Source organism: Ranitomeya variabilis, chromosome 2 (assembly GCF_051348905.1).
Source record: "Ranitomeya variabilis isolate aRanVar5 chromosome 2, aRanVar5.hap1, whole genome shotgun sequence".
Lineage (NCBI taxonomy): Eukaryota > Metazoa > Chordata > Amphibia > Anura > Dendrobatidae > Ranitomeya > Ranitomeya variabilis.
The window spans coordinates 1100522208-1100658995 of record NC_135233.1 but is presented as its reverse complement, the minus strand read 5'-3'; the positions used below and the strand labels follow the sequence as shown (position 1 = coordinate 1100658995).

Below are 136788 nucleotides of genomic sequence, written 5' to 3'. Positions count from 1 at the left end.
GGTGTATAGCCAGGGAGTAATCAGAGGTCAGGAGCTAGATGCAAGGCAGAATACTCTAGCACAGACTGAAGGCTGGGGTGGAGTTTTATAGCAGGAAGACAGTGCACATGAGACCAAAGACATGGAAAAGGGCAGTAATGCACAAAAGGTAAAAAATGTTCAGAGTCCTGACACCGGCTCTTCTCATACCTGCGTCTCCGTGTGGGACCCTGGATATGAGCTGTCCCGACCTTACCAGGGAATAACTCCAGCTCAGGGATCAATGGGGTCCCTACAACCTCTACTGCCACAAACTCTAGAGGGAGCCTATAGGGATTACACTATAATCCTAAATTGACAACCCCTGTGGCATACATCTTAGGATCTTCGGGTTCTACACCAGAAACAACATCTTTAGCTTCTCCTGCCATTACCTCTAGGGGGAGCCTATCGGGATTACACTCTGTCCCTAGGTTGGCGAGCCCTATGGCAGGTATCTCAATATCTTTGAGTTCTGCACCCGGTACAACACTTTCCTTGCGAGGGTTGACCCAGGTCTCCCACAGGGACCAAAACAGGGGAAAATCTCTCCCCAACACAGCCCCATATGGAAGGGTCTTTGCCACTCCCACTACATGCTTAATGTCCCCACATATTGTGGAAAAATTAACCTCCATGGTTGGGTATTCCCGGATTTCTCTGTGGATACCAATCACTTCCACTTTCGGCCCTTTAGAGTTGTCCCCGGCAACAAGGGACCGATGGACCAGAGTCACTTTACTCCCCATGTCTAGGAGAGCCTCATTCGGCACCCATTCACAAGTACCTGGCACAATTCTGGTTCGCTTCCGGCTGTGCCCATAGTGGTGATATAGACAGGCTGGGCACACATAGACTCTTGACCAGTGTTCGCACAGTCCATGGGCTTAGATGTCACTGAACAGTTACTAGCCCCATGCCCAAGCTCTGGTGCAGTATCCTGAGTAGGTTTATACCGCTGTGTTATATACTACATGGTTGTGTTATATGCTACGTGGCTATGCTATGCGGGCTGTGTTATATGCTACGTGGGCTGTGTTACAGTGCCTACAAGTAGTATTCAACCCCCTGCAGATTTAGCAGGTTTACACATTTGGAATTAACTTGGCATTGTGACATTTGGACTGTAGATCAGCCTGGAAGTGTGAAATGCACTGCAGCAAAAAAGAATGTTATTTCTTTGTTCATTTTTTTTTTAAATTGGGAAAAGTTTTTTCAGAGGGTCATTTATTATTCAACCCCTCAACCCCCCAGAATTCTGTTTGGTTCCCCTAAAGTATTAAGAAGTAGTTCAGGCACAAAGAACAATGAGCTTCACATGTTTGGATTAATTATCTCTTTTTCCAGCCTTTTCTGACTATTTAAGACCCTCCCCAAACTTGTGAACAGCACTCAAACATGGTCAACATGGGAAAGACAAAGGAGCATTCCAAGGCCATCAGAGACAAGATCGTGGAGGGTCACAAGGCTGGCAAGGGGTACAAAACCCTTTCCAAGGAGTTGGGCCTCCTTGTCTCCACTTTTGGGAGCATCATCCGGAAGTGGAAGGCTTATGGAACTACTGTTAGCCTTCCACGGCCTGGACAGCCTTTGAAAGTTTCCTCCCGTGCCGAGGCCAGGCTTGTCCGAAGAGTCAAGGCTAACCCAAGGACAACAAGGAAGGAGCTCCGGGAAGATCTCATGGCAGTGGGGACATTGGTTTCAGTCAATACCATAAGTAACGTACTCCACCGCAATGGTCTCCGTTCCAGACGAGCCCGTAAGGTACCTTTACTTTCAAAGCGTCATGTCAAGGCTCGTCTACAGTTTGCTCATGATCACTTGGAGGACTCTGAGACTGACTGGTTCAAGGTTCTCTGGTCTGATGAGACCAAGATTGAGATCTTTGGTGCCAACCACACACGTGACGTTTGGAGACTGGATGGCACTGCATACGACCCCAAGAATACCATCCCTACAGTCAAGCATGGTGGTGGCAGCATCATGCTGTGGGGCTGTTTCTCAGCCAAGGGGCCTGGCCATCTGGTCCGCATCCATTGGAAGATGGATAGCACGGCCTACCTGGAGATTTTGGCCAAGAACCTCCACTCCTCCATCAAGGATCTTAAGATGGGTCGTCATTTCATCTTCCAACAAGACAACGACCCAAAGCACACAGCCAAGAAAACCAAGGCCTGGCTCAAGAGGCAAAAAATCAAGGTGTTGCAGTGGCCTAGTCAGTCTCCTGACCTTAACACAATTGAAAACTTGTGGAAGGAGCTCAAGATTAAAGTCCACATGAGACACCCAAAGAACCTAGATAACTTGGAGAAGATCTACATGGAGGAGTGGGCCAAGATAACTCCAGAGACCTGTGCCGGCCTGATCAGGTCTTATAAAAGACGATTATTAGCTGTAATTGCAAACAAAGGTTATTCCACAAAATATTAAACCTAGGGGTTGAATAATAATTGACCCACACTTTTATGTTTAAAATTTATAAAAATTTAACTGAGCAACAAAACTTTTTGGTTTGTAAGATTTATGCATCTGTTAATAAATCATGCTCTTGTTTGAAGTTTGAAGGCTCTAACTTATTTGCATCTTATTAAACCTGCTAAATCTGCAGGGGGTTGAATACTACTTGTAGGCACTGTATATACTACGTGGGCTGTGTTATATGCTAAGTGGCTGTGCTATATACTACATGGGCTGTGTTATATACTACGTGGGCTGTGTAATATGCTACGTGGGCTGTGTTACAGTACAGACAAAAAGTTTGGAAATACCTTCTCATTTAAAGATTTTTCTGTCTTTTCATGACTATGAAATTTGTAAATTCATACCGAAGGCATCAAAACTATAAATTAACACATGTGGAATTATATACTTAACAAAAAAGTGTGAAACAACTGAAAATATGTCTTATATTCTAGGTTCTTCAAAGTAGCCACCTTTTGCTTTGATGACTGCATTGCACACTCTTGGCATTGTCTTGATGAGCTTCAAGAGGTAGTCACCGGGAATGGTCTTCCAACAATCTTGAAGGAGTTCCCAGAGATGCTTAGCACTTGTTGGCCCTTTTGCCTTCACTCTGCAGTCCAGCTCACCCCAAACCATCTCGATTGGGTTCAGGTCTGGTGACTGTGGAGGCCAGGTCATCTGGCGTAGCACCCCATCACTCTCCTTCTTGGTCAAATAGCCCATACACAGCCTGGAGGTGTGTTTAGGGTCGTTGTCCTGTTTAAAAATAAATGATGTTCCAACTAAACGCAAACCAGATGGCAGCACAGTGGCGCAGTGGTTGGCGCAGTGGTTAGCACAGCAGCCTTGCAGCACTGGAGTCCTGGGTTCAAACCCCACCAAGGACAACATCTGCAAAGAGTTTGTATGTTCTCTCTGTGTTTGCGTGGGTTTCCTCCGGGTACACCAGTTTCCTCCCACATTCCAAAGGCATACTAATAGGGAATTTAGATTGTGAGCCCCTACGGGGACAGCGATGATAATGTGTGCAACCTGTAAAGCGCTGTGGAATATGTTAGTGCTATATAAAAAAGTAAATATTATTATTAATAGCATGCCACTGCAAGATGCTGTGGTAGCCATGCTGGTTCAGTATGCCTTCAATTTTGAATAAATCCCTAACAGTGTCACCAGCAAAGCACCCCCACACCATCACACCTCCTCCTCCATGCTTCACGGTGGGAACCAGGCATGTAGAGTCCATCCGTTCGTCTTTTCTGCGTCGCACATAGACACAGTGGTTGGAACCAAAGATCTCAAATTTGGACTCATCAGACCAAAGCACAGATTTCCACTGGTCTAATGTCCATTCCTTGTGTTCTTTAGCCCAAACAAGTCTCTTCTGCTTGTTGCCTGTCCTTAGTAGTGGTTTCCTAGCAGCTATTTTACCATGAAGGCCTGCTGCACAAAGTCTCCTCTTAACAGTTGTAGAGATGTGTCTGCTGCTAGAACTCTGTGTGGCATTGACCTGGTCTCTAATCTGAGCTGCTGTTAACCTGCGATTTCTGAGGCTGGTGACTCGGATGAACTTATCCTCAGAAGCAGAGGTGACTCTTGGTCTTCCTTTCCTAGGGCGGTCCTCATGTGAGCCAGTTTCTTTGTAGCGCTTGATGGTTTTTGCAACTGCACTTGGGGACAGTTTCAAATTTTTCCCAATTTTTCAGAGTGACTGACCTTCATTTCTTAAAGTAATGATGGCCACTCATTTTTCTTTACTTAGCTGCTTTTTTCTTGCCATAATACAAATTCTAACAGTCTTTTCAGTAGGACTATCAGCTGTGCATCCATCAGACTTCTGCTCAACACAACAGATGGTCCCAACCCCATTTATAAGGCAAGAAATCCCACTTGTTAAACCTGACAGGGCACACTTGAGAAGTGAAAACCATTTCCGGTGACTACCTCTTAAACCTCATCAAGAGAATGCCAAGAGTGTGCAAAGCAGTCATCAAAGCTAAAGGTGGCTACTTTGAAGAACCTAGATTATAAGACATATTTTCAGTTGCTTAACACTTTTTTGTTACGTATATAATTCCACATGTGTTAATTCATAGTTTTGATGCTTCAGTGTGAATTTACAATTTTCATTGTCACGAAAAATCTTTAAATGAGAAGGCATGTCCAAACTTTTGGTCTGTACTGTATATGCTACATGGGCTGTGCAATATACTTCGTGGCTGTGTTATATACTACTTGGCTGTGCTATATGCTACATGGGCTGTGTTATATGCTATGTGGGCTGTGTTATATACTACGTGGGCTGTGTTATATGCTACGTGGCTGTGCTCTATGCTACATGGGCTGTGTTATATACTACGTGGCTGTGTTACATACTAAGTGGGCAGTGCTATATACTACGTCGACTGTGTTATATGCTACGTGGACTGTGCAATGTACTTCGTGGCTGTGTTATATACTACGTGGCTGTGCTATATGCAAAGTGGGCTGTGTTATATGCTATGTAGGCTGTGTTATATACTACATGGGATATGTTATATGCTACGTGGCTGTGCTATATGCTATATGGGCTGTGTTATATACTACGTGGGCTGTATTATATGCTACGTGGCTGTGCTATATGCTACGTGGGATGTGTTATATCGCCGGGGCGTGACCAATCAGCGACAGGCGCATTCCGCCAGCGAGTTTGCATGGAATTTGAAACATGATTCGCTGATTGGTCACGCCCAGCCGGCCGAATCCTGTGTATTCATTGCATTATTCTTAAATCTTCATAAATAAACTACATACATATTCTAGAATACCCGATGCGTTAGAATCGGGCCACCATCTAATATATATAGATATATACATATCTATATATATAATTGTCTAAGGGTCACTTCCGTCTTTCTGTCTGTCTGTAACGGAAATCCCGCTTCACCGATTGGTCGCGGCCGGCAGGTCGCGACCAATCAGCGACGGACACCGTCCGGCCGCAAATTCACTCCTTCCTACTCTCCGTAAGTGCCCCCTCCATACTCCCCTCCAGTCAGCGCTCACACAGGGTTAATGGCTGCGTTACACCGTGTTATGCCGCAGTGTAATGCTGCTATTAACCCTGTGTGACCAACTGTTTACTATTGATGCTGCCTATGCAGCATCAATAGTAAAAAGATCTAATGTTAAAAATGATAAAAAAAAAATAAAAATCATTACATACTCACCTTCCGGTGCCTTTCCCGCTCCTCGCGATCCTCCAGTCCATGCATTGTGATCTTGCGAGATGATGACGTAGCGGTCTCGCGAGACCGCTACGTCATCATCTTGCGAGACCGCAATGCATTCTTTGGACTGGACCGTCGCGAGCAGCATCGGTAAATGCCTGGGCTGGATCCGGAGGCCGTCGGAGGGTGAGTATATAACTATTTTTTATTTTAATTCTTTTTTTTAAACAGGGATCTGGTGCCCACATTGCTACATACTACATGGGCTGTGTTATATACTACGTGGGCTGTGCTACATACTATGTGGCCTATGTTATATACTACGTGGGCTGTGTTATATAATGTATGGGCTGTGTTATATACTGCATGGGCAGTGTTATAAACTACGTCTCTGTGCTATATACTACCTGGCTCTGGTATATATTATGTGGCGGGGCAATATACTACGTTGCTGTGCTCTATACTACGTGGGCTGTGCTATATACTGTGTGGGCTGTGTTATATACTGCGTGGGCTGTGTTATATACTGCATGGGCTGTGTTATATACTACGTCTCTGTGCTATATTCTACGTGGCTGTGCTATATGCTACATGGTTGTGGAGCATATTACGTGGCTAAGCAATATACTATGTGGGCTGTGTTATACTGCGTGAGCTGTGCTATATACTACGTGGCTGTGTGATATACTACCTGGGCTGTGCTATATACTACGTAGCTGTGCAATATACGCATCTGTTCAATATACGTGGCTGTGCTATATACTATGTGGCTGTGTTATATACTATGTGGCTGTGCTATCTTTTGCCCGGGGCCCTCAAAAACCAGGAGCAGGCCCTGGCTTCACTGATTGTTCGCAGCCGAGCGTGACCAATCAGCGACAGGCGCAGTCCGGCCGCGAATTGGCTCGGAATTTGAACCACGCTTTACTAATTGGTCACGGCCGGCCGAATCCTGTGTATAAATTGCATTATTCTGAAAACCTCATAAATATACTACATACATATTCTAGAATACCCGATGCGTTAGAATCGGGCCACCATCTAGTATATATATATATATTGTGATATAGCGATGTCCTTGCTGTGCAGTGAATAGGCAGTGACCCATATAAAGTTCAAACAAAGTCTTGTTTATTTCACAGCATACTCACAAACCGGGAAAATAAGCAACAAGTCTTTCAGTATGCAGCCAGGAAAAAATAACGACAGTCCACAATCTGTTGCCGTGAACGTAATACACCACCGTGTACGCTGGGGTGTCAGGCTTTTTAGGCTTTGCCAGGCCCATGTTGCACCACACGGACAGAGCTCCTCATAAAGCTCCTGCTAGGTCTGACTCCCAGACCAACACTGACACACCCAACTCTCTTGCAGGGTTTTTTTTTCTTTCCTCCAGATTCTATGGCCATGGGCCACTATAAGATCTGGGCTGGAGGAAACGGAACGGCCCCACTGCCTTCCTGCAGTCCGTTTCAAAAATAAAAGCCCATACCGGGTTTTCCTGAATAATTTCTGGGTCAAATAACTTGATCCAGTTCACACTCACTTTTATTCTTCCCTGTGTCTCACAGGAAAACCTGCTGTGAGCACAGGGCACTCCAGCGGATCTAATATGCTTCTAAGTACATCCTGGGGGATACATAGCGACCCTCGCATATGACACCGGTCACTGCCTTACATACCCCCCCCTCTGTTCAGACTTGTGGGGTTGAACATTTGTCAGCATACATGGTGCCCGAGACAGGGCATCCGCATTTCCCTGTGATTTCCCAGCCCGATGTTCCACAGAGAAGCTGAAGTTTTGTAGGGACAAGAACCATCTGGTGACTCGGGCATTCCTCTCTTTTGCATTTCTCATCCAGACCAGGGGTGAATGGTCCGTTACCAACCGAAACTGACGCCCGAGCAAATAGTAGCGTAGGGACTCCAAGGCCCATTTAATCGCCAAGCACTCCTTCTCCAGTACGCTATAATTTTTCTCTGCCGGGGTCAGTTTCCTGCTTAAATAGGTGACTGGATGCTCATCCCCATTCACCTCTTGTGACAGCACCGCTCCTAAGCCTACCTCTGAGGCATCGGTTTGCACAATAAAGGTTTTCTTGAAGTCGGGGCTGATGAGGACCGGCTGTCCACACAACGCTGACTTCAGAGACTGGAAAGCTTCCTCTGCTTGAGGATTCCACTTGACCATCACCGTTTTCTTCCCTTTTAACAGGTCCGTTAGGGACGCCGATTTACCAGCAAAATTGGGTATAAATCGACGGTAATACCCAATGATGCCAAGGAATGCCCTCACTTGTTTGGAACTTAAGGGCTTGGGCCAGTTTTGAATGGCCTCAATTTTGTTCACTTGAGGTTTGATCACCCCTCGGCCGATCACGTATCCTAAGTACCGGGCTTCCGTGAGACCTATTGCACATTTCTTTGGGTTTGCTGTTAACCCTGCGGCTCTAAGAGACTCCAGCACTGCTTGTACCTGGGACAGATGGGTATCCCAGTCGGTACTAAAGATGACTATGTCATCCAAATAGGCCGACGCGTAATATCTATGTTGCGCTAACACAATGTCCATCAGCCTCTGGAATGTGGCCGGAGCCCCATGTAACCCAAAAGGTAAGACAACGTATTGGAAGAGACCCTCTGGGGTTATAAAAGCAGTCTTTTCTTTCGCTGACTCTGTTAAGGGAACCTGCCAGTAACCTTTCGTGAGATCCAGCGTGGTGAAGTACTGTGCCTTCCCCAGTCTCTCAATTAGCTCGTCCACCCGTGGCATGGGATATAGGTCAAATTTTGACACTTCATTTAACTTCCTAAAGTCATTACAGAAGCGTAATGACCCATCAGGTTTTGGTATTAGTACAATGGGGCTAGCCCACTCACTTCGGGACTCCTCAATGACTCCCAACTGAAGCATTTGCTTTACCTCGGCCGCGATGGCTTGCCTTCGGGCTTCTGGCACTCGGTAGGGTTTCATTCGCACCTTTACCCGGGGCTCAGTGACAATGTCATGCTGAATCACTGAGGTTCGCCCCGGCAGCTCTGAGAATACATCCATATTCTGCTGTACCAAAGCTCGAGCCTCCCACCGCTGCTGTTTTGTGAGGTCATCATTGATTTTTACCTCACACCCGGCTGTGTCCTTGGCGAGTGCCAGAGGGACCTCCGATTGTATGACCGTAGTTGCTTCTGTGACCAAACATTCTCGGTCCTTCCAGGCCTTTAGCAGGTTTACATGGTACAGCTGCTCGGGTTTTCTTTTCCCGGGTTGGTACACTTTGTAATTCACTTCCCCCACCTTCCCCCGTATCTCATAAGGCCCTTGCCACTTGGCCATGAGTTTACTCTCTGGGGTGGGCACTAGTACCAACACCCGGTCTCCTTCTTTAAAGGTCCTGACCATGGCCCTTTTATTATATGTACGGCTCTGAGCGGCCTGGGCATCCAACAGATGCTCCTTTACTATGGGTTGCACGACCGCAATCCGATCCTGCATACTTGCCACATACTCGATTACACTTTTATGTGGAGTGGGCTCCTGTTCCCACGTCTCTTTGGCTACATCCAGCAGTCCCCTTGGGTGTCTGCCATACAATAGCTCAAATGGGGAGAACCCCGTGGATGCCTGCGGTACCTCGCGTATGGCGAACATTAAATATGGCAATAATGGAGCGCCCCCACACCGCCGCAGGGCCGAGGGGTACCCGGAGCCGGGCCTCTGGGATCTCAGTTCTGGGATTGTCACGGTGGCTAGACCCGGTCCGTGGCCCTGTCTGTCAGTGGGGGACGTCCGATGCAATAGGTGGTGCTAATGGTGGTGTAGCGGTGCAGTTGTGGGGTGCAGGTCGCGGTAAATAACGAGGACACCAGGTTGCAGTCTCTTTACTGGAGATCTCTGAGTCCTCAGTCCAGAATACGGTTCACCAGGCTGCGCAAGTCCGGCCGGTCCAATGGCACCTCCAGAGTTCTCTTCACAGGTGGAAATCAGTGCCTTCCTTCTTAGCGCTATGTGTTGTAGTCCTTCCCTGCTGTGCTCACGGAAAGTACCCCACAACTGTTGTGTCTGTTTCTTAAGTTCCCTCACAACTCGATTAACTGGTCTTCTGCTAATCTTCCGTCCCTTCCTGATGTTACAGTAAGAACGGCACCCGTTTGTCAGGTAGGCCTGGAGTTCTTCCGGGACCCTAGAGACGCCCCTCTCCCGCAATTGCCCCCCAAGACTTCATAGGTGATATGTGGTAGACAGCCCGCCTGAGACTGACTGTCCTGCCGCTGTTTGGAGTATGGCTTAAAGCTGTATATTATTCCACTCCCTCGGCGTTCCGGCCACCGGTAATGCGCCTCAGCAAGGTGCTGCCTCTTTCAACAAAACCCCTGCTGGTATTCTCCTTCTGCTTGATCTCGTTTCTCACTCAGCACAATCTATCTCGCTTCTAGTCCTTTCTTAGGGCACCGCCGCTATTCTGAGCAGGCACGGTCCCGTTACGTTCTTTCCAATGCCAAGCCTCTGCCAGGATCCCACCCCTGGCAGAGACCCTACTGTCTCTTCCTCCACAACACCCTCTCTCACTAGGTGTTGCTTCGTTCAATCCAGTCAGCTTTCTTTTCTAACTTCCTGCCTGACCCCCAGTTTACCCACTATGGTGGGGAGTGGCCTAATGAATAGCACCCTTAGCTCCCCCCGGAGGCCCAGCTGTGAAACATATTGGTGTCTGTGATACCTGATCAGAGGAACTCCTTCAGTGCCATCAAACGCACCATGGCTCCCCATAGTGGCGGATCCACAGTACTGCAACGACCAGGACTCTGGGGCGCTGCACTCCCCCCTGGTTAAACACAGTACTCCGGGACTGGGAAGAAAACAACAATACAGGTTAGCAAAAAGACATACAATTTTGTTGAGTGCAAAAACAATAAGTATACTTGAACAGGCTTCCCTTTATGGGAGGTGAGGACACTTTAACGTTACAAACATAATTAAACATCATAGCAACAGGCTACAATTAACTCTCATTTACCCAACCGGGTATTCTACTAAGTGCAAATTTGTGAACAATAATTTAACGTTGCCTTCAAGGAACATACACTCCTAGCTCGCTAAAGGCCTTCCCATAATCACATTACAGGGCAAGTTAACTTTTCATTCTCCTACTTTGAACCTGCAGGACCGCCTGTCCCTATGGCACCAGACCTACTGCCTCTCCTTTCTTTTACAGGACCGCCCCGCTCAGCCAGGGCCTACTGCCTTTCGCTACTATACATGGTATAGACATAACATTCCTTTCAGTTTGAGAGCATGGAGCCCACTCTGCTTGGCTCCTATAAGGACTCACTCACTAACCCCAACGGGTTTACTTTCTGTCCTTAGTAACGAACTAACTTTCTATGGGGACGCAGGGTTTACCTTCTATCCTCACCTTCATTATTACTTCTTCACTTTCAGTTAAACGGAACTCTACATCTACCCCTACGGGCTTTCTGCATCTTTCTTCTCAAAGAACATTATCTAGGTTTTACATTTTAAACAAATTAAACACACATAACTTTTCCATGAAAACAGTTACATTTCTTGCAAAGCATCATCATGACATTACTGTTCTAAAACAGTATCACTTTCAAGTTCAATTCTCACCTCCCCTTTAAGAGGAGATCAAGTCTTTCTGAGGTAGCTCTTCTTCTCAGCCTACCAGTCCATACCAGGGCTCCGGAATGGCATCTTCGCAAAGTGTCTTTAAGTAAAACCAGTAGGAAGCACCTTTAAGAAGGTGCAAACTATTTACAGGAAAGTTTGAATCATGCAATGTTCATGATTTCTCAGTTTGTATAACTTTGTGCAAAACTTCAGGAAAAACAACAATAGTGACCCCGGGTCAACAAAGGGGTCACCTTTTAAAGTTTACCCTGGACGGGTTTAGCAGCAACAGTAAAAGAACAAACAGTAACTATTTACATTTTCAGGTTTCCGAGGTTTACTCTTATTCAGGCGGCTGGGGCTCCGGGCCCCCGGCTGCTATGGCGCTAGTGCCCGTGGTCCGCACGTGAAGATGGACCCGACTGGCCAACTCTGGGGCTGCTACCAGGCACACCGTTGCGATGGTGACAAGATCGGGTGCTCCTGGGACCAGGTCCGGGGTAGCGAGTGTCGCGGCTCCAGACATACACCGCCGAACGTTCCGTGCATACCACCCGAGCGGGTTCTGGTGGCGGTTGTAGGTCACCTGATCCCCCGTTTGCAACGGTTCTCCGCTCCGGCCGCAGCAGGGAGCTCTCACATTACAGTGTGCAACAAAAACATCAGTATCCAATCCCGGCTCATGGATGAGGCCCCACCCCCTTTTTGCATGGTAGGCCAACACAGTCCCCCGCCTTACCGCATCTCTGTCATCCCATGCCGGAGGGGGTTGTTGTACTTTCAATGGACCCATCAACTCAACCTCTTTCCGTCCTTCCCAATGCAGAATCAAGCACTGTCTATATTGTTCCCACGTAAGCACCGCAAGGGTGAACCCGTTCTCCCGAGATCCATCTGCCCCGACCCAGGGGCTGTCCCACCGAAGAACTACCCCGTCAGGACTCACATCCACGGGTTCCCCCATTCTAGTCGGCAGCGGCGGCACCATCCTTCCCAGGGCATCGGGGGGTAACACCATTAACCCTGCCGAAAAGAGTCGGCCCTCACGGAGATGGGGGTTGATCGTGGAAGCGGGCTCGTGGGGGGGAGCAGGGGCGCTTTCCGTACCTGCGCCTGATGTGGTTCCATCGATGTCGATCTGGTCCATTAACAAGGATGCTGGAGTCGGCTGCAGCCCGGACTGCGGCTCCTCCAATAGGATCCCCGGATGCGGCTCCGCTCGCCGTGACTCCTCCTCCGTTGGCTCCGAGGTCGGGATCGGGGAATTCGGCTCCACTATCTGTTCCAAGGAATTCTGATCCTTCTGCTGCAGTGGACGTAGATCCGCCTCTGATGAAGAAGGGCAGGCCGGAATCGCTTCTTCCTCGCTCAGGCACTTGCTGTTCATCATCGCCGCCTGGTAGTCGGTAGCAGTGCATGCATCTGACTCCGCCATTTCTCCGAGGTCGGGCTTCTCCATCACCCGCTTCCCGCCGTTGCAAATCAGGGGGTGGTTCTCTGCTTGGAGGCAGGTCACCGCTTTGCAGCAAGAGACGCAGGGGGCGGTCACCGTTTCTGGCGCCACTTCGATAGGCTCCCCCCATGGCACGCCCTCCTTCTTCTCCGGCGCGGCAATGGCGGCGGTTTTTGGCGCGAACTTTTAGCGGCAAGTGATAACACACAGTCTTTGCAATAAAGTACAGTTCAAGCACAGTAAATCACAGTCTCTAGGCACACATGACCTGATTCTTCAGGCTTAAGTAGATCCTGTTCGTGACGCCAAGTTCTGGAGCGCCCCCACACTGCCGCAGGGCCGAGGGGTACCCGGAGCCGGGCCTCTGGGATCTCAGTTCTGGGATTGTCACGGTGGCTAGACCCGGTCCGTGGCCCTGTCTGTCAGTGGGGGACGTCCGATGCAATAGGTGGTGTTAATGGTGGTGTAGCGGTGCAGTTGTGGGGTGCAGGTCGCGGTAAATAACGAGGACACCAGGTTGCAGTCTCTTTACTGGAGATCTCTGAGTCCTCAGTCCAGAATACGGTTCACCAGGCTGCGCAAGTCCGGCCGGTCCAATGGCACCTCCAGAGTTCTCTTCACAGGTGGAAATCAGTGCCTTCCTTCTTAGCGCTATGTGTTGTAGTCCTTCCCTGCTGTGCTCACGGAAAGTACCCCACAACTGTTGTGTCTGTTTCTTAAGTTCCCTCACAACTCGATTAACTGGTCTTCTGCTAATCTTCCGTCCCTTCCTGATGTTACAGTAAGAACGGCACCCGTTTGTCAGGTAGGCCTGGAGTTCTTCCGGGACCCTAGAGACGCCCCTCTCCCGCAATTGCCCCCCAAGACTTCATAGGTGATATGTGGTAGACAGCCCGCCTGAGACTGACTGTCCTGCCGCTGTTTGGAGTATGGCTTAAAGCTGTATATTATTCCACTCCCTCGGCGTTCCGGCCACCGGTAATGCGCCTCAGCAAGGTGCTGCCTCTTTCAACAAAACCCCTGCTGGTATTCTCCTTCTGCTTGATCTCGTTTCTCACTCAGCACAATCTATCTCGCTTCTAGTCCTTTTTAGGGCACCGCCGCTATTCTGAGCAGGCACGGTCCCGTTACGTTCTTTCCAATGCCAAGCCTCTGCCAGGATCCCACCCCTGGCAGAGACCCTACTGTCTCTTCCTCCACAACACCCTCTCTCACTAGGTGTTGCTTCGTTCAATCCAGTCAGCTTTCTTTTCTAACTTCCTGCCTGACCCCCAGTTTACCCACTATGGTGGGGAGTGGCCTAATGAATAGCACCCTTAGCTCCCCCCGGAGGCCCAGCTGTGAAACATATTGGTGTCTGTGATACCTGATCAGAGGAACTCCTTCAGTGCCATCGAACGCACCATGGCTCCCCATAGTGGCGGATCCACAGTACTGCAACGACCAGGACTCTGGGGCGCTGCAATAACATATCCCAATCTTTCCCATCCTTGGCGACCACCTTTTTGAGCATGGCCTTGAGGGTCTTATTAAACCTCTCGACCAACCCATCGGTTTGTGGATGGTACCCTGACGTACGTAACTGTTTAATTTGGAGCAATTTACATAGCTCCTTAGTCACTTTAGACATAAAAGGGGTTCCCTGATCTGTAAGGATCTCCTTGGGAAGCCCCAGGCGACAAAACATGGCAAACAGTTCACGGGCTATGAGTTTAGCCGAAGTGTGCCGGAGCGGTATCGCCTCTGGATACAGGGTGGCGTAGTCTACGACTACTAATATGTGCTGGTGGCCCCGGGCGGATTTTACTATTGGTCCTACCAGATCCATCGCTATCCGCTCAAAAGGTACCTCTATGATGGGCAGAGGCACTAATGGGCTCCGGTAGTTCGTGGTGGGTGAGGTTAGTTGACACTCAGGACATGTGTCACAGTACTTTGTAACCTCAGCGTAGACACCAGGCCAAAAGAACCTCTGTAATATGCGCTCTAACATCTTTTTGGCCCCCAAGTGCCCCCCCAACATGTGAGTGTGAGCCATGTCGAGCACCGCCCGACGATAGGGTTGGGGCACTACCAGTTGTTCCACCACCTCATCCCGGATTTTATCAACCCTGTACAGTAACTCCTGGTTGATCATCATCCGGGAAACTCCTTTTCTGCACCAGGTTGTTGGGCCACCCCATTCACCTCGATTACTCTTTCCCTTGCCCGGGTCAGAGTGGGATCCTGGAGCTGGGCAGTCCCGAACTTACCAGGAGACACCTCCAGCTCAGGAATTGGTGGATTTTCCTCCACCTCTCCTGCCAATACCTCTAGGGGAAACCTATTGGGATTACACACTGTCCCTATGGTGGCGACCCCTACGGCAGGTATCCCTGACTCGGGATCTTCAGGTTCTGCACCTGGAATGCTTTTTACCCTGAGAGGGTTAACTCTGTTCTCCCAGAGGGACCAGAACAGGGGCAAGTCTCTACTGATCACAGTCCCATTCGGAAGAGTCTTTACCACGCCCACCACATGTTTTATCTCTCCACATGGGGTGGAGAAAGTGACCTCCGCAGTCGGGTACTCTCGGAGGTCCCCATGTATGCACACTACCCCCACCTTCCGTCCATTAGGACTGTCCCCAGCAACCAGGGACCCGTGTACCAGGGTCACCAAGCTCCCTGAGTCCAAGAGAGCATCCATCCGGTACCCGTTCACGAGTACTCTACACAGCTGAGGTTCGGTGCCGGCAGGGTCTGTAGTGGCAATGCAGACTGGCTGGGCATACATAGACACCCGACGGGTATACCCGCAGTCCATGGGTTCTGTTGTTAGGGGGTAATTAGCAACCACATGTCCAGGTTCTTGGCATCGCCAACACGTAACGACTGTGGCACGGGGTAGCCTTGAGGCCAGTTTAGGGGACACAGGTCTGTGGTCACTCTCTTTCCGAGACAACCCCTCAGCACGGACTCGGTCCGGTTTTGTCCCAGTGGAGGGTCGTGGATTTTTCTCAGACTCCTGAGCTGGCGGAGCCTTACGTGACAGCCGAAGCGGAGCAGTGTCCCGCATAAAGTCCTGGGTGGCCTTATACCACTCTACCAGACCTACAACCTGGTCTAGGGTGCCCGGGTCCCCTTGACCCACCCAACGCTGTATGGCTGCTGGCAGAGCCCTCACCAGTCGGTCGACCACCACCCTCTCCACTATCTGACCTGTGGTTAAAGTCTCAGGTTGGAGCCACCGTTTCACATGTTGCAGTAAGTCAAAAATCTGAGACCGGGCAGGCTGGGCTTCCACAAAAGTCCAAGAAAACACCCGTTGAGCTCTCACATAAGTATTAACCCCCAGTCGGGCAAGGATCTCACCTTTTAGCTTGGCATAGTCCTGGGCATCCTCCCGACTGAGGTCAAAGTAGGCCTTTAGCGCATCACCCCTCAGGAACGGAGCCACAACTTCAGCCCACTGTGCTGCTGGCAGATTCTCCCGCTCTGCCGTGCGCTCATAGACGGTGAGGAAGGCTTCCACGTCATCTTCCGGACTCAATTTCCTCAGAGCGGAGCGGACCTTGTCTCGGGCATCGCGAAGTTCCAGGGTCGGTGCTGGAGGTGCCTCACGCAGGGCTGTAATTTGCTGCAGCAACAGGTTGTTAGTTTGTTGCTGTTGTTGCTGTGTGAGGACCAGCTGCCTCAGAATCTCCTCCATTTTGTCTGTAGGCCTGAGTTGCAATGTAGCAGGCTTGATGACAGACATGCAAATGGTGTTGGGGTATGCCTTAATTCACACTGCTCCGCATTCTCCAACCAAATGTGATGTAGCGATGTCCTTGCTGTGCAGTGAATAGGCAGTGACCCATATAAAGTCCAAACAAAGTCTTGTTTATTTCACAGCATACTCACAAACGGGAAAAAGTAAGCAAACAAGTCTTTCAGTATGCAGCCAGGAAAAATAACGACAGTCCACAGTCCGTTGCCGTGAACGTAATACACCACCGTGTACGCTGGGGTGTCAGGCTTTTTAGGCTTTGCCAGGCCCGTGTTGCTCCACACGGACAGAGCTCCTCATAAAGCTCCTGCTAGGTCTGACTCCCAGACCAACACTGACACACCCAACTCTCTTGCAGGGTTTTTTTTTCTTTCCTCCAGATTCTATGGCCATGGGCCACTATAAGATCTGGGCTGGAGGAAACGGACCGGCCCCACTGCCTTCCTGCAGTCCATTTCAAAAATAAAAGCCCATACCGGGTTTTCCTGAATAATTTCTGGGTCAAATAACTTGATCCAGTTCACACTCACTTTTATTCTTCCCTGTGTCTCACAGGCAAACCTGCCGTGAGCACAGGGCACTCCAGCGGATCTAATATGCTTCTAAGCACATCCTGGGGGATACATAGCGACCCTTGCATATGACACCGGTCACTACCTTACAATATATATATATATATATATATATATATAAATATATATATATATATATATATATATATATATATATATATATATACACACAGTATATATATATATATATATATATATATATATATATGTACAGCTCTGGCAAAACTTAAGAGTCCACTGCTAAATGTTCAGTTTGTCTGAATTTTCTCTTTATAGGTATATGAGTAAAATGTAAATTGTTCTTTTATCCTATAAACTACTGACAACATGTCTCTGAAGTTCCAAGCAATACATTTTGTACTTATTTTTCTGAAAATGATAAATGGTCAAAATAGCAAAAAAATGCAGACATCAAATAATGCAAAGAAAACAAGTTCATAATCATTTAGAAACAACAATACTGATGTTTTAACTTAGGAAGAGTTCAGAAATCAATATTTTGTGGAATAACCATAATTTTTAATTACAGCTTTCATGCGTCTTGGCAGCTTTCCACCAGTCTTTCACACTGCTTTCGGGTGACCTTATGCCACTCCTGGTACAATAATGTAAGCAGTTCTTCTTAGTTTGATCCACACCTTGATTGACCTAGCTGTGTAGCATAGTGCACTGTCCTGCTGGAAAAACCAGTCCTCAGAGTTGGAGAACATTGCCTGAGCAGAAGGAATCCACTGTTTTTCCAGGATAACCTTGTATGCGGCGTGATTCATACGTCCTTCGCAAAGAACAACCTGCCCAATTCCAGCTTTGCTGAAGCATTCCCAGATCCCACATTTTTTATGCTGAAAATGCCCCCCTCGGCTTATACACGAATAATTGTCCCAGTTTATGGTGGGGGAGAGGGAGCAGTGGAGCAGTAGGTCCCAGGAGGCAGGAGCCTGCACTGGCAATGAATATTCATTTCTCTTATAGTACGCACAGTTACAGCCGCAGCCGCCGGCTTCCAGATGCTTCTGGGCTCTAACGGGTGCCTGCTCATTATTGTAATCAATATTCACCTCTCTCCACTCCCATAGGCTGGAGAGAGGTGAATATTCAATACCTTAATGAGTGGGGACACGTGATGGCGTGATCGTCCGGCCGCCGGAGCTGCTGGAACCTGGAACGAGATGCTGCGATGGCGCACAGGGAAGGTAAGTAGGATTTTTTTATGCTTTTCTTATGGGGGCCATACATACAAGGATGTGCATGAGGAACCATGCATAGAAGGATGGGGATGAGGAATCATGCATACAAGGATGAAGTTAAGGAACCATGCAGCCAAGGATGGGAATAAGGAGCCATGCAGACAAGGATGAAGATGAGGAACCATACAGACAAGGATGGGGATGAGGAACCATACAGACAAGGATGGGGATGAGGAACCATACAGACAAGGATGGGGATGAGGAACCATGCATACCAGAATAGGGATTAAGGGACAATACATACCCGGCTTATACTCGAGTCAATACGTTTTCCGAGGCAAAATTAGGTGCCTCGACTTATACTCAGGTCGACTTATACACGAGTATATAAGGTTTATTTTTACAATTATTAGAAAAACATTTGTCATTTCATTTACACTTCACAAATACTTGTTACTTTGTGTAGGTGTCACATAAAATCCCAATAAAATAATAATAAATAATTTAAGTTTGTGGGTGTAACATGAATAGTTCACAGGGTATGAAGACTTTTCCAAGGCGCTGTAGATATTTGCCTCTGTACACCATGTTCAAAATTATTATGCAAATTATATTTTTCTCGGATTTTCCTAAATGGTCGGTGCAAATGACATTCAGTCTAATAAAAGCATCACCGTTAGATTATACATCGAATTTTATTGAAGAAACCTCCCAATGATAACAGTATAATCTCCAGAATGAATAAAACCCCACAATGCACTGCTCCAAATTATTAGGCACAGTAGAATTTCTAAACATTTGATATAAAGAACTGAAAATGCTCATTTATGGAATTTGCAGCATTAGGAGGTCACATTCACTGAACCAAAAAGCTATTTAACTCCAAAACATCCTAACAGGCCAAGTTACATGTTAACATAGGACCCTTCTTTGATGTCACCTTCACAATTCTTGCATCCATTGAACTTGTGAGTTTTTGGAGAATTTCTGCTTGTATTTCTTTGCATGAAGTCAGAATAGCCTCCAGAGCTGCTGTTTTGATGTGAACTGCCTCCCACCCTCATAGATCTTTTGCTTTATGATACTCCAAAGGTTCTCTATAGGGTTGAGGTCAGGGAAAGATGGCGGCCACACCAAGAGTTTATCTCCTTTTATGCCCATAGCAGCCAATGACTCAGAGGTTTCCTTTGCAGCATGAGATGGGGCATTGTCAGCATGAAGATGATTTTGCTCCTGAAGGCACGTTTCTGCTTTTTAGACCATGGAAGAAAGTTGTCAGTCAGAAACGCTATATACTTTGCAGAGGTCATTTTCACACCTTCAGGAACCTTAAAGGGCCCTAACAGCTGTTTCTCCATGATTTCGGCCCAAAACATGACTCCTCCACCTCCTTGCTGACGTCGCAGCCTTGTTGGGACATGGTGGCCATCCACCAACCATCCACTACTCCATCCATCTGGACCATCCAGAGTTGCTCGACACTCATCAGTAAACAAGACTGTTTGGAAATTAGTCTTCATGTATGTGTGGGCCCACTGCAACCGTTTCTGCTTGTGAACACTGTTTAGGGGTGGCCGAATAGTAGGCTTTTGCACCACAGCAAGCCTTTGAAGGAGCCTATGTAGCGCCCCCACTGCCGCAGGGCCGAGGGGTACCCGGTACCGGGCCTCTGAGTCTCTGCTCTGGGGTTGTCACGGTGGCTAGGCCCGGTCCGTGACCCTGCTGAGGGGCATACAGTAATAGATGTGGATGGTGGTAGTGGTGCGGTGTAGTGCCGGTCACAGTTAATAACGAGGACACAAGGTTGCAGTCTCTTTACCTCTTTACTGAAGGCTTCTGGGTCCTCAGTCCGGAATATGGTTAACCGGGCTGCGCAAGTCCGGCCGGTCCGATGGCACCTCCAGAGTTCCCGTTGCAGGTGGAAATCTGTGCCTTCCTTCTAGCGCTTGTGTGTTGTGGTCCTCCCCTGCTGTGCTTACGGGATAGTCCCCACAACTGTTGTGTCTGTTCCTCGTGTTCCCTCACAACAACTCAATTCTGATGTTCTTCTTATTCTCGTCCCCCAGATCTTATGGTAGGACGCACCCGTATGACGGGAAGGCTCGGAGCTCTTCCGGGACCCTAGAGTCGCCCCTCTCCAAAGGTTGCCCTCTATGTCTGCGTAGGTGATGTAGGTGAGACAGCCAGCCTATAGCTCTCTGTCCTGCCGTTGGTTTGAAGTAATGCCTAGAGCTCTGTACTTCCTCGGCGTTCCGACCACCGGTTATTTACGCCTCAGTAGGATGTTGCCTCGGTCTAACAGCACGACTCCTACTGGTATTTCTCCTTGTTGCGTTGATCTCGTTTCTCACTCAGCACAATAAATCTCGCTTCTTGTCCTTTCTTAGGGCACCGCCGCTATGAAGTGCAGGCGCGGTCCCGTAGCTTTCTCTCTGTTTGCCAGGCCTCTGTCAGGATCCCACCCCTGACAGGGACCCTACCGAATCTTCCCCTACAACACCCTCTGCCACAAGGTGTTGCCTGGTTCCAACCCAGTCAGCGTTCTCTCTAACTTCCTGCCTAACCCCCAGTTTTACCAGACTGTGAGGAGTGGCCTAATGAATAGTACCCTTAGCTCCCCCTGGAGGCCAGACTGTGAAATGTATTGGTGTATGTGATACCTGGTCAGATGAACTCCTTCAGTGCCATCAGACGTACCATAGCCCCCCTTAGCGGCGGAGCCACAGTACTGCAACAACCAGGACTCTGGGGCGCTGCACCTACACTTTGAGGTTCGAGGGACTCCAGAGGCAACAACAGCTTCAAATATCTGTTTGCTACATTGTAATAGTATTTTGGCAGCTGCTCTCTTAATCCAATGAATTTGTCTAGCAGAATCCTTCTTCATTATGCCTTTAGCTGCATGAACCCTGTCGGGTGCTCTGTTTCAGTCACACACCTCTTCACAGTATGATTATCACTCTTAAATTTTCATGAAATATCTAATGTTTTCATCCCTTGTCCAAGGCATTGCACTATTTGATGCTTTCCAGCAGCAGAGAGATCCTTTTTATTTCCCATATTGCTTTAAACCTATGGCTGCTTAATAATGTGGAATATCATTTTTAAGTAGTTTTCCTTTAATTAGAATCACCAGGAAAACTAATTATCACATGTGTTTAAGATTGATTTCAGTGATCCATTGAGCCCTGAGACACAATACCATCCACGAGTTTATTTGAAAAAGAAAACAATTAAATCTTTATGACACTTAAATACAATTTGCATAATAATTTAGAACATGGTGTATAACTTGTACTTTTGCTATTTGGCAGGGTGATCTTTTCAGCGATTACAGTAACCCCTGGGTTTTTGATGGCCATTTATGGTAAGTATAGAAATGTCAGTGATGTCTCATTCTCCAGTGCGGTCAACATCATGACTTGTTTTATCTCCTTATCGCACAAAGGTGTTCATGACTGTTTTTGAATTAACTGTTAAAGTTAAGTAACGTGACCCATGTCTGTAGTAAGAGAACTTCCCTCTTTTCATCTGTTCTGATTGTATATAAGGCTCCTTGTAATATCACCTGGTAAAGTGGCTGACGACTGGTCTCGGTGGGCGATACATAATATCCTGCTGTTTTTTTATATTTTTCTCAGACTTCACATCGGCTGATTGTTGTTCCCCGGACTTTGGTTCAGGTGAGAAACATTTTTTTCCCTTTTCTTATTGATGTTTGTTGTGGTAACTGTAATATATTTATTACTTGCTTAATTCTCTTATGGTCAGCATGGTCATCTTTCCTTCTACTGTAGAGTGTAAGCTCTTATGGTCAGTGGGGTCCTCTCTCTCCTGTAGAGTGTAAGCTCTTATGGTCAGTGGGGTCCTCTCTCCCCTGTAGAGTGCAAGCTCTTATGGTCAGTGGGGTCCTCTCTCCCCTGTAGAGTGTAAGCTCTTATGGTCAGTGGGGTCCTCTCTCCCCTGTAGAGTGTAAGCTCTTATGGTCAGTGGGGTCCTCTCTCCCCTGTAGTGTGTAAGCTCTTATGGTCAGTGGGGTCCTCTCTCTCCTGTAGAGTGCAAGCTCTTATGGTCAGTGGGGTCCTCTCTCTCCTGTAGAGTGCAAGCTCTTATGGTCAGTGGGGTCCTCTCTCTCCTGTACAGTGTAAGCTCTTATGGTCAGTGGGGTCCTCTCTCTCCTGTAGAGTGTAAGCTCTTATGGTCAGTGGGGTCCTCTCTCCCCTGTAGAGTGTAAGCTCTTATGGTCAGTGGGGTCCTCTCTCCCCTGTAGTGTGTAAGCTCTTATGGTCAGTGGGGTCCTCTCTCTCCTGTACAGTGTAAGCTCTTATGGTCAGTGGGGTCCTCTCTCCCCTGTAGAGTGTAAGCTCTTATGGTCAGTGGGGTCCTCTCTCCCCTGTAGAGTGTAAGCTCTTATGGTCAGTGGGGTCCTCTCTCCCCTGTAGTGTGTAAGCTCTTATGGTCAGCGGGGTCCTCTCTCTCCTGTAGAGTGTAAGCTCTTATGGTCAGTGGGGTCCTCTCTCTCCTGTAGAGTGTAAGCACTTATGGTCAGTGGGGTCCTCTCTCCTGTAGAGTGTAAGCTCTTATGGTCAGTGGCGTCCTCTCTCCTGTAGAGTGTAAGCTCTTATGGTCAGTGAGGTCCTCTCTCTCCTGTAGAGTGTAAGCTCTTATGGTCAGTGGGGTCCTCTCTCTCCTGTAGAGTGTAAGCTCTTATGGTCAGTGGAGTCCTCTCTCTCTCCTGTAGAGTCTAAGCTCTTATGGTCAGTGGGGTCCTCTCTCTCCTGTAGAGTGTAAGCTCTTATGGTCAGTGAGGTCCTCTCTCTCCTGTAGAGTGTAAGCTCTTATGGTCAGTGAGGTCCTCTCTCTCCTGTAGAGTGTAAGCTCTTATGGTCAGTGGGGTCCTCTCTCTCCTGTAGAGTGTAAGCTCTTATGGTCAGTGGGGCCCTCTCTCTCCTGTAGAGTGTAAGCTCTTATGGTCAGTGGGGTCCTCTCTCTCCTGTAGAGTGTAAGCTCTTATGGTCAGTGAGGTCCTCTCTCTCTCCTGTAGAGTGTAAGCTATTATGGTCAGTGGGGTCCTCTCTCTCCTGTAGTGTGTAAGCTCTTATGGTCAGTGAGGTCCTCTCTCTCCTGTAGAGTGTAATCTCTTATGGTCAGTGGGGTCCTCTCCCTCCTGTAGAGTGTAAGCTCTTATGGTCAGTGAGGTCCTCTCCCTCCTGAAGAGTGTAAGCTCTTATGGTCAGTGGGGTCCACTCTCTCCTGTAGAGTGTATGCTCTTATGGTCAGTGGGGTCCTCTCTCTCCTGTAGAGTGTAAGCTCTTATGGTCAGTGGGGTCCTCTCTCTCTCCTGTAGTGTGTAAGCTCTTATGGTCAGTGAGGTCCTCTCTCTCCTGTAGAGTGTAAGCTCTTATGGTCAGTGGGGTCCTCTCTCTCCTGTAGAGTGTAAGCTCTTATGGTCAGTGGGGTCCTCTCTCTCTCCTGTAGTGTGTAAGCTCTTATGGTCAGTGAGGTCCTCTCTCTCCTGTAGAGTGTAAGCTCTTATGGTCAGTGGGGTCCTCTCTCACATGTAGAGTGTAAGCTCTTATGGTCAGTGGGGTCCTCTCTCTCCTGTAGAGTGTAAGCTCTTATGATCAGTGGGGTCCTCTCTCTCCTGTAGAGTGTAAGCTCTTATGGTCAGTGGGGTCCTCTCTCTCCTGTAGTGTGTAAGCTCTTATGGTCAGTGGGGTCCTCTCTCTCCTGTAGAGTGTAAGCTCTTATGGTCAGTGGGGTCCTCTCTCTCCTGTAGAGTGTAAGCTCTTATGGTCAGTGAGGTCCTCTCTCTCCTGTAGAGTGTAAGCTCTTATGATCAGTGGGGTCCTCTCTCTCCTGTAGAGTGTAAGCTCTTATGGTCAGTGAGGTCCTCTCTCTCCTGTAGAGTGTAAGCTCTTATGGTCAGTGGAGTCCTCTCTCTCCTGTAGAGTGTAAGCTCTTATGGTCAGTGAGGTCCTTTCTCTCCTGTAGAGTGTAAGCTCTTATGGTCAGTGAGGTCCTCTCTCTCCTGTAGAGTGTAAGCTCTTATGGTCAGTGAGGTCCTCTCTCTCCTGTAGAGTGTAAGCTCTTATGGTCAGTGGGGTCCTCTCTCTCCTGTAGAATGTAAGCTCTTATGTTCAGTGGGGTCCTCTCTCTCCTGTAGAGTGTAAGCTCTTATGTTCAGTGGGGTCCTCTCTCTCTCCAGTAGAGTGTAAGCTCTTATGGTCAGTGAGGTCCTCTCTCTCTCCTGTAGAGTGTAAGCTCTTATGGTCAGTGGGGTCCTCTCTCTCCTGTAGAATGTAAGCTCTTATGGTCAGTGGGGTCCTCTCTCTCTCTCCTGTAGAGTGTAAGCTCTTACGGTCAGTGGGGTCCTCTCTCTCCTGTAGAGTGTAAGCTCTTATGATCAGTGAGGTCCTCTATCTCCTGTAGAGTGTAAGCTCTTATGGTCAGTGAGGTCCTCTCTCTCCTGTAGAGTGTAAGCTCTTATGGTCAGTGAGGTCCTCTCTCTCCTGTAAAGTGTAAGCTCTTATGGTCAGTGGAGTCCTCTCTCTCCTGTAGAGTGTAAGCTCTTATGGTCAGTGGGGTTCTCTCTCTCTCCTGTAGAGTGTAAGCTCTTATGGTCAGTAGGGTCCTCTCTCTCCTGTAGAGTGTAAGCTCTAATGGTCAGTGAGGGCCTCTCTCTCCCATAGAGTGTAAGCTCTTATGGTCAGTGGGGCCCTCTCTCTCCTGTAGAGTGTAAGCTCTTATGGTCAGTGGGGTCCTCTCTCTCCTGTAGAGTGTAAGCTATTATGGTCAGTGGGGTCCTCTCTCTCCTGTAGTGTGTAAGCTCTTATGGTCAGTGAGGTCCTCTCTCTCCTGTAGAGTGTAAGCTCTTATGGTCAGTGAGGTCCTCTCCCTCCTGTAGAGTGTAAGCTCTTATGGTCAGCGGGGTCCTCTCTCTCCTGTAGAGTGCAAGCTCTTATGGTCAGTGGGGTCCTCTCTCCCCTGTAGAGTGTAAGCTCTTATGGTCAGTGGGGTCCTCTCTCTCCTGTAGAGTGCAAGCTCTTATGGTCAGTGGGGTCCTCTCTCCCCTGTAGAGTGTAAGCTCTTATGGTCAGTGGGGTCCTCTCTCCCCTGTAGAGTGTAAGCTCTTATGGTCAGTGGGGTCCTCTCTCTCCTGTACAGTGTAAGCTCTTATGGTCAGTGGGGTCCTCTCTCTCCTGTAGAGTGTAAGCTCTTATGGTCAGTGGGGTCCTCTCTCTCCTGTAGAGTGTAAGCTCTTATGGTCAGTGGAGTCCTCTCTATCTCCTGTAGAGTCTAAGCTCTTATGGTCAGTGGGGTCCTCTCTCTCCTGTAGAGTGTAAGCTCTTATGGTCAGTGGGGTCCTCTCTCTCCTGTAGAGTATAAGCTCTTATGGTCAGTGGGGTCCTCTCTCTCCTGTAGAGTGTAAGCTCTTATGGTCAGTGGAGTCCTCTCTCTCTCCTGTAGAGTCTAAGCTCTTATGGTCAGCGGGGTCCTCTCTCTCCTGTAGAGTGTAAGCTCTTATGGTCAGTGAGGTCCTCTCTCTCCTGTAGAGTGTAAGCTCTTATGGTCAGTGGGGTCCTCTCTCTATTCTGTAGAGTGTAAGCTCTAATGGTCAGTGGGGTCCTCTCCCTCCTGTAGAGTGTAAGCTCTTATGGTCAGTGGCGTCCTCTCTCCTGTAGAGTGTAAGCTCTTATGGTCAGTGGAGTCCTCTCTCTCTCCTGTAGAGTCTAAGCTCTTATGGTCAGTGGGGTCCTCTCCCTCCTGTAGAGTGTAAGCTCTTATGGTCAGTGAGGTCCTCTCTCTCCTGTAGAGTGTAAGCTCTTATGGTCAGTGAGGTCCTCTCTCTCCTGTAGAGTGTAAGCTCTTATGGTCAGTGGGGTCCTCTCTCTCCTGTAGAGTGTAAGCTCTTATGGTCAGTGGGGTCCTCTCTCTCCTGTAGAGTGTAAGCTCTTATGGTCAGTGGGGTCCTCTCTATCCTGTAGAGTGTAAGCTCTTATGGTCAGTGAGGGCCTCTCTCTCCTATAGAGTGTAAGCTCTTATGGTCAGTGAGGGCCTCTCTCTCCTATAGAGTGTAAGCTCTTATGGTCAGTGAGGGCCTCTCTCTCCTATAGAGTGTAAGCTCTTATGGTCAGTGAGGGCCTCTCTCTCCTATAGAGTGTAAGCTCTTATGGTCAGTGGGGTCCTCTCTCTCCTGTACAGTGTAAGCTCTTATGGTCATTGAGGTCCTCTCTCCTGTAGAGTGTAAGCTCTTATGGTCAGTGGGGTCCTCTCTCTCCTATAGAGTGTAAGCTCTTATGGTCAGTGGGGTTCTCTCTCTCCTGTAGAGTGTAAGCTCTTATGGTCAGTGGGGTCCTCTCTCTCCTGTAGAGTGTAAGCTCTTATGGTCAGTGGGATCCTCTCTCTCCTGTAGAGTGTAAGCTCTTATGGTCAGTGGTGTCCTCTCTCTCCTGTGGAGTGTAAGCTCTTATGGTCAGTGGGGTCCTCTCTCTCCTGTAGAGTGTAAGCTCTTATGGTCAGTGGGATCCTCTCTCTCCTGTAGAGTGTAAGCTCTTATGATCAGTCGGGTCCTCTCTCCTGTAGAGTGTAAGCTCTTATGATCAGTGGGGTCCTCTCTCTCTCCTGTAGTGTGTAAGCTCTTATGGTCAGTGGGGTCCTCTCTCTCTCCTGTAGAGTGTAAGCTCTTATGGTCAGTGGGGTCCTCTCTCTCCTGTAGAGTGTAAGCTCTTATGGTCAGTGAGGTCCTCTCTCTCCTGTAGAGTGTAAGCTCTTATGGTCAGTGAGGTCCTCTCTCTCCTGTAGAGTGTAAGCTCTTATGGTCAGTGAGGTTCTCTCTCTCCTGTAGAGTGTAAGCTCTTATGGTCAGTGGGGTCCTCTCCCTCCTGTAGAGTGTAAGCTCTTATGGTCAGTGGAGTCCTCTCTCTCCTGTAGAGTGTAAGCTCTTATGGTCAGTGAGGTCCTCTCTCTCCTGTAGAGTGTAAGCTCTTATGGTCAGTGAGGTCCTCTCTCTCCTGTAGAGTGTAAGCTCTTATGGTCAGTGAGGTCCTCTCTCTCCTGTAGAGTGTAAGCTCTTATGGACAGTGGGGTCCTCTCTCTCTCCTGTAGTGTGTAAGCTCTTATGGTCAGTGGGGTCCTCTCCCTCCTGTAGAGTGTAAGCTCTTATGGTCAGTGCGGTCCTCTCTCTCCTGTAGAGTGTAAGCTCTTATGGTCAGTGGGGTCCTCTCTCTCCTGTAGAGTGTAAGCTCTTATGGTCAGTGGAGTCCTCTCTCTCCCCTGTAGAGTGTAAGCTCTTATGGTCAGTGGGGTCCTCTCTCTCCTGTAGAGTGTAAGCTCTTATGGTCAGCGGGGTCCTCTCTCTCCTGTAGAGTGTAAGATCTTATGGTCAGTGGGGTCCTCTCTATCCTGTAGAGTGTAAGCTCTTATGGTCAGTGAGGGCCTCTCTCTCCTGTAGAGTGTAAGCTCTTATGATCAGTAGGGTCCTCTCTCTCCTGTACAGTGTAAGCTCTTATGGTCATTGAGGTCCTCTCTCCTGTAGAGTGTAAGCTCTTATGGTCAGTGGGGTCCTCTCTCTCCTGTAGAGTGTAAGCTCTTATGGTCAGTGGGGTCCTCTCTCTCCTATAGAGTGTAAGCTCTTATGGTCAGTGAGGTCCTCTCTCTCCTGTAGAGTGTAAGCTCTTATGGTCAGTGGTGTCCTCTCTCTCCTGTAGAGTGTAAGCTCTTATGGTCAGTGGGGTCCTCTCTCTCCTGTAGAGTGTAAGCTCTTATGGTCAGTGGGATCCTCTCTCTCCTGTAGAGTGTAAGCTCTTATGGTCAGTGGGGTCCTCTCTCTCTCCTGTAGTGTGTAAGCTCTTATGGTCAGTGGGGTCCTCTCTCTCTCCTGTAGAGTGTAAGCTCTTATGGTCAGTGGGGTCCTCTCTCTCCTGTAGAGTGTAAGCTCTTATGGTCAGTGAGGTCCTCTCTCTCCTGTAGAGTGTAAGCTCTTATGGTCAGTGAGGTCCTCTCTCTCCTGTAGAGTATAAGCTCTTATGGTCAGTGGGGTCCTCTCTCTCTCCTGTAGTGTGTAAGCTCTTATGGTCAGTGGGGTCCTCTCCCTCCTGTAGAGTGTAAGCTCTTATGGTCAGTGGAGTCCTCTCTCTCCTGTAGAGTGTAAGCTCTTATGGTCAGTGAGGTCCTCTCTCTCCTGTAGAGTGTAAGCTCTTATGGTCAGTGGGGTCCTCTCTCTCTCCTGTAGTGTGTAAGCTCTTATGGTCAGTGGGGTCCTCTCCCTCCTGTAGAGTGTAAGCTCTTATGGTCAGTGGAGTCCTCTCTCTCCTGTAGAGTGTAAGCTCTTTTGGTCAGTGAGGTCCTCTCTCTCCTGTAGAGTGTAAGCTCTTATGGTCAGTGGGGTCCTCTCTCTCTCCTGTAGTGTGTAAGCTCTTATGGTCAGTGGGGTCCTCTCCCTCCTGTAGAGTGTAAGCTCTTATGGTCAGTGGAGTCCTCTCTCTCCTGTAGAGTGTAAGCTCTTATGGTCAGTGAGGTCCTCTCTCTCCTGTAGAGTGTAAGCTCTTATGGTCAGTGGGGTCCTCTCTCTCTCCTGTAGTGTGTAAGCTCTTATGGTCAGTGGGGTCCTCTCCCTCCTGTAGAGTGTAAGCTCTTATGGTCAGTGGAGTCCTCTCTCTCCTGTAGAGTGTAAGCTCTTATGGTCAGTGAGGTCCTCTCTCTCCTGTAGAGTGTAAGCTCTTATGGTCAGTGGGGTCCTCTCTCTCTCCTGTAGTGTGTAAGCTCTTATGGTCAGTGGGGTCCTCTCCCTCCTGTAGAGTGTAAGCTCTTATGGTCAGTGGAGTCCTCTCTCTCCTGTAGAGTGTAAGCTCTTTTGGTCAGTGAGGTCCTCTCTCTCCTGTAGAGTGTAAGCTCTTATGGTCAGTGGGGTCCTCTCTCTCTCCTGTAGTGTGTAAGCTCTTATGGTCAGTGGGGTCCTCTCCCTCCTGTAGAGTGTAAGCTCTTATGGTCAGTGGGGTCCTCTCTCTCCTGTAGAGTGTAAGCTCTTATGGTCAGTGGGGTTCTCTCTCTCCTGTAGAGTGTAAGCTCTTATGGTCAGTGGGGTCCTCTCCCTCCTGTAGAGTGTAAGCTCTTATGGTCAGTGGAGTCCTCTCTCTCCTGTAGAGTGTAAGCTCTTATGGTCAGTGAGGCCCTCTCTCTCCTGTAGAGTGTAAGCTCTTATGGTCAGTGGGGTCCTCTCTCTCTCCTGTAGAGTATAAGATCTTATGGTCAGTGAGGTCCTCTCTCTCCTGTAGAGTGTAAGCTCTTATGGTCAGTGAGGTTCTCTCTCTCCTGTAGAGTGTAAGCTCTTATGGTCAGTGAGGTCCTCTCTCTCCTGTAGAGTGTAAGCTCTTATGGTCAGTGGGGTCCTCTCTCTCCTGTAGAGTGTAAGCTCTTATGATCAGTGGGGTCCTCTCTCTCCTGTAGAGTGTAAGCTCTTATTGTCAGTGTGGTCCTCTCTCTCCTGTAGAGTGTAAGCTCTTATGGTCAGTGGGGTCCTCTCTCTCTCCTGTAGAGTGTAAGCTCTTATGGTCAGTGAGGTCCTCTCTCTCCTGTAGAGTGTAAGCTCTTATGGTCAGTGGGGTCCTCTCTCTCCTGTGGAGTGTAAGCTCTTATTGTCAGTGTGGTCCTCTCTCTCCTGTAGAGTGTAAGCTCTTATGGTCAGTGGGGTCCTCTCCCTCCTGTAGAGTGTAAGCTCTTATGGTCAGTGGGGTCCTCTCTCTCCTGTGGAGTGTAAGCTCTTATTGTCAGTGTGGTCCTCTCTCTCCTGTAGAGTGTAAGCTCTTATGGTCAGCGGGGTCCTCTCTCTCCTATAGAGTGTAAGCTCTTATGGTCAGTGAGGTCCTCTCTCTCCTGTAGAGTGTAAGTTCTTATGGTCAGTGGGGTCCTCTCTCCCCTGTAGAGTGTAAGCTCTTATGGTCAGCGGGGTCCTCTCTCTCCTATAGAGTGTAAGCTCTTATGGTCAGTGAGGTCCTCTCTCTCCTGTAGAGTGTAAGTTCTTATGGTCAGTGGGGTCCTCTCTCTCCTGTAGAGTGTAAGTTCTTATGGTCAGTGGGATCCTCTCTCTCTCCTGTAGAGTGTAAGCTCTTATGGTCAGTGGGGTCCTCTCTCTCCTGTAGAGTGTAAGCTCTTATGGTCAGTGGGGTCCTCTCTCTCCTGTAGAGTGTAAGCTCTTTTGGTCAGTGGGGTCCTCTCTCTCCTGTAGAGTGTAAGCTCTTATGGTCAGTGGGGTCCTCTCTCTCCTATAGAGTGTAAGCTCTTATGGTCAGCGGGGTCCTCTCTCTCCTGTAGAGTGTAAGCTCTTATGATCAGTGAGGTCCTCTATCTCCTGTAGAGTGTAAGCTCTTATGGTCAGTGGGGTCCTCTCTCCTGTAGAGTGTAAGCTGTTATGGTCAGCATGGTCTCCTCTCTCTCTTCTGTAGAGTGTAAGCTCTTATGGTCAGTGAGGTCCTCTCTCTCCTGTAGAATGTAAGCTCTTATGGTCAGTAGGGTCCTCTCTCTCCTGTAGAGTGTAAGATCTTATGGTCAGTGGGGTCCTCTCTCTCCTGTAGAGTGTAAGCTCTTATGGTCAGTGAGGTCCTCTCTCTCTCCTGTAGAGTGTAAGCTCTTATCGTCAGTGGGGTCCTCTCTCTCCTGTAGAGTGTAAGCTCTTATGGTCAGTGGGGTCCTCTCTCTCCTGTAGAGTGTAAGCTCTTATGGTCAGTGGGGTCCTCTCTCTCCTGTAGAGTGTAAGCTCTTATGGTCAGTGGGGTCCTCTCTCTCCTGTAGAGTATAAGCTCTTATGATCAGTGGGATCCTCTCTCTCCTGTAGAGTGTAAGCTCTTATGGTCAGTGGGGTCCTCTCTCTCCTGTAGAGTGTAAGCTCTTATGGTCAGTGGGGTCCTCTCTCTCCTGTAGAGTGTAAGCTCTTATGGTCAGTGAGGTCCTCTCTCTCTCCTGTAGAGTGTAAGCTCTTATGGTCAGTGGGGTCCTCTCTCTCCTGTAGAGTGTAAGCTCTTATGGTCAGTGGGGTCCTCTCTCTCCTGTAGAGTATAAGCTCTTATGATCAGTGGGATCCTCTCTCTCCTGTAGAGTGTAAGCTCTTATGGTCAGTGGGGTCCTCTCTCTCCTGTAGAGTGTAAGCTCTTATGGTCAGTGGGGTCCTCTCTCTCCTGTAGAGTGTAAGCTTTTATGGTCAGTGAGGTCCTCTCTCTCTCCTGTAGAGTGTAAGCTCTTATGGTCAGTGGGGTCCTCTCTCTCCTGTAGAGTGTAAGCTCTTATGGTCAGTGGGATCCTCTCTCTCCTGTAGAGTGTAAGCTCTTATGGTCAGTGGGGTCCTCTCTCTCCTATAGAGTGTAAGCTCTTTTGGTCAGTGGGGTCCTCTCTCTCCTGTAGAGTGTAAGCTCTTATGGTCAGTGGAGTCCTCTCTCTCCTGTAGAGTGTAAGCTCTTATGGTCAGTGGGGTCCTCTCTCCTATAGAGTGTAAGCTCTTATGGTCAGTGAGGTCCTCTCTCTCCTGTACAGTGTAAGCTCTTATGGTCAGTGGGGTCCTCTCTCTCCTGTAGAGTGTAAGCTCTCATGGTCAGTGGGGTCCTCTCTCTCTCCTGTAGAGTGTAAGCTCTTATGGTCAGTGGGGTTCTCTCTCTCTCCTGTAGAGTGTAAGCTCTTATGGTCAGTGGGGTCCTCTCTCTCCTGTAGAGTGTAAGCTCTCATGGTCAGCGGGGTCCTCTCTCTCCTGTAGAGTGTAAGCTCTTATGGTCAGTGGGGTCCTCTCTCTCCTGTAGAGTGTAAGCTCTTATGGTCAGTGGGGTCCTCTCTCACCTGTAGAGTGTAAGCTCTTATGGTCAGTGGGGTCCTCTCTCTCCTGTAGAGTGTAAGCTCTTATGGTCAGTGGGGTCCTCTCTCTCCAGTAGAGTGTAAGCTCTTATGGTCAGCGGGGTCCTCTCTCTACTGTAGAGTGTAAGCTCTTATGGTCAGTGGGGTCCTCTCTCTCCAGTAGAGTGTAAGCTCTTATGGTCAGTGGGGTCCTCTCTCTCCTGTAGAGTGTAAGCTCTTATGGTCAGTGGGGTTCTCTCTCTCCTGTAGAGTGTAAGCTCTTATGGTCAGTGGGGTCCTCTCTCTCCAGTAGAGTGTAAGCTCTTATGGTCAGCGGGGTCATCTCTCTCCTGTAGAGTGTAAGCTCTTATGGTCAGTGGGGTCCTCTCTCTCCTGTAGAGTGTAAGCTCTTATGGTCAGTGAGGTCCTCTCTCTCCTGTAGAGTGTAAGCTCTTATGATCAGTGGGGTCCTCTCTCTCCTGTAGAATGTAAGGTCTTATGGTCAGTGGGGTCCTCTCTCTCCTGTAGAGTGTAAGCTCTTATGGTCAGTGGGATCCTCTCTCTCCTGTAGAGTGTAATCTCTTATGGTCAGTGGAGTTCTCTCTCTCCTGTAGAGTGTAAGCTCTTATGGTCAGTGGAGTTCTCTCTCTCCTGTAGAGTGTAAGCTCTTATGGTCAGTGGGGTCCTCTCTCTCCTGTAGAGTGTAAGCTCTTATGGTCAGTGGGGTCCTCTCTATCCTGTAGAGTATAAGCTCTTATGGTCAGTGGGGTCCTCTCTATCCTGTAGAGTATAAGCTCTTATGGTCAGTGGGGTCCTCTCTATCCTGTAGAGTATAAGCTCTTATGGTCAGTGGGGTCCTCTCTCTCCTGTAGAGTGTAAGCTCTTATGGTCAGTGGGGTCCTCTCTCTCCTGTAGAGTGTAAGCTCTTATGGTCAGTGGGGTCCTCTCTCTCCTGTAGAGTGTAAGCTCTTATGGTCAGTGGCGTCCTCTCTCTCCTGTAGAGTGTAAGCTCTTATGGTCAGTGGGGTCCTCTCTCTCCTGTAGAGTGTATGCTCTTATGGTCAGTGAGGTCCTCTCTCTCCTGTAGAGTGTAAGCTCTTATGGTCAGTGAGGTCCTCTCTCTCCTGTAGAGTGTAAGCTCTTATGATCAGTGGGGTCCTCTCTCTCCTGTAGAGTGTAAGCTCTTATGGTTAGTGAGGTCCTCTCTCTCCTGTAGAGTGTAAGCTCTTATGGTCAGTGAGGTCCTCTCTCTCCTGTAGAATGTAAGGTCTTATGGTCAGTGAGGTCCTCTCTCTCCTGTAGAGTGTAAGCTCTTATGATCAGTGGGGTCCTCTCTCTCCTGTAGAGTGTAAGCTCTTATGGTCAGTGAGGTCCTCTCTCTCCTGTAGAATGTAAGGTCTTATGGTCAGTGAGGTCCTCTCTCTCCTGTAGAGTGTAAGCTCTTATGATCAGTGGGGTCCTCTCTCTCCTGTAGAGTGTAAGCTCTTATGGTCAGTGGGGTCCTCTCTCTCCTGTAGAGTGTAAGCTCTTATGGTCAGTGGGGTCCTCTCTCTCTCCTGTAGTGTGTAAGCTCTTATGGTCAGTGGGGTCCTCTCTCTCCTGTAGAGTGTAAGCTCTTATGGTCAGTGAGGTTCTCTCTCTCCTGTAGAGTGTAAGATCTTATGGTCAGTGAGGTCCTCTCTCTCCTGTAGAGTGTAAGCTCTTATGGTCAGTGAGGTCCTCTCTCTCCTGTAGAGTGTAAGCTCTTATGGTCAGTGGGGTCCTCTCTCTCTCCTGTAGAGTGTAAGGTCTTATGGTCAGTGGGGTTCTCTCTCTCCTATAGAGTGTAAGCTCTTATGGTCAGTGGGGTTCTCTCTCTCCTGTAGAGTGTAAGCTCTTATGGTCAGTGAGGTTCTCTCTCTCCTGTAGAGTGTAAGCTCTTATGGTCAGTGGGGTCCTCTCTCTCCTGTAGAGTGTAAGCTCTTATGGTCAGTGGGGTCCTCTCTCTCTCCTGTAGAGTGTAAGCTCTTATGGTCAGTGAGGTTCTCTCTCTCCTGTAGAGTGTAAGCTCTTATGGTCAGTGGGGTTCTCTCTCTCCTGTAGAGTGTAAGCTCATATGATCAGTGGGGTCCTCTCTCTCCAGGACAGTGTAAGCTCGTATGGTCAGTGGAGTCCTCTCTCTCTCCTGTAGAGTCTAAGCTCTTATGGTCAGTGGGGTCCTCTCTCTCCTGTAGAGTGTAAGCTCTTATGGTCAGTGAGGTCCTCTCTCTCCTGTAGAGTGTAAGCTCTTATGGTCAGTGAGGTCCTCTCTCTCCTGTAGAGTGTAAGCTCTTATGGTCAGTGGGGTCCTCTCTCTCCTGTAGAGTGTAAGCTCTTATGGTCAGTGGGGCCCTCTCTCTCCTGTAGAGTGTAAGCTCTTATGGTCAGTGGGGTCCTCTCTCTCCTGTAGAGTGTAAGCTCTTATGGTCAGTGAGGTCCTCTCTCTCTCCTGTAGAGTGTAAGCTATTATGGTCAGTGGGGTCCTCTCTCTCCTGTAGTGTGTAAGCTCTTATGGTCAGTGAGGTCCTCTCTCTCCTGTAGAGTGTAATCTCTTATGGTCAGTGGGGTCCTCTCCCTCCTGTAGAGTGTAAGCTCTTATGGTCAGTGAGGTCCTCTCCCTCCTGAAGAGTGTAAGCTCTTATGGTCAGTGGGGTCCACTCTCTCCTGTAGAGTGTATGCTCTTATGGTCAGTGGGGTCCTCTCTCTCCTGTAGAGTGTAAGCTCTTATGGTCAGTGGGGTCCTCTCTCTCTCCTGTAGTGTGTAAGCTCTTATGGTCAGTGAGGTCCTCTCTCTCCTGTAGAGTGTAAGCTCTTATGGTCAGTGGGGTCCTCTCTCTCCTGTAGAGTGTAAGCTCTTATGGTCAGTGGGGTCCTCTCTCTCTCCTGTAGTGTGTAAGCTCTTATGGTCAGTGAGGTCCTCTCTCTCCTGTAGAGTGTAAGCTCTTATGGTCAGTGGGGTCCTCTCTCACATGTAGAGTGTAAGCTCTTATGGTCAGTGGGGTCCTCTCTCTCCTGTAGAGTGTAAGCTCTTATGATCAGTGGGGTCCTCTCTCTCCTGTAGAGTGTAAGCTCTTATGGTCAGTGGGGTCCTCTCTCTCCTGTAGTGTGTAAGCTCTTATGGTCAGTGGGGTCCTCTCTCTCCTGTAGAGTGTAAGCTCTTATGGTCAGTGGGGTCCTCTCTCTCCTGTAGAGTGTAAGCTCTTATGGTCAGTGAGGTCCTCTCTCTCCTGTAGAGTGTAAGCTCTTATGATCAGTGGGGTCCTCTCTCTCCTGTAGAGTGTAAGCTCTTATGGTCAGTGAGGTCCTCTCTCTCCTGTAGAGTGTAAGCTCTTATGGTCAGTGGAGTCCTCTCTCTCCTGTAGAGTGTAAGCTCTTATGGTCAGTGAGGTCCTTTCTCTCCTGTAGAGTGTAAGCTCTTATGGTCAGTGAGGTCCTCTCTCTCCTGTAGAGTGTAAGCTCTTATGGTCAGTGAGGTCCTCTCTCTCCTGTAGAGTGTAAGCTCTTATGGTCAGTGGGGTCCTCTCTCTCCTGTAGAATGTAAGCTCTTATGTTCAGTGGGGTCCTCTCTCTCCTGTAGAGTGTAAGCTCTTATGTTCAGTGGGGTCCTCTCTCTCTCCAGTAGAGTGTAAGCTCTTATGGTCAGTGAGGTCCTCTCTCTCTCCTGTAGAGTGTAAGCTCTTATGGTCAGTGGGGTCCTCTCTCTCCTGTAGAATGTAAGCTCTTATGGTCAGTGGGGTCCTCTCTCTCTCTCCTGTAGAGTGTAAGCTCTTACGGTCAGTGGGGTCCTCTCTCTCCTGTAGAGTGTAAGCTCTTATGATCAGTGAGGTCCTCTATCTCCTGTAGAGTGTAAGCTCTTATGGTCAGTGAGGTCCTCTCTCTCCTGTAGAGTGTAAGCTCTTATGGTCAGTGAGGTCCTCTCTCTCCTGTAAAGTGTAAGCTCTTATGGTCAGTGGAGTCCTCTCTCTCCTGTAGAGTGTAAGCTCTTATGGTCAGTGGGGTCCTCTCTCTCCTGTAGAGTGTAAGCTCTTATGGTCAGTAGGGTCCTCTCTCTCCTGTAGAGTGTAAGCTCTTATGGTCAGTGAGGGCCTCTCTCTCCCATAGAGTGTAAGCTCTTATGGTCAGTGGGGCCCTCTCTCTCCTGTAGAGTGTAAGCTCTTATGGTCAGTGGGGTCCTCTCTCTCCTGTAGAGTGTAAGCTATTATGGTCAGTGGGGTCCTCTCTCTCCTGTAGTGTGTAAGCTCTTATGGTCAGTGAGGTCCTCTCTCTCCTGTAGAGTGTAAGCTCTTATGGTCAGTGAGGTCCTCTCCCTCCTGTAGAGTGTAAGCTCTTATGGTCAGCGGGGTCCTCTCTCTCCTGTAGAGTGCAAGCTCTTATGGTCAGTGGGGTCCTCTCTCCCCTGTAGAGTGTAAGCTCTTATGGTCAGTGGGGTCCTCTCTCTCCTGTAGAGTGCAAGCTCTTATGGTCAGTGGGGTCCTCTCTCCCCTGTAGAGTGTAAGCTCTTATGGTCAGTGGGGTCCTCTCTCCCCTGTAGAGTGTAAGCTCTTATGGTCAGTGGGGTCCTCTCTCTCCTGTACAGTGTAAGCTCTTATGGTCAGTGGGGTCCTCTCTCTCCTGTAGAGTGTAAGCTCTTATGGTCAGTGGGGTCCTCTCTCTCCTGTAGAGTGTAAGCTCTTATGGTCAGTGGAGTCCTCTCTCTCTCCTGTAGAGTCTAAGCTCTTATGGTCAGTGGGGTCCTCTCTCTCCTGTAGAGTGTAAGCTCTTATGGTCAGTAGGGTCCTCTCTCTCCTGTAGAGTGTAAGCTCTTATGGTCAGTGGCGTCCTCTCTCTCCTGTAGAGTGTAAGCTCTTATGGTCAGTGGGGTCCTCTCTCTCCTGTAGAGTATAAGCTCTTATGGTCAGTGGGGTCCTCTCTCTCCTGTAGAGTGTAAGCTCTTATGGTCAGTGGAGTCCTCTCTCTCTCCTGTAGAGTCTAAGCTCTTATGGTCAGCGGGGTCCTCTCTCTCCTGTAGAGTGTAAGCTCTTATGGTCAGTGAGGTCCTCTCTCTCCTGTAGAGTGTAAGCTCTTATGGTCAGTGGGGTCCTCTCTCTATTCTGTAGAGTGTAAGCTCTAATGGTCAGTGGGGTCCTCTCCCTCCTGTAGAGTGTAAGCTCTTATGGTCAGTGGCGTCCTCTCTCCTGTAGAGTGTAAGCTCTTATGGTCAGTGGAGTCCTCTCTCTCTCCTGTAGAGTCTAAGCTCTTATGGTCAGTGGGGTCCTCTCTCTCCTGTAGAGTGTAAGCTCTTATGGTCAGTGAGGTCCTCTCTCTCCTGTAGAGTGTAAGCTCTTATGGTCAGTGAGGTCCTCTCTCTCCTGTAGAGTGTAAGCTCTTATGGTCAGTGGGGTCCTCTCTCTCCTGTAGAGTGTAAGCTCTTATGGTCAGTGGGGTCCTCTCTCTCCTGTAGAGTGTAAGCTCTTATGGTCAGTGGGGTCCTCTCTATCCTGTAGAGTGTAAGCTCTTATGGTCAGTGAGGGCCTCTCTCTCCTATAGAGTGTAAGCTCTTATGGTCAGTGAGGGCCTCTCTCTCCTATAGAGTGTAAGCTCTTATGGTCAGTGAGGGCCTCTCTCTCCTATAGAGTGTAAGCTCTTATGATCAGTAGGGTCCTCTCTCTCCTGTACAGTGTAAGCTCTTATGGTCATTGAGGTCCTCTCTCCTGTAGAGTGTAAGCTCTTATGGTCAGTGGGGTCCTCTCTCTCCTATAGAGTGTAAGCTCTTATGGTCAGTGGGGTTCTCTCTCTCCTGTAGAGTGTAAGCTCTTATGGTCAGTGGGGTCCTCTCTCTCCTGTAGAGTGTAAGCTCTTATGGTCAGTGGGATCCTCTCTCTCCTGTAGAGTGTAAGCTCTTATGGTCAGTGGTGTCCTCTCTCTCCTGTGGAGTGTAAGCTCTTATGGTCAGTGGGGTCCTCTCTCTCCTGTAGAGTGTAAGCTCTTATGGTCAGTGGGATCCTCTCTCTCCTGTAGAGTGTAAGCTCTTATGATCAGTCGGGTCCTCTCTCCTGTAGAGTGTAAGCTCTTATGATCAGTGGGGTCCTCTCTCTCTCCTGTAGTGTGTAAGCTCTTATGGTCAGTGGGGTCCTCTCTCTCTCCTGTAGAGTGTAAGCTCTTATGGTCAGTGGGGTCCTCTCTCTCCTGTAGAGTGTAAGCTCTTATGGTCAGTGAGGTTCTCTCTCTCCTGTAGAGTGTAAGCTCTTATGGTCAGTGAGGTCCTCTCTCTCCTGTAGAGTGTAAGCTCTTATGGTCAGTGAGGTTCTCTCTCTCCTGTAGAGTGTAAGCTCTTATGGTCAGTGGGGTCCTCTCCCTCCTGTAGAGTGTAAGCTCTTATGGTCAGTGGAGTCCTCTCTCTCCTGTAGAGTGTAAGCTCTTATGGTCAGTGAGGTCCTCTCTCTCCTGTAGAGTGTAAGCTCTTATGGTCAGTGAGGTCCTCTCTCTCCTGTAGAGTATAAGCTCTTATGGTCAGTGGGGTCCTCTCTCTCTCCTGTAGTGTGTAAGCTCTTATGGTCAGTGGGGTCCTCTCCCTCCTGTAGAGTGTAAGCTCTTATGGTCAGTGGAGTCCTCTCTCTCCTGTAGAGTGTAAGCTCTTATGGTCAGTGAGGTCCTCTCTCTCCTGTAGAGTGTAAGCTCTTATGGTCAGTGAGGTCCTCTCTCTCCTGTAGAGTGTAAGCTCTTATGGTCAGTGAGGTCCTCTCTCTCCTGTAGAGTGTAAGCTCTTATGGACAGTGGGGTCCTCTCTCTCTCCTGTAGTGTGTAAGCTCTTATGGTCAGTGGGGTCCTCTCCCTCCTGTAGAGTGTAAGCTCTTATGGTCAGTGCGGTCCTCTCTCTCCTGTAGAGTGTAAGCTCTTATGGTCAGTGGGGTCCTCTCTCTCCTGTAGAGTGTAAGCTCTTATGGTCAGTGGAGTCCTCTCTCTCCCCTGTAGAGTGTAAGCTCTTATGGTCAGTGGGGTCCTCTCTCTCCTGTAGAGTGTAAGCTCTTATGGTCAGCGGGGTCCTCTCTCTCCTGTAGAGTGTAAGATCTTATGGTCAGTGGGGTCCTCTCTATCCTGTAGAGTGTAAGCTCTTATGGTCAGTGAGGGCCTCTCTCTCCTGTAGAGTGTAAGCTCTTATGATCAGTAGGGTCCTCTCTCTCCTGTACAGTGTAAGCTCTTATGGTCATTGAGGTCCTCTCTCCTGTAGAGTGTAAGCTCTTATGGTCAGTGGGGTCCTCTCTCTCCTGTAGAGTGTAAGCTCTTATGGTCAGTGGGGTCCTCTCTCTCCTATAGAGTGTAAGCTCTTATGGTCAGTGAGGTCCTCTCTCTCCTGTAGAGTGTAAGCTCTTATGGTCAGTGGTGTCCTCTCTCTCCTGTAGAGTGTAAGCTCTTATGGTCAGTGGGGTCCTCTCTCTCCTGTAGAGTGTAAGCTCTTATGGTCAGTGGGATCCTCTCTCTCCTGTAGAGTGTAAGCTCTTATGGTCAGTGGGGTCCTCTCTCTCTCCTGTAGTGTGTAAGCTCTTATGGTCAGTGGGGTCCTCTCTCTCTCCTGTAGAGTGTAAGCTCTTATGGTCAGTGAGGTCCTCTCTCTCCTGTAGAGTGTAAGCTCTTATGGTCAGTGAGGTCCTCTCTCTCCTGTAGAGTATAAGCTCTTATGGTCAGTGGGGTCCTCTCTCTCTCCTGTAGTGTGTAAGCTCTTATGGTCAGTGGGGTCCTCTCCCTCCTGTAGAGTGTAAGCTCTTATGGTCAGTGGGGTCCTCTCTCTCCTGTAGAGTGTAAGCTCTTATGGTCAGTGGAGTCCTCTCTCTCCTGTAGAGTGTAAGCTCTTATGGTCAGTGAGGTCCTCTCTCTCCTGTAGAGTGTAAGCTCTTATGGTCAGTGGGGTCCTCTCTCTCTCCTGTAGTGTGTAAGCTCTTATGGTCAGTGGGGTCCTCTCCCTCCTGTAGAGTGTAAGCTCTTATGGTCAGTGGAGTCCTCTCTCTCCTGTAGAGTGTAAGCTCTTTTGGTCAGTGAGGTCCTCTCTCTCCTGTAGAGTGTAAGCTCTTATGGTCAGTGGGGTCCTCTCTCTCTCCTGTAGTGTGTAAGCTCTTATGGTCAGTGGGGTCCTCTCCCTCCTGTAGAGTGTAAGCTCTTATGGTCAGTGGAGTCCTCTCTCTCCTGTAGAGTGTAAGCTCTTATGGTCAGTGAGGCCCTCTCTCTCCTGTAGAGTGTAAGCTCTTATGGTCAGTGGGGTCCTCTCTCTCTCCTGTAGAGTATAAGATCTTATGGTCAGTGAGGTCCTCTCTCTCCTGTAGAGTGTAAGCTCTTATGGTCAGTGAGGTTCTCTCTCTCCTGTAGAGTGTAAGCTCTTATGGTCAGTGAGGTCCTCTCTCTCCTGTAGAGTGTAAGCTCTTATGGTCAGTGGGGTCCTCTCTCTCCTGTAGAGTGTAAGCTCTTATGATCAGTGGGGTCCTCTCTCTCCTGTAGAGTGTAAGCTCTTATTGTCAGTGTGGTCCTCTCTCTCCTGTAGAGTGTAAGCTCTTATGGTCAGTGGGGTCCTCTCTCTCTCCTGTAGAGTGTAAGCTCTTATGGTCAGTGAGGTCCTCTCTCTCCTGTAGAGTGTAAGCTCTTATGGTCAGTGGGGTCCTCTCTCTCCTGTGGAGTGTAAGCTCTTATTGTCAGTGTGGTCCTCTCTCTCCTGTAGAGTGTAAGCTCTTATGGTCAGTGGGGTCCTCTCCCTCCTGTAGAGTGTAAGCTCTTATGGTCAGTGGGGTCCTCTCTCTCCTGTGGAGTGTAAGCTCTTATTGTCAGTGTGGTCCTCTCTCTCCTGTAGAGTGTAAGCTCTTATGGTCAGTGGGGTCCTCTCTCTCCTGTAGAGTGTAAGCTCTTATGGTCAGTGGGGTCCTCTCTCTCCTGTAGAGTGTAAGCTCTTTTGGTCAGTGGGGTCCTCTCTCTCTCCTATAGAGTGTAAGCTCTTATGGTCAGCGGGGTCCTCTCTCTCCTGTAGAGTGTAAGCTCTTATGATCAGTGAGGTCCTCTATCTCCTGTAGAGTGTAAGCTCTTATGGTCAGTGGGGTCCTCTCTCCTGTAGAGTGTAAGCTGTTATGGTCAGCATGGTCTCCTCTCTCTCTTCTGTAGAGTGTAAGCTCTTATGGTCAGTGAGGTCCTCTCTCTCCTGTAGAATGTAAGCTCTTATGGTCAGTAGGGTCCTCTCTCTCCTGTAGAGTGTAAGATCTTATGGTCAGTGGGGTCCTCTCTCTCCTGTAGAGTGTAAGCTCTTATGGTCAGTGAGGTCCTCTCTCTCTCCTGTAGAGTGTAAGCTCTTATCGTCAGTGGGGTCCTCTCTCTCCTGTAGAGTGTAAGCTCTTATGGTCAGTGGGATCCTCTCTCTCCTGTAGAGTGTAAGCTCTTATGGTCAGTGGGGTCCTCTCTCTCCTGTAGAGTATAAGCTCTTATGATCAGTGGGATCCTCTCTCTCCTGTAGAGTGTAAGCTCTTATGGTCAGTGGGGTCCTCTCCCTCCTGTAGAGTGTAAGCTCTTATGGTCAGTGGGGTCCTCTCTCTCCTGTAGAGTGTAAGCTCTTATGGTCAGTGGGGTCCTCTCTCTCCTGTAGAGTGTAAGCTTTTATGGTCAGTGAGGTCCTCTCTCTCTCCTGTAGAGTGTAAGCTCTTATGGTCAGTGGGGTCCTCTCTCTCCTGTAGAGTGTAAGCTCTTATGGTCAGTGGGATCCTCTCTCTCCTGTAGAGTGTAAGCTCTTATGGTCAGTGGGGTCCTCTCTCTCCTATAGAGTGTAAGCTCTTTTGGTCAGTGGGGTCCTCTCTCTCCTGTAGAGTGTAAGCTCTTATGGTCAGTGGAGTCCTCTCTCTCCTGTAGAGTGTAAGCTCTTATGGTCAGTGGGGTCCTCTCTCCTATAGAGTGTAAGCTCTTATGGTCAGTGAGGTCCTCTCTCTCCTGTACAGTGTAAGCTCTTATGGTCAGTGGGGTCCTCTCTCTCCTGTAGAGTGTAAGCTCTCATGGTCAGTGGGGTCCTCTCTCTCTCCTGTAGAGTGTAAGCTCTTATGGTCAGTGGGGTTCTCTCTCTCTCCTGTAGAGTGTAAGCTCTTATGGTCAGTGGGGTCCTCTCTCTCCTGTAGAGTGTAAGCTCTTATGGTCAGTGGGGTCCTCTCTCTCCAGTAGAGTGTAAGCTCTTATGGTCAGTGGGGTCCTCTCTCACCTGTAGAGTGTAAGCTCTTATGGTCAGTGGGGTCCTCTCTCTCCTGTAGAGTGTAAGCTCTTATGGTCAGTGGGGTCCTCTCTCTCCAGTAGAGTGTAAGCTCTTATGGTCAGCGGGGTCCTCTCTCTACTGTAGAGTGTAAGCTCTTATGGTCAGTGGGGTCCTCTCTCTCCAGTAGAGTGTAAGCTCTTATGGTCAGTGGGGTCCTCTCTCTCCTGTAGAGTGTAAGCTCTTATGGTCAGTGGGGTTCTCTCTCTCCTGTAGAGTGTAAGCTCTTATGGTCAGTGGGGTCCTCTCTCTCCAGTAGAGTGTAAGCTCTTATGGTCAGCGGGGTCATCTCTCTCCTGTAGAGTGTAAGCTCTTATGGTCAGTGGGGTCCTCTCTCTCCTGTAGAGTGTAAGCTCTTATGGTCAGTGAGGTCCTCTCTCTCCTGTAGAGTGTAAGCTCTTATGATCAGTGGGGTCCTCTCTCTCCTGTAGAATGTAAGGTCTTATGGTCATTGGGGTCCTCTCTCTCCTGTAGAGTGTAAGCTCTTATGGTCAGTGGGATCCTCTCTCTCCTGTAGAGTGTAATCTCTTATGGTCAGTGGAGTTCTCTCTCTCCTGTAGAGTGTAAGCTCTTATGGTCAGTGGAGTTCTCTCTCTCCTGTAGAGTGTAAGCTCTTATGGTCAGTGGGGTCCTCTCTCTCCTGTAGAGTGTAAGCTCTTATGGTCAGTGGGGTCCTCTCTATCCTGTAGAGTATAAGCTCTTATGGTCAGTGGGGTCCTCTCTATCCTGTAGAGTATAAGCTCTTATGGTCAGTGGGGTCCTCTCTATCCTGTAGAGTATAAGCTCTTATGGTCAGTGGGGTCCTCTCTCTCCTGTAGAGTGTAAGCTCTTATGGTCAGTGGGGTCCTCTCTCTCTCCTGTAGTGTGTAAGCTCTTATGGTCAGTGGGGTCCTCTCCCTCCTGTAGAGTGTAAGCTCTTATGGTCAGTGGAGTCCTCTCTCTCCTGTAGAGTGTAAGCTCTTTTGGTCAGTGAGGTCCTCTCTCTCCTGTAGAGTGTAAGCTCTTATGGTCAGTGGGGTCCTCTCTCTCTCCTGTAGTGTGTAAGCTCTTATGGTCAGTGGGGTCCTCTCCCTCCTGTAGAGTGTAAGCTCTTATGGTCAGTGGAGTCCTCTCTCTCCTGTAGAGTGTAAGCTCTTTTGGTCAGTGAGGTCCTCTCTCTCCTGTAGAGTGTAAGCTCTTATGGTCAGTGGGGTCCTCTCTCTCTCCTGTAGTGTGTAAGCTCTTATGGTCAGTGGGGTCCTCTCCCTCCTGTAGAGTGTAAGCTCTTATGGTCAGTGGAGTCCTCTCTCTCCTGTAGAGTGTAAGCTCTTATGGTCAGTGAGGCTCTCTCTCTCCTGTAGAGTGTAAGCTCTTATGGTCAGTGGGGTCCTCTCTCTCTCCTGTAGAGTATAAGATCTTATGGTCAGTGAGGTCCTCTCTCTCCTGTAGAGTGTAAGCTCTTATGGTCAGTGAGGTTCTCTCTCTCCTGTAGAGTGTAAGCTCTTATGGTCAGTGAGGTCCTCTCTCTCCTGTAGAGTGTAAGCTCTTATGGTCAGTGGGGTCCTCTCTCTCCTGTAGAGTGTAAGCTCTTATGATCAGTGGGGTCCTCTCTCTCCTGTAGAATGTAAGGTCTTATGGTCAGTGGGGTCCTCTCTCTCCTGTAGAGTGTAAGCTCTTATGGTCAGTGGGATCCTCTCTCTCCTGTAGAGTGTAATCTCTTATGGTCAGTGGAGTTCTCTCTCTCCTGTAGAGTGTAAGCTCTTATGGTCAGTGGAGTTCTCTCTCTCCTGTAGAGTGTAAGCTCTTATGGTCAGTGGGGTCCTCTCTCTCCTGTAGAGTGTAAGCTCTTATGGTCAGTGGGGTCCTCTCTATCCTGTAGAGTATAAGCTCTTATGGTCAGTGGGGTCCTCTCTATCCTGTAGAGTATAAGCTCTTATGGTCAGTGGGGTCCTCTCTATCCTGTAGAGTATAAGCTCTTATGGTCAGTGGGGTCCTCTCTCTCCTGTAGAGTGTAAGCTCTTATGGTCAGTGGGGTCCTCTCTCTCCTGTAGAGTGTAAGCTCTTATGGTCAGTGGGGTCCTCTCTCTCTCCTGTAGTGTGTAAGCTCTTATGGTCAGTGGGGTCCTCTCCCTCCTGTAGAGTGTAAGCTCTTATGGTCAGTGGAGTCCTCTCTCTCCTGTAGAGTGTAAGCTCTTTTGGTCAGTGAGGTCCTCTCTCTCCTGTAGAGTGTAAGCTCTTATGGTCAGTGGGGTCCTCTCTCTCTCCTGTAGTGTGTAAGCTCTTATGGTCAGTGGGGTCCTCTCCCTCCTGTAGAGTGTAAGCTCTTATGGTCAGTGGAGTCCTCTCTCTCCTGTAGAGTGTAAGCTCTTTTGGTCAGTGAGGTCCTCTCTCTCCTGTAGAGTGTAAGCTCTTATGGTCAGTGGGGTCCTCTCTCTCTCCTGTAGTGTGTAAGCTCTTATGGTCAGTGGGGTCCTCTCCCTCCTGTAGAGTGTAAGCTCTTATGGTCAGTGGAGTCCTCTCTCTCCTGTAGAGTGTAAGCTCTTATGGTCAGTGAGGCCCTCTCTCTCCTGTAGAGTGTAAGCTCTTATGGTCAGTGGGGTCCTCTCTCTCTCCTGTAGAGTATAAGATCTTATGGTCAGTGAGGTCCTCTCTCTCCTGTAGAGTGTAAGCTCTTATGGTCAGTGAGGTTCTCTCTCTCCTGTAGAGTGTAAGCTCTTATGGTCAGTGAGGTCCTCTCTCTCCTGTAGAGTGTAAGCTCTTATGGTCAGTGGGGTCCTCTCTCTCCTGTAGAGTGTAAGCTCTTATGATCAGTGGGGTCCTCTCTCTCCTGTAGAGTGTAAGCTCTTATTGTCAGTGTGGTCCTCTCTCTCCTGTAGAGTGTAAGCTCTTATGGTCAGTGGGGTCCTCTCTCTCTCCTGTAGAGTGTAAGCTCTTATGGTCAGTGAGGTCCTCTCTCTCCTGTAGAGTGTAAGCTCTTATGGTCAGTGGGGTCCTCTCTCTCCTGTGGAGTGTAAGCTCTTATTGTCAGTGTGGTCCTCTCTCTCCTGTAGAGTGTAAGCTCTTATGGTCAGTGGGGTCCTCTCCCTCCTGTAGAGTGTAAGCTCTTATGGTCAGTGGGGTCCTCTCTCTCCTGTGGAGTGTAAGCTCTTATTGTCAGTGTGGTCCTCTCTCTCCTGTAGAGTGTAAGCTCTTATGGTCAGTGGGGTCCTCTCTCTCCTGTAGAGTGTAAGCTCTTATGGTCAGTGGGGTCCTCTCTCTCCTGTAGAGTGTAAGCTCTTTTGGTCAGTGGGGTCCTCTCTCTCTCCTATAGAGTGTAAGCTCTTATGGTCAGCGGGGTCCTCTCTCTCCTGTAGAGTGTAAGCTCTTATGATCAGTGAGGTCCTCTATCTCCTGTAGAGTGTAAGCTCTTATGGTCAGTGGGGTCCTCTCTCCTGTAGAGTGTAAGCTGTTATGGTCAGCATGGTCTCCTCTCTCTCTTCTGTAGAGTGTAAGCTCTTATGGTCAGTGAGGTCCTCTCTCTCCTGTAGAATGTAAGCTCTTATGGTCAGTAGGGTCCTCTCTCTCCTGTAGAGTGTAAGATCTTATGGTCAGTGGGGTCCTCTCTCTCCTGTAGAGTGTAAGCTCTTATGGTCAGTGAGGTCCTCTCTCTCTCCTGTAGAGTGTAAGCTCTTATCGTCAGTGGGGTCCTCTCTCTCCTGTAGAGTGTAAGCTCTTATGGTCAGTGGGATCCTCTCTCTCCTGTAGAGTGTAAGCTCTTATGGTCAGTGGGGTCCTCTCTCTCCTGTAGAGTATAAGCTCTTATGATCAGTGGGATCCTCTCTCTCCTGTAGAGTGTAAGCTCTTATGGTCAGTGGGGTCCTCTCTCTCCTGTAGAGTGTAAGCTCTTATGGTCAGTGGGGTCCTCTCTCTCCTGTAGAGTGTAAGCTCTTATGGTCAGTGAGGTCCTCTCTCTCTCCTGTAGAGTGTAAGCTCTTATGGTCAGTGGGGTCCTCTCTCTCCTGTAGAGTGTAAGCTCTTATGGTCAGTGGGGTCCTCTCTCTCCTGTAGAGTATAAGCTCTTATGATCAGTGGGATCCTCTCTCTCCTGTAGAGTGTAAGCTCTTATGGTCAGTGGGGTCCTCTCTCTCCTGTAGAGTGTAAGCTCTTATGGTCAGTGGGGTCCTCTCTCTCCTGTAGAGTGTAAGCTTTTATGGTCAGTGAGGTCCTCTCTCTCTCCTGTAGAGTGTAAGCTCTTATGGTCAGTGGGGTCCTCTCTCTCCTGTAGAGTGTAAGCTCTTATGGTCAGTGGGATCCTCTCTCTCCTGTAGAGTGTAAGCTCTTATGGTCAGTGGGGTCCTCTCTCTCCTATAGAGTGTAAGCTCTTTTGGTCAGTGGGGTCCTCTCTCTCCTGTAGAGTGTAAGCTCTTATGGTCAGTGGAGTCCTCTCTCTCCTGTAGAGTGTAAGCTCTTATGGTCAGTGGGGTCCTCTCTCCTATAGAGTGTAAGCTCTTATGGTCAGTGAGGTCCTCTCTCTCCTGTACAGTGTAAGCTCTTATGGTCAGTGGGGTCCTCTCTCTCCTGTAGAGTGTAAGCTCTCATGGTCAGTGGGGTCCTCTCTCTCTCCTGTAGAGTGTAAGCTCTTATGGTCAGTGGGGTTCTCTCTCTCTCCTGTAGAGTGTAAGCTCTTATGGTCAGTGGGGTCCTCTCTCTCCTGTAGAGTGTAAGCTCTCATGGTCAGCGGGGTCCTCTCTCTCCTGTAGAGTGTAAGCTCTTATGGTCAGTGGGGTCCTCTCTCTCCTGTAGAGTGTAAGCTCTTATGGTCAGTGGGGTCCTCTCTCACCTGTAGAGTGTAAGCTCTTATGGTCAGTGGGGTCCTCTCTCTCCTGTAGAGTGTAAGCTCTTATGGTCAGTGGGGTCCTCTCTCTCCAGTAGAGTGTAAGCTCTTATGGTCAGCGGGGTCCTCTCTCTACTGTAGAGTGTAAGCTCTTATGGTCAGTGGGGTCCTCTCTCTCCAGTAGAGTGTAAGCTCTTATGGTCAGTGGGGTCCTCTCTCTCCTGTAGAGTGTAAGCTCTTATGGTCAGTGGGGTTCTCTCTCTCCTGTAGAGTGTAAGCTCTTATGGTCAGTGGGGTCCTCTCTCTCCAGTAGAGTGTAAGCTCTTATGGTCAGCGGGGTCATCTCTCTCCTGTAGAGTGTAAGCTCTTATGGTCAGTGGGGTCCTCTCTCTCCTGTAGAGTGTAAGCTCTTATGGTCAGTGAGGTCCTCTCTCTCCTGTAGAGTGTAAGCTCTTATGATCAGTGGGGTCCTCTCTCTCCTGTAGAATGTAAGGTCTTATGGTCAGTGGGGTCCTCTCTCTCCTGTAGAGTGTAAGCTCTTATGGTCAGTGGGATCCTCTCTCTCCTGTAGAGTGTAATCTCTTATGGTCAGTGGAGTTCTCTCTCTCCTGTAGAGTGTAAGCTCTTATGGTCAGTGGAGTTCTCTCTCTCCTGTAGAGTGTAAGCTCTTATGGTCAGTGGGGTCCTCTCTCTCCTGTAGAGTGTAAGCTCTTATGGTCAGTGGGGTCCTCTCTATCCTGTAGAGTATAAGCTCTTATGGTCAGTGGGGTCCTCTCTATCCTGTAGAGTATAAGCTCTTATGGTCAGTGGGGTCCTCTCTATCCTGTAGAGTATAAGCTCTTATGGTCAGTGGGGTCCTCTCTCTCCTGTAGAGTGTAAGCTCTTATGGTCAGTGGGGTCCTCTCTCTCCTGTAGAGTGTAAGCTCTTATGGTCAGTGGGGTCCTCTCTCTCCTGTAGAGTGTAAGCTCTTATGGTCAGTGGCGTCCTCTCTCTCCTGTAGAGTGTAAGCTCTTATGGTCAGTGGGGTCCTCTCTCTCCTGTAGAGTGTATGCTCTTATGGTCAGTGAGGTCCTCTCTCTCCTGTAGAGTGTAAGCTCTTATGGTCAGTGAGGTCCTCTCTCTCCTGTAGAGTGTAAGCTCTTATGATCAGTGGGGTCCTCTCTCTCCTGTAGAGTGTAAGCTCTTATGGTTAGTGAGGTCCTCTCTCTCCTGTAGAGTGTAAGCTCTTATGGTCAGTGAGGTCCTCTCTCTCCTGTAGAATGTAAGGTCTTATGGTCAGTGAGGTCCTCTCTCTCCTGTAGAGTGTAAGCTCTTATGATCAGTGGGGTCCTCTCTCTCCTGTAGAGTGTAAGCTCTTATGGTCAGTGAGGTCCTCTCTCTCCTGTAGAATGTAAGGTCTTATGGTCAGTGAGGTCCTCTCTCTCCTGTAGAGTGTAAGCTCTTATGATCAGTGGGGTCCTCTCTCTCTTGTAGAGTGTAAGCTCTTATGGTCAGTGGGGTCCTCTCTCTCCTGTAGAGTGTAAGCTCTTATGGTCAGTGGGGTCCTCTCTCTCTCCTGTAGTGTGTAAGCTCTTATGGTCAGTGGGGTCCTCTCTCTCCTGTAGAGTGTAAGCTCTTATGGTCAGTGGGGTCCTCTCTCCTGTAGAGTGTAAGCTCTTATGGTCAGTGAGGTTCTCTCTCTCCTGTAGAGTGTAAGATCTTATGGTCAGTGAGGTCCTCTCTCTCCTGTAGAGTGTAAGCTCTTATGGTCAGTGAGGTCCTCTCTCTCCTGTAGAGTGTAAGCTCTTATGGTCAGTGGGGTCCTCTCTCTCTCCTGTAGAGTGTAAGGTCTTATGGTCAGTGGGGTTCTCTCTCTCCTGTAGAGTGTAAGCTCTTATGGTCAGTGGGGTTCTCTCTCTCCTGTAGAGTGTAAGCTCTTATGGTCAGTGAGGTTCTCTCTCTCCTGTAGAGTGTAAGCTCTTATGGTCAGTGGGGTCCTCTCTCTCCTGTAGAGTGTAAGCTCTTATGGTCAGTGGGGTCCTCTCTCTCTCCTGTAGAGTGTAAGCTCTTATGGTCAGTGAGGTTCTCTCTCTCCTGTAGAGTGTAAGCTCTTATGGTCAGTGGGGTTCTCTCTCTCCTGTAGAGTGTAAGCTCATATGATCAGTGGGGTCCTCTCTCTCCAGGACAGTGTAAGCTCGTATGGTCAGTGGAGTCCTCTCTCTCTCCTGTAGAGTCTAAGCTCTTATGGTCAGTGGGGTCCTCTCTCTCCTGTAGAGTGTAAGCTCTTATGGTCAGTGAGGTCCTCTCTCTCCTGTAGAGTGTAAGCTCTTATGGTCAGTGAGGTCCTCTCTCTCCTGTAGAGTGTAAGCTCTTATGGTCAGTGGGGTCCTCTCTCTCCTGTAGAGTGTAAGCTCTTATGGTCAGTGGGGCCCTCTCTCTCCTGTAGAGTGTAAGCTCTTATGGTCAGTGGGGTCCTCTCTCTCCTGTAGAGTGTAAGCTCTTATGGTCAGTGAGGTCCTCTCTCTCTCCTGTAGAGTGTAAGCTATTATGGTCAGTGGGGTCCTCTCTCTCCTGTAGTGTGTAAGCTCTTATGGTCAGTGAGGTCCTCTCTCTCCTGTAGAGTGTAATCTCTTATGGTCAGTGGGGTCCTCTCCCTCCTGTAGAGTGTAAGCTCTTATGGTCAGTGAGGTCCTCTCCCTCCTGAAGAGTGTAAGCTCTTATGGTCAGTGGGGTCCACTCTCTCCTGTAGAGTGTATGCTCTTATGGTCAGTGGGGTCCTCTCTCTCCTGTAGAGTGTAAGCTCTTATGGTCAGTGGGGTCCTCTCTCTCTCCTGTAGTGTGTAAGCTCTTATGGTCAGTGAGGTCCTCTCTCTCCTGTAGAGTGTAAGCTCTTATGGTCAGTGGGGTCCTCTCTCTCCTGTAGAGTGTAAGCTCTTATGGTCAGTGGGGTCCTCTCTCTCTCCTGTAGTGTGTAAGCTCTTATGGTCAGTGAGGTCCTCTCTCTCCTGTAGAGTGTAAGCTCTTATGGTCAGTGGGGTCCTCTCTCACATGTAGAGTGTAAGCTCTTATGGTCAGTGGGGTCCTCTCTCTCCTGTAGAGTGTAAGCTCTTATGATCAGTGGGGTCCTCTCTCTCCTGTAGAGTGTAAGCTCTTATGGTCAGTGGGGTCCTCTCTCTCCTGTAGTGTGTAAGCTCTTATGGTCAGTGGGGTCCTCTCTCTCCTGTAGAGTGTAAGCTCTTATGGTCAGTGGGGTCCTCTCTCTCCTGTAGAGTGTAAGCTCTTATGGTCAGTGAGGTCCTCTCTCTCCTGTAGAGTGTAAGCTCTTATGATCAGTGGGGTCCTCTCTCTCCTGTAGAGTGTAAGCTCTTATGGTCAGTGAGGTCCTCTCTCTCCTGTAGAGTGTAAGCTCTTATGGTCAGTGGAGTCCTCTCTCTCCTGTAGAGTGTAAGCTCTTATGGTCAGTGAGGTCCTTTCTCTCCTGTAGAGTGTAAGCTCTTATGGTCAGTGAGGTCCTCTCTCTCCTGTAGAGTGTAAGCTCTTATGGTCAGTGAGGTCCTCTCTCTCCTGTAGAGTGTAAGCTCTTATGGTCAGTGGGGTCCTCTCTCTCCTGTAGAATGTAAGCTCTTATGTTCAGTGGGGTCCTCTCTCTCCTGTAGAGTGTAAGCTCTTATGTTCAGTGGGATCCTCTCTCTCTCCAGTAGAGTGTAAGCTCTTATGGTCAGTGAGGTCCTCTCTCTCTCCTGTAGAGTGTAAGCTCTTATGGTCAGTGGGGTCCTCTCTCTCCTGTAGAATGTAAGCTCTTATGGTCAGTGGGGTCCTCTCTCTCTCTCCTGTAGAGTGTAAGCTCTTACGGTCAGTGGGGTCCTCTCTCTCCTGTAGAGTGTAAGCTCTTATGATCAGTGAGGTCCTCTATCTCCTGTAGAGTGTAAGCTCTTATGGTCAGTGAGGTCCTCTCTCTCCTGTAGAGTGTAAGCTCTTATGGTCAGTGAGGTCCTCTCTCTCCTGTAAAGTGTAAGCTCTTATGGTCAGTGGAGTCCTCTCTCTCCTGTAGAGTGTAAGCTCTTATGGTCAGTGAGGTCCTCTCTCTCCTGTAGAGTGTAAGCTCTTATGGTCAGTGGGGTCCTCTCTCTCTCCTGTAGAGTGTAAGTTCTTATGGTCAGTGGGGTCCTCTCTCTCCTGTAGAGTGTAAGCTCTTATGGTCAGTGGGGTCCTCTCTCTCCTGTAGAGTGTAAGCTCTTATGGTCAGTGGGGTTCTCTCTCTCTCCTGTAGAGTGTAAGCTCTTATGGTCAGTAGGGTCCTCTCTCTCCTGTAGAGTGTAAGCTCTTATGGTCAGTGAGGGCCTCTCTCTCCCATAGAGTGTAAGCTCTTATGGTCAGTGGGGCCCTCTCTCTCCTGTAGAGTGTAAGCTCTTATGGTCAGTGGGGTCCTCTCTCTCCTGTAGAGTGTAAGCTATTATGGTCAGTGGGGTCCTCTCTCTCCTGTAGTGTGTAAGCTCTTATGGTCAGTGAGGTCCTCTCTCTCCTGTAGAGTGTAAGCTCTTATGGTCAGTGAGGTCCTCTCCCTCCTGTAGAGTGTAAGCTCTTATGGTCAGCGGGGTCCTCTCTCTCCTGTAGAGTGCAAGCTCTTATGGTCAGTGGGGTCCTCTCTCCCCTGTAGAGTGTAAGCTCTTATGGTCAGTGGGGTCCTCTCTCTCCTGTAGAGTGCAAGCTCTTATGGTCAGTGGGGTCCTCTCTCCCCTGTAGAGTGTAAGCTCTTATGGTCAGTGGGGTCCTCTCTCCCCTGTAGAGTGTAAGCTCTTATGGTCAGTGGGGTCCTCTCTCTCCTGTACAGTGTAAGCTCTTATGGTCAGTGGGGTCCTCTCTCTCCTGTAGAGTGTAAGCTCTTATGGTCAGTGGGGTCCTCTCTCTCCTGTAGAGTGTAAGCTCTTATGGTCAGTGGAGTCCTCTCTCTCTCCTGTAGAGTCTAAGCTCTTATGGTCAGTGGGGTCCTCTCTCTCCTGTAGAGTGTAAGCTCTTATGGTCAGTAGGGTCCTCTCTCTCCTGTAGAGTGTAAGCTCTTATGGTCAGTGGCGTCCTCTCTCTCCTGTAGAGTGTAAGCTCTTATGGTCAGTGGGGTCCTCTCTCTCCTGTAGAGTATAAGCTCTTATGGTCAGTGGGGTCCTCTCTCTCCTGTAGAGTGTAAGCTCTTATGGTCAGTGGAGTCCTCTCTCTCTCCTGTAGAGTCTAAGCTCTTATGGTCAGCGGGGTCCTCTCTCTCCTGTAGAGTGTAAGCTCTTATGGTCAGTGAGGTCCTCTCTCTCCTGTAGAGTGTAAGCTCTTATGGTCAGTGGGGTCCTCTCTCTATTCTGTAGAGTGTAAGCTCTAATGGTCAGTGGGGTCCTCTCCCTCCTGTAGAGTGTAAGCTCTTATGGTCAGTGGCGTCCTCTCTCCTGTAGAGTGTAAGCTCTTATGGTCAGTGGAGTCCTCTCTCTCTCCTGTAGAGTCTAAGCTCTTATGGTCAGTGGGGTCCTCTCTCTCCTGTAGAGTGTAAGCTTTTATGGTCAGTGAGGTCCTCTCTCCTGTAGAGTGTAAGCTCTTATGGTCAGTAGGGTCCTCTCTCTCCTGTAGAGTGTAAGCTCTTATGGTCAGTGAGGTCCTCTCTCTCCTGTAGAGTGTAAGCTCTTATGGTCAGTGAGGTCCTCTCTCTCCTGTAGAGTGTAAGCTCTTATGGTCAGTGAGGTCCTCTCTCTCCTGTAGAGTGTAAGCTCTTATGGTCAGTGGGGTCCTCTCTCTCTCCTGTAGAGTGTAAGCTCTTATGATCAGTGGGGTCCTCTCTCTCCTGTAGAGTGTAAGCTCTTATGGTCAGTGGGGTCCTCTCTCTCCTGTAGAGTGTAAGCTCTTATGGTCAGTGGGGTCCTCTCTCTCCTGTAGAGTGTAAGCTCTTATGGTCAGTGGGGTCCTCTCTCTCCTGTAGAGTGTAAGCTCTTATGGTCAGTGGGGTCCTCTCTATCCTGTAGAGTGTAAGCTCTTATGGTCAGTGAGGGCCTCTCTCTCCTATAGAGTGTAAGCTCTTATGGTCAGTGAGGGCCTCTCTCTCCTATAGAGTGTAAGCTCTTATGGTCAGTGAGGGCCTCTCTCTCCTATAGAGTGTAAGCTCTTATGATCAGTAGGGTCCTCTCTCTCCTGTACAGTGTAAGCTCTTATGGTCATTGAGGTCCTCTCTCCTGTAGAGTGTAAGCTCTTATGGTCAGTGGGGTCCTCTCTCTCCTATAGAGTGTAAGCTCTTATGGTCAGTGGGGTTCTCTCTCTCCTGTAGAGTGTAAGCTCTTATGGTCAGTGGGGTCCTCTCTCTCCTGTAGAGTGTAAGCTCTTATGGTCAGTGGGATCCTCTCTCTCCTGTAGAGTGTAAGCTCTTATGGTCAGTGGTGTCCTCTCTCTCCTGTGGAGTGTAAGCTCTTATGGTCAGTGGGGTCCTCTCTCTCCTGTAGAGTGTAAGCTCTTATGGTCAGTGGGATCCTCTCTCTCCTGTAGAGTGTAAGCTCTTATGATCAGTCGGGTCCTCTCTCCTGTAGAGTGTAAGCTCTTATGATCAGTGGGGTCCTCTCTCTCTCCTGTAGTGTGTAAGCTCTTATGGTCAGTGGGGTCCTCTCTCTCTCCTGTAGAGTGTAAGCTCTTATGGTCAGTGGGGTCCTCTCTCTCCTGTAGAGTGTAAGCTCTTATGGTCAGTGAGGTCCTCTCTCTCCTGTAGAGTGTAAGCTCTTATGGTCAGTGAGGTCCTCTCTCTCCTGTAGAGTGTAAGCTCTTATGGTCAGTGAGGTTCTCTCTCTCCTGTAGAGTGTAAGCTCTTATGGTCAGTGGGGTCCTCTCCCTCCTGTAGAGTGTAAGCTCTTATGGTCAGTGGAGTCCTCTCTCTCCTGTAGAGTGTAAGCTCTTATGGTCAGTGAGGTCCTCTCTCTCCTGTAGAGTGTAAGCTCTTATGGTCAGTGAGGTCCTCTCTCTCCTGTAGAGTATAAGCTCTTATGGTCAGTGGGGTCCTCTCTCTCTCCTGTAGTGTGTAAGCTCTTATGGTCAGTGGGGTCCTCTCCCTCCTGTAGAGTGTAAGCTCTTATGGTCAGTGGAGTCCTCTCTCTCCTGTAGAGTGTAAGCTCTTATGGTCAGTGAGGTCCTCTCTCTCCTGTAGAGTGTAAGCTCTTATGGTCAGTGAGGTCCTCTCTCTCCTGTAGAGTGTAAGCTCTTATGGTCAGTGAGGTCCTCTCTCTCCTGTAGAGTGTAAGCTCTTATGGACAGTGGGGTCCTCTCTCTCTCCTGTAGTGTGTAAGCTCTTATGGTCAGTGGGGTCCTCTCCCTCCTGTAGAGTGTAAGCTCTTATGGTCAGTGCGGTCCTCTCTCTCCTGTAGAGTGTAAGCTCTTATGGTCAGTGGGGTCCTCTCTCTCCTGTAGAGTGTAAGCTCTTATGGTCAGTGGAGTCCTCTCTCTCCCCTGTAGAGTGTAAGCTCTTATGGTCAGTGGGGTCCTCTCTCTCCTGTAGAGTGTAAGCTCTTATGGTCAGCGGGGTCCTCTCTCTCCTGTAGAGTGTAAGATCTTATGGTCAGTGGGGTCCTCTCTATCCTGTAGAGTGTAAGCTCTTATGGTCAGTGAGGGCCTCTCTCTCCTGTAGAGTGTAAGCTCTTATGATCAGTAGGGTCCTCTCTCTCCTGTACAGTGTAAGCTCTTATGGTCATTGAGGTCCTCTCTCCTGTAGAGTGTAAGCTCTTATGGTCAGTGGGGTCCTCTCTCTCCTGTAGAGTGTAAGCTCTTATGGTCAGTGGGGTCCTCTCTCTCCTATAGAGTGTAAGCTCTTATGGTCAGTGAGGTCCTCTCTCTCCTGTAGAGTGTAAGCTCTTATGGTCAGTGGTGTCCTCTCTCTCCTGTAGAGTGTAAGCTCTTATGGTCAGTGGGGTCCTCTCTCTCCTGTAGAGTGTAAGCTCTTATGGTCAGTGGGATCCTCTCTCTCCTGTAGAGTGTAAGCTCTTATGGTCAGTGGGGTCCTCTCTCTCTCCTGTAGTGTGTAAGCTCTTATGGTCAGTGGGGTCCTCTCTCTCTCCTGTAGAGTGTAAGCTCTTATGGTCAGTGAGGTCCTCTCTCTCCTGTAGAGTGTAAGCTCTTATGGTCAGTGAGGTCCTCTCTCTCCTGTAGAGTATAAGCTCTTATGGTCAGTGGGGTCCTCTCTCTCTCCTGTAGTGTGTAAGCTCTTATGGTCAGTGGGGTCCTCTCCCTCCTGTAGAGTGTAAGCTCTTATGGTCAGTGGAGTCCTCTCTCTCCTGTAGAGTGTAAGCTCTTATGGTCAGTGAGGTCCTCTCTCTCCTGTAGAGTGTAAGCTCTTATGGTCAGTGGGGTCCTCTCTCTCTCCTGTAGTGTGTAAGCTCTTATGGTCAGTGGGGTCCTCTCCCTCCTGTAGAGTGTAAGCTCTTATGGTCAGTGGAGTCCTCTCTCTCCTGTAGAGTGTAAGCTCTTTTGGTCAGTGAGGTCCTCTCTCTCCTGTAGAGTGTAAGCTCTTATGGTCAGTGGGGTCCTCTCTCTCTCCTGTAGTGTGTAAGCTCTTATGGTCAGTGGGGTCCTCTCCCTCCTGTAGAGTGTAAGCTCTTATGGTCAGTGGAGTCCTCTCTCTCCTGTAGAGTGTAAGCTCTTATGGTCAGTGAGGCCCTCTCTCTCCTGTAGAGTGTAAGCTCTTATGGTCAGTGGGGTCCTCTCTCTCTCCTGTAGAGTATAAGATCTTATGGTCAGTGAGGTCCTCTCTCTCCTGTAGAGTGTAAGCTCTTATGGTCAGTGAGGTTCTCTCTCTCCTGTAGAGTGTAAGCTCTTATGGTCAGTGAGGTCCTCTCTCTCCTGTAGAGTGTAAGCTCTTATGGTCAGTGGGGTCCTCTCTCTCCTGTAGAGTGTAAGCTCTTATGATCAGTGGGGTCCTCTCTCTCCTGTAGAGTGTAAGCTCTTATTGTCAGTGTGGTCCTCTCTCTCCTGTAGAGTGTAAGCTCTTATGGTCAGTGGGGTCCTCTCTCTCTCCTGTAGAGTGTAAGCTCTTATGGTCAGTGAGGTCCTCTCTCTCCTGGAGAGTGTAAGCTCTTATGGTCAGTGAGGTCCTCTCTCTCCTGTAGAGTGTAAGCTCTTATGGTCAGTGGGGTCCTCTCTCTCCTGTGGAGTGTAAGCTCTTATTGTCAGTGTGGTCCTCTCTCTCCTGTAGAGTGTAAGCTCTTATGGTCAGTGGGGTCCTCTCCCTCCTGTAGAGTGTAAGCTCTTATGGTCAGTGGGGTCCTCTCTCTCCTGTGGAGTGTAAGCTCTTATTGTCAGTGTGGTCCTCTCTCTCCTGTAGAGTGTAAGCTCTTATGGTCAGTGGGGTCCTCTCTCTCCTGTAGAGTGTAAGCTCTTATGGTCAGTGGGGTCCTCTCTCTCCTGTAGAGTGTAAGCTCTTTTGGTCAGTGGGGTCCTCTCTCTCTCCTATAGAGTGTAAGCTCTTATGGTCAGCGGGGTCCTCTCTCTCCTGTAGAGTGTAAGCTCTTATGATCAGTGAGGTCCTCTATCTCCTGTAGAGTGTAAGCTCTTATGGTCAGTGGGGTCCTCTCTCCTGTAGAGTGTAAGCTGTTATGGTCAGCATGGTCTCCTCTCTCTCTTCTGTAGAGTGTAAGCTCTTATGGTCAGTGAGGTCCTCTCTCTCTCCTGTAGAGTGTAAGCTCTTATCGTCAGTGGGGTCCTCTCTCTCCTGTAGAGTGTAAGCTCTTATGGTCAGTGGGATCCTCTCTCTCCTGTAGAGTGTAAGCTCTTATGGTCAGTGGGGTCCTCTCTCTCCTGTAGAGTATAAGCTCTTATGATCAGTGGGATCCTCTCTCTCCTGTAGAGTGTAAGCTCTTATGGTCAGTGGGGTCCTCTCTCTCCTGTAGAGTGTAAGCTCTTATGGTCAGTGGGGTCCTCTCTCTCCTGTAGAGTGTAAGCTCTTATGGTCAGTGAGGTCCTCTCTCTCTCCTGTAGAGTGTAAGCTCTTATGGTCAGTGGGGTCCTCTCTCTCCTGTAGAGTGTAAGCTCTTATGGTCAGTGGGGTCCTCTCTCTCCTGTAGAGTATAAGCTCTTATGATCAGTGGGATCCTCTCTCTCCTGTAGAGTGTAAGCTCTTATGGTCAGTGGGGTCCTCTCTCTCCTGTAGAGTGTAAGCTCTTATGGTCAGTGGGGTCCTCTCTCTCCTGTAGAGTGTAAGCTTTTATGGTCAGTGAGGTCCTCTCTCTCTCCTGTAGAGTGTAAGCTCTTATGGTCAGTGGGGTCCTCTCTCTCCTGTAGAGTGTAAGCTCTTATGGTCAGTGGGATCCTCTCTCTCCTGTAGAGTGTAAGCTCTTATGGTCAGTGGGGTCCTCTCTCTCCTATAGAGTGTAAGCTCTTTTGGTCAGTGGGGTCCTCTCTCTCCTGTAGAGTGTAAGCTCTTATGGTCAGTGGAGTCCTCTCTCTCCTGTAGAGTGTAAGCTCTTATGGTCAGTGGGGTCCTCTCTCCTATAGAGTGTAAGCTCTTATGGTCAGTGAGGTCCTCTCTCTCCTGTACAGTGTAAGCTCTTATGGTCAGTGGGGTCCTCTCTCTCCTGTAGAGTGTAAGCTCTCATGGTCAGTGGGGTCCTCTCTCTCTCCTGTAGAGTGTAAGCTCTTATGGTCAGTGGGGTTCTCTCTCTCTCCTGTAGAGTGTAAGCTCTTATGGTCAGTAGGGTCCTCTCTCTCCTGTAGAGTGTAAGCTCTCATGGTCAGCGGGGTCCTCTCTCTCCTGTAGAGTGTAAGCTCTTATGGTCAGTGGGGTCCTCTCTCTCCTGTAGAGTGTAAGCTCTTATGGTCAGTGGGGTCCTCTCTCACCTGTAGAGTGTAAGCTCTTATGGTCAGTGGGGTCCTCTCTCTCCTGTAGAGTGTAAGCTCTTATGGTCAGTGGGGTCCTCTCTCTCCAGTAGAGTGTAAGCTCTTATGGTCAGCGGGGTCCTCTCTCTACTGTAGAGTGTAAGCTCTTATGGTCAGTGGGGTCCTCTCTCTCCAGTAGAGTGTAAGCTCTTATGGTCAGTGGGGTCCTCTCTCTCCTGTAGAGTGTAAGCTCTTATGGTCAGTGGGGTTCTCTCTCTCCTGTAGAGTGTAAGCTCTTATGGTCAGTGGGGTCCTCTCTCTCCAGTAGAGTGTAAGCTCTTATGGTCAGCGGGGTCATCTCTCTCCTGTAGAGTGTAAGCTCTTATGGTCAGTGGGGTCCTCTCTCTCCTGTAGAGTGTAAGCTCTTATGGTCAGTGAGGTCCTCTCTCTCCTGTAGAGTGTAAGCTCTTATGATCAGTGGGGTCCTCTCTCTCCTGTAGAATGTAAGGTCTTATGGTCAGTGGGGTCCTCTCTCTCCTGTAGAGTGTAAGCTCTTATGGTCAGTGGGATCCTCTCTCTCCTGTAGAGTGTAATCTCTTATGGTCAGTGGAGTTCTCTCTCTCCTGTAGAGTGTAAGCTCTTATGGTCAGTGGAGTTCTCTCTCTCCTGTAGAGTGTAAGCTCTTATGGTCAGTGGGGTCCTCTCTCTCCTGTAGAGTGTAAGCTCTTATGGTCAGTGGGGTCCTCTCTATCCTGTAGAGTATAAGCTCTTATGGTCAGTGGGGTCCTCTCTATCCTGTAGAGTATAAGCTCTTATGGTCAGTGGGGTCCTCTCTATCCTGTAGAGTATAAGCTCTTATGGTCAGTGGGGTCCTCTCTCTCCTGTAGAGTGTAAGCTCTTATGGTCAGTGGGGTCCTCTCTCTCCTGTAGAGTGTAAGCTCTTATGGTCAGTGGGGTCCTCTCTCTCCTGTAGAGTGTAAGCTCTTATGGTCAGTGGCGTCCTCTCTCTCCTGTAGAGTGTAAGCTCTTATGGTCAGTGGGGTCCTCTCTCTCCTGTAGAGTGTATGCTCTTATGGTCAGTGAGGTCCTCTCTCTCCTGTAGAGTGTAAGCTCTTATGGTCAGTGAGGTCCTCTCTCTCCTGTAGAGTGTAAGCTCTTATGATCAGTGGGGTCCTCTCTCTCCTGTAGAGTGTAAGCTCTTATGGTTAGTGAGGTCCTCTCTCTCCTGTAGAGTGTAAGCTCTTATGGTCAGTGAGGTCCTCTCTCTCCTGTAGAATGTAAGGTCTTATGGTCAGTGAGGTCCTCTCTCTCCTGTAGAGTGTAAGCTCTTATGATCAGTGGGGTCCTCTCTCTCCTGTAGAGTGTAAGCTCTTATGGTCAGTGAGGTCCTCTCTCTCCTGTAGAATGTAAGGTCTTATGGTCAGTGAGGTCCTCTCTCTCCTGTAGAGTGTAAGCTCTTATGATCAGTGGGGTCCTCTCTCTCCTGTAGAGTGTAAGCTCTTATGGTCAGTGGGGTCCTCTCTCTCCTGTAGAGTGTAAGCTCTTATGGTCAGTGGGGTCCTCTCTCTCTCCTGTAGTGTGTAAGCTCTTATGGTCAGTGGGGTCCTCTCTCTCCTGTAGAGTGTAAGCTCTTATGGTCAGTGAGGTTCTCTCTCTCCTGTAGAGTGTAAGATCTTATGGTCAGTGAGGTCCTCTCTCTCCTGTAGAGTGTAAGCTCTTATGGTCAGTGAGGTCCTCTCTCTCCTGTAGAGTGTAAGCTCTTATGGTCAGTGGGGTCCTCTCTCTCTCCTGTAGAGTGTAAGGTCTTATGGTCAGTGGGGTTCTCTCTCTCCTGTAGAGTGTAAGCTCTTATGGTCAGTGGGGTTCTCTCTCTCCTGTAGAGTGTAAGCTCTTATGGTCAGTGAGGTTCTCTCTCTCCTGTAGAGTGTAAGCTCTTATGGTCAGTGGGGTCCTCTCTCTCCTGTAGAGTGTAAGCTCTTATGGTCAGTGGGGTCCTCTCTCTCTCCTGTAGAGTGTAAGCTCTTATGGTCAGTGAGGTTCTCTCTCTCCTGTAGAGTGTAAGCTCTTATGGTCAGTGGGGTTCTCTCTCTCCTGTAGAGTGTAAGCTCATATGATCAGTGGGGTCCTCTCTCTCCAGGACAGTGTAAGCTCGTATGGTCAGTGGGGTCCTCTCTCTCCTGTAGAGTGTAAGCTCTTATGGTCAGTGAGGTCCTCTCTCTCCTGTAGAGTGTAAGCTCTTATGGTCAGTGGGGTCCTCTCTCTCTCCTGTAGAGTGTAAGCTCTTATGGTCAGTGAGGTCCTCTCTCTCCTGTAGAGTGTAAGCTCATATGGTCAGTGGGGTCCTCTCTCTCCTGTACAGTGTAAGCTCTTATGGTCAGTGGGGTCCTCTCTCTCCTGTAGAGTGTAAGCTCTTATGGTCAGTGAGGTCCTCTCTCTCCTGTAGAGTGTAAGCTCTTATGGTCAGTGGGGTCCTCTCTCTCTCCTGTAGAGTGTAAGCTCTTATGGTCAGTGAGGTCCTCTCTCTCCTGTAGAGTGTAAGCTCTTATGGTCAGTGGGGTCCTCTCTCTCCTGTACAGTGTAAGCTCTTATGATCAGTGAGGTCCTCTATCTCCTGTAGAGTGTAAGCTCTTATGGTCAGTGGGGTCCTCTATCTCCTGTAGAGTGTAAGCTCTTATGGTCAGTGGGTCCTCTCTCTCCTGTAGAGTGTAAGCTCTTATGGTCAGTGAGGTCCTCTCTCTCCTGTAGAATGTAAGCTCTTATGGTCAGTAGGGTCCTCTCTCTCCTGTAGAGTGTAAGCTCTTATGGTCAGTGGGGTCCTCTCTCTCCTGTAGAGTGTAAGCTCTTATGGTCAGTGGGATCCTCTCTCTCCTGTAGAGTGTAAGCTCTTATGGTCAGTGGGGTCCTCTCTCTCCTGTAGAGTGTAAGCTCTTATGGTCAGTGGGATCCTCTCTCTCCTGTAGAGTGTAAGCTCTTATGGTCAGTGGGGTCCTCTCTCTCCTGTGGATTGTAAGCTCTTATGGTCAGTGGGGTCCTCTCTCTCTCCTGTAGAGTGTAAGCTCTAATGGTCAGTGGGGTCCTTTCTCTCCTGTAGAGTGTAAGCTCTTATGGTCAGTGAGGTCCTCTCTCTCCTGTACAGTGTAAGCTCTTATGGTCAGTGGGGTCCTCTCTCTCCTGTAGAGTGTAAGCTCTTATGGTCAGTGGGGTCCTCTCTCTCCTGTAGAGTGTAAGCTCTAATGGTCAGTGGGGTCCTCTCTCTCCTGTAGAGTGTAAGCTCTTATGGTCAGTGGGGTCCTCTCTCACCTGTAGAGTGTAAGCTCTTATGGTCAGTGAGGTCCTCTCTCTCCTGTAGAGTGTAAGCTCTTATGGTCAGTGGGGTCCTCTCTCTCCTGTAGATTGTAAGCTCTTATGGTCAGTGGGGTCCTCTCTCTCCTGTAGAGTGTAAGCTCTTATGGTCAGTGGGGTTCTCTCTCTCCTGTAGATTGTAAGCTCTTATGGTCAGTGGGGTCCTCCCTCTCCTGTAGAGTGTAAGCTCTTATGGTCAGTGGGGTTCTCTCTCTCCTGTAGAGTGTAAGCTCTTATGGTCAGTGGGGTCCTCTCTCTCCTGTAGATTGTAAGCTCTTATGGTCAGTGGGGTCCTCTCTCTCCTGTAGAGTGTAAGCTCTTATGGTCAGTGGGGTCCTCTCTCTCCTGTAGAGTGTAAGCTCTTATGGTCAGTGGGGTCCTCTCTCCCCTGTAGAGTGTAAGCTCTTATGGTCAGTGGGGTCCTCTCTCTACTGTAGAGTGTAAGCTCTTATGGACAGTGAGGTCCTCTCTCTCCTGTAGAATGTAAGCTCTTATGGTCAGTGGGGTCCTCTCTCTCCTGTAGAATGTAAGCTCTTATGGTCAGTGGGGTCCTCTCTCTACTGTAGAGTGTAAGCTCTTATGGACAGTGGGGTCCTCTCCCTCCTGTAGAGTGTAAGCTCTTATGGTCAGTGGGGTCCTCTCTCCTGTAGAGTGTAAGCTCTTATGATCAGTGGGGTCCTCTCTCTCTCCTGTAGAGTGTAAGCTCTTATGGTCAGTGAGGTCCTCTCTCTCTCCTGTAGAGTGTAAGCTCTTATGGTCAGTGAGGTCCTCTCTCTCCTGTAGAGTGTAAGCTCTTATGGTCAGTGAGGTCCTCTCTCTCCTGTAGAGTGTAAGCTGTTATGGTCAGTGGGGTCCTCTCTCTCCTGTACAGTGTAAGCTCTTATGATCAGTGAGGTCCTCTATCTCCTGTAGAGTGTAAGCTCTTATGGTCAGTGGGGTCCTCTCTCTCCTGTAGAGTGTAAGCTCTTATGGTCAGTAGGGTCCTCTCTCTCCTGTAGAGTGTAAGCTCTTATGGTCAGTGGGGTCCTCTCTCTCCTGTAGAATGTAAGCTCTTATGGTCAGTAGGGTCCTCTCTCTCCTGTAGAATGTAAGCTCTTATGGTCAGTGGGATCCTCTCTCTCCTGTAGAGTGTAAGCTCTAATGGTCAGTGGGGTCCTTTCTCTCCTGTAGAGTGTATGCTCTTATGATCAGTGGGGTCCTCTCTCTCCTGTAGAGTGTATGCTCTTATGATCAGTGGGGTCCTCTCTCCTGTAGAGTGTATGCTCTTATGATCAGTGAGGTCCTCTATCTCCTGTAGAGTGTAAGCTCTTATGATCAGTGAGGTCCTTTCTCTCCTGTAGAGTGTAAGCTCTTATGGTCAGTGGGATCCTTTCTCTCCTGTAGAGTGTAAGCTCTTATGGTCAGTGGGGTCCTCTCTCCCCTGTAGAGTGTAAGCTCTTATGGTCAGTGAGGTCCTCTCTCTCCTGTACAGTGTAAGCTCTTATGGTCAGTGGGGTCCTCTCTCTCCTGTAGAGTGTAAGCTCTTATGGTCAGTGGGGTCCTCTCTCTCCTGTAGAGTGTAAGCTCTAATGGTCAGTGGGGTCCTCTCTCTCCTGTAGAGTGTAAGCTCTTATGGTCAGTGGGGTCCTCTCTCTCTCCTGTAGAGTGTAAGCTCTTATGGTCAGTGGGGTCCTCTCTCCCCTGTAGAGTGTAAGCTCTTATGGTCAGTGAGGTCCTCTCTCTCCTGTACAGTGTAAGCTCTTATGGTCAGTGGGGTCCTCTCTCTCCTGTAGAGTGTAAGCTCTTATGGTCAGTGGGGTCCTCTCTCTCCTGTAGAGTGTAAGCTCTAATGGTCAGTGGGGTCCTCTCTCTCCTGTAGAGTGTAAGCTCTTATGGTCAGTGAGGTCCTTTCTCTCCTGTAGAGTGTGAGTTCTTATTATCACTGGGGTCCTCTCTCTCCTGTAGAGTGTAAGCTCTTATGGTCAGTGGGGTCCTCTCTCACCTGTAGAGTGTAAGCTCTAATGGTCAGTGGGGTCCTCTCTCTCCTGTAGAGTGTAAGCTCTTATGGTCAGTGGGGTCCTCTCTCCTGTAGAGTGTAAGCTCTTATGGTCAGTGGGGTCCTCTCTCTCTCCTGTAGAGTGTAAGCTCTTATGGTCAGTGGGATCCTCTCTCTCCTGTAGAGTGTAAGCTCTTATGGTCAGTAGGGTCCTCTCTCTCCTGTAGATTGTAAGCTCTTATGGTCAGTGGGGTCCTCCCTCTCCTGTAGAGTGTAAGCTCTTATGGTCAGTGGGGTTCTCTCTCTCCTGTAGAGTGTAAGCTCTTATGGTCAGTGGGGTCCTCTCTCTCCTGTAGAGTGTAAGCTCTTATGGTCAGTGGGGTCCTCTCTCTCCTGTAGAGTGTCAGCTCTTATGGTCAGTGGGGTCCTCTCTCCTGTAGAGTGTAAGCTCTTATGGTCAGTGGGGTCCTCTCTCTCCTGTAGATTGTAAGCTCTTATGGTCAGTGGGGTCCTCTCTCTCCTGTAGATTGTAAGCTCTTATGGTCAGTGGGTCCTCTCTCTCTGGTAGAGTGTAAGCTCTTATGGTCAGTGGGGTCCTCTCTCTCTCTCCTGTAGAGTGTAAGCTCTTATGGTCAGCGGGGTCCTCTCTCTCCTGTAGAGTGTAAGCTCTTATGGTCAGTGGGGTCCTCTCTCTCCTGTAGAGTGTAAGCTCTTATGATCAGTGGGGTCCTCTCTCTCCTGTAGAGTGTAAGCTCTTATGGTCAATGGGGTCCTCTCTCTCCTGTAGAGTGTAAGCTCTTATGGTCAGTGGGGTCCTCTCTCCCCTGTAGAGTGTAAGCTCTTATGGTCAGTGGGGTCCTCTCTCTCCTGTAGAGTGTAAGCTCTTATGGTCAGTGGGGTCCTCTCTCTCCTGTAGAGTGTAAGCTCTAATGGTCAGTGGGGTCCTCTCTCTCCTGTAGAGTGTAAGCTCTTATGGTCAGTGAGGTCCTTTCTCTCCTGTAGAGTGTGAGTTCTTATTATCACTGGGGTCCTCTCTCTCCTGTAGAGTGTAAGCTCTTATGGTCAGTGGGGTCCTCTCTCACCTGTAGAGTGTAAGCTCTAATGGTCAGTGGGGTCCTCTCTCTCCTGTAGAGTGTAAGCTCTTATGGTCAGTGGGGTCCTCTCTCCTGTAGAGTGTAAGCTCTTATGGTCAGTGGGGTCCTCTCTCTCCTGTAGATTGTAAGCTCTTATGGTCAGTGGGGTCCTCCCTCTCCTGTAGAGTGTAAGCTCTTATGGTCAGTGGGGTTCTCTCTCTCCTGTAGAGTGTAAGCTCTTATGGTCAGTGGGGTCCTCTCTCTCCTGTAGAGTGTAAGCTCTTATGGTCAGTGGGGTCCTCTCTCTCCTGTAGAGTGTCAGCTCTTATGGTCAGTGGGGTCCTCTCTCCTGTAGAGTGTAAGCTCTTATGGTCAGTGGGGTCCTCTCTCTCCTGTAGATTGTAAGCTCTTATGGTCAGTGGGGTCCTCTCTCTCCTGTAGAGTGTAAGCTCTTATGGTCAGTGGGTCCTCTCTCTCTGGTAGAGTGTAAGCTCTTATGGTCAGCGGGGTCCTCTCTCTCCTGTAGAGTGTAAGCTCTTATGGTCAGTAGGGTCCTCTCTCTCCTGTAGAGTGTAAGCTCTTATGGTCAGTGGGGTCCTCTCTCTCCTGTAGAGTGTAAGCTCTTATGATCAGTGGGGTCCTCTCTCTCCTGTAGAGTGTAAGCTCTTATGGTCAATGGGGTCCTCTCTCTCCTGTAGAGTGTAAGCTCTTATGGTCAGTGGGGTCCTCTCTCTCCTGTAGAGTGTAAGCTCTTATGGTCAGTGGGGTCCTCTCTCTCCTGTAGAGTGTAAGCTCTTATGGTCAGTGGGGTCCTCTCTCCTGTAGAGTGTGAGCTCTTATGGTCAGTGGGGTCCTCTCTCTCCTGTAGAGTGTAAGATCTTATGGTCAGTGGGGTCCTCTCTCACCTGTAGAGTGTAAGCTCTTATGGTCAGTGAGGTCCTCTCTCTCCTGTAGAGTGTAAGCTCTTATGGTCAGTGAGGTCCTCTCTCTCCTGTAGAGTGTAAGCTCTTATGGTCAGTGAGGTCCTCTCTCACCTGTAGAGTGTAAGCTCTTATGGTCAGTGAGGTCCTCTCTCTCCTGTAGAGTGTAAGCTCTTATGATCAGTGGGGTCCTCTCTCTCCTGTAGAGTGTAAGCTCTTATGATCAGTGGGGTCCTCTCTCTCCTGTAGAGTGTAAGCTCTTATGGTCAGTGGGGTCCTCTCTCTCCTGTAGAGTGTAAGCTCTTATGGTCAGTGGGGTCCTCTCTCTCCTATAGAGTGTATGCTCTTATGGTCAGTGAGGTCCTCTCTCCCCTGTAGAGTGTAAGCTCTTATGGTCAGTGGGGTCCTCTCTCTCCTGTAGAGTGTAAGCTCTTATGGTCAGTGGGGTCCTCTCTCTCCTGTAGAGTGTAAGCTCTTATGGTCAGTGGGGTCCTCTCTCTCCTGTACAGTGTAAGCTCTTATGATCAGTGGGGTCCTCTCTCTCCTGTAGAGTGTAAGCTCTTATGGTCAGTGGGGTCCTCTCTCTCCTGTAGAGTGTAAGCTCTTATGGTCAGTGGGGTCCTCTCTCTCCTGTAGAGTGTAAGCTCTTATGGTCAGTGAGGTCCTCTCTCTCCTATAGAGTGTAAGCTGTTATGATCAGTGGGGTCCTCTCTCTCCTTTGGAATGTAAGGTCTTATGGTCAGTAGGGTCCTCTCTCTCCTGTAGAGTGTAAGCTCTTATGGTCAGTGGGGTCCTCTCTCTCCTGTAGAGTATAAGCTCTTATGGTCAGTGGGGTCCTCTCTCTCCTGTAGAGTGTAAGCTCTTATGGTCAGTGGGGTCCTCTCTCTCCTGTAGAGTGTATGCTCTTATGGTCAGTGAGGTCCTCTCTCTCCTGTAGAGTGTAAGCTCTTATGGTTAGTGAGGTCCTCTCTCTCTCCTGTAGAGTGTAAGCTCTTATGGTCAGTGAGGTCCTCTCTCTCCTGTAGAGTGTAAGCTCTTATGGTCAGTGGGGTCCTCTCTCTCTCCTGTAGAGTGTAAGCTCTTATGGTCAGTGGGGTCCTCTCTCTCCTGTAGAGTGTAAGTTCTTATGGTCAGTGGGATCCTCTCTCTCTCCTGTAGAGTGTAAGCTCTTATGGTCAGTGGGGTCCTCTCTCTCCTGTAGAGTGTAAGCTCTTATGGTCAGTGGGGTCCTCTCTCTCCTGTACAGTGTAAGCTCTTATGGTCAGTGGGGTCCTCTCTCTCCTGTAGAGTGTAAGCTCTTATGGTCAGTGGGGTCCTCTCTCTCCTGTAGAGTGTAAGCTCTTATGGTCAGTGGAGTCCTCTCTCTCCTGTAGAGTGTAAGCTCTTATGGTCAGTGAGGTCCTCTCTCTCCTGTAGAGTGTAAGCTTTTATGGTCAGTGGGGTCCTCTCTCTCCTGTAGAGTGTAAGCTCTTATGGTCAGCGGGGTCCTCTCTATCCTGTAGAGTGTAAGCTCTTATGGTCAGTGGGGTCCTCTCTCTCTCCTGTAGAGTGTAAGCGCTTATAGTCAGTGAGGTCCTATCTCTCCTATAGAATGTAAGCTCTTATGTTCAGTGGGGTCCTCTCTCTCTCCTGTAGAGTGTAAGCTCTTATGGTCAGTGGGGTCCTCTCTCTCTCCTGTAGAGTGTAAGCTCTTATTGTCAGTGGGGTCCTCTCTCTCCTGTAGAGTGTAAGCTCTTATGGTCAGTGAGGTCCTCTCTCTCTCCTGTAGAGTGTAAGCTCTTATGGTCAGTGGGGTCCTCTCTCTCCTGTAGAGTGTAAGCTCTTATGGTCAGTGGGGTCCTCTCTCTCCTGTAGAATGTAAGCTCTTATGGTCAATGGGGTCCTCTCTCTCTCCTGTAGAGTGTAAGCTCTTATGGTCAGCGGGGTCCTCTCTATCCTGTAGAGTGTAAGCTCTTATGGTCAGTGGGGTCCTCTCTCTCTCCTGTAGAGTGTAAGCTCTTATGGTCAGTGGGGTCCTCTCTCTCCTGTAGAGTGTAAGTTCTTATGGTCAGTGGGATCCTCTCTCTCTCCTGTAGAGTGTAAGCTCTTATGGTCAGTGGGGTCCTCTCTCTCCTGTAGAGTGTAAGCTCTTATGGTCAGTGGGGTCCTCTCTCTCCTGTACAGTGTAAGCTCTTATGGTCAGTGGGGTCCTCTCTCTCCTGTAGAGTGTAAGCTCTTATGGTCAGTGGGGTCCTCTCTCTCCTGTAGAGTGTAAGCTCTTATGGTCAGTGGAGTCCTCTCTCTCCTGTAGAGTGTAAGCTCTTATGGTCAGTGGAGTCCTCTCTCTCCTGTAGAGTGTAAGCTCTTATGGTCAGTGAGGTCCTCTCTCTCCTGTAGAGTGTAAGCTTTTATGGTCAGTGGGGTCCTCTCTCTCCTGTAGAGTGTAAGCTCTTATGGTCAGCGGGGTCCTCTCTATCCTGTAGAGTGTAAGCTCTTATGGTCAGTGGGGTCCTCTCTCTCTCCTGTAGAGTGTAAGCGCTTATAGTCAGTGAGGTCCTATCTCTCCTATAGAATGTAAGCTCTTATGTTCAGTGGGGTCCTCTCTCTCTCCTGTAGAGTGTAAGCTCTTATGGTCAGTGGGGTCCTCTCTCTCTCCTGTAGAGTGTAAGCTCTTATTGTCAGTGGGGTCCTCTCTCTCCTGTAGAGTGTAAGCTCTTATGGTCAGTGAGGTCCTCTCTCTCTCCTGTAGAGTGTAAGCTCTTATGGTCAGTGGGGTCCTCTCTCTCCTGTAGAATGTAAGCTCTTATGGTCAATGGGGTCCTCTCTCTCTCCTGTAGAGTGTAAGCTCTTATGGTCAGCGGGGTCCTCTCTATCCTGTAGAGTGTAAGCTCTTATGGTCAGTGGGGTCCTCTCTCTCTCCTGTAGAGTGTAAGCGCTTATAGTCAGTGAGGTCCTATCTCTCCTATAGAATGTAAGCTCTTATGTTCAGTGGGGTCCTCTCTCTCTCCTGTAGAGTGTAAGCTCTTATGATCAGTGGGTCCTCTCTCTCCTGTAGAGTGTAAGCTCTTATGGTCAGTGGGGTCCTCTCTCTCCTGTAGAGTGTAAGCTCTTATGGTCAGTGAGGTCCTCTCTCTCTCCTGTATAGTGTAAGCTCTTATGGTCAATGGGGTCCTCTCTCTCTCCTGTAGAGTGTAAGCTCTTACGGTCAGTGAGGTCCTCTCTCTCCTGTAGAGTGTAAGGTCTTATGGTCAGTAGGGTCCTCTCTCTCCTGTAGAGTGTAAGCTCTTATGGTCAGTGGGGTCCTCTCTCTCCTGTAGAATGTAAGCTCTTATGGTCAATGGGGTCCTCTCTCTCTCCTGTAGAGTGTAAGCTCTTACGGTCAGTGAGGTCCTCTCTCTCCTGTAGAGTGTAAGGTCTTATGGTCAGTAGGGTCCTCTCTCTCCTGTAGAGTGTAAGCTCTTATGGTCAGTGAGGTCCTCTCTCTCCTGTAAAGTGTAAGCTCTTATGGTCAGTGGAGTCCTCTCTCTCCTGTAGAGTGTAAGCTCTTATTGTCAGTGAGGTCCTCTCTCTCTGTCCTGTACAGTGTAAGCTCTTATGGTCAGTGGGGTCCTCTCTCTCCTGTAGAGTGTAAGCTCTAATGGTCAGTGGGGTCCTTTCTCTCCTGTAGAGTGTAAGCTCTTATGGTCAGTGAGGTCCTCTCTCTCCTGTACAGTGTAAGCTCTTATGGTCAGTGGGGTCCTCTCTCTCCTGTAGAGTGTAAGCTCTTATGGTCAGTGGGGTCCTCTCTCTCCTGTAGAGTGTAAGCTCTAATGGTCAGTGGGGTCCTCTCTCTCCTGTAGAGTGTAAGCTCTTATGGTCAGTGGGGTCCTCTCTCACCTGTAGAGTGTAAGCTCTTATGGTCAGTGAGGTCCTCTCTGTCCTGTAGAGTGTAAGCTCTTATGGTCAGTGGGGTCCTCTCTCTCCTGTAGATTGTAAGCTCTTATGGTCAGTGGGGTCCTCTCTCTCCTGTAGAGTGTAAGCTCTTATGGTCAGTGGGGTTCTCTCTCTCCTGTAGATTGTAAGCTCTTATGGTCAGTGGGGTCCTCTCTCTCCTGTAGAGTGTAAGCTCTTATGGTCAGTGGGGTCCTCCCTCTCCTGTAGAGTGTAAGCTCTTATGGTCAGTGGGGTTCTCTCTCTCCTGTAGAGTGTAAGCTCTTATGGTCAGTGGGGTCCTCTCTCTCCTGTAGATTGTAAGCTCTTATGGTCAGTGGGGTCCTCTCTCTCCTGTAGAGTGTAAGCTCTTATGGTCAGTGGGGTCCTCTCTCTCCTGTAGAGTGTAAGCTCTTATGGTCAGTGGGGTCCTCTCTCCCCTGTAGAGTGTAAGCTCTTATGGTCAGTGGTGTCCTCTATCTCCTGTAGAGTGTAAGCTCTTATGGTCAGTGGGGTCCTCTCTCTACTGTAGAGTGTAAGCTCTTATGGACAGTGAGGTCCTCTCTCTCCTGTAGAATGTAAGCTCTTATGGTCAGTGGGGTCCTCTCTCTCCTGTAGAATGTAAGCTCTTATGGTCAGTGGGGTCCTCTCTCTACTGTAGAGTGTAAGCTCTTATGGACAGTGGGGTCCTCTCCCTCCTGTAGAGTGTAAGCTCTTATGGTCAGTGGGGTCCTCTCTCCTGTAGAGTGTAAGCTCTTATGATCAGTGGGGTCCTCTCTCTCTCCTGTAGAGTGTAAGCTCTTATGGTCAGTGAGGTCCTCTCTCTCTCCTGTAGAGTGTAAGCTCCTATGGTCAGTGAGGTCCTCTCTCTCCTGTAGAGTGTAAGCTCTTATGGTCAGTGAGGTCCTCTCTCTCCTGTAGAGTGTAAGCTGTTATGGTCAGTGGGGTCCTCTCTCTCCTGTACAGTGTAAGCTCTTATGATCAGTGAGGTCCTCTATCTCCTGTAGAGTGTAAGCTCTTATGGTCAGTGGGGTCCTCTCTCTCCTGTAGAGTGTAAGCTCTTATGGTCAGTAGGGTCCTCTCTCTCCTGTAGAGTGTAAGCTCTTATGGTCAGTGGGGTCCTCTCTCTCCTGTAGAATGTAAGCTCTTATGGTCAGTAGGGTCCTCTCTCTCCTGTAGAATGTAAGCTCTTATGGTCAGTGGGATCCTCTCTCTCCTGTAGAGTGTAAGCTCTAATGGTCAGTGGGGTCCTTTCTCTCCTGTAGAGTGTATGCTCTTATGATCAGTGGGGTCCTCTCTCCTGTAGAGTGTATGCTGTTATGATCAGTGAGGTCCTCTATCTCCTGTAGAGTGTAAGCTCTTATGATCAGTGAGGTCCTTTCTCTCCTGTAGAGTGTAAGCTCTTATGGTCAGTGGGATCCTTTCTCTCCTGTAGAGTGTAAGCTCTTATGGTCAGTGGGGTCCTCTCTCCCCTGTAGAGTGTAAGCTCTTATGGTCAGTGAGGTCCTCTCTCTCCTGTACAGTGTAAGCTCTTATGGTCAGTGGGGTCCTCTCTCTCCTGTAGAGTGTAAGCTCTTATGGTCAGTGGGGTCCTCTCTCTCCTGTAGAGTGTAAGCTCTAATGGTCAGTGGGGTCCTCTCTCTCCTGTAGAGTGTAAGCTCTTATGGTCAGTGGGGTCCTCTCTCTCTCCTGTAGAGTGTAAGCTCTTATGGTCAGTGGGGTCCTCTCTCCCCTGTAGAGTGTAAGCTCTTATGGTCAGTGAGGTCCTCTCTCTCCTGTACAGTGTAAGCTCTTATGGTCAGTGGGGTCCTCTCTCTCCTGTAGAGTGTAAGCTCTTATGGTCAGTGGGGTCCTCTCTCTCCTGTAGAGTGTAAGCTCTTATGATCAGTGGGGTCCTCTCTCTCCTGTAGAGTGTAAGCTCTTATGGTCAGTGAGGTCCTTTCTCTCCTGTAGAGTGTGAGTTCTTATTATCACTGGGGTCCTCTCTCTCCTGTAGAGTGTAAGCTCTTATGGTCAGTGGGGTCCTCTCTCACCTGTAGAGTGTAAGCTCTAATGGTCAGTGGGGTCCTCTCTCTCCTGTAGAGTGTAAGCTCTTATGGTCAGTGGGGTCCTCTCTCCTGTAGAGTGTAAGCTCTTATGGTCAGTGGGGTCCTCTCTCTCCTGTAGATTGTAAGCTCTTATGGTCAGTGGGGTCCTCCCTCTCCTGTAGAGTGTAAGCTCTTATGGTCAGTGGGGTTCTCTCTCTCCTGTAGAGTGTAAGCTCTTATGGTCAGTGGGGTCCTCTCTCTCCTGTAGAGTGTAAGCTCTTATGGTCAGTGGGGTCCTCTCTCTCCTGTAGAGTGTCAGCTCTTATGGTCAGTGGGGTCCTCTCTCCTGTAGAGTGTAAGCTCTTATGGTCAGTGGGGTCCTCTCTCTCCTGTAGATTGTAAGCTCTTATGGTCAGTGGGGTCCTCTCTCTCCTGTAGATTGTAAGCTCTTATGGTCAGTGGGTCCTCTCTCTCTGGTAGAGTGTAAGCTCTTATGGTCAGCGGGGTCCTCTCTCTCCTGTAGAGTGTAAGCTCTTATGGTCAGTAGGGTCCTCTCTCTCCTGTAGAGTGTAAGCTCTTATGGTCAGTGGGGTCCTCTCTCTCCTGTAGAGTGTAAGCTCTTATGATCAGTGGGGTCCTCTCTCTCCTGTAGAGTGTAAGCTCTTATGGTCAATGGGGTCCTCTCTCTCCTGTAGAGTGTAAGCTCTTATGGTCAGTGGGGTCCTCTCTCCCCTGTAGAGTGTAAGCTCTTATGGTCAGTGAGGTCCTCTCTCTCCTGTACAGTGTAAGCTCTTATGGTCAGTGGGGTCCTCTCTCTCCTGTAGAGTGTAAGCTCTAATGGTCAGTGGGGTCCTCTCTCTCCTGTAGAGTGTAAGCTCTTATGGTCAGTGAGGTCCTTTCTCTCCTGTAGAGTGTGAGTTCTTATTATCACTGGGGTCCTCTCTCTCCTGTAGAGTGTAAGCTCTTATGGTCAGTGGGGTCCTCTCTCACCTGTAGAGTGTAAGCTCTAATGGTCAGTGGGGTCCTCTCTCTCCTGTAGAGTGTAAGCTCTTATGGTCAGTGGGGTCCTCTCTCCTGTAGAGTGTAAGCTCTTATGGTCAGTGGGGTCCTCTCTCTCCTGTAGATTGTAAGCTCTTATGGTCAGTGGGGTCCTCCCTCTCCTGTAGAGTGTAAGCTCTTATGGTCAGTGGGGTTCTCTCTCTCCTGTAGAGTGTAAGCTCTTATGGTCAGTGGGGTCCTCTCTCTCCTGTAGAGTGTAAGCTCTTATGGTCAGTGGGGTCCTCTCTCTCCTGTAGAGTGTCAGCTCTTATGGTCAGTGGGGTCCTCTCTCCTGTAGAGTGTAAGCTCTTATGGTCAGTGGGGTCCTCTCTCTCCTGTAGATTGTAAGCTCTTATGGTCAGTGGGGTCCTCTCTCTCCTGTAGATTGTAAGCTCTTATGGTCAGTGGGTCCTCTCTCTCTGGTAGAGTGTAAGCTCTTATGGTCAGCGGGGTCCTCTCTCTCCTGTAGAGTGTAAGCTCTTATGGTCAGTAGGGTCCTCTCTCTCCTGTAGAGTGTAAGCTCTTATGGTCAGTAGGGTCCTCTCTCTCCTGTAGAGTGTAAGCTCTTATGATCAGTGGGGTCCTCTCTCTCCTGTAGAGTGTAAGCTCTTATGGTCAATGGGGTCCTCTCTCTCCTGTAGAGTGTAAGCTCTTATGGTCAGTGGGGTCCTCTCTCTCCTGTAGAGTGTCAGCTCTTATGGTCAGTGGGGTCCTCTCTCCTGTAGAGTGTGAGCTCTTATGGTCAGTGGGGTCCTCTCTCTCCTGTAGAGTGTAAGATCTTATGGTCAGTGGGGTCCTCTCTCACCTGTAGAGTGTAAGCTCTTATGGTCAGTGAGGTCCTCTCTCTCCTGTAGAGTGTAAGCTCTTATGGTCAGTAGGGTCCTCTCTCTTCTGTAGAGTGTAAGCTCTTATGGTCAGTGAGGTCCTCTCTCTCCTGTAGAGTGTAAGCTCTTATGGTCAGTGAGGTCCTCTCTCACCTGTAGAGTGTAAGCTCTTATGGTCAGTGAGGTCCTCTCTCTCCTGTAGAGTGTAAGCTCTTATGGTCAGTGGGGTCCTCTCTCTCCTGTAGAGTGTAAGCTCTTATGGTCAGTGGGGTCCTCTCTCTCCTATAGAGTGTATGCTCTTATGGTCAGTGAGGTCCTCTCTCCCCTGTAGAGTGTAAGCTCTTATGGTCAGTGGGGTCCTCTCTCTCCTGTAGAGTGTAAGCTCTTATGATCAGTGGGGTCCTCTCTCTCCTGTAGAGTGTAAGCTCTTATGGTCAGTGGGGTCCTCTCTCTCCTGTAGAGTGTAAGCTCTTATGATCAGTGGGGTCCTCTCTCTCCTGTAGAGTGTAAGCTCTTATGGTCAGTGGGGTCCTCTCTCTCCTGTAGAGTGTAAGCTCTTATGGTCAGTGGGGTCCTCTCTCCTGTAGAGTGTAAGCTCTTATGGTCAGTGAGGTCCTCTCTCTCCTATAGAGTGTAAGCTGTTATGATCAGTGGGGTCCTCTCTCTCCTTTGGAATGTAAGGTCTTATGGTCAGTAGGGTCCTCTCTCTCCTGTAGAGTGTAAGCTCTTATGGTCAGTGGGGTCCTCTCTCTCCTGTAGAGTATAAGCTCTTATGGTCAGTGGGGTCCTCTCTCTCCTGTAGAGTGTAAGCTCTTATGGTCAGTGGGGTCCTCTCTCTCCTGTAGAGTGTATGCTCTTATGGTCAGTGAGGTCCTCTCTCTCCTGTAGAGTGTAAGCTCTTATGGTTAGTGAGGTCCTCTCTCTCTCCTGTAGAGTGTAAGCTCTTATGGTCAGTGAGGTCCTCTCTCTCCTGTAGAGTGTAAGCTCTTATGGTCAGTGGGGTCCTCTCTCTCTCCTGTAGAGTGTAAGCTCTTATGGTCAGTGGGGTCCTCTCTCTCCTGTAGAGTGTAAGTTCTTATGGTCAGTGGGATCCTCTCTCTCTCCTGTAGAGTGTAAGCTCTTATGGTCAGTGGGGTCCTCTCTCTCCTGTAGAGTGTAAGCTCTTATGGTCAGTGGGGTCCTCTCTCTCCTGTAGAGTGTAAGCTCTTATGGTCAGTGGAGTCCTCTCTCTCCTGTAGAGTGTAAGCTCTTATGGTCAGTGGAGTCCTCTCTCCTGTAGAGTGTAAGCTCTTATGGTCAGTGAGGTCCTCTCTCTCCTGTAGAGTGTAAGCTTTTATGGTCAGTGGGGTCCTCTCTCTCCTGTAGAGTGTAAGCTCTTATGGTCAGCGGGGTCCTCTCTATCCTGTAGAGTGTAAGCTCTTATGGTCAGTGGGGTCCTCTCTCTCTCCTGTAGAGTGTAAGCTCTTATGGTCAGTGGGGTCCTCTCTCTCTCCTGTAGAGTGTAAGCTCTTATGGTCAGTGGGGTCCTCTCTCTCCTGTACAGTGTAAGCTCTTATGGTCAGTGGGGTCCTCTCTCTCCTGTAGAGTGTAAGCTCTTATGGTCAGTGGGGTCCTCTCTCTCCTGTAGAGTGTAAGCTCTTATGGTCAGTGGAGTCCTCTCTCTCCTGTAGAGTGTAAGCTCTTATGGTCAGTGGAGTCCTCTCTCTCCTGTAGAGTGTAAGCTCTTATGGTCAGTGAGGTCCTCTCTCTCCTGTAGAGTGTAAGCTTTTATGGTCAGTGGGGTCCTCTCTCTCCTGTAGAGTGTAAGCTCTTATGGTCAGCGGGGTCCTCTCTATCCTGTAGAGTGTAAGCTCTTATGGTCAGTGGGGTCCTCTCTCTCTCCTGTAGAGTGTAAGCGCTTATAGTCAGTGAGGTCCTATCTCTCCTATAGAATGTAAGCTCTTATGTTCAGTGGGGTCCTCTCTCTCTCCTGTAGAGTGTAAGCTCTTATGGTCAGTGGGGTCCTCTCTCTCTCCTGTAGAGTGTAAGCTCTTATTGTCAGTGGGGTCCTCTCTCTCCTGTAGAGTGTAAGCTCTTATGGTCAGTGAGGTCCTCTCTCTCTCCTGTAGAGTGTAAGCTCTTATGGTCAGTGGGGTCCTCTCTCTCCTGTAGAATGTAAGCTCTTATGGTCAATGGGGTCCTCTCTCTCTCCTGTAGAGTGTAAGCTCTTATGGTCAGCGGGGTCCTCTCTATCCTGTAGAGTGTAAGCTCTTATGGTCAGTGGGGTCCTCTCTCTCTCCTGTAGAGTGTAAGCGCTTATAGTCAGTGAGGTCCTATCTCTCCTATAGAATGTAAGCTCTTATGTTCAGTGGGGTCCTCTCTCTCTCCTGTAGAGTGTAAGCTCTTATGATCAGTGGGTCCTCTCTCTCCTGTAGAGTGTAAGCTCTTATGGTCAGTGGGGTCCTCTCTCCTGTAGAGTGTAAGCTCTTATTGTCAGTGGGGTCCTCTCTCTCCTGTAGAGTGTAAGCTCTTATGGTCAGTGAGGTCCTCTCTCTCTCCTGTATAGTGTAAGCTCTTATGGTCAGTGGGGTCCTCTCTCTCCTGTAGAGTGTAAGCTCTTATGGTCAGTGGAGTCCTCTCTCTCCTGTAGAGTGTAAGCTCTTATGGTCAGTGAGGTCCTCTCTCTCCTGTAAAGTGTAAGCTCTTATGGTCAGTGGAGTCCTCTCTCTCCTGTAGAGTGTAAGCTCTTATTGTCAGTGAGGTCCTCTCTCTCTGTCCTGTACAGTGTAAGCTCTTATGGTCAGTGGGGTCCTCTCTCTCTTCTGTAGAGTGTAAGCTCTTATGGTCAGTGGGGTCCTCTCTTCTGTAGATTGTAAGCTCTTATGGTCAGTGGGGTCCTCTCTCTCTTCTGTAGAGTGTAAGCTCTTATGGTCAGTGGGGTCCTCTCTTCTGTAGATTGTAAGCTCTTGTAGTCAGTGGGGTCCTCTCTCTCTCTCTCTCTCCTGTAGAGTGTAAGCTCTTATGGTCAGTGGGGTCCTCTCTCTCCTGTAGAGTGTAAGCTCTTATGGTCAGTGGGGTCCTCTCTCTCCTGTAGAGTGTAAGCTCTTATGGTCAGTGGGGTCCTCTCTCTCCTGTAGAGTGTAAGCTCTTATGGTCAGTGGGGTCCTCTCTCTCCTGTAGAGTGTAAGCTCTTATGGTCAGTGGGGTCCTCTCTCTCCTGTAGAGTGTAAGCTCTTATGGTCAGTGGGGTCCTCTCTCTCCTGTAGAGTGTAAGCTCTTATGATCAGCGGGGTCCTCTCTTTCCTGTAGAGTGTAAGCTCTTATGGTCAGTGGGGTCCTCTCTCTCCTGTAGAGTGTAAGCTCTTATGGTCAGTGGGGTCCTCTCTCTCCTGTAGAGTGTAAGCTCTTATGGTCAGTGAGGTCCTCTCTCTCCTGTAGAGTGTAAGCTCTTATGGTCAGTGAGGTCCTCTCTCTCCTGTAGAGTGTAAGCTCTTATGGTCAGTGGGGTCCTCTCTCTCCTGTACAGTGTAAGCTCTTATGTTCAGTGGGGTCCTCTCTCTCCTGTAGAACGTAAGCTCTTATGGTCAGTAGGGTCCTCTCTCTCCTGTAGAGTGTAAGCTCTTATGGTCAGTGGAGTCCTCTCTCTCCTGTAGAGTGTAAGCTCTTATGGTCAGTGAGGTCCTTTCTCTCCTGTAGAGTGTAAGCTCTTATGGTCAGTGGAGTCCTCTCTCTCCTGTAGAGTGTAAGCTCTCATGGTCAGTGAGGTCCTCTCTCTCCTGTAGAGTGTAAGCTCTTATGTTCAGTGGGGTCCTCTCTCTCCTGTAGAACGTAAGCTCTTATGGTCAGTGGGGTCCTCTCTCTCCTGTAGAGTGTAAGCTCTTATGGTCAGTGGAGTCCTCTCTCTCCTGTAGAGTGTAAGCTCTTATGGTCAGTGAGGTCCTTTCTCTCCTGTAGAGTGTAAGCTCTTATGGTCAGTGGAGTCCTCTCTCTCCTGTAGAGTGTAAGCTCTCATGGTCAGTGAGGTCCTCTCTCTCCTGTAGAGTGTAAGCTCTTATTTTCAGTGGGGTCCTCTCTCTCCTGTAGAGTGTAAGCTCTTATGGTCAGTGGAGTCCTCTCTCTCCTGTAGAGTGTAAGCTCTTATGGTCAGTGGAGTCCTCTCTCTCCTGTAGAGTGTAAGCTCTTATGGTCAGTGAGGTCCTCTCTCTCCTGTAGAGTGTAAGCTCTTATGGTCAGTGGAGTCCTCTCTCTCCTGTAGAGTGTAAGCTCTCATGGTCAGTGAGGTCCTCTCTCTCCTGTAGAGTGTAAGCTCTTATGGTCAGTGAGGTCCTCTCTCTCCTGTAGAGTGTAAGCTCTTATGGTCAGTGGGGTCCTCTCTCTCCTGTAGAGTGTAAGCTCTTATGGTCAGTGGGGTCCTCTCTCCTGTAGAGTGTAAGCTCTTATGGTCAGTGGGGTCCTCTCTCCTGTAGAGTGTAAGCTCTTATGGTCAGTGAGGTCCTATCTCTCCTGTAGAATGTAAGCTCTTATGTTCAGTGGGGTCCTCTCTCTCTCCTGTAGAGTGTAAGCTCTTATGGTCAGTGGGGTCCTCTCTCTCCTGTAGAGTGTAAGCTCTTATGGTCAGCGGGGTCCTCTCTCTCCTGTGGAGTGTAAGCTCTTATGGTCAGTGAGGTCCTCTCTCTCTCCTGTAGAGTGTAAGCTCTTATGGTCAGTGGGGTCCTCTCTCTCCTGTAGAGTGTAAGCTCTTATGGTCAGTGGGGTCCTCTCTCTCTCCTGTAGAGTGTAAGCTCTTATGGTCAGTGAGGTCCTCTCTCTCCTGTAGAGTGTAAGGTCTTATGGTCAGTAGGGTCCTCTCTCTCCTGTAGAGTGTAAGCTCTTATGGTCAGTGGAGTCCTCTCTCTCCTGTAGAGTGTAAGCTCTTATGGTCAGTGAGGTCCTCTCTCTCCTGTAGAGTGTAAGGTCTTATGGTCAGTAGGGTCCTCTCTCTCCTGTAGAGTGTAAGCTCTTATGGTCAGTGAGGTCCTCTCTCTCCTGTAAAGTGTAAGCTCTTATGGTCAGTGGGGTCCTCTCTCTCCTGTAGAGTGTAAGCTCTTATGGTCAGTGGGGTCCTCTCTCTCCTGTAGAGTGTAAGCTCTTATGGTCAGTGGGGTACTCTCTCTCCTGTAGAGTGTAAGCTCTTATGGTCAGTGAGGTCCTCTCTCTCCTGTAGAATGTAAGCTCTTATGGTCAGTAGGGTCCTCTCTCTCCTGTAGAGTGTAAGCTCTTATGGTCAGTGAGGTCCTCTCTCTCCTGTAGAGTGTAAGCTCTTATGGTCAGTGGGGTCCTCTCTCTCCTGTAGAGTGTAAGCTCTTATGGTCAGTGGGATCCTCTCTCTCCTGTAGAGTGTAAGCTCTTATGGTCAGTGGGGTCCTCTCTCTCCTGTAGAGTGTAAGCTCTTATGGTCAGTGGGGTCCCCTCTCCTCTGTAGAGTGTAAGCTCTTATGGTCAGTGGGGTCCTCTCTCTCTCCTGTAGAGTGTAAGCTCTTATGGTCAGTGGGGTCCTCTCTCTCCTGTAGAGTGTAAGCTCTTATGGTCAGTGGAGTCCTCTCTCTCCTGTAGAGTGTAAGCTCTTATTGTCAGTGAGGTCCTCTCTCTCTGTCCTGTACAGTGTAAGCTCTTATGGTCAGTGAGGTCCTCTCTCTCCTGTAGAGTGTAAGCTCTTATGGTCAGTAGGGTCCTCTCTCTCCTGTAGAGTGTAAGCTCTTATGGTCAGTGGGGTCCTCTCTCTCCTGTAGAGTGTAAGCTCTTATTGTCAGTGAGGTCCTCTCTCTCTGTCCTGTACAGTGTAAGCTCTTATGGTCAGTGAGGTCCTCTCTCTCCTGTAGATTGTAAGCTCTTATGGTCAGTAGGGTCCTCTCTCTCCTGTAGAGTGTAAGCTCTTATGGTCAGTGGGGTCCTCTCTCTCCTGTAGAGTGTAAGCTCTTATGGTCAGTGGGGTCCTCTCTCCTGTAGAGTGTAAGCTCTTATGGTCAGTGGGGTCCTCTCTCCTGTAGAGTGTAAGCTCTTATGGTCAGTGAGGTCCTATCTCTCCTGTAGAATGTAAGCTCTTATGTTCAGTGGGGTCCTCTCTCTCTCCTGTAGAGTGTAAGCTCTTATGGTCAGTGGGGTCCTCTCTCTCCTGTAGAGTGTAAGCTCTTATGGTCAGCGGGGTCCTCTCTCTCCTGTAGAGTGTAAGCTCTTATGGTCAGTGGGGTCCTCTCTCTCCTGTAGAGTGTAAGCTCTTATGGTCAGTGGGGTCCTCTCTCTCTCCTGTAGAGTGTAAGCTCTTATGGTCAGTGAGGTCCTCTCTCTCCTGTAGAGTGTAAGGTCTTATGGTCAGTAGGGTCCTCTCTCTCCTGTAGAGTGTAAGGTCTTATGGTCAGTGAGGTCCTCTCTCTCTCCTGTAGAGTGTAAGCTCTTATGGTCAGTGGGGTCCTCTCTCTCCTGTAGAGTGTAAGCTCTTATGGTCAGTGGGGTCCTCTCTCTCTCCTGTAGAGTGTAAGCTCTTATGGTCAGTGAGGTCCTCTCTCTCCTGTAGAGTGTAAGGTCTTATGGTCAGTAGGGTCCTCTCTCTCCTGTAGAGTGTAAGCTCTTATGGTCAGTGGGGTCCTCTCTCTCCTGTAGTGTGTAAGCTCTTATGGTCAGTGGAGTCCTCTCTCTCCTGTAGAGTGTAAGCTCTTATGGTCAGTGGGGTCCTCTCTCTCTCCTGTAGAGTGTAAGCTCTTATGGTCAGTGGGGTCCTCTCTCTCCTGTAGAGTGTAAGCTCTTATGGTCAGTGGGGTCCTCTCTCTCCTGTAGATTGTAAGCTCTTATGGTCAGTGGGGTCCTCTCTCTCCTGTAGAGTGTAAGCTCTTATGGTCAGTGGGGTCCTCTCTCTCCTGTAGAGTGTAAGCTCTTATGGTCAGTGAGGTCCTCTCTCTCCTGTAGAATGTAAGCTCTTATGGTCAGTGGGGTCCTCTCTCTCCTGTAGAGTGTAAGCTCTTATGGTCAGCGGGGTCCTCTCTCTCCTGTAGAGTGTAAGCTCTTATCGTCAGTAGGGTCCTCTCTCTCCTGTAGAGTGTAAGCTCTTATGGTCAGTGAGGTCCTCTCTCTCCTGTAGAGTGTAAGCTCTTATGGTCAGTGGGGTCCTCTCTCCTGTAGAGTGTAAGCTCTTATGGTCAGTGGGGTCCTCTCTCTCCTGTAGAGTGTAAGCTCTTATGGTCAGTGGGGTCCTCTCTCCTGTAGAGTGTAAGCTCTTATGGTCAGTGGGGTCCTCTCTCTCCTGTAGAGTGTAAGCTCTTATGGTCAGTGGGATCCTCTCTCTCCTGTAGAGTGTAAGCTCTTATGGTCAGTGGGGTCCTCTCTCTCCTGTAGAGTGTAAGCTCTTATGGTCAGTGGGGTCCTCTCTCTCCTGTAGAGTGTAAGCTCTTATGGTCAGTGGGATCCTCTCTCTCCTGTAGAGTGTAAGCTCTTATGGTCAGTGGGGTCCTCTCTCTCCTGTAGAGTGTAAGCTCTTATGGTCAGTGGGGTCCCCTCTCCTCTGTAGAGTGTAAGCTCTTATGGTCAGTGGGGTCCTCTCTCTCCTGTAGAGTGTAAGCTCTTATGGTCAGTGGAGTCCTCTCTCTCTCCTGTAGAGTGTAAGCTCTTATGGTCAGTGGAGTCCTCTCTCTCCTGTAGAGTGTAAGCTCTTATGGTCAGTAGGGTCCTCTCTCTCCTGTAGAGTGTAAGCTCTTATGGTCAGCGGGGTCCTCTCTCTCCTGTAGAGTGTAAGCTCTTATTGTCAGTGAGGTCCTCTCTCTCTCTCCTGTAGATTGTAAGCTCTTATGGTCAGTAGGGTCCTCTCTCTCCTGTAGAGTGTAAGCTCTTATGGTCAGTGGGGTCCTCTCTCTCCTGTAGAGTGTAAGCTCTTATGGTCAGTGGGATCCTCTATCTCCTGTAGAGTGTAAGCTCTTATGGTCAGTGGGGTCCTCTCTCTCCTGTAGAGTGTAAGCTCTTATGGTCAGTGAGGTCCTCTCTCTCCTGTAGAGTGTAAGCTCTTATTGTCAGTGGGGTCCTCTCTCTCCTGTAGAGTGTAAGCTCTTATGGTCAGTGGGGTCCTCTCTCTCCTGTAGAGTGTAAGCTCTTATGGTCAGTGGGGTCCTCTCTCTCCTGTAGAGTGTAAGCTCTTATGGTCAGTGAGGTCCTCTCTCTCCTGTAGAGTGTAAGCTCTTATGGTCAGCGGGGCCCTCTCTCTCCTGTAGAGTATAAGATCTTATGGTCAGTAGGGTCCTCTCTCTAGTGTAGAGTGTAATCTCTTATGGTCAGTGGAGTCCTCTCTCTCCTGTAGAGTGTAAGCTCTTATGGTCAGTGGGGTCCTCTCTCTCCTGTAGAGTATAAGATCTTATGGTCAGTGGGGTCCTCTCTCTAGTGTAGAGTGTAATCTCTTATGGTCAGTGGAGTCCTCTCTCTCCTGTAGAGTGTAAGCTCTTATGGTCAGTGGGGTCCTCTCTCTCCTGTAGAGTGTAAGCTCTTATGGTCAGTAAGGTCCTCTCTCTCCTGTAGAGTGTAGGCTCTTATGGTCAGTGGGGTCCTCTCTCTCCTGTAGAGTGTAAGCTCTTATGGTCAGTGAGGTCCTCTCTCTCCTGTAGAGTGTAAGCTCTTATGGTCAGTGAGGTCCTCTCTCTCCTGTAGAGTGTAAGCTCTTATGGTCAGTGGGGTCCTCTCTCTCCTGTAGAGTGTAAGCTCTTATGGTCAGTGAGGTCCTCTCTCTCCTGTAGAGTGTAAGCTCTTATGGTCAGTGGGGTCCTCTCTCTCTCCTGTAGTGTGTAAGCTCTTATGGTCAGTGGGGTCCTCTCTCTCCTGTAGAGTGTAAGCTCTTATGGTCAGTGGGGTCCTCTCTCCTGTAGAGTGTAAGCTCTTATGGTCAGTGGAGTCCTCTCTCTCCTGTAGAGTGTAAGCTCTTATGGTCAGTGGGGTCCTCTCTCTCTCCTGTAGAGTGTAAGCTCTTATGGTCAGTGGGGTCCCCTCTCCTCTGTAGAGTGTAAGCTCTTATGGTCAGTGAGGTTCTCTCTCTCCTGTAGAGTGTAAGGTCTTATGGTCAGTAGGGTCCTCTCTCTCCTGTAGAGTGTAAGCTCTTATGGTCAGTGGGGTCCTCTCTCTCCTGTAGTGTGTAAGCTCTTATGGTCAGTGGAGTCCTCTCTCTCCTGTAGAGTGTAAGCTCTTATGGTCAGTGGGGTCCTCTCTCTCCTGTAGAGTGTAAGCTCTTATGGTCAGTGGGGTCCTCTCTCTCCTGTAGAGTGTAAGCTCTTATGGTCAGTGGGGTCCTCTCTCTCCTGTAGAGTGTAAGCTCTTATGGTCAGTGGGGTCCTCTCTCTCCTGTAGAGTGTAAGCTCTTATGGTCAGTGGGGTCCTCTCTCTCCTGTAGAGTGTAAGCTCTTATGGTCAGTGGGGTCCTCTCTCTCCTGTAGAGTGTAAGCTCTTATGGTCAGTGAGGTCCTCTCTCTCCTGTAGAATGTAAGCTCTTATGGTCAGTGGGGTCCTCTCTCTCCTGTAGAGTGTAAGCTCTTATGGTCAGCGGGGTCCTCTCTCTCCTGTAGAGTGTAAGCTCTTATGGTCAGTAGGGTCCTCTCTCTCCTGTAGAGTGTAAGCTCTTATGGTCAGTGAGGTCCTCTCTCTCCTGTAGAGTGTAAGCTCTTATGGTCAGTGGGGTCCTCTCTCTCCTGTAGAGTGTAAGCTCTTATGGTCAGTGGGATCCTCTCTCTCCTGTAGAGTGTAAGCTCTTATGGTCAGTGGGGTCCTCTCTCTCCTGTAGAGTGTAAGCTCTTATGGTCAGTGGGGTCCTCTCTCTCCTGTAGAGTGTAAGCTCTTATGGTCAGTGGGATCCTCTCTCTCCTGTAGAGTGTAAGCTCTTATGGTCAGTGGGGTCCTCTCTCTCCTGTAGAATGTAAGCTCTTATGGTCAGTGGGGTCCCCTCTCCTCTGTAGAGTGTAAGCTCTTATGGTCAGTGGGGTCCTCTCTCTCCTGTAGAGTGTAAGCTCTTATGGTCAGTGGAGTCCTCTCTCTCTCCTGTAGAGTGTAAGCTCTTATGGTCAGTGGAGTCCTCTCTCTCCTGTAGAGTGTAAGCTCTTATGGTCAGTAGGGTCCTCTCTCTCCTGTAGAGTGTAAGCTCTTATGGTCAGTGGGGTCCTCTCTCTCCTGTAGAGTGTAAGCTCTTATTGTCAGTGAGGTCCTCTCTCTCTGTCCTGTACAGTGTAAGCTCTTATGGTCAGTGAGGTCCACTCTCTCCTGTAGATTGTAAGCTCTTATGGTCAGTAGGGTCCTCTCTCTCCTGTAGAGTGTAAGCTCTTATGGTCAGTGGGGTCCTCTCTCTCCTGTAGAGTGTAAGCTCTTATGGTCAGTGGGATCCTCTATCTCCTGTAGAGTGTAAGCTCTTATGGTCAGTGGGATCCTCTCTCTCCTGTAGAGTGTAAGCTCTTATGGTCAGTGGGGTCCTCTCTCCTGTAGAGTGTAAGTTCTTATGGTCAGTGGGGTCCTCTCTCTCTCCTGTAGAGTGTAAGCTCTTATGGTCAGTGGGGTCCTCTCTCTCCTGTAGAGTGTAAGCTCTTATGGTCAGTGAGGTCCTCTCTCTCCTGTAGAGTGTAAGCTCTTATTGTCAGTGGGGTCCTCTCTCTCCTGTAGAGTGTAAGCTCTTATGGTCAGTGGGGTCCTCTCTCTCCTGTAGAGTGTAAGCTCTTATGGTCAGCGGGGCCCTCTCTCTCCTGTAGAGTATAAGATCTTATGGTCAGTAGGGTCCTCTCTCTAGTGTAGAGTGTAATCTCTTATGGTCAGTGGAGTCCTCTCTCTCCTGTAGAGTGTAAGCTCTTATGGTCAGTGGGGTCCTCTCTCTCCTGTAGAGTGTAAGCTCTTATGGTCAGTAAGGTCCTCTCTCTCCTGTAGAGTGTAGGCTCTTATGGTCAGTGGGGTCCTCTCTCTCCTGTAGAGTGTAAGCTCTTATGGTCAGTGAGGTCCTCTCTCTCCTGTAGAGTGTAAGCTCTTATGGTCAGTGAGGTCCTCTCTCTCCTGTAGAGTGTAAGCTCTTATGGTCAGTGGGGTCCTCTCTCTCCTGTAGAGTGTAAGCTCTTATGGTCAGTGAGGTCCTCTCTCTCCTGTAGAGTGTAAGCTCTTATGGTCAGTGAGGTCCTCTCTCTCCTGTAGAGTGTAAGCTCTTATGGTCAGTGGGGTCCTCTCTCTCTCCTGTAGTGTGTAAGCTCTTATGGTCAGTGGGGTCCTCTCTCTCCTGTAGAGTGTAAGCTCTTATGATCAGCGGGGTCCTCTCTCACCTGTAGAGTGTAAGCTCTTATGGTCAGTGGGGTCCTCTCTCTTCTGTAGAGTGTAAGCTCTTATGGTCAGTGGGGTCCCCTCTCCTCTGTAGAGTGTAAGCTCTTATGGTCAGTGGGGTCCTCTCTCTCCTGTAGAGTGTAAGCTCTTATGGTCAGTGGAGTCCTCTCTCTCCTGTAGAGTGTAAGCTCTTATGGTCAGTGGGGTCCTCTCTCTCCTGTAGAGTGTAAGCTCTTATGGTCAGTGGGGTCCTCTCTCTCCTGTAGAGTGTAAGCTCTTATGGTCAGTGAGGTCCTCTCTCTCCTGTAGAGTGTAAGCTCTTATGGTCAGTGGGGTCCTCTCTCTCCTGTAGAGTGTAAGCTCTTATGGTCAGTGGGATCCTCTCTCTCCTGTAGAGTGTAAGCTCTTATGGTCAGTGGGGTCCTCTCTCTTCTGTAGAGTGTAAGCTCTTATGGTCAGTGGGGTCCCCTCTCCTCTGTAGAGTGTAAGCTCTTATGGTCAGTGGGGTCCTCTCTCTCCTGTAGAGTGTAAGCTCTTCTGGTCAGTGGGGTCCTCTCTCGCCTGTAGAGTGTAAGCTCTTATGGTCAGTGGGGTCCTCTCTCTCCTGTAGAGTGTAAGCTCTTATGGTCAGTGGGGTCCTCTCTCTCCTGTAGAGTGTAAGCTCTTATGGTCAGTGGGATCCTCTATCTCCTGTAGAGTGTAAGCTCTTATGGTCAGTGGAGTCCTCTCTCTCCTGTAGAGTGTAAGCTCTTATGGTCAGTGGGGTCCTCTCTCTCCTGTAGAGTGTAAGCTCTTATTGTCAGTGAGGTCCTCTCTCTTCTGTAGAGTGTAAGCTCTTATGGTCAGTGGGGTCCCCTCTCCTCTGTAGAGTGTAAGCTCTTATGGTCAGTGGGGTCCTCTCTCTCCTGTAGAGTGTAAGCTCTTATGGTCAGTGGGATCCTCTCTCTCCTGTAGAGTGTAAGCTCTTATGGTCAGTGGGGTCCTCTCTCTTCTGTAGAGTGTAAGCTCTTATGGTCAGTGGGGTCCCCTCTCCTCTGTAGAGTGTAAGCTCTTATGGTCAGTGGGGTCCTCTCTCTCCTGTAGAGTGTAAGCTCTTCTGGTCAGTGGGGTCCTCTCTCGCCTGTAGAGTGTAAGCTCTTATGGTCAGTGGGGTCCTCTCTCTCCTGTAGAGTGTAAGCTCTTATGGTCAGTGGGGTCCTCTCTCTCCTGTAGAGTGTAAGCTCTTATGGTCAGTGGGATCCTCTATCTCCTGTAGAGTGTAAGCTCTTATGGTCAGTGGAGTCCTCTCTCTCCTGTAGAGTGTATGCTCTTATGGTCAGTGGGGTCCTCTCTCTCCTGTAGAGTGTAAGCTCTTATGGTCAGCGGGGTCCTCTCTCCTGTAGAGTGTAAGCTCTTATGATCAGCGGGGTCCTCTCTCTCTAGTGTAGAGTGTAAGCTCTTATGGTCAGTGGCGTCCTCTCTCCCCTGTAGAGTGTAAGCTCTTATGGTCAGTGAGGTCCTCTCTCTCCTGTAGAGTGTAAGCTCTTATGGTCAGTGGGGTCCTCTCTCTCCTGTAGAGTGTAAGCTCTTATGGTCAGTGGGGTCCTCTCTCTCCTGTAGAGTGTAAGCTCTTATGGTCAGTGAGGTCCTCTCTCTCCTGTAGAGTGTAAGCTCTTATGGTCAGTGGGGTCCTCTCTCTCCTGTAGAGTGTAAGCTCTTATGGTCAGTGAGGTCCTCTCTCTCCTGTAGAATGTAAGCTCTTATGGTCAGTAGGGTCCTCTCTCTCCTGTAGAGTGTAAGCTCTTATGGTCAGTGAGGTCCTCTCTCTCCTGTAGAGTGTAAGCTCTTATGGTCAGTGGGGTCCTCTCTCTCCTGTAGAGTGTAAGCTCTTATGGTCAGTGGGATCCTCTCTCTCCTGTAGAGTGTAAGCTCTTATGGTCAGTGGGGTCCTCTCTCTCCTGTAGAGTGTAAGCTCTTATGGTCAGTGGAGTCCTCTCTCTCCTGTAGAGTGTAAGCTCTTATTGTCAGTGAGGTCCTCTCTCTCTGTCCTGTACAGTGTAAGCTCTTATGGTCAGTGAGGTCCTCTCTCTCCTGTAGAGTGTAAGCTCTTATGGTCAGTAGGGTCCTCTCTCTCCTGTAGAGTGTAAGCTCTTATGGTCAGTGGGGTCCTCTCTCTCCTGTAGAGTGTAATCTCTTATTGTCAGTGAGGTCCTCTCTCTCTGTCCTGTACAGTGTAAGCTCTTATGGTCAGTGGGGTCCTCTCTCTCCTGTAGAGTGTAAGCTCTTATGGTCAGTAGGGTCCTCTCTCTCCTGTAGAGTGTAAGCTCTTATGGTCAGTGGGGTCCTCTCTCTCCTGTAGAGTGTAAGCTCTTATTGTCAGTGGGATCCTCTATCTCCTGTAGAGTGTAAGCTCTTATGGTCAGTGGGGTCCTCTCTCTCCTGTAGAGTTTAAGCTCTTATGGTCAGTGAGGTCCTCTCTCTCCTGTAGAGTGTAAGCTCTTATTGTCAGTGGGGTCCTCTCTCTCCTGTAGAGTGTAAGCTCTTATGGTCAGTGGGGTCCTCTCTCTCCTGTAGAGTGTAAGCTCTTATGGTCAGTGGGGTCCTCTCTCTCCTGTAGAGTGTAAGCTCTTATGGTCAGTAAGGTCCTCTCTCTCCTGTAGAGTGTAGGCTCTTATGGTCAGTGGGGTCCTCTCTCTCCTGTAGAGTGTAAGCTCTTATGGTCAGTGAGGTCCTCTCTCTCCTGTAGAGTGTAAGCTCTTATGGTCAGTGGGGTCCTCTCTCTCCTGTAGAGTGTAAGCTCTTATGGTCAGTGAGGTCCTCTCTCTCCTGTAGAGTGTAAGCTCTTATGGTCAGTGGGGTCCTCTCTCTCCTGTAGAGTGTAAGCTCTTATGGTCAGTGAGGTCCTCTCTCTCCTGTAGAGTGTAAGCTCTTATGGTCAGTGGGGTCCTCTCTCTCTCCTGTAGTGTGTAAGCTCTTATGGTCAGTGGGGTCCTCTCTCTCCTGTAGAGTGTAAGCTCTTATGATCAGCGGGGTCCTCTCTCACCTGTAGAGTGTAAGCTCTTATGGTCAGTGGGGTCCTCTCTCTTCTGTAGAGTGTAAGCTCTTATGGTCAGTGGGGTCACCTCTCCTCTGTAGAGTGTAAGCTCTTATGGTCAGTGGGGTCCTCTCTCTCCTGTAGAGTGTAAGCTCTTATGGTCAGTGGAGTCCTCTCTCTCCTGTAGAGTGTAAGCTCTTATGGTCAGTGGGGTCCTCTCTCTCCTGTAGAGTGTAAGCTCTTATGGTCAGTGGGGTCCTCTCTCTCCTGTAGAGTGTAAGCTCTTATGGTCAGTGAGGTCCTCTCTCTCCTGTAGAGTGTAAGCTCTTATGGTCAGTGGAGTCCTCTCTCTCCTGTAGAGTGTAAGCTCTTATGGTCAGTGGGGTCCTCTCTCTCTCCTGTAGTGTGTAAGCTCTTATGGTCAGTGGGGTCCTCTCTCTCCTGTAGAGTGTAAGCTCTTATGGTCAGTGGGGTCCTCTCTCTTCTGTAGAGTGTAAGCTCTTATGGTCAGTGGGGTCCCCTCTCCTCTGTAGAGTGTAAGCTCTTATGGTCAGTGGGGTCCTCTCTCTCCTGTAGAGTGTAAGCTCTTCTGGTCAGTGGGGTCCTCTCTCGCCTGTAGAGTGTAAGCTCTTATGGTCAGTGGGGTCCTCTCTCTCCTGTAGAGTGTAAGCTCTTATGGTCAGTGGGGTCCTCTCTCTCCTGTAGAGTGTAAGCTCTTATGGTCAGTGGGATCCTCTATCTCCTGTAGAGTGTAAGCTCTTATGGTCAGTGGAGTCCTCTCTCTCCTGTAGAGTGTAAGCTCTTATGGTCAGTGGGGTCCTCTCTCTCCTGTAGAGTGTAAGCTCTTATTGTCAGTGAGGTCCTCTCTCTCTGTCCTGTACAGTGTAAGCTCTTATGGTCAGCGGGGTCCTCTCTCCTGTAGAGTGTAAGCTCTTATGATCAGCGGGGTCCTCTCTCTCTAGTGTAGAGTGTAAGCTCTTATGGTCAGTGGCGTCCTCTCTCCCCTGTAGAGTGTAAGCTCTTATGGTCAGTGAGGTCCTCTCTCTCCTGTAGAGTGTAAGCTCTTATGGTCAGTGGGGTCCTCTCTCTCCTGTAGAGTGTAAGCTCTTATGGTCAGTGGAGTCCTCTCTCTTCTGTAGAGTGTAAGCTCTTATGGTCAGTGGGGTCCTCTCTCTCCTGTAGAGTGTAAGCTCTTATGGTCAGTGAGGTCCTCTCTCTCCTGTAGAGTGTAAGCTCTTATGGTCAGTGAGGTTCTCTCTCTCCTGTAGAGTGTAAGCTCTTATGGTCAGTGAGGTTCTCTCTCTCCTGTAGAGTGTAAGCTCTTATGGTCAGTGAGGTCCTCTCTCTCCTGTAGAGTGTAAGCTCTTATGGTCAGTGTGATCCTCTCTCTCTCCTGTAGTGTGTAAGCTCTTATGGTCAGTGGGGTCCTCTCTCTCCTGTAGAGTGTAAGCTCTTATGGTCAGTGGGGTCCTCTCTCTCCTGTAGAGTGTAAGCTCTTATGGTCAGTGAGGTCCTCTCTCTCCTGTAGAGTGTAAGCTCTTATGGTCAGTGAGGTTCTCTCTCTCCTGTAGAGTGTAAGCTCTTATGGTCAGTGAGGTTCTCTCTCTCCTGTAGAGTGTAAGCTCTTATGGTCAGTGAGGTCCTCTCTCTCCTGTAGAGTGTAAGCTCTTATGGTCAGTGAGGTTCTCTCTCTCCTGTAGAGTGTAAGCTCTTATGGTCAGTGAGGTTCTCTCTCTCCTGTAGAGTGTAAGCTCTTATGGTCAGTGAGGTCCTCTCTCTCCTGTAGAGTGTAAGCTCTTATGGTCAGTGTGATCCTCTCTCTCTCCTGTAGTGTGTAAGCTCTTATGGTCAGTGGGGTCCTCTCTCTCCTGTAGTGTGTAAGCTCTTATGGTCAGCGGGGTCCTCTCTCTCCTGTATAGTGTAAGCTCTTATGGTCAGTGGGGTCCTCTCTCTCTCCTGTAGAGTGTAACCTCTTATGGTCAGTGGGGTCCTTTCTCTCCTGTAGAGTGTAAGCTCTTATGATCAGCGGGGTCCTCTCTCTCTCCTGTAGAGTGTAAGCTCTTATGGTCAGTGAGGTCCTCTCTCTCCTGTAGAGTGTAAGCTCTTATGGTCAGTGGGGTCCTCTCTCTCTCCTGTAGTGTGTAAGCTCTTATGGTCAGTGGGGTCCTCTCTCTCCTGTAGAGTGTAAGCTCTTATGGTCAGTGGAGTCCTCTCTCTCTCCTGTAGAGTGTAAGCTCTTATGGTCAGTGAGGTCCTCTCTCTCCTGTAGAGTGTAAGCTCTTATGGTCAGTGAGGTCCTCTCTCTCCTGTAGAGTGTAAGCTCTTATGATCAGTGAGGTCCTCTCTCTCCTGTAGAATGTAAGCTCTTATGTTCAGTGGGGTCCTCTCTCTCCTGTAGAACGTAAGCTCTTATGGTCAGTGGGGTCCTCTCTCTCCTGTAGAGTGTAAGCTCTTATGGTCAGTAGGGTCCTCTCTCTCCTGTAGAGTGTAAGCTCTTATGGTCAGTGGGATCCTCTCTCTTCTGTAGAGTGTAAGCTCTTATGGTCAGTGAGGTCCTCTCTCTCCTGTAGAGCGTAAGCTCTTATGGTCAGTGGAGTCCTCTCTCTCCTGTAGAGTGTAAGCTCTTATGGTCAGTGAGGTCCTCTCTCTCCTGTAGAGCGTAAGCTCTTATGGTCAGTGAGGTCCTCTCTCTCCTGTAGAGTGTAAGCTCTTATGGTCAGTGGGGTCCTCTCTCTCCTGTAGAGTGTAAGCGCTTATAGTCAGTGGGGTCCTCTCTCTCCTGTAGAGTGTAAGCGCTTATAGTCAGTGAGGTCCTATCTCTCCTGTAGAGTGTAAGCTCTTATGGTCAGTGAGGTCCTCTCTCTCCTGTAGAGTGTAAGCTCTTATGGTCAGTGGGGTCCTCTCTCTCCTGTAGAGTGTAAGCTCTTATGGTCAGTGGGGTCCTCTCTCTCCTGTAAAGTGTAAGCTCTTATGGTCAGTGGAGTCCTCTCTCTCCTGTAGAGTGTAAGCTCTTATGGTCAGTGGGGTCCTCTCTCTCTCCTGTAGAGTGTAAGCTCTTATGGTCAGTGGGGTCCTCTCTCTCCTGTAGAGTGTAAACTCTTATGGTCAGTGGGGTCCTCTCTCTCCTGTAGAGTGTAAGCTCTTATGGTCAGTGGGGTCCTCTCTCTCCTGTAGAGTGTAAGCTCTTATGGTCAGTGGGGTCCTCTCTCTCCTGTAGAGTGTAAGCACTTATGGTCAGTGGGATCCTCTCTCTCCTGTAGAGTGTAAGCTCTTATGGTCAGTAGGGTCCTCTCTCTCCTGTAGAGTGTAAGGTCTTATGGTCAGTGGGGTCCTCTCTCTCTCCTGTAGAGTGTAAGCTCTTATGGTCAGTGGGGTCCTCTCTCTCCTGTAGAGTGTAAGCTCTTATGGTCAGTGGGGTCCTCTCTCTCCTGTAGAGTGTAAGCTCTTATGGTCAGCGGGGTCCTCTCTCTCCTGTAGAGTGTAAGCTCTTCTGGTCAGTGGGATCCTCTCTCTCCTGTAGAGTGTAAGCTCTTATGGTCAGTGGAGTCCTCTCTCTCCTGTAGAGTGTAAGCTCTTATGGTCAGTGGGGTCCTCTCTCTCCTGTAGAGTGTAAGCTCTTATGATCAGTGAGGTCCTCTCTTCTGTAAAGTGTAAGCTCTTATGGTCAGTGAGGTCCTCTCTCTCCTGTAGAGTGTAAGCTCTTATGTTCAGTAGGGTCCTCTCTCTCCTGTAGATTGTAAGCTCTTATGGTCAGTAGGGTCCTCTCTCTCCTGTAGAGTGTAAGCTCTTATGGTCAGTGGGGTCCTCTCTCTCCTGTAGAGTGTAAGCTCTTATGGTCAGTGGGGTCCTCTCTCTCCTGTAGAGTGTAAGCTCTTATGGTCAGTGGGGTCCTCTCTCTCCTGTAGAGTGTAAGCTCTTATGGTCAGTGGGGTTCTCTCTCTCCTGTAGAGTGTAAGCTCTTATGGTCAGCGGGGTCCTCTCTCTCCTGTAGAGTGTAAAATCTTATGGTCAGTGGGGTCCTCTCTCTCCTGTAGAGTGTAAGCTCTTATGGTCAGTGGGTTCCTCTCTCTCCTGTAGAGTGTAAGCTCTTATGTTCAGTAGGGTCCTCTCTCTCCTGTAGATTGTAAGCTCTTATGGTCAGTAGGGTCCTCTCTCTCCTGTAGAGTGTAAGCTCTTATGGTCAGTGGGGTCCTCTCTCTCCTGTAGAGTGTAAGCTCTTATGGTCAGTGGGGTCCTCTCTCTCCTGTAGAGTGTAAGCTCTTATGGTCAGTGGGGTCCTCTCTCCTGTAGAGTGTAAGCTCTTATGATCAGAGGGGTCCTCTCTCTCCTGTAGAGTATAAGATCTTATGGTCAGTGGGGTCCTCTCTCCCCTGTAGAGTGTAAGCTCTTATGGTCAGCGGGGTCCTCTCTCTCCTGTAGAGTGTAAGCTCTTATGGTCAGTGGAGTCCTCTCTCTCCTGTAGAGTGTAAGCTCTTATGGTCAGTGAGGTCCTCTCTCTCCTGTAGAGTGTAAGCTCTTATGGTCAGTGGGGTCCTCTCTCTCCTGTAGAGTGTAAGCTCTTATGGTCAGTGGGGTCCTCTCTCTCCTGTAGAGTGTAAGCTCTTATGGTCAGTGAGGTCCTCTCTCTCCTGTAGAGTGTAAGCTCTTATGGTCAGTGGGGTCCTCTCCCTCCTGTAGAGTGTAAGCTCTTATGGTCAGTGAGGTCCTCTCTCTCCTGTAGAATGTAAGCTCTTATGATCAGTGGGGTCCTCTCTCTTCTGTAGAGTGTAAGCTCTTATGGTCAGTGGGGTCCTCTCCCTCCTGTAGAGTGTAAGCTCTTATGGTCAGTGGGGTCCTCTCTCTCCTGTAGAGTGTAAGCTCTTATGGTCAGTGGGGTCCTCTCTCTCCTGTAGAGTGTAAGCTCTTATGGTCAGTGGAGTCCTCTCTCTCCTGTAGAGTGTAAGTTCTTATGGTCAGTGAGGTTCTCTCTCTCCTGTAGAGTGTAAGCTCTTATGGTCAGTGAGGTTCTCTCTCTCCTGTAGAGTGTAAGCTCTTATGGTCAGTGAGGTCCTCTCTCTCCTGTAGAGTGTAAGCTCTTATGGTCAGTGGGGTTCTCTCTCTCCTGTAGAGTGTAAGCTCTTATGATCAGTGGGTCCTCTCTCTCCTGTAGAGTGTAAGCTCTTATGGTCAGTGAGGTCCTCTCTCTCCTGTAGAGTGTAAGTTCTTATGGTCAGTGAGGTTCTCTCTCTCCTGTAGAGTGTAAGCTCTTATGGTCAGTGAGGTTCTCTCTCTCCTGTAGAGTGTAAGCTCTTATGGTCAGTGAGGTCCTCTCTCTCCTGTAGAGTGTAAGCTCTTATGGTCAGTGGGGTTCTCTCTCTCCTGTAGAGTGTAAGCTCTTATGGTCAGTGGGGTTCTCTCTCTCCTGTAGAGTGTAAGCTCTTATGGTCAGCGGGGCCCTCTCTCTCCTGTAGAGTATAAGATCTTATGGTCAGTGGGGTCCTCTCTCCCCTGTAGAGTGTAAGCTCTTATGGTCAGTGGGGTCCTCTCTCTCCTGTAGTGTGTAAGCTCTTATGGTCAGTGGGGTCCTCTCTCTCCTGTAGAGTGTAAGCTCTTCTGGTCAGTGGGGTCCTCTCTCGCCTGTAGAGTGTAAGCTCTTATGGTCAGTGAGGTCCTCTCTCTCCTGTAGAGTATAAGATCTTATGGTCAGTGGGGTCCTCTCTCTAGTGTAGAGTGTAATCTCTTATGGTCAGTGGAGTCCTCTCTCTCCTGTAGAGTGTAAGCTCTTATGGTCAGTGGGGTCCTCTCTCTCCTGTAGAGTATAAGATCTTATGGTCAGTGGGGTCCTCTCTCTAGTGTAGAGTGTAATCTCTTATGGTCAGTGGAGTCCTCTCTCTCCTGTAGAGTGTAAGCTCTTATGGTCAGTGGGGTCCTCTCTCTCCTGTAGAGTGTAAGCTCTTATGGTCAGTAAGGTCCTCTCTCTCCTGTAGAGTGTAGGCTCTTATGGTCAGTGGGGTCCTCTCTCTCCTGTAGAGTGTAAGCTCTTATGGTCAGTGAGGTCCTCTCTCTCCTGTAGAGTGTAAGCTCTTATGGTCAGTGAGGTCCTCTCTCTCCTGTAGAGTGTAAGCTCTTATGGTCAGTGGGGTCCTCTCTCTCCTGTAGAGTGTAAGCTCTTATGGTCAGTGAGGTCCTCTCTCTCCTGTAGAGTGTAAGCTCTTATGGTCAGTGGGGTCCTCTCTCTCTCCTGTAGTGTGTAAGCTCTTATGGTCAGTGGGGTCCTCTCTCTCCTGTAGAGTGTAAGCTCTTATGATCAGCGGGGTCCTCTCTCACCTGTAGAGTGTAAGCTCTTATGGTCAGTGGGGTCCTCTCTCTTCTGTAGAGTGTAAGCTCTTATGGTCAGTGGGGTCCCCTCTCCTCTGTAGAGTGTAAGCTCTTATGGTCAGTGAGGTCCTCTCTCTCCTGTAGAGTGTAAGGTCTTATGGTCAGTAGGGTCCTCTCTCTCCTGTAGAGTGTAAGCTCTTATGGTCAGTGGGGTCCTCTCTCTCCTGTAGTGTGTAAGCTCTTATGGTCAGTGGAGTCCTCTCTCTCCTGTAGAGTGTAAGCTCTTATGGTCAGTGGGGTCCTCTCTCTCTCCTGTAGAGTGTAAGCTCTTATGGTCAGTGGGGTCCTCTCTCTCCTGTAGAGTGTAAGCTCTTATGGTCAGTGGGGTCCTCTCTCTCCTGTAGAGTGTAAGCTCTTATGGTCAGTGGGGTCCTCTCTCTCCTGTAGAGTGTAAGCTCTTATGGTCAGTGGGGTCCTCTCTCTCCTGTAGAGTGTAAGCTCTTATGGTCAGTGAGGTCCTCTCTCTCCTGTAGAATGTAAGCTCTTATGGTCAGTGGGGTCCTCTCTCTCCTGTAGAGTGTAAGCTCTTATGGTCAGCGGGGTCCTCTCTCTCCTGTAGAGTGTAAGCTCTTATGGTCAGTAGGGTCCTCTCTCTCCTGTAGAGTGTAAGCTCTTATGGTCAGTGAGGTCCTCTCTCTCCTGTAGAGTGTAAGCTCTTATGGTCAGTGGGGTCCTCTCTCTCCTGTAGAGTGTAAGCTCTTATGGTCAGTGGGATCCTCTCTCTCCTGTAGAGTGTAAGCTCTTATGGTCAGTGGGGTCCTCTCTCTCCTGTACAGTGTAAGCTCTTATGGTCAGTGGGGTCCTCTCTCTCCTGTAGAGTGTAAGCTCTTATGGTCAGTGGGGTCCCCTCTCCTCTGTAGAGTGTAAGCTCTTATGGTCAGTGGGGTCCTCTCTCTCCTGTAGAGTGTAAGCTCTTATGGTCAGTGGAGTCCTCTCTCTCTCCTGTAGAGTGTAAGCTCTTATGGTCAGTGGAGTCCTCTCTCTCCTGTAGAGTGTAAGCTCTTATGGTCAGTAGGGTCCTCTCTCTCCTGTAGAGTGTAAGCTCTTATGGTCAGTGGGGTCCTCTCTCTCCTGTAGAGTGTAAGCTCTTATTGTCAGTGAGGTCCTCTCTCTCTGTCCTGTACAGTGTAAGCTCTTATGGTCAGTGAGGTCCTCTCTCTCCTGTAGATTGTAAGCTCTTATGGTCAGTAGGGTCCTCTCTCTCCTGTAGAGTGTAAGCTCTTATGGTCAGTGGGGTCCTCTCTCTCCTGTAGAGTGTAAGCTCTTATGGTCAGTGGGATCCTCTATCTCCTGTAGAGTGTAAGCTCTTATGGTCAGTGGGATCCTCTCTCTCCTGTAGAGTGTAAGCTCTTATGGTCAGTGGGGTCCTCTCTCCTGTAGAGTGTAAGTTCTTATGGTCAGTGGGGTCCTCTCTCTCCTGTAGAGTGTAAGCTCTTATGGTCAGTGGGATCCTCTCTCTCCTGTAGAGTGTAAGCTCTTATGGTCAGTGGGGTCCTCTCTCTCCTGTAGAGTGTAAGCTCTTATGGTCAGTGAGGTCCTCTCTCTCCTGTAGAGTGTAAGCTCTTATTGTCAGTGGGGTCCTCTCTCTCCTGTAGAGTGTAAGCTCTTATGGTCAGTGGGGTCCTCTCTCTCCTGTAGAGTGTAAGCTCTTATGGTCAGTGAGGTCCTCTCTCTCCTGTAGAGTGTAAGCTCTTATGGTCAGCGGGGCCCTCTCTCTCCTGTAGAGTATAAGATCTTATGGTCAGTAGGGTCCTCTCTCTAGTGTAGAGTGTAATCTCTTATGGTCAGTGGAGTCCTCTCTCTCCTGTAGAGTGTAAGCTCTTATGGTCAGTGGGGTCCTCTCTCTCCTGTAGAGTATAAGATCTTATGGTCAGTGGGGTCCTCTCTCTAGTGTAGAGTGTAATCTCTTATGGTCAGTGGAGTCCTCTCTCTCCTGTAGAGTGTAAGCTCTTATGGTCAGTGGGGTCCTCTCTCTCCTGTAGAGTGTAAGCTCTTATGGTCAGTGGGGTCCTCTCTCTCCTGTAGAGTGTAAGCTCTTATGGTCAGTGAGGTCCTCTCTCTCCTGTAGAGTGTAAGCTCTTATGGTCAGTGAGGTCCTCTCTCTCCTGTAGAGTGTAAGCTCTTATGGTCAGTGGGGTCCTCTCTCTCCTGTAGAGTGTAAGCTCTTATGGTCAGTGAGGTCCTCTCTCTCCTGTAGAGTGTAAGCTCTTATGGTCAGTGGGGTCCTCTCTCTCTCCTGTAGTGTGTAAGCTCTTATGGTCAGTGGGGTCCTCTCTCTCCTGTAGAGTGTAAGCTCTTATGATCAGCGGGGTCCTCTCTCACCTGTAGAGTGTAAGCTCTTATGGTCAGTGGGGTCCTCTCTCTTCTGTAGAGTGTAAGCTCTTATGGTCAGTGGGGTCCCCTCTCCTCTGTAGAGTGTAAGCTCTTATGGTCAGTGGGGTCCTCTCTCTCCTGTAGAGTGTAAGCTCTTATGGTCAGTGGAGTCCTCTCTCTCCTGTAGAGTGTAAGCTCTTATGGTCAGTGGGGTCCTCTCTCTCCTGTAGAGTGTAAGCTCTTATGGTCAGTGGGGTCCTCTCTCTCCTGTAGAGTGTAAGCTCTTATGGTCAGTGAGGTCCTCTCTCTCCTGTAGAGTGTAAGCTCTTATGGTCAGTGGAGTCCTCTCTCTCCTGTAGAGTGTAAGCTCTTATGGTCAGTGGGGTCCTCTCTCTCTCCTGTAGTGTGTAAGCTCTTATGGTCAGTGGGGTCCTCTCTCTCCTGTAGAGTGTAAGCTCTTATGGTCAGTGGGGTCCTCTCTCTCCTGTAGAGTGTAAGCTCTTATGGTCAGTGGGGTCCTCTCTCTTCTGTAGAGTGTAAGCTCTTATGGTCAGTGGGGTCCTCTCTCTCCTGTAGAGTGTAAGCTCTTATGGTCAGTGAGGTCCTCTCTCTCCTGTAGAGTGTAAGCTCTTATGGTCAGTGGAGTCCTCTCTCTCCTGTAGAGTGTAAGCTCTTATGGTCAGTGGGGTCCTCTCTCTCTCCTGTAGTGTGTAAGCTCTTATGGTCAGTGGGGTCCTCTCTCTCCTGTAGAGTGTAAGCTCTTATGGTCAGTGGGGTCCTCTCTCTCCTGTAGAGTGTAAGCTCTTATGGTCAGTGGGGTCCTCTCTCTTCTGTAGAGTGTAAGCTCTTATGGTCAGTGGGGTCCCCTCTCCTCTGTAGAGTGTAAGCTCTTATGGTCAGCGGGGTCCTCTCTCCTGTAGAGTGTAAGCTCTTATGATCAGCGGGGTCCTCTCTCTCTAGTGTAGAGTGTAAGCTCTTATGGTCAGTGGCGTCCTCTCTCCCCTGTAGAGTGTAAGCTCTTATGGTCAGTGAGGTCCTCTCTCTCCTGTAGAGTGTAAGCTCTTATGGTCAGTGGGGTCCTCTCTCTCCTGTAGAGTGTAAGCTCTTATGGTCAGTGGGGTCCTCTCTCTCCTGTAGAGTGTAAGCTCTTATGGTCAGTGAGGTCCTCTCTCTCCTGTAGAGTGTAAGCTCTTATGGTCAGTGGGGTCCTCTCTCTCCTGTAGAGTGTAAGCTCTTATGGTCAGTGAGGTCCTCTCTCTCCTGTAGAATGTAAGCTCTTATGGTCAGTAGGGTCCTCTCTCTCCTGTAGAGTGTAAGCTCTTATGGTCAGTGAGGTCCTCTCTCTCCTGTAGAGTGTAAGCTCTTATGGTCAGTGGGGTCCTCTCTCTCCTGTAGAGTGTAAGCTCTTATGGTCAGTGGGATCCTCTCTCTCCTGTAGAGTGTAAGCTCTTATGGTCAGTGGGGTCCTCTCTCTCCTGTAGAGTGTAAGCTCTTATGGTCAGTGGAGTCCTCTCTCTCCTGTAGAGTGTATGCTCTTATTGTCAGTGAGGTCCTCTCTCTCTGTCCTGTACAGTGTAAGCTCTTATGGTCAGTGAGGTCCTCTCTCTCCTGTAGAGTGTAAGCTCTTATGGTCAGTAGGGTCCTCTCTCCTGTAGAGTGTAAGCTCTTATGGTCAGTGGGGTCCTCTCTCTCCTGTAGAGTGTAATCTCTTATTGTCAGTGAGGTCCTCTCTCTCTGTCCTGTACAGTGTAAGCTCTTATGGTCAGTGAGGTCCTCTCTCTCCTGTAGATTGTAAGCTCTTATGGTCAGTAGGGTCCTCTCTCTCCTGTAGAGTGTAAGCTCTTATGGTCAGTGGGGTCCTCTCTCTCCTGTAGAGTGTAAGCTCTTATTGTCAGTGGGATCCTCTATCTCCTGTAGAGTGTAAGCTCTTATGGTCAGTGGGGTCCTCTCTCTCCTGTAGAGTGTAAGCTCTTATGGTCAGTGAGGTCCTCTCTCTCCTGTAGAGTGTAAGCTCTTATTGTCAGTGGGGTCCTCTCTCTCCTGTAGAGTGTAAGCTCTTATGGTCAGTGGGGTCCTCTCTCTCCTGTAGAGTGTAAGCTCTTATGGTCAGTGGGGTCCTCTCTCTCCTGTAGAGTGTAAGCTCTTATGGTCAGTGAGGTGCTCTCTCTCCTGTAGAGTGTAAGCTCTTATGGTCAGCGGGGCCCTCTCTCTCCTGTAGAGTATAAGATCTTATGGTCAGTAGGGTCCTCTCTCTAGTGTAGAGTGTAATCTCTTATGGTCAGTGGAGTCCTCTCTCTCCTGTAGAGTGTAAGCTCTTATGGTCAGTGGGGTCCTCTCTCTCCTGTAGAGTGTAAGCTCTTATGGTCAGTAAGGTCCTCTCTCTCCTGTAGAGTGTAGGCTCTTATGGTCAGTGGGGTCCTCTCTCTCCTGTAGAGTGTAAGCTCTTATGGTCAGTGAGGTCCTCTCTCTCCTGTAGAGTGTAAGCTCTTATGGTCAGTGAGGTCCTCTCTCTCCTGTAGAGTGTAAGCTCTTATGGTCAGTGGGGTCCTCTCTCTCCTGTAGAGTGTAAGCTCTTATGGTCAGTGAGGTCCTCTCTCTCCTGTAGAGTGTAAGCTCTTATGGTCAGTGGGGTCCTCTCTCTCTCCTGTAGTGTGTAAGCTCTTATGGTCAGTGGGGTCCTCTCTCTCCTGTAGAGTGTAAGCTCTTATGATCAGCGGGGTCCTCTCTCACCTGTAGAGTGTAAGCTCTTATGGTCAGTGGGGTCCTCTCTCTTCTGTAGAGTGTAAGCTCTTATGGTCAGTGGGGTCACCTCTCCTCTGTAGAGTGTAAGCTCTTATGGTCAGTGGGGTCACCTCTCCTCTGTAGAGTGTAAGCTCTTATGGTCAGTGAGGTTCTCTCTCTCCTGTAGAGTGTAAGCTCTTATGGTCAGTGGAGTCCTCTCTCTCCTGTAGAGTGTAAGCTCTTATGGTCAGTGGGGTCCTCTCTCTCCTGTAGAGTGTAAGCTCTTATGGTCAGTGGGGTCCTCTCTCTCCTGTAGAGTGTAAGCTCTTATGGTCAGTGAGGTCCTCTCTCTCCTGTAGAGTGTAAGCTCTTATGGTCAGTGGAGTCCTCTCTCTCCTGTAGAGTGTAAGCTCTTATGGTCAGTGGGGTCCTCTCTCTCTCCTGTAGTGTGTAAGCTCTTATGGTCAGTGGGGTCCTCTCTCTCCTGTAGAGTGTAAGCTCTTATGGTCAGTGGGGTCCTCTCTCTTCTGTAGAGTGTAAGCTCTTATGGTCAGTGGGGTCCCCTCTCCTCTGTAGAGTGTAAGCTCTTATGGTCAGTGGGGTCCTCTCTCTCCTGTAGAGTGTAAGCTCTTCTGGTCAGTGGGGTCCTCTCTCGCCTGTAGAGTGTAAGCTCTTATGGTCAGTGGGGTCCTCTCTCTCCTGTAGAGTGTAAGCTCTTATGGTCAGTGGGGTCCTCTCTCTCCTGTAGAGTGTAAGCTCTTATGGTCAGTGGGATCCTCTCTCGCCTGTAGAGTGTAAGCTCTTATGGTCAGTGGGGTCCTCTCTCTCCTGTAGAGTGTAAGCTCTTATGGTCAGTGGGGTCCTCTCTCTCCTGTAGAGTGTAAGCTCTTATGGTCAGTGGGGTCCTCTCTCTCTCCTGTAGAGTGTAAGCTCTTATGGTCAGTGGAGTCCTCTCTCTCCTGTAGAGTGTAAGCTCTTATGGTCAGTGGGGTCCTCTCTCTCCTGTAGAGTGTAAGCTCTTATTGTCAGTGAGGTCCTCTCTCTCCTGTACAGTGTAAGTTCTTATGGTCAGTGGGATCCTCTCTCTCCTGTAGAGTGTAAGGTCTTATGGTCAGTGAGGTCCTCTCTCTCCTGTACAGTGTAAGCTCTTATGGTCAGCGGGGTCCTCTCTCCTGTAGAGTGTAAGCTCTTATGATCAGCGGGGTCCTCTCTCTCTAGTGTAGAGTGTAAGCTCTTATGGTCAGTGGCGTCCTCTCTCCACTGTAGAGTGTAAGCTCTTATGGTCAGTGAGGTCCTCTCTCTCCTGTAGAGTGTAAGCTCTTATGGTCAGTGAGGTCCTCTCTCTCTCCTGTAGAGTGTAATCTCTTATGGTCAGTAGGGTCCTCTCTCTCCTGTAGAGTGTAAGCTCTTATGGTCAGTGGGGTCCTCTCTCTCCTGTAGAGTGTAAGCTCTTATGGTCAGTGGAGTCCTCTCTCTCCTGTAGAGTGTAAGCTCTTATGGTAAGTGGGGTCCTCTCTCTCCTGTAGAGTGTAAGCTCTTATGGTCAGTGCGGTCCTCTCTCTCCTGTAGAGTGTAAGCTCTTATGGTCAGTGAGGTTCTCTCTCTCCTGTAGAGTGTAAGCTCTTATGGTCAGTGAGGTTCTCTCTCTCCTGTAGAGTGTAAGCTCTTATGGTCAGTGAGGTCCTCTCTCTCCTGTAGAGTGTAAGCTCTTATGGTCAGTGTGATCCTCTCTCTCTCCTGTAGTGTGTAAGCTCTTATGGTCAGTGGGGTCCTCTCTCTCCTGTAGAGTGTAAGCTCTTATGGTCAGTTGGGTCCTCTCTCTCCTGTATAGTGTAAGCTCTTATGGTCAGTGGGGTCCTCTCTCTCTCCTGTAGAGTGTAACCTCTTATGGTCAGTGGGGTCCTCTCTCTCCTGTAGAGTGTAAGCTCTTATGATCAGCGGGGTCCTCTCTCTCTCCTGTAGAGTGTAAGCTCTTATGGTCAGTGAGGTCCTCTCTCTCCTGTAGAGTGTAAGCTCTTATGGTCAGTGAGGTTCTCTCTCTCCTGTAGAGTGTAAGCTCTTATGGTCAGTGAGGTCCTCTCTCTCCTGTAGAGTGTAAGCTCTTATGGTCAGTGTGATCCTCTCTCTCTCCTGTAGTGTGTAAGCTCTTATGGTCAGTGGGGTCCTCTCTCTCCTGTAGAGTGTAAGCTCTTATGGTCAGTTGGGTCCTCTCTCTCCTGTATAGTGTAAGCTCTTATGGTCAGTGGGGTCCTCTCTCTCTCCTGTAGAGTGTAACCTCTTATGGTCAGTGGGGTCCTCTCTCTCCTGTAGAGTGTAAGCTCTTATGATCAGCGGGGTCCTCTCTCTCTCCTGTAGAGTGTAAGCTCTTATGGTCAGTGGGGTCCTCTCTCTCTCCTGTAGTGTGTAAGCTCTTATGGTCAGTGGGGTCCTCTCTCTCCTGTAGAGTGTAATCTCTTATGGTCAGTGAGGTCCTCTCTCTCCTGTAGAGTGTAAGCTCTTATGATCAGTGAGGTCCTCTCTCTCCTGTAGAATGTAAGCTCTTATGTTCAGTGGGGTCCTCTCTCTCCTGTAGAACGTAAGCTCTTATGGTCAGTGGGGTCCTCTCTCTCCTGTAGAGTGTAAGCTCTTATGGTCAGTAGGGTCCTCTCTCTCCTGTAGAGTGTAAGCTCTTATGGTCAGTGGGATCCTCTCTCTTCTGTAGAGTGTAAGCTCTTATGGTCAGTGAGGTCCTCTCTCTCCTGTAGAGCGTAAGCTCTTATGGTCAGTGGAGTCCTCTCTCTCCTGTAGAGTGTAAGCTCTTATGGTCAGTGAGGTCCTCTCTCTCCTGTAGAGCGTAAGCTCTTATGGTCAGTGAGGTCCTCTCTCTCCTGTAGAGTGTAAGCTCTTATGGTCAGTGGGGTCCTCTCTCTCCTGTAGAGTGTAAGCGCTTATAGTCAGTGGGGTCCTCTCTCTCCTGTAGAGTGTAAGCGCTTATAGTCAGTGAGGTCCTATCTCTCCTGTAGAGTGTAAGCTCTTATGGTCAGTGAGGTCCTCTCTCTCCTGTAGAGTGTAAGCTCTTATGGTCAGTGGGGTCCTCTCTCTCCTGTAGAGTGTAAGCTCTTATGGTCAGTGGGGTCCTCTCTCTCCTGTAAAGTGTAAGCTCTTATGGTCAGTGGAGTCCTCTCTCTCCTGTAGAGTGTAAGCTCTTATGGTCAGTGGGGTCCTCTCTCTCTCCTGTAGAGTGTAAGCTCTTATGGTCAGTGGGGTCCTCTCTCTCCTGTAGAGTGTAAGCTCTTATGGTCAGTGAGGTCCTCTCTCTCCTGTAGAATGTAAGCTCTTATGGTCAGTAGGGTCCTCTCTCTCCTGTAGAGTGTAAGCTCTTATGGTCAGTGGGGTCCTCTCTCTCCTGTAGAGTGTAAGCTCTTATGGTCAGTGGGGTCCTCTCTCTCCTGTAGAGTGTAAGCTCTTATGGTCAGTGGGATCCTCTCTCTCCTGTAGAGTGTAAGCTCTTATGGTCAGTGGGGTCCTCTCTCTCTCCTGTAGAGTGTAAGCTCTTATGGTCAGTGGGGTCCTCTCTCTCCTGTAGAGTGTAAGCTCTTATGATCAGTGAGGTCCTCTCTTCTGTAAAGTGTAAGCTCTTATGGTCAGTGAGGTCCTCTCTCTCCTGTAGAATGTAAGCTCTTATGTTCAGTAGGGTCCTCTCTCTCCTGTTGATTGTAAGCTCTTATGGTCAGTAGGGTCCTCTCTCTCCTGTAGAGTGTAAGCTCTTATGGTCAGTGGGGTCCTCTCTCCTGTAGAGTGTAAGCTCTTATGATCAGTGGGGTCCTCTCTCTCCTGTAGAGTATAAGATCTTATGGTCAGTGGGTTCCTCTCTCCCCTGTAGAGTGTAAGCTCTTATGGTCAGCGGGGTCCTCTCTCTCCTGTAGAGTGTAATCTCTTATGGTCAGTGGAGTCCTCTCTCTCCTGTAGAGTGTAAGCTCTTATGGTCAGTGGGGTCCTCTCTCCTGTAGAGTGTAAGCTCTTATGATCAGTGGGGTCCTCTCTCTCCTGTAGAGTATAAGATCTTATGGTCAGTGGGGTCCTCTCTCCCCTGTAGAGTGTAAGCTCTTATGGTCAGCGGGGTCCTCTCTCTCCTGTAGAGTGTAATCTCTTATGGTCAGTGGAGTCCTCTCTCTCCTGTAGAGTGTAAGCTCTTATGGTCAGTGAGGTCCTCTCTCTCCTGTAGAGTGTAAGCTCTTATGGTCAGTGGGGTCCTCTCTCTCCTGTAGAGTGTAAGCTCTTATGGTCAGTGGGGTCCTCTCCCTCCTGTAGAGTGTAAGCTCTTATGGTCAGTGAGGTCCTCTCTCTCCTGTACAGTGTAAGCTCTTATGGTCAGTGGGGTCCTCTATCTCCTGTAGAATGTAAGCTCTTATGATCAGTGGGGTCCTCTCTCTTCTGTAGAGTGTAAGCTCTTATGGTCAGTGGGGTCCTCTCCCTCCTGTAGAGTGTAAGCTCTTATGGTCAGTGGGGTCCTCTCTCTCCTGTAGAGTGTAAGCTCTTATGGTCAGTGGGGTCCTCTCTCTCCTGTAGAGTGTAAGCTCTTATGGTCAGTGGAGTCCTCTCTCTCCTGTAGAGTGTAAGTTCTTATGGTCAGTGAGGTCCTCTCTCTCCTATAGAGTGTAAGCTCTTATGGTCAGTGAGGTCCTCTCTCTCCTGTAGAGTGTAAGCTCTTATGATCAGTGGGTCCTCTCTCTCCTGTAGAGTGTAAGCTCTTATGGTCAGTGAGGTCCTCTCTCTCCTGTAGAGTGTAAGTTCTTATGGTCAGTGAGGTTCTCTCTCTCCTGTAGAGTGTAAGCTCTTATGGTCAGTGAGGTTCTCTCTCTCCTGTAGAGTGTAAGCTCTTATGGTCAGTGAGGTCCTCTCTCTCCTGTAGAGTGTAAGCTCTTATGGTCAGTGGGGTTCTCTCTCTCCTGTAGAGTGTAAGCTCTTATGGTCAGTGGGGTTCTCTCTCTCCTGTAGAGTGTAAGCTCTTATGGTCAGCGGGGCCCTCTCTCTCCTGTAGAGTATAAGATCTTATGGTCAGTGGGGTCCTCTCTCCCCTGTAGAGTGTAAGCTCTTATGGTCAGTGGGGTCCTCTCTCTCCTGTAGTGTGTAAGCTCTTATGGTCAGTGGGGTCCTCTCTCTCCTGTAGAGTGTAAGCTCTTATGGTCAGTGGAGTCCTCTCTCTCCTGTAGAGTGTAAGCTCTTATGGTCAGTGGGGTCCTCTCTCTCCTGTAGAGTGTAAGCTCTTATGGTCAGTGAGGTCCTCTCTCTCCTGTAGAGTGTAAGCTCTTATGATCAGTGGGGTCCTCTCTCTTCTGTAGAGTGTAAGCTCTTATGGTCAGTGAGGTCCTCTCTCTCCTGTAGAGTGTAAGCTCTTATGGTCAGTGGGGTCCTCTCTCTCCTGTAGAGTGTAAGCTCTTATGGTCAGTGGGGTCCTCTCCCTCCTGTAGAGTGTAAGCTCTTATGGTCAGTGGGGTCCTCTCTCTCTCCTGTAGAGTGTAAGCTCTTATGGTCAGTGAGGTCCTCTCTCTCCTGTAGAATGTAAGCTCTTATGATCAGTGGGGTCCTCTCTCTTCTGTAGAGTGTAAGCTCTTATGGTCAGTGGGGTCCTCTCTCTCCTGTAGAGTGTAAGCTCTTATGGTCAGTGGGGTCCTCTCCCTCCTGTAGAGTGTAAGCTCTTATGATCAGTGGGGTCCTCTCTCTCCTGTAGAGTCTAAGCTCTTATGGTCAGTGGGGTCCTCTCTCTCCTGTAGAGTGTAAGCTCTTATGGTCAGTGAGGTTCTCTCTCTCCTGTAGAGTGTAAGCTCTTATGGTCAGCAGGGTTCTCTCTCTCCTGTAGAGTGTAAGCTCTTATGGTCAGTGGGGTCCTCTCTCTCCTGTAGAGTGTAAGCTCTTATGGTCAGTGGGGTCCTCTCTCTCTCCTGTAGAGTGTAAGCTCTTATGGTCAGTGGGGTCCTCTCTCTCCTGTAGAGTGTAAGCTCTTATGGTCAGTGGGGTCCTCTCTCTCCTGTAGAGTGTAAGCTCTTATGGTCAGTGGGGTCCTCTCTCCTGTAGAGTGTAAGATCTTATGGTCAGTGGGGTCCTCTCTCCTGTAGAGTGTAAGCTCTTATGGTCAGTGGGGTCCTCTCTCTCCTGTAGAGTGTAAGCTCTTATGATCAGTGGGGTCCTCTCTCTTCTGTAGAGTGTAAGTTCTTATGGTCAGTGGGGTCCTCTCTCCTGTAGAGTGTAAGCTCTTATGGTCAGTGGGGTCCTCTCTCTCCTGTAGAGTGTAAGCTCTTATGGTCAGTGGGGTCCTCTCTCCTGTAGAGTGTAAGATCTTATGGTCAGTGGGGTCCTCTCTCTCCTGTAGAGTGTAAGCTCTTATGGTCAGTGGGGTCCTCTCTCTCCTGTAGAGTGTAAGCTCTTATGGTCAGTGGGGTCCTCTCTCTCCTGTAGAGTGTAAGCTCTTATGGTCAGTGGGGTCCTCTCTCCTATAGAGTGTAAGCTCTTATGGTCAGTGGGGTCCTCTCTCTCCTGTAGAGTGTAAGCTCTTATGGTCAGTGAGGTCCTCTCTCTCCTGTACAGTGTAAGCTCTTATGGTCAGTGAGGTCCTCTTTCTCCTGTAGAGTGTAAGCTCTTATGGTCAGTGGGGTCCTCTCTCTCCTGTAGAGTGTAAGCTCTTATGGTCAGTGGGGTCCTCTCTCTCCTGTAGAGTGTATGCTCTTATGGTCAGTGGGGTCCTCTCTCTCCTGTAGAGTGTAAGCTCTTATGGTCAGCGGGGTCCTCTCTCTCCTGTAGAGTGTAAGCTCTTATGGTCAGTGGGGTCCTCTCTCTCCTGTAGAATGTAAGCTCTTATGGTCAGTAGGGTCCTCTCTCTCCTGTAGAGTGTAAGCTCTCATGGTCAGTGGGGTCCTCTCTCCTGTAGAGTGTAAGATCTTATGGTCAGTGGGGTCCTCTCTCTCCTGTAGAGTGTAAGCTCTCATGGTCAGTGGGGTCCTCTCTCCTGTAGAGTGTAAGCTCTTATGGTCAGTGGGGTCCTCTCTCTCCTGTAGAGTGTATGCTCTTATGGTCAGTGGGGTCCTCTCTCTCCTGTAGAGTGTAAGCTCTTATGGTCAGCGGGGTCCTCTCTCTCCTGTAGAGTGTAAGCTCTCATGGTCAGTGGGGTCCTCTCTCTCCTGTAGAGTGTAAGCTCTTATGGTCAGTGGGGTCCTCTCTCTCCTGTAGAGTGTAAGCTCTTATGGTCAGTGGGGTCCTCTCTCCTGTAGAGTGTAAGATCTTATGGTCAGTGGGGTCCTCTCTCTCCTGTAGAGTGTAAGTTCTTATGGTCAGTGGGGTCCTCTCTCCTGTAGAGTGTAAGCTCTTATGGTCAGTGGGGTCCTCTCCCTCCTGTAGAGTGTAAGCTCTTATGGTCAGTAGGGTCCTCTCTCTTCTGTAGAGTGTAAGCTCTTATGGTCAGCGGGGTCCTCTCTCTCCTGTATAGTGTAAGCTCTTATGATCAGTGGGGTCCTCTCTTTCCTGTAGAGTGTAAGCTCTTATGGTCAGTGGGGTCCTCTCTCTCCTGTAGAGTGTAAGCTCTTATGGTCAGTGGGGTCCTCTCTTTCCTGTAGAGTGCAAGCTCTTATGGTCAGAGGGGTCCTCTCTCTCCTGTAGAGTGTAAGCTCTTATGGTCAGTGAGGTCCTCTCTTTCCTGTAGAGTGTAAGCTCTTATGGTCAGTGGGGTCCTCTCTCTCCTGTAGAGTGTAAGCTCTTATGGTCAGTGGGGTCCTCTCTTTCCTGTAGAGTGTAAGCTCTTATGGTCAGTGGGGTCCTCTCTCTCCTGTAGAGTGTAAGCTCTTATGGTCAGTGGGGTCCTCTCTCTCCTGTAGAGTGTAAGCTCTTATGGTCAGTGGGGTCCTCTCTCTCCTGTAGAGTGTAAGCTCTTATGGTCAGTGGGGTCCTCTCTCCTGTAGAGTGTAAGCTCTTATGGTCAGTGGGGTCCTCTCTCTCCTGTAGAGTGTAAGCTCCTATGGTCAGTGGGGTCCTCTCTCTCCTGTAGAGTGAAAGCTCTTATGGTCAGTGGGGTCCTCTCTCTCCTGTAGAGTGTAAACTCTTATGGTCAGTGAGGTCCTCTCTCTCTCCTGTAGAGTGTAAGCTCTTATGGTCAGTAGGGTCCTCTCTCTTCTGTAGAGTGTAAGCTCTTATGGTCAGTGGGATCCTCTCTCTCCTGTAGAGTGTAAGCTCTTATGGTCAGCGGAGTCCTCTCTCTCCTGTAGAGTGTAAGCTCTTATGGTCAGTGGGGTGCTCTCTCTCTCCTGTAGAGTGAAAGCTCTTATGGTCAGTGGGGTCCTCTCTCTCTCCTGAAAAGTGTAAGCTCTTATGGTCAGTGGGGTCCTCTCTCTCTCCTGTAGAGTGTAAGCTCTTATGGTCAGTGGAGTCCTCTCTCTCCTGTAGAGTGTAAGCTCTTATGGTCAGTGGGGTCCTCTCTCTGCTGTAGAGTGTAAGCTCTTATGGTCAGTGGAGTCCTCTCTCTCTCCTGTAGAGTGTAAGCTCTTATGGTCAGTGGGGTCCTCTCTCTCCTGTAGAGTGTAAGCTCTTATGGTCAGTGGGATCCTCTCTCTCCTGTAGAGTGTAAGCTCTTATGGTCAGTGGAGTCCTCTCTCTCTCCTGTAGAGTGTAAGCTCTTATGGTCAGTGGGGTCCTCTCTCTCCTGTAGAGTGTAAGCTCTTATGTTCAGTGGGGTCCTCTCTCTCCTGTAGAGTGTAAGCTCTTATGGTCAGTGGGGTCCTCTCTCTCCTGTAGAGTGTAAGCTCTTATGGTCAGTGGGGTCCTCTCTCTCCTGTAGAGTGTAAGCTCTTATGATCAGTGGGGTCCTCTCTTTCCTGTAGAGTGTAAGCTCTTATGGTCAGTGGGGTCCTCTCTCTCCTGTAGAGTGTAAGCTCTTATGGTCAGTGGGGTCCTCTCTTTCCTGTAGAGTGTAAGCTCTTATGGTCAGAGGGGTCCTCTCTCTCCTGTAGAGTGTAAGCTCTTATGGTCAGTGAGGTCCTCTCTTTCCTGTAGAGTGTAAGCTCTTATGGTCAGTGGGGTCCTCTCTCTCCTGTAGAGTGTAAGCTCTTATGGTCAGTGGGGTCCTCTCTTTCCTGTAGAGTGTAAGCTCTTATGATCAGTGGGGTCCTCTCTTTCCTGTAGAGTGTAAGCTCTTATGGTCATTGGGTCCTCTCTCTCCTGTAGAGTGTAAGCTCTTATGGTCAGTGGGGTCCTCTCTCTCCTGTAGAGTGTAAGCTCTTATGGTCAGTGGGGTCCTCTCTCTCCTGTAGAGTGTAAGCTCTTATGGTCAGTAGGGTCCTCTCTCTCCTGTAGAGTGTAAGCTCTTATGGTCAGTGGGGTCCTCTCTCTCCTGTAGAGTGTAAGCTCTTATGGTCAGTGGGGTCCTCTCTCCTGTAGAGTGTAAGCTCTTATGGTCAGTGGGGTCCTCTCTCTCCTGTAGAGTCTAAGCTCCTATGGTCAGTGGGGTCCTCTCTCTCCTGTAGAGTGAAAGCTCTTATGGTCAGTGGGGTCCTCTCTCTCCTGTAGAGTGTAAGCTCTTATGGTCAGTGAGGTCCTCTCTCTCTCCTGTAGAGTGTAAGCTCTTATGGTCAGTAGGGTCCTCTCTCTTCTGTAGAGTGTAAGCTCTTATGGTCAGTGAGGTCCTCTCTCTCCTGTAGAGTGTAAGCTCTTATGGTCAGTGGGGTCCTCTCTCTCCTGTAGAGTGAAAGCTCTTATGGTCAGTGGGGTCCTCTCTCTCTCCTGTAGAGTGTAAGCTCTTATGGTCAGTGGGGTCCTCTCTCTCCTGTAGAGTGTAACCTCTTATGGTCAGTGGGGTCCTCTCTCTCTCCTGTAGAGTGAAAGCTCTTATGGTCAGTGAGGTCCTCTCTCTCTCCTGTAGAGTGTAAGCTCTTATGGTCAGTAGGGTCCTCTCTCTTCTGTAGAGTGTAAGCTCTTATGGTCAGTGAGGTCCTCTCTCTCCTGTAGAGTGTAAGCTCTTATGGTCAGTGGGGTCCTCTCTCTCCTGTAGAGTGAAAGCTCTTATGGTCAGTGGGGTCCTCTCTCTCTCCTGTAGAGTGTAAGCTCTTATGGTCAGTGAGGTCCTCTCTCTCCTGTAGAGTGTAAGCTCTTATGGTCAGTAGGGTCCTCTCTCTTCTGTAGAGTGTAAGCTCTTATGGTCAGTGAGGTCCTCTCTCTCCTGTAGAGTGTAAGCTCTTATGGTCAGTGGGGTCCTCTCTCTCCTGTAGAGTGAAAGCTCTTATGGTCAGTGGGGTCCTCTCTCTCTCCTGTAGAGTGTAAGCTCTTATGGTCAGTGGGGTGCTCTCTCTCTCCTGTAGAGTGTAAGCTCTTATGGTCAGTGAGGTCCTCTCTCTCCTGAAAAGTGTAAGCTCTTATGGTCAGCGGGGTCCTCTCTCTCTGCTGTAGAGTGTAAGCTCTTATGGTCAGTGGAGTCCTCTCTCTCCTGTAGAGTGTAAGCTCTTATGGTCAGTGGGGTCCTCTCTCTCCTGTAGAGTGTAAGCTCTTATGGTCAGTGGGGTCCTCTCTCTCCTGTAGAGTGTAAGCTCTTATGGTCAGTGGGGTCCTCTCTCTCCTGTAGAGTGTAAGCTCTTATGTTCAGTGGGGTCCTCTCTCTCCTGTAGAGTGTAAGCTCTTATGGTCAGTGGGGTCCTCTCTCTCCTGTAGAGTGTAAGCTCTTATGGTCAGTGGGGTCCTCTCTCTCCTGTAGAGTGTAAGCTCTTATGGTCAGTAGGGTCCTCTCTCTCCTGTAGAGTGTAAGCTATTATGGTCAGTAGGGTCCTCTCTCTTCTGTAGAGTGTAAGCTCTTATGGTCAGTGGGGTTCTCTCTCTCCTGTAGAGTGTAAGCTCTTATGGTCAGTAGGGTCCTCTCTCTTCTGTAGAGTGTAAGCTCTTATGGTCAGTGGGGTCCTCTCTCTCCTGTAGAGTGTAAGCTCTTATGGTCAGTAGGGTTCTCTCTCTCCTGTAGAGTGTAAGCTCTTATGGTCAGTAGGGTCCTCTCTCTTCTGTAGAGTGTAAGCTCTTATGGTCAGTGGGGTCCTCTCTCTCCTGTAGAGTGTAAGCTCTTATGTTCAGTGGAGTCCTCTCTCTCCTGTAGAGTGTAAGCTCTTATGGTCAGTGGGGTCCTCTCTCTCCTGTAGAGTGTAAGCTCTTATGGTCAGTAGGGTCCTCTCTCTTCTGTAGAGTGTAAGCTCTTATGGTCAGTGGGTTCCTCTCTCTCCTGTAGAGTGTAAGCTCTTATGGTCAGTAGAGTCCTCTCTCTTCTGTACAGTGTAAGCTCTTATGGTCAGTGGAGTCCTCTCTCTCCTGTAGAGTGTAAGCTCTTATGGTCAGTAGGGTCCTCTCTCTCCTGTAGAGTGTAAGCTCTTATGGTCAGTGGAGTCCTCTCTCCCCTGTAGAGTGTAAGCTCTTATGGTCAGTGGGGTCCTCTCTCTCCTGTAGAGTGTAAGCTCTTATGGTCAGTGGTGTCCTCTCTCTCCTGTAGAGTGTAAGCTCTTATGGTCAGTGGGGTCCTCTCTCTCCTGTAGAGTGTAAGCTCTTATGGTCAGAGGGGTCCTCTCTCTCCTGTAGAGTGTAAGCTCTTATGGTCAGTGGGGTCCTCTCTCTCCTGTAGAGTTTTAGATCTTATGGTCAGTGGTGTCCTCTCTCTCCTGTAGAGTGTAAGCTCTTATGGTCAGTGGGGTCCTCTCTCTCCTGTAGAGTGTAAGCTCTTATGATCAGTGAGGTCCTCTCTCTCCTGTAGAGTGTAAGCTCTTATGGTCAGTGGGGTCCTCTCTCTCCTGTAGAGTGTAAGCTCTTATGATCAGTGGGGTCCTCTCTTTCCTGTAGAGTGTAAGCTCTTATGGTCAGCGGGGTCCTCTCTCTCCTGTAGAGTGTAAGCTCTTATGGTCAGTGGGGTCCTCTCTCTCCTGTAGAGTGTAAGCTCTTATGGTCAGTGAGGTCCTCTCTCTCCTGTAGAGTGTATGCTCTTATGGTCAGTGAGGTCCTCTCTCTCCTATAGAGTGTAAGCTCTTATGATCAGTGAGGTCCTCTCTCTCCTGTAGAGTGTAAGATCTTATGGTCAGTGGGGTCCTCTCTCTCTCCTGTAGAGTGTAAGCTCTTATGGTCAGTGGGGTCCTCTCTCTCCTGTGGAGTGTAAGCTCTTATGGTCAGTGGGGTCCTCTCTCTCCTGTAGAGTGTAAGCGCTTATGTTCAGTAGGGTCCTCTCTCTCCTGTAGAGTGTAAGCTCTTATGATCAGCGGGGTCCTCTCTCTCCTGTAGAGTGTAAGCTCTTATGGTCAGTGGGGTCCTCTCTCTCCTGTAGAGTGTAAGCTCTTATGGTCAGTAGGGTCCTCTCTCTTCTGTAGAGTGTAAGCTCTTATGGTAAGTGTGGTCCTCTCTCTCCTGTAGAGTGTAAGCTCTTATGGTCAGTGGGGTCCTCTCTCTCCTGTAGAGTGTAAGCTCTTATGGTCAGTGAGGTCCTCTCTCTCCTGTAGAGTGTAAGCTCTTATGGTCAGTGGGGTCCTCTCTCTCCTGTAGAGTGTAAGCGCTTATGTTCAGTAGGGTCCTCTCTCTCCTGTAGAGTGTAAGCTCTTATGATCAGCGGGGTCCTCTCTCTCCTGTAGAGTGTAAGCTCTTATGGTCAGTGGGGTCCTCTCTCTCCTGTAGAGTGTAAGCTCTTATGGTCAGTAGGGTCCTCTCTCTTCTGTAGAGTGTAAGCTCTTATGGTAAGTGTGGTCCTCTCTCTCCTGTAGAGTGTAAGCTCTTATGGTCAGTGGGGTCCTCTCTCTCCTGTAGAGTGTAAGCTCTTATGGTCAGTGGGGTCCTCTCTCTCCTGTAGAGTGTAAGCGCTTATGTTCAGTAGGGTCCTCTCTCTCCTGTAGAGTGTAAGCTCTTATGATCAGCGGGGTCCTCTCTCTCCTGTAGAGTGTAAGCTCTTATGGTCAGTGGGGTCCTCTCTCTCCTGTAGAGTGTAAGCTCTTATGGTCAGTAGGGTCCTCTCTCTTCTGTAGAGTGTAAGCTCTTATGGTAAGTGTGGTCCTCTCTCTCCTGTAGAGTGTAAGCTCTTATGGTCAGTGGGGTCCTCTCTCTCCTGTAGAGTGTAAGCTCTTATGGTCAGTGAGGTCCTCTCTCTCCTGTAGAGTGTAAGCTCTTATGGTCAGTGGGGTCCTCTCTCTCCTGTAGAGTGTAAGCGCTTATGTTCAGTAGGGTCCTCTCTCTCCTGTAGAGTGTAAGCTCTTATGATCAGCGGGGTCCTCTCTCTCCTGTAGAGTGTAAGCTCTTATGGTCAGTGGGGTCCTCTCTCTCCTGTAGAGTGTAAGCTCTTATGGTCAGTAGGGTCCTCTCTCTTCTGTAGAGTGTAAGCTCTTATGGTAAGTGTGGTCCTCTCTCTCCTGTAGAGTGTAAGCTCTTATGGTCAGTGGGGTCCTCTCTCTCCTGTAGAGTGTAAGCTCTTATGGTCAGTGGGGTCCTCTCTCTCCTGTAGAGTGTAAGCTCTTATGGTCAGTGGGGCCCTCTCTCTCCTGTAGAGTGTAAGCTCTTATGGTCAGTGAGGTCCTCTCTCTCCTGTAGAGTGTAAGCTCTTATGGTCAGTGGGGTCCTTTCTCTCCTGTAGAGTGTAAGCTCTTATGGTCAGTGGGGTCCTCTCTCTCCTGTAGAGTGTAAGCTCTTATGGTCAGTGGGGTCCTCTCTCTCCTGTGGAGTGTAAGCTCTTATGGTCAGTAGGGTCCTCTCTCTTCTGTAGAGTGTAAGCTCTTATGGTAAGTGTGGTCCTCTCTCTCCTGTAGAGTGTAAGCTCTTATGGTCAGTAGGGTCCTCTCTCTTCTGTAGAGTGTAAGCTCTTATGGTAAGTGTGGTCCTCTCTCTCCTGTAGAGTGTAAGCTCTTATGGTCAGTGGGGTCCTCTCTCTCCTGTAGAGTGTAAGCTCTTATGGTCAGTGGGGTCCTCTCTCTCCTGTAGAGTGTAAGCGCTTATGTTCAGTAGGGTCCTCTCTCTCCTGTAGAGTGTAAGCTCTTATGATCAGCGGGGTCCTCTCTCTCCTGTAGAGTGTAAGCTCTTATGGTCAGTGGGGTCCTCTCTCTCCTGTAGAGTGTAAGCTCTTATGGTCAGTAGGGTCCTCTCTCTTCTGTAGAGTGTAAGCTCTTATGGTAAGTGTGGTCCTCTCTCTCCTGTAGAGTGTAAGCTCTTATGGTCAGTGGGGTCCTCTCTCTCCTGTAGAGTGTAAGCTCTTATGGTCAGTGAGGTCCTCTCTCTCCTGTAGAGTGTAAGCTCTTATGGTCAGTGGGGTCCTCTCTCTCCTGTAGAGTGTAAGCGCTTATGTTCAGTAGGGTCCTCTCTCTCCTGTAGAGTGTAAGCTCTTATGATCAGCGGGGTCCTCTCTCTCCTGTAGAGTGTAAGCTCTTATGGTCAGTGGGGTCCTCTCTCTCCTGTAGAGTGTAAGCTCTTATGGTCAGTAGGGTCCTCTCTCTTCTGTAGAGTGTAAGCTCTTATGGTAAGTGTGGTCCTCTCTCTCCTGTAGAGTGTAAGCTCTTATGGTCAGTGGGGTCCTCTCTCTCCTGTAGAGTGTAAGCTCTTATGGTCAGTGGGGTCCTCTCTCTCCTGTAGAGTGTAAGCTCTTATGGTCAGTGGGGCCCTCTCTCTCCTGTAGAGTGTAAGCTCTTATGGTCAGTGAGGTCCTCTCTCTCCTGTAGAGTGTAAGCTCTTATGGTCAGTGGGGTCCTTTCTCTCCTGTAGAGTGTAAGCTCTTATGGTCAGTGGGGTCCTCTCTCTCCTGTAGAGTGTAAGCTCTTATGGTCAGTGGGGTCCTCTCTCTCCTGTGGAGTGTAAGCTCTTATGGTCAGTGGGGCCCTCTCTCTCCTGTAGAGTGTAAGCTCTTATGGTCAGTGAGGTCCTCTCTCTCCTGTAGAGTGTAAGCTCTTATGGTCAGTGGGGTCCTTTCTCTCCTGTAGAGTGTAAGCTCTTATGGTCAGTGGGGTCCTCTCTCTCCTGTAGAGTGTAAGCTCTTATGGTCAGTGGGGTCCTCTCTCTCCTGTGGAGTGTAAGCTCTTATGGTCAGTGGGGTCCTCTCTCTCCTGTAGAGTGTAAGCTCTTATGGTCAGTGGGGTCCTCTCTCTCCTGTGGAGTGTAAGCTCTTATGGTCAGTGGGGTCCTCTCTCTCCTGTAGAGTGTAAGCTCTTATGGTCAGTGGGGTCCTCTCTCTCTCCTGTAGAGTGTAAGCTCTTATGGTCAGTAGGGTCCTCTCTCTTCTGTAGAGTGTAAGCTCTTATGGTAAGTGTGGTCCTCTCTCTCCTGTAGAGTGTAAGCTCTTATGGTCAGTGGGGTCCTCTCTCTCCTGTAGAGTGTAAGCTCTTATGGTCAGTGGAGTCCTCTCTCTCCTGTAGAGTGTAAGCTCTTATGGTCAGTGGGGCCCTCTCTCTCCTGTAGAGTGTAAGCTCTTATGGTCAGTGAGGTCCTCTCTCTCCTGTAGAGTGTAAGCTCTTATGGTCAGTGGGGTCCTTTCTCTCCTGTAGAGTGTAAGCTCTTATGGTCAGTGGGGTCCTCTCTCTCCTGTAGAGTGTAAGCTCTTATGGTTAGTGGGGTCCTCTCTCTCCTGTGGAGTGTAAGCTCTTATGGTCAGTGGGGTCCTCTCTCTCCTATAGAGTGTAAGCTCTTATGGTCAGTGGGGTCCTCTCTCTCCTGTGGAGTGTAAGCTCTTATGGTCAGTGGGGTCCTCTCTCTCCTGTAGAGTGTAAGCGCTTATGTTCAGTAGGGTCCTCTCTCTCCTGTAGAGTGTAAGCTCTTATGGTCAGCGGGTTCCTCTCTCTCCTGTAGAGTGTAAGCTCTTATGGTCAGTGGGGTCCTCTCTCTCCTGTAGAGTGTAAGCTCTTATGGTCAGTAGGGTCCTCTCTCTCCTGTAGAGTGTAAGCTCTTATGATCAGCGGGGTCCTCTCTCTCCTGTAGAGTGTAAGCTCTTATGGTCAGTAGGGTCCTCTCTCTCCTGTGGAGTGTAAGCTCTTATGGTCAGTGGGGTCCTCTCTCTCCTGTAGAGTGTAAGCGCTTATGTTCAGTAGGGTCCTCTCTCTCCTGTAGAGTGTAAGCTCTTATGGTCAGTGGGGTCCTCTCTCTCCTGTAGAGTGTAAGCTCTTATGGTCAGTGGGGTCCTCTCTCTCCTGTAGAGTGTAAGCTCTTATGGTCAGTGGGTTCCTCTCTCTCCTGTAGAGTGTAAGCTCTTATGGTCAGTAGGGTCCTCTCTCTCCTGTAGAGTGTAAGCTCTTATGGTCAGTGGGGTCCTCTCTCTCCTATAGAGTGTAAGCTCTTATGGTCAGTGGCGTCCTCTCTCTCCTGTAGAGTGTAATCTCTTATGGTCAGTGGGGTCCTCTCTCTCCTGTAGAGTGTAAGCTCTTATGGTCAGTGGGGTCCTCTCTCTCCTGTGGAGTGTAAGCTCTTATGGTCAGTGGGGTCCTCTCTCTCCTGTAGAGTGTAAGCGCTTATGTTCAGTAGGGTCCTCTCTCTCCTGTAGAGTGTAAGCTCTTATGATCAGCGGGGTCCTCTCTCTCCTGTAGAGTGTAAGCTCTTATGGTCAGTGGGTTCCTCTCTCTCCTGTAGAGTGTAAGCTCTTATGGTCAGTGGGGTCCTCTCTCTCCTGTAGAGTGTAAGCTCTTATGGTCAGTAGGGTCCTCTCTCTCCTGTAGAGTGTAAGCTCTTATGGTCAGTGGGGTCCTCTCTCTCCTGTAGAGTGTAAGCGCTTATGTTCAGTAGGGTCCTCTCTCTCCTGTAGAGTGTAAGCTCTTATGATCAGCGGGGTCCTCTCTCTCCTGTAGAGTGTAAGCTCTTATGGTCAGTGGGTTCCTCTCTCTCCTGTAGAGTGTAAGCTCTTATGGTCAGTGGGTTCCTCTCTCTCCTGTAGAGTGTAAGCTCTTATGGTCAGTGGGGTCCTCTCTCTCCTGTAGAGTGTAAGCTCTTATGGTCAGTGGGGTCCTCTCTCTCCTGTAGAGTGTAAGCTCTTATGGTCAGTAGGGTCCTCTCTCTCCTGTAGAGTGTAAGCTCTTATGGTCAGTGGGGTCCTCTCTCTCCTATAGAGTGTAAGCTCTTATGGTCAGTGGCGTCCTCTCTCTCCTGTAGAGTGTAAGCTCTTATGGTCAGTGGGGTCCTCTCTCTCCTGTAGAGTGTAAGCTCTTATGGTCAGTGGGATCCTCTCTCTCCTGTAGAGTGTAAGCTCTTATGGTCAGTAGGGTCCTCTCTCTCCTGTAGAGTGTAAGCTCTTATGATCAGCGGGGTCCTCTCTCACCTGTAGAGTGTAAGCTCTTATGGTCAGTGGGTTCCTCTCTCTCCTGTAGAGTGTAAGCTCTTATGGTCAGTGGAGTCCTCTCTCTCTCCTGGAGAGTGTAAGCTCTTATGGTCAGTGGGTTCCTCTCTCTCCTGTAGAGTGTAAGCTCTTATGGTTAGTGGAGTCCTCTCTCTCCTGTAGAGTGTAAGCTCTTATCGTCAGTGGGGTCCTCTCTCTCTCCTGTAGAGTGTAAGCTCTTATGGTCAGTGGGGTCCTCTCTCTCTCCTGTAGAGTGTAAGCTCTTATTGTCAGTGGGGTCCTCTCTCTCCTGTAGAGTGTAAGCTCTTATGATCAGTGAGGTCCTCTCTCTCCTGCAGAGTGTAAGCTCTTATGGTCAGTGGGGTCATCTCTCTCCTGTAGAGTGTAAGCTCTTATGGTCAGTGGGGTCATCTCTCTCCTGTAGAGTGTAAGCTCTTATGGTCAGTGGGTTCCTCTCTCTCCTGTAGAGTGTAAGCTCTTATGGTCAGTGGGGTCCTCTCTCTCCTGTAGAGTGTAAGCTCTTATCGTCAGTGGGGTCCTCTCTCTCCTGTAGAGTGTAAGCTCTTATGATCAGTGGGGTCCTCTCTCTCCTGTAGAGTGTAAGCTCTTATGGTCAGTGGGGTCCTCTCTCTCCTGTAGAGTGTAAGCTCTTATGGTCAGTGGGGTCCTCTCTCTCTCCTGTAGAGTGTAAGCTCTTATGGTCAGTGGGGTCCTCTCTCTCTCCTGTAGAGTGTAAGCTCTTATGGTCAGTGGGGTCCTCTCTCTCCTGTAGAGTGTAAGCTCTTATGGTCAGTGGGGTCCTCTCTCTCTCCTGTAGAGTGTAAGCTCTTATGGTCAGTGGGGTCCTCTCTCTCCTGTAGAGTGTAAGCTCTTATGGTCAGTGGGGTCCTCTCTCTCCTGTAGAGTGTAAGCTCTTATGGTCAGTGGGGTCCTCTCTCTCTCCTGTAGAGTGTAAGCTCTTATGGTCAGTGGGGTCCTCTCTCTCCTGTAGAGTGTAAGCTCTTATGGTCAGTGGGGTCCTCTCTCTCCTGTAGAGTGTAAGCTCTTATGGTCAGTGGGGTCCTCTCCCTCCTGTAGAGTGTAAGCTCTTATGATCAGTGGGGTCCTCTCTCTCCTGTAGAGTGTAAGCTCTTTTGGTCAGTGGGGTCCTCTCTCTCCTGTAGAGTGTAAGCTCTTATGGTCAGTGGGGTCCTCTCTCTCCTGTAGAGTGTAAGATCTTATGGTCAGTGGGCTCCTCTCTCTCTCCTGTAGAGTGTAAGCTCTTATGGTCAGCAGAGTCCTCTCTCTCTCCTGTAGAGTGTAAGCTCTTATGGTCAGTGGGGTCCTCTCTCCCCTGTAGAGTGTAAGCTCTTATGGTCAGTGGGGTCCTCTTTCTCCTGTAGAGTGTAAGCTCTTATGGTCAGTGAGGTCCTCTCTCTCCTGTAGAGTGTAAGCTCTTATGGTCAGTGAGGTCCTCTCTCTCCTGTAGAGTGTAAGCTCTTATGGTCAGTGGGGTCCTCTCTCTCCTGTAGAGTGTAAGCTCTTATGGTCAGTGGGGTCCTCTCTCTCCTGTAGAGTGTAAGCTCTTATGGTCAGTGGAGTCCTCTCTCTCCTGTAGAGTGTAAGCTCTTATGGTCAGTGGGGTCCTCTCTCTCCTGTAGAGTGTAAGCTCTTATGATCAGTGGGGTCCTCTCTCTCCTGTAGAGTGTAAGCTCTTATGGTCAGTGGGGTCCTCTCTCTCCTGTAGAGTGTAAGCTCTTATGATCAGTGGGGTCCTCTCTCTCCTGTAGAGTGTAAGCTCTTATGGTCAGTGGGGTCCTCTCTCTCCTGTAGAGTGTAAGCTCTTATGGCCAGTACGGTCCTCTCTTTCTCCTGTAGAGTGCTCATGGTTGTACTGTCCTATATATGTTTGCGTCAATCCGAGCTCCATAGACTTCAATAACTGCTGCCAGCTTCTTCCTCATCCCAATATTGTGAAACTGGTCTGACTATAGGTCCTTCCTCTAGTAAATCTTTGGACACAGGTCCTTGTCCTTGGTCCATTGTGCTTTTCTTATTCCTGTTTTTCACCTTGACTCTGGAAGTTGTTTCGCCAATATACAGAGTCCTCATTGACAGACTGTAGAAGGAAAGAGCTCCACAATGTATATCTTTACGTAGAGATATGTTTAGTGATATATAATTCCCCCACATGTGCTCAGTAGCCCCCTCCTCAAGCTGGCATATCAGGTTTCATTTAGGACTTAGGAAATGTACCTTTGCAAGTGGACAATAGACTTGTGACCTCATCCTCACACACCTGAAGCTGGACACACCTCTTTTAGCTGGACAAAAAAGGCACAAGACACATGTGCTCTGCCTCTTTTGCTCTCTGGCTTGCTGGGAAGATCATGGACCCACATGGTGGATAAGTACTCTGTATCCCCTTTTCTTACTAGGCCCTGTAACCTCTTAGGCCTTAGGGTTAGTAAGCTATAGATTGGGAGGACTGATATTGTATGTGTGATTTGGGTAATCGGGCAGTTAATTGTGGGTTTTTATATTGTGGTGATATTGTTGTGATATTACTGGACATTGTGGGTTATTACTGTGTGATACTGTTGGGATATCACTATATACTGTAGTGATATTACTGTATCAGAGTTGTGATATCCGTATATATATATATTTATAGTCACCAGCTTGGGTATAAATATATATGTATGCTATAGCCTGCAGACTTGTGTGTGTGTGTAATAAATATCCTTTATTGTTACACTGTTTTGTCTCATTTAGTATATAATATAAGGAAAAGATAACATTGAGGCATATTTAGTGGATATTAATTATTAATAGTCAAGTTTGGCGATAATAGTTAATATCGGACCTCAATAGAGGTGCTAAGAGAGTTCCCACTTTGATAACCATAAGGTTTGATATTTTGTGGAGGAAACCCCTCCTTTAACACAGACATTGGTAGGGAAGTGTAAGTGTGCCCATTTGTAAGGGATATACTTCACCAGTACACGGACATGGGTAGTAACTTGATGACAGATTCCCTTTCACAGGCTTTAATGTGCTGCATATATAAATGGGAGCGGACAATTTACCAGAATTATTTGATGATTTGCAGGATGAAGACTCTTTTCCTCATTGCTCTCACCTGGATGGTGTCTGATGGCGCTCCTACAGGTTCAGTAAACTTCTTTCTTTACACTTTATATCAATGGATGATTGATGTGATTACATACTGGCAATTCCATTAATAATGGAAGCTCTTTCTGACAGTCAAATCTATAGGGCATTGCGCTGGCTTAAAAATAAGCATGCAGTCTGAGGCAGCATCCTGAAGGTAAAAAGAACTGGAGAAATGGAAAAAGAAGATTACCTGCATGTCTAGTGTTATTTGGTTTGGGGCATGATTACTTCCAACAGTTAGAACTAAGAATTCAGGAAATGTAATCTCCACCCCTAAGGAGCACTGCAAGAAGCCAGGACAGCCCCCAAGATGTCCAATGGATGTCAACTTGTTAAACTTTGCCCTCTTTATTATGCAGTTTACATAGCAGAGATCAGGCAAAACCAAGACTCTTGGGAAGTATGACACTGGGCATTTGTTTTGGGAGTCTTGGGCCTGTAACTGTTTAGAAAGTTTAGTCATTAGTCTGTGTTATTTTTAGGGTCTGGAATAGAGTTCTTTTTATTTTAAGGAGTCTTGTTTGAGGTTTGTATTTATTTTGGGGTCTGGTCTGTTGTGTGGTTGTAGGGCTTATAGTAAAATATGTTATTGCCTTTGCTTTTCCCTCTCGTACCGGTGCTGTATGTTATCAGTGTTTGTACTGTATATAGGTTTACATGTGATGGTATTGCTACACGATTTAAGTGTATTACCACTTCTTATATAATGGTACTGCTACACAATCAAGTGTATTACCATGTCTTCTTCTGCTAAATGTATATATTATATTTGGTGTGCCTGTTATGTAGGGACAATGTAGTATTAAGTTTGGCCGCTAGATGGGGCATTTTTGTACACCTAGGTTAGCATGGTGGTGGTTCAGTGCACATCATACCAGTTACTGTAGAACGGTCAGCTGCAGCTAAGGGAAGGAGTGTTTCCTGTATCTAGTCAGAAGGGCCGAGCACCCAGACAGTCCACACGGGCTCTAGGCCCAGGACATTAGCAGCTACAACGCAACATTACTTGACTTTAAGGAGAGAGCCCAGCCATCCACAGCATCAGGCCAGAAAAACAGAGGCCAGTACAGCATTAAGGAAGAAGACAGTACGCTGGCACAGTTTGCCCTAGAATATGGCAGCTTATAGCTTGGGCAGATGTCCTCAGTTCCGGGGCGAAACAGTGGCAGCAGCAGAACCCAGAAGCAGTAAACTGGGAACAGGACAGCGCTCGGACATCATAGAGCACAATACTGAAGGGCAGGTCACTCGCCAGGAGGCAACTTGCTTCATAGGTTGAAACTCTTTTGTCTGAGAAAGGCCTAACCGTGGCAGAGCAGAATTGGGAGGACACTGAGGACCCGTGCGGCACGGTCCGACCCGGGTATGTGTTATGTTAAAGGAAGGAAGGTGCAGGGAGAGAAGAGGAAATCAGTAATGCTGATTCCGATGTAATTGCTGTGAAGAGTATGGATGTGCTTTGTAAAGCTTGCAGTAAAGTTATTGATTTGAATGTTGGAAAGGACTGTGTCTCAATATTTGTTGCATCCATTGATGGGAACCTGCAGCGAAGCAGAGGTGACCCTGACGGCGTAGAGAATGGAGCCACAGATAAACATATTAATGGACAATGTTTTCATGTATTGGGAAACCAGGCCACTGATGTACCAGAGTGTTTGGTCATGACTACAGCCCTGGGCCGTCCCCTTACATGGTCTGCATTGATAGTGATGAATGATGTGTGATGTCATAAAATGGGGTGTGGCCTATTTAGTAGGATGGAGACGACACCAACATTTTTTATGCTTCATATGTCATATATCTCTTAACAATAGTGGTGTGTCAATGGGCTGCCAAGGCAGTCGGGGTCTACTGAAGACCCATATTGATGTCATCATTGTCTTTCCAGGAGGCTGGGCTTCATATCAGATCATCATTTGTTCTCTGTACTACAGTGTAAATTGCAATCAAACAAACTATCTCAAGTTTAAGTTCCCTACTTAAAAAATATACTAAAAATGGAAAAAAAAATTATAAGCTATTAAAGCATTCCTTTTTCCTATTCCAAAAATGCAGAAAAAAAGAAATAAATGAACGTACCCGGTATAAAATCAATTAACCAATACGATAAACAGTGTATAGTAAACAAATTTGAAGCTTCAAATTTGCCATTTTTCGATTAATGAACCTCCCCAAAACTGGTCCCAATAAAAACATCAAATCACTTCACAAAAATCAAGCCTTCTCACAGCGCCATCGATGAAAAAAACCTAAAATTAAAGTTATGAATTTCTGAATTTTTTTTAAACATCTAGAGCATAATAATAACTTTAATTTTTTGACTTAAAGTATCACAGTTCCATGCAATTGTTAATGCATGCTGCCATATGCAAATGCCAAAGGAATTAAAACGTAAAAGACAAAAGCGGAATTTCATTTTTTTCACTATTTCAGATTAGTTAATGTAGGGAGGTGCAGCACTGTGGAGAAGATGGTAGGATGGTAGACAGAGAAGAGGAGGAGATGTGGTGCGGTGCAGCACTGTGGAGAGGACGGGTAGGATGGTAGACAAAGATGATGAGGAGATGTAGGGCGGTGCAGCACTGTGGAGAGGACGGGTAGGATGGTAGACAAAGATGATGAGGAGATGTAGGGTGGTGCAGCACTGTGGAGAAGACGGGTAGGATGGTAGACAGAGAAGAGGAGGAGACGTAGGGCACTGCAACACTGTGGAGAGGACAGGTAGGAAAACATAGTGAAATTGGCCTGAAGTGTGGTACACATCTGTTACCCACAGGTAGAGGTGGTGGAAAAGTTTGACGATGAGCACTTCAAAAGACAGGGGAACACAAGTCAGGTCTCTGGGGGGATGATTTGCATATATATATATATATATATATATATATATATATATATATATATATATATATATATATATATATATATATATATATATATAAATAGAATATGAATGATAACACCAAAAGTTTTTCTCCACTCATGGTTAGCAGTTGGGTGAAGCCATTTATTGTCAGACTACCGTGTTTTCTCTTTTTAAATCATAATGACAACCCAAAACATCCAAATTATCAAAAGTTCCCATACCCTGGTGATTTTGGCCTGATAACATGCACAGAAGTTGACACAAATGGGTTTGAATGGCTACTAAAGGTAACATCCTCACCTGTGACCTGTTTGCTTGTAATCCGTGTGTGCGCATAAAAGCTGAGTGAGTTTCTGGGATCCAGACAGACTCTTGCATCTTTCATCCAGCCTCTGACATTTCTGGATTGTGAGTCATGGGAAAAGCAAAAGAATTGTCAACGGAACTACGGGAAAAGGTAGTTGAACTGTATAAAACAGGGAAGGAATACAAAAAGATATCCAAGGAATTGATAATGTCAGTCACCAGCGTTCAAACTGTGATTAACAAATGGAAAATCAGGGGCTCTGTAATAACAAAATCATGGTCAGGTAGACCAACAAAAATGTCAGCCACAACTGCTAGTTCGGGATGCAAAGAAAAACACACAAATAACATCAGCTGAAATACAGGACTCTCTGAAAACTAGCGGTGTGGCTGTTTTCAAAATGCACAATAAGGAGGCACTTGAAGAACAATGGGCTGCAGGGTCGAGTCACCAGAAGAAAGTCATTACTGTGCAAATGCCACAAAGTATCTAGTCTACAATACACAAAACAGCACAGAGACAAGCCTCAAAATTGGAGTGATGAGACCAAAATTGAACTTTTTGGCTACAACCATAAACGTTACATTTGGAGATAGGTCAACAAGGCCTAAGATGAAAGGAACACCATTCCTACTGTAAAGCACGGAGGTGGATCGCTGATGTTTCAGGGATGTGTGTGCTACAAATGCACAGGAAACTTGGTCAAAGAGGAATGCAGCACATTATCAGCAAATACTGGAGGCAAATTTGCACTCATCAGCCTGGAAGCTGCACATGGGACGTACTTGAACGTCCCAACATGACAACGATCTAAAACACAAGGCCGAGTCGACCTGTCATTGGCTACAGCAGAACAAAGTGAAGGTCCTGGCGTGGCCATCTCTGTCTTCTGACCTCAATATCATTGAGCCACTCTGGGGAGATCTCGAGCTCGCAGTTCATGCTAGACAGCCCAGGAATTTACAGGAACTGGAGTATTTTTTACCAAGAAGAGTGGGCAGCTTTACCATCTGAGGAAATAAAGAACCTCATCCACAACTACCACAAAAGACTTCAAGCTGTCATTGATGTTAGAGGGGGCAATACACGGTATTAAGAAATGGGGTGTGTGAACTTTTGATCAGGGTCATTTGGATGTTTTGGGTTGTCACTATGATTTTAAAAAGAGAAAACACAGTAGTCTGACAATAAATGGCTTCACCCAACCACTAACCATGAGTGGAGGAAAAGTTTTGGTATTATCATTCATATTCTCTGAAAAAAGCCCAAGAAAGTAAAAATTCTGTTGGGGGATGTAAACTTTTGAGCACAACTATATATATATAATTTTGGTATTACCAGATATATATGGCCCTCTGAATCAGGAGTACATTTGATTGAACTTCACGAGGAAAGGCGTTAAAAGGAAATAAAATTACAATAAGATTAATGGTGTTATTGAAATCTACAGTTAGCCTCACAAATAACAAGTCCCTATGTGATTATATGGACTGAGATATTTAAAAGTTATTGCTCTTGGAATAAGAGCAGAAAAAAACGAAAGTGCTAAAAGGAAAATTGGTCCAAACGGTGATAGATAATATAATATGAAGTAGTGGACAATTCCTTTAATATATCACTTTGCACAATTTCCTTTATGTTTCTACTCTATAGAAGATAGGTATGGTGGATTATATGTGACTATCTAGTTACAAAATACTGCAGAAATGGTGACATTCACACCCTAGTAAAAGTTAATATTGACCAAGGGGAGTCCCTATCCCTCTGACGCACGTCTTCTCCCACCATCTGAGACTGGACACATGTTGTGTCTCTATGGACAGGGCTTTTACTTGGCTTTTTCCCTTCAGTTGGATCTTGAGGAATTTCCTTCGACTATGGAACACCAAGAATTGGCGCCCTCCTCGCTCAAATAAAAGTGACAAGTTTAAAAAAATATTTCCTACAAGGATGATAATATCCAGTTAGGCAGAGTTGTCTCCGTTAATAATTAAACAGGCAGTATATGATAATCTTAAGGATGAGGAAATACCGCTCAGTCCCCAGTAAAGGATTGTTCACATGGGGCAGACACACTAGATTTTCTGTACTAATTTGTAGGTGGAAAATCTGCAGCACATTGTGTACTTTCGCAGCTTCCATTGAAAATCTGCAACAAAGTCTGTCACCGATGAATGTGATACTGAAAAATCCGAGTGAATAAACCCTAATGGAATGCTCACAAGGACTTCTCTTCTTTGGAGTTTGGAGCAAATTCTACTAAAAAACAAAATAATATTAGGATAGAATAATATTACGTAGAGGGCAGTCCCATTAATATGTCACATCTCAAAATCGCTTTTCTCTCAATACTGTAAGGGCCCTTCACACGTCCATTTTTCGTGTCCATATGCGGTCTGTTTTTTAAGGTCCCCAAATACGGACATGCGCACACATTATATTTAATGATGGTGCGCACATGTCAGATTTTTCACACGGACCGTGAGTCATGTGAAAAACCTACAGACATGTCTTTTTTTTCAGCAACATGGGTCGCAAACTGTCCCGCATACGTGCACACTGATGACACGTACGGGCCCCTGGGAAAAAGCAGTACAGTTCTCGCTGATCCCAGGTGCCGGCTGCTGAAGGCTGCTCTCATCCTTGTCGCTTGGTCTACCTGACATCAGCGCGACCAGGAGACAATGATGGGAGTTTTATTGTATTCAGCACCCGCTGTGTACCTCCTGTGTAAAATTAAGAATTAAATAAAAAAAAATGGTGTTGGCTCCAATATAATTTTCATAACCAGCAAAGGGAAAGCCCACTGCTGGGGGCTGATGTTAATAATCCGGGAAATGAGACAATATCCCAAAAGGTTTCCAGGCTATTAATCACATCTCACAGCTGTTTGCTTAGTCTGAAATGGTTAATTTATGGGAGACAACAAAAAAATGATGTGGGGTCCCCTTTAAATTTTAGCCAGCAAAAGCTAAACAGACAGCTTCTGGTTGATATTAATAGTCTGGGAAGGGGTCAGGAATATCTCCCCCTCCCGGACTAATAACCTAAGCCACCCCAGTAAAGACACATCCATAAGACTGGCCAAATGTCACTCTTATCCTCAATCTTCCCTCTTGCCCTAGTGCAGTGGCCAGTGGGTGAGGGGGTTCGGGTTGATGTCAGCTTTATATTGTCAGCCGACATCAAGCCCAGGAGTTAGTAATGGAGAGGCGTCTATATGACACCCCCATTACTAACCCCATAATAAGTATTGAAATAAACACACAGCCACAATAAAGTCCTTTAATTGACATAAATACTCCGCATCATCATTTTGCAATTTATTACTGTAGAAATGAAAATAATAAAGAACCATATTCCTCGCCTGTCCGATGATAATCTATTTGTCCCATGCTGTAATCCGTCTCTGCTACATTTGTATTACATGGCTGAGCAGTGGCATGATGTGACTACTAGCCATGAATCCAGGACACACTGAGCTGAGCTTGGGGCGAAGCTTCATTTCGAGCAGTGACATTATAGAGGTTACCGCTGGTCACTGACAGCTGTTCCCACCCTCAGTTCACTGTGAGTCAAAAGATGAATTGCCGTTACCTTCATTAAGTCGCCGCTAGCACCGTAAGAAATTTCTCACGGTGCTAGCAGTGATCTCATTCAGGTCACCACAGTTATCGGGCCGCTCACAATGAGTTGCCCATAGGAAGCATCAATGACCGTCGGTAACCTCAATGACGTAACCACAAGTCACTGAAGCTGCGCTCTGATGCTCAGCTCAGTGTCTCCTGAATGTCAGGCTGAGAGGTCGCATCATGTCACTGCTCAGCAATGTAATCCAGATGTAGCAGAGATGGATTACAGTGTGGGACAAATGAGCGACAGGGTGAGGAATATGGTATCTTTTACTTTTAATTTAACCTTAATAAATAGGTAAAAGAATGTGCGGAGTGTTAAAGGAGTCTGTGTCTTTCTTTCAATTAAAGGACTTTATTTTGGCTGTGTATTTTTCAAAATATGACTATGGGGATAGTAATGGGGGCGTTATAGACTCATTTCCATTACTAACCCATGGGCTTGATGTCAGCGGCCATAAATCAGATGACATCAGCCCCAACCCTATTACTATACTTGCCACTGCACCAGAGCAAGTGGGGAGAGCGAGGCTAAGCCCCAGATTTGGAGCATCTTATGGATGCAGCATTTCTAGGGCCACTGAGGGCTGGCGTTATTAGCCTGGGAGGGGGACAATGTCTCTGGCCCCTTCCCAGCCTATTAATATCAGCTCGCAGCTGTCTGTTTAGCCTTTGCTGGTTAAAATTTATAGGGGGATCCTGCATATTTTTTTTTCTGGGGTCACCCTGTAAACTAACCAGTAAAAGGCTAAGCAAGCAACTGTGAGCTGCTATTAATAGCCTGGAACATTTAGGGCTATTGGCCCCTTTCCCAGATTATTGATAACAGCTCCCAGCGGTCGGCTTTCTATCGGCTGGTTATGATAATTGCAATGGCGCCTACAACATATTTTTTTAATTAATTAACTTTTTTATCTATCTATTATCTCTCTATCTATTTATGTATCTATCTATTATCTATGTATTATCTATCTGTCTATCATCTATGTATCTATCTATTTATCTATTATCTATCTATTACTTATCTATAATCTAGCTATTATCTATCATGTTCCTCATCGCTATCCATTTCTATCTTTGAATATCTTTAATACAAAAATCTCTTTAATTTCTATGCTGCATTTCACTCTGACACATGGACACAGACATGAAGCGGATGTCACACACGTACACATGGATGGCACACTTACACGGACCACGGATCTCACCAGTACTTTTTTCCCAGTGCCAAGGTCACAGGACGTGTGAAGGAGACCTAAGGTAGATAGGTATGATGGCTTACATGAGAATCTCTGACTATGAAATACTGCAGAAATGGTGACATTCACACCCAGTAAAAGTTAATAATGACCAAGGGCGTCCCTATCCCTCTGACGCAGGTCTTCTCCCACCATCTGAGACTGGACACATCTTGTGTCTCTATGGACAGGGCTTTTACTTGTTTTTTTCTGTTCAGTTGCAGAAAACCTGGATCATGAGGAATTTACGTCAACGATGGAAGACCAAGAATTGGAGCCCTCCACCCCAATCCGATGTAAGTGACAAGATTTAAAGAATATTTCCAACAAGAATGAGAATATCCAGTTAGCCAGAGTCGTCTCCAGTAACAATTAATAAGGCAGTATATGATAATCTCAAGGAGGAGGAAATACCGCCCAGTCCCCTGTAAAAGATTGTTCACATGGGGCAGATGCACTGTAGATTTTCTGTAGAAATTTTTAGGTGGAAAATCTGCAGCAAATTACGTACTTTATTTGCTGCTTTCATTGTAATCTGTAACACGGTGCGCCTGCAAAATATGGAAATTTTATTGAAATCCGTAGATGAATTTGATGCTGAAAAATCCATGTGTGAATAAACCCTAAGGGGATTATTGTCCTTGGAGTTTGATTTTACTTCAAAATTCATGTGAAAAACCCCACTTCAAATACTAAATGAATAAACGTCTGACTGATTTGTGAGGAAACATTCGCACAGTGCAGACATCTGGAGCTGGTCTCATCCATGTGTTTTCTCCACATCAGACGGCCATGTTATAAGCAATTCTCCTCCCCGATAACGTCCAGACACCATAAAAGGTTTTTTAATTCCTGCTAGTAGAAGTCAGATACTTCAGACATAGTGGAGAAGAAGAGGAGGATACATTTTACAGCTTAGCATCTTAGCTAGCTAGTAAGTAGGGGTAAGTAGTAATAGTGTAACACCCCAGAAAGCTGGTTGTTACAGTGGTGTTGCCTTCCTTACGGGGAGGGTGATGCCATACCTGGAAGCGAGGAGGATCCCTTTAACAGGTGGTACATACATGCAACGTGTTCTGATTCCAGGCCAGAAGGGGGAGCTCTGAATCCGGTTTCAGGGGAGCTTCCCCAGGTATATATATTCTAGTTTGGAGGAGGAGTTACGCAGTCTGTGCAGACAGTGAGAGAGACTGTTAGAGGAGAGTGAGCAGGAGAGCTGGGGCCGTGCAGCCATGTGGTGCTGCAGCTCCAGGCCAGAGAGGAAAAGAAGACAGCATTGTATTTGTAGAACGTGCCTGAGGGGAGAAGCACAGGAGATATAAGGAGCTGGAAGAGAGCTGCGACTGAGCTCCTTCCAGGCTGGAGCGCAAGAACCGGGCACCGGGAGCCAAAGGCTTTGTGGAACTGTATGTCCCATAGCAGATCCGGAGGGCAGAAGACTTCAGGTCGTCTGTCCGCACCCACACCCAAAGGTACAGCAACATACAGAGCCTGGAGTCATCTTAAAGACACCTGTAAAGAGGCTAGCGTTGCCTACCATACGGGTAGTGTCTTAGGACAGAGTAAGAGAGGAGCATGTGAGGAGCCATAGGCAGCAAGAAGGAAGGCTTACAACCTCACCTGAAAGGGGGATCTATAATCGCTTCCAGGCTGACCGGACCTCACCAACACGTGTTACCGGTACCCTGGACTGTGGCTGTAAACCACCAGTAAACAGGTAAAGAGACTGCAACCTTGTGACCTCTGATACTTTCTGGCACCACACCATCCTTGCCTACTACACCGGGAGCCCTGGTGACCCAACTTCATCTGTGGGAAGCTATACCATCCTTGCTGCAGTGCCATCACCCCCAGAGGATCCCTTTAAGTAGCGTCGGTCATCCCTGACCAAATACCACAGGTGGCAACACAAACATTCTTATTCCTAAAAACCCCTTTCAAGACCTTCCATTTAATTTGGGTGCCCAGTGCCATGGACCAGGTCGCTGCCTCCATGACTTCCCGTTTAATGACCACCGGACCTGGTACCGAGTAACCCATAGGTGCTGGCGGGCGTTTCAATAGTGTTTACCTGCAGACATACTGGTAATTTGCAGTTTAACAACCTTTTCAATTCTGTTCAGTGGTATAACTGTAAGAGTGTCTACAGGGAGAGAATGAAGATACAAAATCCATAGAATGAATAATGGCACTCTCAGTATATTATCTCCCATGATTTCAGCAGAGCTTTGCAAGAGCAGCAGAGAGCAGTGCGTGCAATGTGAAAACCATACAGAAAAGAAAAAAATTGCAGCACTCACCAAAATCCATGATTTTATTTCTAAAGATTAATCAGCAGCGGGGAGGTACTGGAAAGTCCCGGTAACAGTAGTTTCATGCAATGTAAGACCAAGAAGAAGCGCGCACTTAGCGAAACTGTTGTACTTTCCAGTCTTTCACAAGCCGTCTCGCTGCTTTTAAATCTTTTGAAATAAAATCATGGATTTTTTTTATGACCGGTGAGAGCTGCAATTCTCTTCTTCTCTGTAGGGTTTAGAAAATGAAGTTATATTCTCTCTGTAGCCGCTAGTGATCAGTCCGGGCTCAGTACGGAGTGAGGAAGCTGGAATGGCTCATCTTTCACCTTGACTGACAGTCAGCACGCATGTGGAGCGCCCCCACACCGCCGCAGGGCCGAGGGGTACCCGGAGCCGGGCCTCTGAGAGTCTCTGTTCAGTCCTGGGGTTGTCACGGTGGCTAGACCCGGTCCGTGGCCCTGTCTGTCAGTGGGGGACGTCCGGTGCAATAAGTGGTGATAGTGGTGCAGTTGTGGGGTGCAGGTCGCGGTAAATAACGAGGACACCAGGTTGCAGTCTCTTTACCTCTTTACTGAAGATCTCTGAGTCCTCAGTCCAGAATACGGTTCACCAGGCTGCGCAAGTCCGGCCGGTCCAATGGCACCTCCAGAGTTCTCTTCACAGGAGGAAATCGGTGCCTTCCTTCTAGCGCTATGTGTTGCAGTCCTTCCCTGCTGTGCTTATGGAAAGTACCCCACAACTGTTGTGTCCGTTTCTTAAGTTCCCTCACAACTCGACTAGATGATGTTCTGCTAATCCTCCGTCCCTCCCTGAGGTTCGGGTAGGAACGGCACCCGTTTGACGGGTAGGCTCGGAGCTCTTCCGGGACCCTAGAGACGCCCCTCTCCACAAGTTGCCCCCCAAGACTTCATAGGTGATTTGAGTTAGACAGCCCGCCTGAGACTGACTGTCCTGCCGCTGTTTAGAGTATTGCTTGAAGCTGAATGTTATAATACTCTCTCGGCGTTCCGGCCACCGGTAGTGCGCCTCAGTAGGATGTTGCTTCGGTCTTACAGCACGACTCCTACTGGTATTTCTCCTTTTGCGTGATCCCGTTTCTCACTCAGCACAATCTATCTCGCTTCTAGTCCTTCCTTGGGCACCGCCGCTATGCTGAGCAGGCACGGTCCCGTTACGTTCGTTCAAGTTGCCAAGCCTCTGTCAGGATCCCACCCCTGACAGAGACCCTACTGTATCTTCCCCCACAACACCCTCTGCCACAAGGTGTTGCCTGGTTCCAACCCAGTCAGCTTTCTCCCACTAACTTCCTGCCTGACCCCCAGTTTACCCACTATGGTGGGGAGTGGCCTAGTGAATAGAACCCTTAGCTCCCCCCGGAGGCCCGACTGTGAAATGTATTGGTGTCTGTGATACCTGATCAGATGAACTCCTTCAGTGCCATCAGACGTACCATAGCTCCCCATAGTGGCGGAGCCACAGTACTGCAACGACCAGGACTCTGGGGCGCTGCACATGCTACATAGCAAGATGTTCGTCAAAGAGCAAGGGGAGTGATTTTAACATGTTTAAGTTTTTGCAAATAGCATGTGCAGCAGACTCAGCGGTCTGGTCCCACATTGGAGTGACAACTGCGAACTTCGTGAAATGATCTATCATCATTAGGCAATGTTCATATCCCTGGTGTGCTGGGCCAATAGTCAGATAGTCCACCATTAGCACTTCCATCGGGGCAGAAGTCACTATGGTCTGGGTGGGAGCCCTCTGTTCTGGTGGTTTGGCCAATTCGCAGCTTCTACAACCCCTGGTAAAAATTATATAATCACCGGCCTTGCAGGATGTTCATTCAGTTGTTTAATTTTGTAGAAAAAAAGCCGATCACAGACATGGCACAAAACTAAAGTAATTTCAAATGGCAACTTTCTGGCTTTAATAAACACTAAAAGAAATCAAGAACAAAAAATGTGGTAGTCAGTAATGGTTACTTTTTTAGAACAAGCAGAGGGAAAAAATTATGGAATCACTCAATGATGTAGGAAATAATTATGGAATCATGAAAAACAAACACCGACTACACCCGGGCCGCAGCGCTAAGTTCGGGGATTGTATAAAAGGCTCCCCTGTGAGACAATGGCCACCCCCTGACGAAGGATTAAGATCCGAAACACGCGTCGGGGTGCGCTACTACGGGACCTGGCTGACCCTTTCATTAAGGTATATTGCGTGCATATCCCTAGCTCCTCTTTTTTTACACTGTGCACTTAGGCTATTTTGCTGCGGGGCTCTTATTATATTCCCTTTACAGAGGAATACTCTGCAGCTTGCACTGCACAATTAAGGCATGTGCGGACACCTGGTGCTGCGGTGCTGTCAATACATTTTAGTTCTCCTACATATATATCGGCAGTTTCGAATTTATATCATTTTTCACATTATATGTTGCAGCATTGATGATTGTCACTCTGCACATTTGCTATTGCAGTTACACATATGATTTTTTTTTTTTTTCACACACAAGCTGAGATATATTGGCATAATCTTGCCTTTTTTCCCTTGCCACTTTGCACTTTATATTTTGATATTTTGCACCTTGTATGATTTGCACTATATATTATGTTGCATTATATGTAGGGGTGGAAAAAACATTGGCAGCTCCTGATATTCTGCTACTTTGCACTTTAAATATTGTAATTTGCACATACTACCTTTGGTATGTTATACATTGTTGTTTTTTTCATATATAATAGTGTACATTGACCTATATCATAGTATATACACAACATAGGCAATTGATATATAAGTCTGTATGCTGTATTGCACATATATATTTTATTTATTTTATCTTTTTTTAGTGATTATTTTTTTAGGGGATGCACTAACCCTATATCTATATATAAATATAATTGGGTCAGCCTTCACCATTTCCCTTTTATTAAATTTTAATTCAATTTTTAAAAATGTTCTTGTCCTGTTGTGCGCACAATTGTAATATTAATTTTGCCAATCATATATAATAAAGGCATTTTTTATATCTATTCTTGGCTTGGTGACTTTTCTGGGTACTTCTATATATTGGCTGAGTTTGGTGTTAGCTCCACAACATAGTATTGCTCCCTGTAAACTTAGGGAGGTTACTTAACATGACCCCCAGGGATATGCTGGCCCTAGGGGCCCCTCCTGCTGCTTGGTCTGCCGCCTCCGCCTCCGAGCTTTTGAACAACATCCTGCCAACTACGCCAAGTGTAAAAACGCAGGAATCGGGATGTTGTCACGGACCAGAGGCAGATCAAGGGTTAACAGATTTTTTTCACAAATTTAACTCCACTCAGGGAGGGAAAGATATGAGAGGGCAGGGTTAAATGGGATAGGTTCTGGAAAAGGGCCCCAGGGAAAACAGATGCAAGGGGAAATGTTCAGGAAAAGAAGTAGTAGGATAAAACTTATCAGTCTGCCGGCTTCCTGATTGCAGCTCCTCGGTCTCCAACGTTGGCACTGACAACAGCGGCACGTGAAGTCTCTGGGTGGTCCTGGGTAGCCTGAGGTCAGGTTCCTCGAAGAGAGTACAGAGACTTTGCTGCACAAGTCGGGTACTTGTACCCGTGATTTCTGGGTAATGATCGCAGTCCTGCTATCGGTCCTGACTGCGGCTTTGCAGCGCAGGGATGTGTTCCGCGATGTCAGCGGGCAAGGAATCGATAAGCTCTAACTCAGTCACTGACGCTGGACTAGGTCGTGCACGCGCAGCAGTCACAGGTCTCACGTATGGTTCACCTCCTGGTACAAAGAACGCCGGGCGTGTAATAGTCTGTCGTCTACTTACGAGATGCTGCGCTCTCCAGGCGCCTGAACCTCACCCTGCTGCGCACTCAGTCTCCCCGCCAGAAATGCTGACACTTTTCCGCACGCAGCCCTTTTTATGCCTGACCTGCCCCCTGCTGACAAGTGTAAATGTCGGTCCGGGTCAGAAAGCTTTCCCCTGTGCAACAATGGTGACCATCCCGACAGTTCCGTGGTACCAGCGCAACAAAGGTACCCCCAGTCTGGATCATCCTCATACATAGGCATCCATCAAACGTCAGTAGTGTCTTCCTCATGTAAGACTGTGGCCATCAAAATTCTCCCAGTGAGAAAAGTTGTTGGCCTGTCTCCTGTGCACAGCTGCGCGCTTTTATATTCAATTTGTGGGGAACCAAGGTCCACTACATCCTATATAACATTTAGCGGGGGCACATGACCACCCAACAACCCTCTACATGCACACGACCAGGGACGTTCTGCGTACACACTGAAGCCGTGCAGAATGCGGACAGATTTTTGCTCAGATGCAGCTCAAAACTCCCCATATAGAAAGCAGCTATGGCATAAAGGGATATTTCAGTTTTGGAAAACAACCTTCCCCGGCTGCAGCTTGTTTTGAAAAACAAACACGTTACTTCCTTTCCACCGGTTCAGCTTTGCTAATCATCTGCTGCTATCAGTCTTTGCTATTGTCTGCAGCACTGAAGTAGCTTCGACAGCACTGCAGGCAATCAGTGAGCATAATGGCTCCGCCTAGGTTGACAGCCTGAATCGCTGAGTTCACTGATTGGCTGCAGTGCTGTCAATGTGAAATCAACACTACAGACAGTACCAACACCGGGAGAAAGGAGAAGCAGCAAAGATAACCCACTGGACTCAGGTAGTTTTATTTTTTTGTTTTAAACAAACTGCAGCCAGGAGACCATAAAATCCCTTTAAGAAGCAGTTGGATGTTCATTAGGATGTTGTTTGTGAGCAGATTACTGGTATAACCCGCTCAATCTTCCATGTCTCACCTTCTCTTGTTAGATAGGAACCTCGCACTTCATGGTCGAGCCACTCAGTCTTCGATTGTAAATAATGTGAAATACGGCTTTCAGTCAATGGCAATAAACGCAATAGATGGAAATCTGGACTCAGATTTTAGTCACGGATCCTGCTCTCACACAGACGGCGACTTTTCTCCCTGGTGGAGGGTGGACTTGCTGAAGTCTTACAGAATTAACCGCATAACCATCACGAACAGGAATGACTGCTGTGAAGAACGGCTGAACGGGGCCGAAATCCTTGTTGGAGACTCGTTGTACAACAATGGGAACAATAATCCAAGGTGAGAACGAGCGGCTACAGATTCCGATTTCTCATGTGTCTTATATATGTTCCAAAGAGCATATATTTGTGGCCCTCACCACATTAAAATCCATGAAAATATTTATTTCATCTATATATATAACAGTTGGGCGATAAATGGCAACAAGACTCTCCAGACTCATCTGTCTCCTCCAGACTTTTCTGTCCTCTAATGACTCCTCTGTCCTCTCCAGGCTCTTGTTTCTCCTCCACATTCCTCTGTCCTTTACAAACCTCTGTATTTTCCAGACTTCACTGTCCTCTTCAGAATCTTCTTTTTTTTTTCTTCAGACTCCTCTGTCATCTACAGACTTTTCTGTCTCCTCCAGACTTTTCTGTCCTCTAATGACTCCTCTGTCATCTCCAGACTTTTCTGTACTCTCCGGATGCTATAATCTGTTCTAGACTCCTTAGTTCTTTCCAGACTTCTCTCTCCTATCCAGATCTTTCTGTTTTCTCCAAACTCTGCTTTTTCCTCCAGTCTCCTCTGTCCTCTCCAACCTCTCCTTTCTCCTCCAAACTCCGAAGTTTTCTCCAGACCCCTGTGTCCTATGAACACCTCTCTGTAGACCAGACTCTTCTTTCTCCTCCAAGCTCCTCTGTCCTTTCCAGACGTCTATGTCCTTCAGACTCTCAATAGCCAACACTTCTGTTCTTTTCAGGCTTCTCTCCCATCTTCACTTCATTCTCCACTCTCTGATACCTCATCTTCCTTGGAATTCAAGGGTTTGAATTCAAGCTATGTTTGAATCCATGTGCCGCTGACTTACACTAACCTCAGGGAGAAGGTTCATCACTGGGCGATGTTTACTCCTTGAAGCTACCAAAAGGTCCATAACAGCCAGGCCTAGTGCGCTCTTCTATACAGTATACAGATATGACTTTATGGAAGGACTCCAACCTATCATGGTTCCTATTACAGGTGTGCAGTGGTGACGACAATTCCACGTGGAGCAACTAAAGTCTTCTTGTGCCACGATATGGTGGGGAGATATGTCAACGTCATTGTGCGTGGAAGAAAGGAATATCTTCATATGTGCGAAGTTCAGGTTTTTGGAGATCTCTAATGAAGTAGAATGCATGCTGATAATTGACATATACAAGTGCATAATATCATGAAATAAAGGCATTCACATATAAAATGCATGATGTCCAATTCCTTCCTGCCTGGAGTTCATAGGATGAGTTTCCATGCTCACCATGATTAGTTCATGTTTAGGGGTTTGTCATAAAGGATAGCTCAGACAATGACTTTCACCACTATAGCCAAGGTTGGTGAAGGCACATCACATCACTTTATTATATTATAGTGGTTTACTGCTAAATTATGCCGCCTAACAGTGCATCCTACCAGTAACTATACAATATTCACATTATCAAAGCACAAAGTTTTCAAATTATAACTTTAAGAACCAATTGCCAAAATACAAAGTGAATGAACAAAAGAGAAACATAAATCACATCAATATTTGGTGACGACCAGTTGCCTTCAAAAAAGCATCAAAGCAAACGATTCTTGCCTATTCAGTGCCAGGAGTTTATCACAATTTCTGAGTTTTTCTTTGTCCATCCACTTTTTGAGGATTGACCACAGGTTCTTAAGGGGATTGAAATCTGGGAAGTTTTCTTGTTATGCACCTCAAATTTCAATGTGCGGACATTCCTGAGCAAGCTACACACTGAGGTTAAGCTAATCCTCTAGCCCAATCCTCTTTAGGAGACCGTCTTTGCAGTTGCTGGACTTTATTGTGCACCTTGAAGTTTTCTTCACAACAATTGGACATCTCTTTTTGAAGTTCTTAATCCCTTCACCCCCGGAGATTTTTTCGTTTCCATTTTTCGCTCCCCTCCTTCCCAGAGCCATAACTTTTTTATTATTCCATCAATATGGCCATGTGAGGGCTTATTTTTTGCGGGACGAGTTGTACTTTTGAACAACACCATTGGTTTTACCATGCCATGTAACAGAAAACAGGAAAAAAATTCCAAGTGCGATGAAATTGCAAAAAAGTGCAATCTCACACTTGTTTTTTGTTTGGCTTTTTTGCTAGGTTCACCAAATGCTAAAACTGACCTTCCATTATGATTCTCCAGGTAATTACGAGTTCATAGACACCTAACATGTCTAGGTTCTCTTTTATCTAAGTGGTAAAAAAAAAATCCAAATTTTGCTTAGTAAAAAAATAAATAAAATAAAAA

General features: G+C 48.5%; 1 protein-coding gene across 1 annotated transcript; it reads left to right on the top strand.

Annotated features, from left to right (window-relative positions):
* The first annotated feature begins 21857 nt into the window (after positions 1-21857).
* On the top strand, positions 21858-135712 carry LOC143808800 (fucolectin-like). Its single transcript, XM_077291843.1, has 5 exons — positions 21858-21961; positions 119043-119101; positions 127366-127443; positions 134269-134569; positions 135512-135712. Exons 2-5 carry the CDS (start codon positions 119044-119046, stop codon positions 135654-135656), a joined length of 582 nt encoding a protein of 193 aa, XP_077147958.1. The 5' UTR covers positions 21858-21961; position 119043; the 3' UTR covers positions 135657-135712.
* Positions 135713-136788: the final 1076 nt, after the last annotated feature.

Coding starts and splice junctions, on each gene's coding strand:
- LOC143808800 (XM_077291843.1), top strand. CDS start 119,044: ATGAAGACTCTTTTCCTCATTGCTCTCACCTGGATGGTGTCTGATGGC. Junction 119,102..127,365: donor GTCTGATGGCGCTCCTACAG/GTTCAGTAAACT, acceptor TTTTCTGTTCAG/TTGCAGAAAACCTGGATCAT. Junction 134,570..135,511: donor AATGGGAACAATAATCCAAG/GTGAGAACGAGC, acceptor TTCCTATTACAG/GTGTGCAGTGGTGACGACAA.